We start from the raw sequence: 116,756 nt of genomic DNA, 5'->3' as shown, positions 1-116,756 counted from the left end.
CAGCAGCAGTACAAACACTAAAAGCGGTTCAATCCTTTTGCCAAAATAGAAAGATAATAAAAAGGGGCAAGGAAAAAAGCAAAAAGGGAAAAAAAAAAAAGGCAAAAACATTTAAAAAAAAAACAAAAAGGCAAGCTTTTTATAACAATAATTAAAGTAATAAAAACATACAAAACTTTTCTTTAATATATATACACAGTATGAGGCTGAAGCACCTTTTTCCTCGGCTTCTAAACTCGGGGTGGGGGGGTGATGGCTCGGACAAGGTTTAACCCCACCTCGGTGCCCCATTCCCCACCAAACAGGAACAAAAAGGTACCTTCAACCAGTTTATTGACTTTATTGTTTTATAGCCAAGTGCATTTCCAATGGGAAGCCCCAGGAAAGGGGGGGCTCTGGGGAATGGGAGGGGGCCATTCCGCACCCGGCCCCACAGGGCTCCTCCGGCTTTAGTGTTGTCGGTGGAGTCTTGGAATTGTCATTTAGAAAAAGGAAACAACAAAAAATGAGCGCTATAAAGTGTGGGGTGGGTGGAAAAATAAAGGGGGGGGGGGGGGGCTGCAGAGCCCTGGCCCCCAAGAGGAGAGCCCGGTTCTTGCAGAGGGCAAGGGATGGGATGGGATCTGCTCTGCATCGGGTGGGCTCCCCGTGCTCCTTTGCATCATGCATGGCACATTCTCCATTTTAGTTCTTTTTTTTATTATTGTTCTTTTTTTTTATTTTTATTTTTATTTTTTCTTTTTTTTTTTTAGCTTCAAACCTCCCAGTGAAAAATATTAAATATTCAAGGTAATAAAATAGATTATTATTTCTAGACTATATGTTCGGTTTATCCCCAAAGGAGCGTCACCTGGGATACCCCTTGAAATAACCCCTAGACCACTGCATTGCAGGCAAGGCAAGGCACTTCCGCAGGTGATCCAGCTCGGCTTGCAGGCGCTCGCGCTCCGAGACCATCTTCTGCTTCTGGGTCCTTAATTCCTGCAGGAATTAAGGAGAAGGAGTCAGGGCAGGAAGGCACGGGAATGGGATTATTCATGGGGTGCTGGGCTCACCTGGCTGCCCCATGGGGATGCGGGGTGCCTGTATGCAGAAGCTGGGTACCTGTATGGGGATGCTGGGTACCTGCCTGGGGATGCTGGGTGCCTGTACGGGGATGCTGGGTGCCTGTATGAGGATGCTGGGTGCCTGTATGCGGATGCTGGGTACCTGTATGGGGATGCTGGGTACCTGCATGGGGATGCTGGGTGCCTGTATGTGGATGCATGGTGCCTGTATGAGGATGTTGGGTGCCTGTATGGGGATGCTGGGTACCTGCATGGGGATGCTGGGTGCCTGTATGTGGATGCATGGTGCCTGTATGAGGATGTTGGGTGCCTGTATGGGGATGCTGGGTGCCTGCATGGGGATGCTGGGTACCTGTATGAGGATGTAGGGTGCCTGTATGGGGATGCTGGGTGCCTGTATGTGGATGTAGGGTGCCTGTATGGGGATGCTGGGTGCCTGTATGAGGATGCTGGGTGCCTGTATGGGGATGCTGGGTGCTTGTATGGGGATGCTGGGTGCCTGTATGAGGATGCTGGGTGCCTGTATGGGGATGCTGGGTGCCTGTATGAGGATGCTGGGTGCCTGTATGGGGATGCTGGGTACCTGTATGTGGATGTAGGGTGCCTGTATGGGGATGCTGGGTGCCTGTATGAGGATGCTGGGTGCCTGTATGGGGATGCTGGGTACCTGTATGAGGATGCTGGGTGCCTGTATGGGGATGCTGGGTACCTGTATGTGGATGTAGGGTGCCTGTATGGGGATGCTGGGTGCCTGCATGGGGACACAGAATGCTGGCACTGGAGGGTACTGCTGTGCTATGGGAGCTCCACTCACCGCCATGCTGTGCGAAAGCTGCTCTGCCGTCAGGCTCAGGCTGTAGTGCTGGGCCTCCAGCCGCCGGCACTGGGTCTGCAGCACTTGGCGCTCCAGGTTTTGTTCTGCAAAGCCCAAAGGACAAGGGGTGAGTGCTGATTCCTCTGGCTCCATGCACAGCACAGGACCAGGGTACCGTGGAGGATGCCTCCAGCATCCCAGAGCATCCCTGGTGCTCACACTGCCCACAGCGAGCCTCCAGGTCCTGCTGGGGAGGACACTGGGCAGTGTGAATACATGAATTTTTCACATATACATCGATTTTCAACAGTGCCTCATGTTTTCATGCTGCTCCTGCACTGCTGGGAGCCACCGGTGCTCCCCAGCCTATCCCAGCAGGAGCTGGAGCTGCCTGCTATGGGCATGGGGTGATTTCACCCAAGGGGAAACTGAGGCACAAAGTGGGGTTTACCCCCTATTCCCATCCCCTACCTTCTATGTGTTCCTGGTAAGCTTCAAAAATTGCCTCGATCCCTTGCCACTTGGGCCTGGGGTACTCTTCCTCCTCTTCTTCCTGTTCATCCTCCTCCTCCTCCTCCTCTTCCTCGGATGCTGAGTCATGGGGCAGCGGGGGCAATGCCCGGTGGGGCAGCGGCCCCTCGGCTGTGCCATTGTGTGAGGGGGCAGCCAGGCGGCTGGAGGCCTGCAGCTCAGGGATGTTGTAGTGGATGGAGGCATCGAGCTTGTGGTTCTGCTCCGCTGTCCCCCCTGTGGGTATCAAGTGTCAGCTCCAACCCATTCACGGTATTCCCAACCTGCTCCCTGTGTGTGTGCCCCATCCCACAGCTGCCCTCCACTGAGAAAGATGCTCCCCTCAAGGTATTTATTTTCTTTCTCCCAGGCCCTTTTGGGGGCGGTTGCAGCATCTCCCATGGGTTTTCATCACCCCCTGCACACTGGAATAACTTTGTTTTCCTCACTCACTGAAATGCATGAGTTTGGGGAATGGAGCTGTATTATAGAACCATTGACTTGTCTGAGTTGGAAGGGACCTTAAAGCTCACCCAGCTCCAACCCTTGCCACGGGCAGGGACCCCTTCCACTAGAGCAACTTGCTCCAAGCCCCTGTGTCCAACCTGGCCTTGAACACTGCCAGGGATGGGGCAGCCACAGCTTCTCTGGGCACCCTGTGCCAGCGCCTCAGCACCCTCACAGGGAAGAGCTTCTGCCTAAGAGCTCATCTCAGTCTCCCCTCTGGTAGGTTAAAGCCATTCCCCTTGGCCTGTCCCTAGTATAAAGTCCCCCTCCAGCTTCCCTGCAGGCCCCCTTCAGGCACTGGAAGCACACTGTCCTGCTGGGATCCCATTGCCTTATCTTTAGCTTCATCAATGAGCTGCAGGGATGCTCCAGCAATGAGGTTCCCAGTGGATTTTGTGCCCTCAGTGGTGCCGAACCCCGGGGGGGACACACACACAAAGCAGATCTCCCACCCCACACGGACGTCACCCTAGTGGTACCCAACCAGCTCTCCGCATCCCTGCCCTTACCTTTGTGCTTCTGCAACGCCTTCTGAGTGGACTGCAGCACGGATTCATGGAACTGATGGGCAAACTCCTCAGCAATGAATGGCTCCCAGGGCTTGCTCTTGCCATTCATGCTGTGGGACAGCGGCACCGGGATGTCCTTGGGGAGCGGACCCCTGACGTAGCTGAGGATGCTCAGTCCCTTCTTCCCAGGGTGTGCATCACTCAGCCGCGGCTTCTCTGCCGGCACAGCACCCATCTCCTTAGCCCTTGGTAGCTCCTGTGGTCTCAGCTGGTCTAACCTGCCCGGCTCTGCTGTCTTCTGCCCCTCCGGCACAGACACGGCAATGCCCACGGGTTTATCTGGATCCAGCAGGAGCGGTGGCACCGGTGGCTCTTTGGGTAGAGAAGGAGCAGTCAGGGCTTCGTGTCCCTCAACAAGGCAAAGCCGTGCCCACAGGGATGCTCCCATCCAGCCCAGACCCAGGGAATAACACCACGGATGCTCACCAGTGGCAGGGCCGCTGGGGCTGTCCCGCGGGGAGCTCTTCACCACCACAGCAGCCGGCGTGGTCTTCTGCTTCATGGCCTGGAGCATCTCCACCAGCTTCTCTTTGTCTGCGGCATGGGAAGCTGAGGTTTAGTGTAGCCTCTGCTCAGCAGAGCAAGCTCAAAGACCCAGGTAGGACCCCTCCGCAGCACCCCCCAAACCAGGAAATGGGGACCCCCCCCCCCCCAGGTAGTGTTGGTCCCCAGCGTGCACGGGGCATGGCTGTTACCTTTCCTCTTCTCGGCACTGATGTGCGTGAGGTTGAAGATGGTGAGGAAGCGCTTCTTCTCCTCGAAGTTGGGGCTGTTGTTCATCTCGTCGGGGCTGTACCGGGTGGAGAGTGGGAGGCGCGGGGAGGGCGTGCGGCGCTTGTTCTGCACCATGGGAGGCGAGGGGCTCCTCTCCCGCAGCATCCGCCGGCGTTTGCGCCGCTTCTGGCTCAGCAATTCCTCCTTCTGCTGCTGCGTGGTCAGCCCGAAGAGCTGCAGGAACTCCAGCTTCTGGGGCGCCGAGGGGGAGAGCGGAGCAGGGTCACCACTGGGGCGGTACCCAGCCTCATCCCCACTTCCATCCCTGTGCCCATCCTCATCTCCATGCCCATCCTCATCTCCATCCCCATCCTCATCCCCGCTCCCATCCCCATTCTCATCCCCATCCTGATCATCGTCCCCATTCCTGTCCCTTTCCACATCCTCATTCCTGTCTCCATTCCCATCCTCATCTTCATCCCTACCCTTATCCCCACCTCCATTCCTGTGCCCATCCCCATTCCTGTCCCCTTTCCCATTCTCATCTCTGTCCTGATTGCCATCCTCATCTCCATCCTCACTCCCATCCCCATTCCTGTCCCCATCCCCACCTCCATTTCTGCCCTCTTCCCCCTCCTCATCCCTGTCCCCATCCACATGTGCATTCCCAACTCCACCCTCATCCTCATCTCCATCCTCATCTTCATCCCCATCCGTGTCCCCACCTACATTCCTGTCTCCATCCTCATCCCTGTCCCCATTGCCATCCTCATCTTCATCCTCATCCCCGTCTCCATTCCTGTCCCATCCCCACCTCCATCCCCACCCTTATCCCCATCTCCATTCCTGTCTCTATCCCCATCCTCATCCTGACCTTCACCTCCATCTTCATCCCTGTCCCCATCCCCACCTCCACTTCCATCCCCACTCCCATGCCTGTCCCCATCCTCATCCATAACCCCCTGCAGCCAGCTGGGGATGGTGGCGGCACCATAGGCTTGGTCACTGATGCCCGAGGAGGGGCTGCCCCACTGGGGGACAGCGGGGACAGGGTACAGCACGTGCCATCAGTACCTCAGAGGATGTGTCCAGCTTCAATGGGGGCTGCTCGGCCACGCAGCGGAGATGGGCCCGCACCTCCTCCTCGTCACTGTCATCACAGGAGTCATCCAGATCATAGTAGTAACCTGAGGATGGGGAGGGACTGGTGTGAGACTGGGGAGACCAAGGCATCCTGCCGGGACCCCGGGGAATCTGCTGGGACCATGGGAACACATTGGGAGCCCACTGGTGCTGCGGCAGTACAGGATGCTGGGTACATACAATGGGTTCCAATGTGGGTCCCACAGGGCAGGGGGTGTAACCTAACAGAACCCTGTCCCCCCTCCATCAGCTGTGGTACCCTGGAGGGCATCACCCACCCCTGTATCCCCACTCAGCATCGCTCTGGGATGGCTGCTGGGGTGCTCAACAGGCAGGTTAATGGGGCACAGCCAGGGGGATGCTGCGGCTGAGCCTCCCCAAGCCATCCATCTCTTCCTCACCGCTGTTCTTATCCCCGCTCACACATTCCCATTAATATTTAAAGGCTGCTTATTAGCCTCAGTTCATCATTTATTAATTGGGCATGTCTAGAGCAGAGGATTTACCGCGCTGCCCGGCTTGCCGGAGCATTCGCATCGCGGGATGACGGCATTCCCGGGAGACCCACCGGCTGCCCCATCACCACCACCAGGTCCTGGTGCTGGTGTAGGGGGGATCCCCGGCATGATTCCAACCCGGCACCTCACCTTTCTCCCGGGCCTCCCGCCGCCGGCGCTCCTCCAGGTCCAGTTTGCTGACCAGCCTACGGTGCTGCTGCACGAACTCGTCATAGATGTACATGGGGTCCTGGGCGCGGGGCTGGGGGGGTCTGTAGGGCGAGCTGGGCTTGGTGGCATCGGTGAAGGGGGTGGCCGGGGGTCTTTGCTGGCTCAGGATGCTCTGTGTGGACTTCTCCAGCTCGGCTAGGAAAGGGGCATGGGTGAAGCTCCCGTGCTCCGCAGCAACAGGCTCCCGTCCTGGAGGGTATTTCTCCAGAGCATCCCTCTTCCTCGTCACCTCCTCCAGCTTATCAGGGCAGAAGACCCTCTCCACCTTCACCAGTGGGATGCCCTGACGGCTGGGCTCGAAGGGGGCCGGGTGGCCATGGAGGGTGTGGGGCTCCGGGAGGCGCCGGGGTGGATCAGGGGGGCTCTCCATCAGAGAGACGGGATTCCAGAGGGATGTGGTGACCGGGTGGTGCTGGGGCTTGGGTGAGATGAGTGGTGGGGGCCCGCCGAAGTGCTGCCCTGGCTCCCGGCTGCTTGGCTCATGGCGGCTGGATCCTGACCTGTGGGGAGAGGAGAGGATGAGAGAGGTGATGGGCTGGTAGTGCTGCTGGAGAGCCAGCCACACACCAACACTGAGCTGCTTCTGGGGGGGAAACGTAAGTTAGGGACACCCAAGAAGGGTTTGTGCACTGGGGCTGCCACACACATCCTCCTCCTGTGCCAGCTCCCAGAGGGACGTGGGACAGAGTTACGGCTGTGTGGGTTGAGCAGGGATGCAGCTGCATCCCTGGGATGCTGAGCAAGGGACTGCAGGGCTGCCCACCACGGGGAAGACAAGAGAGCCATTGGGGCCGGCACAGCCCTGCTGTGCAATGGCAGCGCCCTGGTGCAGCCCTGCTCCGACAGCCAGGATGGAGCCAGCCCGTTAGCAGGATAAATATTTCATGTGCCCAAGCTGTGCATTTAACGCTTTTCCGCTCCAGCGCCCTGGACCTCTGTGCAGGGAGCAGTGGGATCAGCTCCGTGCTGCCATCCGGCACCTTGTCACTGCGGGTGGGAAGCATCGCCTGCCCTGCTGGGACTGGTCCTCATCAGCCCCAGGATGGGGATGGGGATAGGGATGTGGGGATGAGAATGGGGGTGAGGACAAGGATGAGGGTAAGAATGAGGGTGGGAAAGGGGGTGGGGACATCCTCATGAGGATGGGCATGAGGATAAGGATGCAGTAACCCCATCTGCAGGTGTTTCGGGGTGACCTTGCTCTCTCCTCTCCCATTTGGGATGGAAGGAGTGTATGGGGAAGGGATGCTGTGACAGGCACTCGCCTTTGTGCCGCCCCATGATCCGCTCCTTATTATCCTCCATGAGCCACGCTAATCCCCTGGATACCCAAAAATAACAAAAGGAGCCAGCGGCAGAGCTGGCTGGATGAGCCTGCACTGCTTAACAGCCCAGCAAGCCAACCAGGGGGTGCAGCCACACCGCTCTGCCCCCCAGCAACACCACATGTCTTTGGGGCATGTGTGCCGTCCCCCCCCAGCAAAAACAGAGCATCCCATTGCCTGGGTCCACCACACAGTGGGGAGCTGCAATTAGCGGTGCCGGTGCCTGGGCAGCTCCTGGCCACTCGCTGCTGGCCCGTGGCCACCTCCCGGGCTCGCTGCCTGCCGCCGCGCAGATGTCGGGCACCGGTGATGCCCGGCGCTGCCAGCACAGCCGGCCTGGCTGGCACCGTGCGGCGGGGACCTGCTGGCACCGGCCGAGCGCAGCGGGGATGTGCGGGGGGCACGGCGATGGAGGCTGGGTACCTAATGGGGAGGGGGAGAGCTGCCTAATGAGGCAGGCACAGCAATGGGGTAACAGCAAAAAACCCTATAGGTGTTATATAGGTATGTTTGTAGATGTATAGATGTTACAGAGGGATGGGCTGTGAGCTGGGAAAACAGCTACGGTCTGCGGGGAGAGGCTTCATCCCCGATGCAGCATCCCTACCTGGGATGCTCGGGGCGATGCTCGGGCTCAGGCTGGCTCGGTGTGCGCCCCATGTCGAGGTGCTGCTCCAGCACTTGTTGCCGGAACTCTGAGACTTGGGATTGCCGATCTTCCTTCTCCTGGCGCAGCCGGCGCTGCCGCGCCAGCCACTTCTCCTCCTCGTTGGTGCGGTGGATGAGCAGCGCCGTGGCCGCGCTGCTTCCCGGCAGCGGGAACACGTTGTGGTTGGGGATGAGGCTGGGCACGGGGTGGTGTGAGGCCGGTGGTGGGTGCAGAGGGTGCTGGATAGGCTTTGGTGTTGGCAGCACCGTGTCCTTCAGTTTCTCTGTGTTGGAAAGGGGGTACCGGAGAGTCAGGGCATGGAAAGGGGGGACCACGCTATTGGTTATCAGGGTGTTATGGGGTACGCAGAGCATCCCCCAAGCATCAATATGGGCAGAGCTGTGGGGCAGCCACCAGCCAAAGCCCAGTACTCCCTCCCTGCCATCCCTGCTGCCGGGCATGCCCGGCACTGCGCTCACATCCACACCGGACCGAGTCAGATGGCACCGGCACCGCGCCGCCTCCCCGAGAGCCGCGGCAGCTGGGCTGTTGGCACAGCAAGCTGGCAGCCCGGCTCCATCCCCAGCCACCTCCCGGGGCCACTGACCCCCTCGGCTTTGCCATCTGGAGGGGGAAAGGGACCTGTGGCGAGCTGTGCCGATGGCTGCATCCCCCCCAGTGTCACCCACAGGGATGCTGTACCTGGTCTGATGGGTACCAGTGGCTCTGCTGGCTTGCCCCGCTCCTCGGCCGGGTGTCCCCGCAGTCCGTGCAGCTCTGCCACGGGGAGGAACGGCCCTTCCATGGCTTTCACCATGCTCAGCTCCTTCTCCCTGGCGCGCTCCCGCTGCCTCTCCAGCTCCCGTTCGCGCTCCTTCTCCCGCTCCCTCTCCAGCTCCTTCTCACGTTCCCGCTCCCGTTCGCGCTCCTTCTCCCGCTCTCGGTCGGCTTCTCGCTCTCGCTCCTTCTCCCGCTCCCGCTCGCGCTCACGCTCCCTCTGCCGCAGCTCCTCATCCATTTGCAGCCTGCGAAGAGAAGCCCAACAGGAAAATCCCAACCCCAAACACCCCCCGGATGGATGTCGGCATCCCTTGGAGCACCCTATCCATCCCCTGTCCCAGCCATCACCCCTCCGTACCTCTCTGCGGCGAGGCTGGAGATGCGCTCGGACTGCAGGGCGGAGAGGGAAGAGTGCGAGAGCTCGGGGGGGTACCGTACCCCCGAGAGGTGCAGGTGCATGGCCGAGGGGTGCAGGGGTGGCAGCGAGCCTGGCGCTGGCAGCGGGTAGAAGGGGGACCGCAGCGCTGACAGGCAGTACGACTCGTCCATCCTGGGGAGAGAGGGATGCTCAGAGGGATGCATCACACAGGGTTAGGAAGAAACCCCCAATTCCCTTCCCATCAAGCTAGATGTGGGCTGCCTCGTGCTCAGAGATGGGTCTGAAGAGCCCCAAGATGCCCTTAAGTGCAGCCCAACCATCCTTCCGGGGCTGGCTCCAACCTTCCCTGGTGATACCCACCTGAAGGCAGGGTGTGGGAAGGGGTGATGTGTCAGGTAGCTGGGGTGGTAGTAAGCAGCAGCAGCAGCCGGGTCCAGGCCGAGTGGCGGCAGGGAGGACATGCGGAGGTCCTCGGCGGTGTGGTAGGGACGGAAGCTGCGCAGGTAATCCTCGGTGACCGCGCTCGGAGGCACCACGTGGTGGACCGGCCGCTGCAGGCTGGGGGTAGCAGGGAGATGGTCACATCCCAACCTGTCCCCCATGGGGATGTCACCCCTTCAGGATGCTCAACAGGACCAGAGCTCGCAGGGGATACCTGCATCCCGCAACCCCTTCCCCATCCATTGCCACTGGACTCACTTGAGAGGCGGGAAGCGGGAGTCTTGGACCACGGAGCTGGGGGGCAGCCCGAAGGAGTAGGGTGTCCCCAGGAGATGGGAGGGAACTGTGGGGCCCCCCGCTTTCTCCTGAGAGAGGGGGGGCTCCGAGATGAGGCGCTCGCGGCCACTGCTGCTGCTGCTGCCCCGAGACCCTGCTTCTTGCTACAAGGCAAGGAGACAAACACCAAGACAGGCATTAGGGGATGGCAGGGAGCCCACAAAGCATGCAGGGGTCCCTGCTGTCTCCCCACCTCAAGACCCTTAGTGGGTATCACTGTGCTTGCAGGGTCCCAGCTGGCACCAGTACATGCAGGAGGATGCATCCACCGGAGCATCCTCCTGCACCCAGCGCATCCAAAGACAGGCTGGGAAGAGTGAGGGTCTGCAGGGGTTATGCAGGGGGTGCACCAGCAGAGAGGGTGCTGAAGCTGGAACAAGCACTGCTGATAGGTTACCTATTAATTAATTACCCATGGAGGATGCAGACACAGCCTGTGGAAATCCAACAGGCCTTTGATAGCGGCCATAAACCAGAGGTCAACCCATGAGCATCCCAGCCTCCCTGCAGGGCCTCATCCATCTTCCATCAGCCCCCCATCCCGGCACTGGGATGAGGCTTGCTCCCTTCCATCACCCACATCGGCTGGGGATGGACCCCATGGCAAAGGTGACAAGAAACCCCACAGGGTCTGGCAATTAGGGGTGTGACCTCCATCAAGTCAAACTGGGTTTAAAAGCAATCTTTTTCCATTGCATCTTCTCTGTTTAGCGGCTATAGGAGCAGGAAGGCAGCATCCTTTATCACCCCGCATCCCTTCCCCATCCAGTACCGGTCCCTGTCTCACGTCCCTGGCTGTTGGGGACAGTCCCAAGGTCACCGCAGCCTGCACAAAGGGTGTTGTCATTCCCCCCCCAACCCCGTCCCCGCCACCTCTGCCGCCTGCATTAAGGCTCATTGTGCGTGCCAGGCTCTGCTCTAATTACCTCCCTGTCTCGGGGCGTCACGCTGCGAGCGAGGCGCTGCCAGACAATAACCCACGCTCGGTTAACCCCGGTGCTGCGGGGTCACAGTGGAGGGGGTGACACAGTGAAGGGGGGGGGGGGGTGGTGGACATGGCGATGGGGAGCACCTGGATAACCCCCCTGAGCATCCAGGGATCACGATTCCATTTGCTTCCCCCCGCTCCCCGCCCTCGGCGTTTCTCATCCCCTCCCATCGCCTCTCTGCTTTGTGGTTTAATTAGTCTTTCCAAGTGGCATAATCCCCCCGGGAATCTGCTTGTAGCGTGTGGAGGAGAGGAGAACCACTAACGATGCTTCTTAATTAGCCGCTCTCCCCCCCCTCCCCTCTTCCTCACTCTCCTTCCCTCCGGATGGCAGCCTGGGGATGATGGAGAAGGGATAAAAAGGGGAGGGGGGGGGAGCCCCGTGGCAATGTGGATCCTGGCACTTTGGACTGCAGTTGGCACTATCAGTGCCGTGCATCCCACATCCTCCATCCTTTGAGGGGGGGACCACAGTTAGCACTGTCATCCCGCATCCTCCACCCTTTGTGGGGGACCACAGTTTGCATTATCATCCCGCATCCTCCATCCTTTGGAGGGGGACCACAGGCAGCGCTATCATCCCGCATCCTCCATCCTTTGGGGGGGGGGGGGGGGATCATGCACCCCTCAAACGCATCCATCCATACCTGTCTGCCCTCGCTCCTCCAGACCCCATTGACAGTCTTTGTGGGTGCAATGGTGACAACGGGTGGCGTGCTGGGCACGCTGTGCCCCCCTGGGGGCACGATGATGGGGCCCATGGGGCCACGTTTGGGTGTGCTGGCAGGGGAGCTGTGGTTGGTGGCTGGTGAGGAGACCGGGGATGACTCGCTGCTTATTGAAGACCCTGGAATTGAATCAAAAGTTAACATAAATGGGGGGAAAAGGCAGTTTTTAACCAGCTAAAACCACTCTCCTGACAAGCTGAAGCTATTCCTGGTGGGATGCCCCTCTGCAAGGACCAGGGATGAAGCACAGGGATGCATACAATGCGGTCAGCATCCCTCCAGCCCGCCAAGTTGGACTCCCACCCTCCCATCCCCAAGGATCCCTGTCCTAAGGGATCCCTAAATCCTAAGGGATTTAGCACTGTCCCTGCAGTGCTAAAAGGCTTTGCCCCACACAGTGGGACGGGCACCTTCAGCTCCCATCTAATAGGGGCTGTAAAGCCCTACATGGGTGCAGGAAGCCCTGCCTGCGCAGCTCGCCTTGGCACGAGCAGCACCGATGCGATGCCAACCCCGGGCAGCAGTATCTTTTCCAGCCGAACCCACAGATTCCTTAATCCGTCTGTGAAAGTTGCCGTGTGCTTCCGTGCCAGGGCACTCGGAGGCGCTGGGATGAAGGAAGGAGTCGCTCCCCATAACCCTTGGGCAAAGCTTTGGCTTTATTTGCATAATACATCTGTATTTTAAATTATAAACCACCCCGGGGATGCTGGCCGTGTTTCCAAGGGAAAACACAAAAATGGAATTAAAGCGGAGAGCAGGGCTGGAGCAGGAATACAAATTCAATGTGAATTAGGGCATAGGCACAGGGGCTGGTCCAAAGAGCCAGACGGGCAGTTTGGGGGCTCCTACCCTCCAAACCCTGCTCTCAGCATCCTGAAATATGGGCTAAGGGAAGGCTTCCCATATGCCATTAGGGACCAGATACTGGTCACCAAGGGCTGGCCTGTGGTCACCAGAGGATGCCAGCGGATAGGTGAGGATGCTCCCCATTCCAGCACTGAGTTGGCACTGAGAGGGGCTTTCCCTACCCTAAGCGTGCAACCTGACTCCATGCCCTGCAAGCATTCACACCAGCTCCCCATAGGGTATAAGGTGTCTCCTTGCCTTTCAAGTGTGAAAGTCTTTGCCCAAGGAAGCTGTGGATGCTCCATCCCTGGGCAGGTTGGATGGGGCTTGGAGCACCCTGCTGTAGTGGAAGGTGCCCCTGCCCATGGCAGAGGGGTGGACCTGGATGAGCCTTAAGGTCCTTTCTATCCCATAGACGATAAGCCAGCCCCCCTGCATAAGCTAACAACCCATCCAAAAGCCCCACGCTCTCCTCACCACACTCAGCATAACACCAGGAGGGAGCCGGGATGTGGCAGGGCCAGGAATGCCACAGGAAAACCCATCATCCCCATGCGTTGGGAAGGATGCTCGGAGCAGCGAGGCCAAGCGGAGCAGCCTGCTGCCATCCGTCCTGTCCTATTAATTATTCCCGAGTCGCTCCGAATCGCTTTCATTTCAAGAGCAGTGAGACTCAGGGCAAGAGAAAGGCTGCCCGTGACAAAGGAGGCCGCCGATACGGATTTGACACCCACTGAAGTCTATCTTGTCAGCGCAAGGCCAACAACAATTAGCAGCCTAATCCCCTCTGAGCTGGGAAGCCATTACTCACCACGCGATAGCGTTAACAATCAATACCATTACAATGAGCCCGGCAATTAATGAAGCTAAAGTCTTACTTCAGAACCTTAATTCTCGCTGTGTGGCTTTAAACGGGAGGGTTTGTGATCGTTATAATTAACTGGTGGTATTCAGCCAGGAGTTAGTCAATGAAACTAATCTGGATTGGAGATGACAAGAGGCACAGTGTGATGGTGTCACCTTTGTTTTCTGACCTCCCGCTTTCTGCTCCGCGATAGCAGATTAGCAGCCCAGGCTGACAGGCAAATGTAATTAACAGCTGAGACCCTGAAGGAGGAGAAGGGGGGGGAAGAAAGGAGAGAGGGAGGGAATAAAACCCACCCTGCTGACAGCCTGGGGTAGGATGAGAGGCAGGAGCCCCCAGCCAGGCGACGGCTTCAATGGATTTGCTGGGATGGAATGGTTCAGGATGAGCCCCTGCAGCTGGGGATGCTCTGTGGGAGCAGAACATCCCTACAGATGTCCCATAAACCCATAAACCCAGTAGAAAAGCTGGATGGACTCATTTGGCATCACCCCATCAGCTGCATCTGCCACAGCGGAGCATCTCCCATTGTGGGAAGCGGGGTGAGGGTTTGGGGGCAAAGCAATGCATTTCCTAGGGCTAAAAAGCCACGGCGTGGAAAGAAACACCCTTCCCGACACGCACCCACACTCATGCCTATTAAAAACCCACTCTGGGCACCCAGATGGGCAAGTCGTTATGAGGAAATCCAAAGGGAACGCAGCTGCTTCCCTTCAGCACCATGAAATCCATGCCAAAGCCTGCTGATGTCCTTTCAGATGGGCTGAGCAGAGAGGAGGGGACAGGAGCTGTGAGGCGTAGGGGGGAAGGAAAGGCAAAATAATCCCCTACCCACACCTGACCACCCCAAAGAAAGCAGATGGGGTCTGGAGGACAGAGCCAGGATGCTCCCAGCCAGGATGAAGCATCACCAAGACCAGGTCCCATTGGCATCACAGGGACCTGGCATTCCCATCAGGAGCAGCTAATGCCAGAGGCTTTGGGGCATGGCCGTGCCAGGACATTTCAATCTGATGGGGGGGGCTGTGGGGAGGGTCCTGGAGATGGTGTTTGCAAAAAGGGAACGTCCATAAAGTACCTTGCAAAGGGTCGGCATCCTCCCCATGTCCCAAAGTGCCTGGGAGGTGGGCAACGACCCAACAGGGAGCACCCACCAACAGTAACAACAGGGATGAATATGACTGCATTGCAAACTGATGATGCCAGGAGTCTCCTGGTGAAACTCTGGCACTCTGGGGACATGTTGCCTCCTCCTGTGCATGTGGGACAGCCCTGGCTATTCCCATAGGACGCACTCCCTGCAGCAGCACAGAACTCGGGATCAGCAGCATCTGACATTGCGAACTGCACCCCACATCCAAGCAAGGTGGGTATGTGACAGAGGCCATCAACCAGGCCATCACACTGTGATGGGGGCTGGGGACCTCCTGGAGGTGCCAAAATTGGCTGTTCAGCTGGGAAATTCAGCTGGAAAACGAACAGGTTTGAGGCGCCTCTGGATAAAACAGCATTGAAGTGAAGCGTAGGAGGAAAGAACAAGGCTGGAGGGGCAGTGAGGGACAGGTACCCCCATGCCATGCTCTCCCAGGCTTTCTCCCGGGGTATAACAAGTGATACAGCATTAGGATTACCCTGGCTGAACTGAGTTTCTTAACTGCTCCCTCGAGACACAACGCTAGGGAAAGACATTAGCTTGGGAAATGGGGAGGGAAACGGCACCGCGGGTGGCAGCAGCGATGCTCAGCATCCCCTTCATCCCCATCCCCATCCTCATCCCCTACCTCTGGGCTCCTCGGCTTGCTTGGCGAGCTTGCGGAGCGCGGCGGCGAAGCTGGAGGAAGGTGCTGCCTGGACGGACAAAGTGCTGCTGGCTGCAGGGCTGCCATTGGGGACGATGGAGCCGTTGAGAGGCGATGGGGTGAGCGGGCTGACGGTGGCGGTGGTGCGGGTGGCGGTGGAGAGCATTCCTAGGGACGGCGACTTCGGCTCATGGCTCATGCCTGCGGATGGGAGCAGTGTGTTAGAGCGGGATACAGGGATGGGAGAGGGGAGAGCGGGTCCCAAATCCCCCTTGAAGCTGGAACAATGAGCAGGATAAGCGAGACCTTCCATCTGGTTTACCACCTCATGCAGTGGGTGGGATGCGAGCAGGCAGGCACAAGCAATTCTTATGGGGCAGCAGCTTACCTAATGAAGTAAGTGTGCCCATGGAAAACGAGGTGACGTGGGGGACAGGAGCTGCCATCAGCATCCCACAGCCCCACCAATCCCAAAGGCTCCCAGGAAACAGCACAGGGGGACTCAGCAGAGCCCCATGGGAAGGGGGGAAGGTGTTTTGGGGGGACATTGGGATATCAGCATCCTGATGGAGGTGATGGGGAAAGGCCTAGGTAGCCTCCTGACTTGCATGGTGCTGCCAAAACCTGAAGCATCACACCTGCACCCCTAACTGCCACCATTGCACCCCAAATCCCTGCCCTCAGATCTCCAATACTGCATCCCTGGGTCCCCACCACTGCACCCCCGAGTCCCCACATTGCTCCCTCACTTTCCCAATATTGCATCCCCCTATCCCCGCCACTGCTCTCCCAAACCCCCACCATTGCACCTTCAATCCCCACTGTGTCACCTTCAAATCACCACCAGCACATCCCCAAACCCCTCATATCACACCCATAGTGTCGTCCCCCCCCTTCATTCCCAAGCCCCCACCACTGCACCTTCAAATCCTCACCACTGCAGCCCCATTGCAGCTCCAAACCCCCACCACTGCCCCCCCCCCCAGCGCTGCCAGGCTCAAACGCTCACCATGGCACCCCCAAGTCCCCACGGGCACACCCCATAGCATAGGGACGCTATGGGGCACAGCAGTCCCTAAGGGTAAGGGTTTGGGTGCTGCTGAACAGGGGGGGGCCCCCCAGCTGTCACAACCAGGCTGCTCCAGGGCTCTCCACCTCCCAAAACAGCAACTGCTGATGTCAGGGACCTTAAAATAGACTTCCAAACGAGCAGCTTCATTAACACCAGCCTAAAATTAGCCCTGCTCCCAGGTGGGGAGCAGAGAACAAGGGGGTACCAAGGGGCATCCCCCCCCCCCATCCCAGCTCCCAATGGAGGCAATGGCAGAGACCCCAGAGCATCCCATGGCAGAGGGCTGGCCGTGCAGAGCAGTGGGGATGGGGGGGGGCCAGCAGTGCCACTCAGCATTGATTAATCTTTGCCCCCCGGCCCCAGGAGAGGCGGCCGGCGCTGCGGCGTGCGCTCCCCTCTGCCCTCATTATACAAGCATTTATTAACTCCGGTGCTCTCAGCCATTGACTGCCGCCTTGTCGACACGCTCGGCTCATGTAAATTCATTACCAGAACAGCTGGGGAAGCCAACGCGCACACGGACGGCCTTGGAACGGGCACCCCCCCCTACCCCCCAAGCATTGCACTGGCATGGGGACCCCCATAGGAGTGAGTGGGTGTCCAACAGACAGCGGGATGTTGGGATATGCATGCACTGCGCACCTATGTGCTGTCCCAGGGCACTGCCCTGCATCCTTTGGGTACAGCCCTGCATCCCCTTGACACTGCCAAGCATCCCCTGGGCACTGCCCTGTATTCCCTTAACACAGCCCCCCCATCTCTACAGCACTGCACTGCATCCCTTTACCACAGCCCCACATGTCCGTGGCACTGCCCTGTATCTCCTTAACACAGCCCCAAATCGCCATGGCACAGCCCCACATCTCCATGCCACTGTCCTGCATCTCCTCGGCACTGCTCTCTATCCCCTTCACACAGCCCTGAATCCTTATGGCACAGCCCCACAACCCCATGGCACTGCTCTGCTTTTACAAACACAGCCCCACATACCCATGGCACTGCCCTGCATCCCCACAGCACTGCCCTGCATCCCCACGGCACTGCCCTGCACCCCCTTAGCACAGCCCTGCACCCCCATAGGACACTTCCCCATACCCCCTCACCTTCTCCCCACCCATTAAACCCACCATAACACCCCCCCCCCCCCCAAGCCCCCACCCAAGGCTGGACCCACTCTGCTATAAGCAGCCGGCGGGGATTATCATGCTCACACACGCTCACCGGGGCACGAGGGCTGGCGGCACAGCGTCACCCGTGTGATGCTCAGCTGATCTCGGCAGCCCCAAACGCCTCCCAGCTAACTCATGATCCCACCGGGATTTGCCAGGCGAGCACAGGGCAAGCTCCAAGCCAGCAGCTCGTTGGAAACCATATCGGGAACTCATCCCCCCCCCTCTCTCCTCTCCTCTCCTCGGGCCTGGCTCGCTAACGTGAGCTCTGCCGCTGCCCCAAACCAGTTCTGCCGCTCCTGCCCCGTGATAAAATCAGTGCCTCCGCCCTGGCTGGGGCCCGAGCAGCGCCGCTCACCCGCCTTGCCCCGACGGAGCTGGCGTCCGTCTGTCCGGGCGTCCCTGTGCTGCTCCATAGGACAGCTGCCAGATGGGGAAACTGAGGCACTCGGCGTAGGAGTGGGGATGCGGGACCACGCGGTGTCCCTCCATCCATCCATCCATCCATCCATCCATCCATCCATCCATCCATCCATCCCACCGGCATGCCGCCACCGGTGTGGCACGGGTGCCACTCACCTCTGCGGGTGCCGCTGTCCCTGTGATGGCTGGGGACGCGGTGCCACCCCACAGCGAGGTGGGGCTTCTTCCCTCTCCTGTCCCTCCCTGGCTGCTTCTCCCGACAGGCAGATCCATGCGGAAAAACAGGTCAAGTCCGCAGCCAGCGGATGCCTCACCAGGGTGGGGTGATGAACCCTGAAATGGGGCCCTATGGAGGTGCAGGGAGAGGGGCTGGCACCCCCCCATATTCCTGCCCTCGGGCATCACTTGCTGCCTTTGCCCCTGCACGCAGGCAGCTGCCTGTACATCCACCACCAAGCCAAGGCAGGATGCTGCAGGGTGCCTGGATCCCCTGCTGAGGCTATGGGGAGGGTTGGGGACCGGGGACCAGGCAATGTGTCACCGTGTCCTTGTCCCTTTCCTGAGGCATGTGCCGGGGCAGGGAGTGTCTGGCATTCCCAGTGCCTTGCTGGCTGCCTGCCCACAGGAGCAGGCATGTCCCTGCCTGGCAGCAAGACGAGAAGGGGACGGCAATGCCATCACCGTGTCCCCTTCCACCCTTCCTTATGCTACCCCGCGTCCTGGCACCCCTTCCTGGTACCATGTGGTTGGCACCCCTAACAGAGCACAACCCCAAACCCCTGTCTGCTGACGGTGGGGGGGATGTCCCTGTCCCCCTGTACCCCAGCACCCGCTGTCCCCCAGCATCCCCGGCGCAGGGCTGGGAGCTGGGAACGTGCCATCTCCTCTCCATCTGCTCCTGATGATGCTGGTGGGTTTTTTGGCAGCGGGTGCCTCCTCCGGCAGCGAGAGCAGAACCAGTCTGGCTGCCTGGTGGGGATGGAGACAAATAAGACATGCCAGCAGCCACACTGGGGCAGGGATGGGCTCCCAGCACCCCAAAACCCCGGGATCCTTCCCCTCGGCACGGCTGCCCTTCCTGCATCCCCATTCCCATTGCAGGCAGCTGCTGGGAAATGCAGGTCTAGCACCTTGGTTTCAGCATCCTCTCCCCCACAGCACCTTGAAAGGCCCCTAATGAGCATGAAGTGCCCTTCAGAGCAGATTGCCATTGAACTCAACCTGCACCAGCTGCCCGCTTTAAAAGCAGCTATTTTGAGCTCCCGGGCTCCCGAGCGCTGGAACTAATAATTTATTACCAAATACGATCAGGCAGCAGCTCCAGCCTCTGGCAAATGGAGCGGAAAAAAACCCAGCGCGGCGGGAGGCCGAGGGGAGAAAGGGGGAGATGAGCATCCTGCATCCCTCCCCGGGACAGATGCACACCCCACCACACAGGACCTCAACTCAGACAGAGCCCACTTGGCCAACCCCTTGGCAAGGATCCTCCAGGCTCGCTCTGGATGGGGCCCTAAAGGAATTAGGGGTGATGCTCTGCGCCGTGAGGTTTCCTCCTGTCTCAGCGCCTCGACTCCCACTCCACAGCCGGATCCAGCTGCACGCTCCAAGCAGGAACAGCTGCTTTGCATGGATTTTCAATGCTAATGGCCTCACATTGTGGAGCCCCCCCCCCCCTCCATTCCCTTCTCCCTTGTGCTGCCTGAATGCAGCAGGCAGGGCCCCGGTGTGCGAGCAAGGAGGGAGGGCAGGAGGCCAAGGGCAGCGTGTGCCCATGGTCCCTGTGTCACCCCATTGAGAGGCAGGGGACAGGCTCTGGGGACCACCTCCTCCACCAGTGATGTCACCCCTCATTAGCGCAGCTCTACCTACAGCACCCTCCATTAATTAATTAATCGATCGATGGGAGCCCCACTTCTGCCCTCCCACCCCACCGCCCTGCATGCAGCCAGCACAAAGGGCTTGGTGTCCTCAGGAGGGATGGAGAGATGTCCGCACAGCCTATGGCCACTCTTAGACCCTCCAGGACCCATCCCATGAGCACTGCGCACCTTGGCTGGCTCCCCAGCACCCTCGGAGGGATCCGGATGGGTCTCCCCTGGGTGAGGAACACCCTGTGGTGCAGTGATGGGATTTGGGGGTCCCCAGGGAGCCTGGCACCGAGCGCCAAGCGCATGGCGCTATTAGCCGGCTGCGTCTCCATCGATCGCTCCTCCATGGACCATTGATCTGGCAAATGACAACAAGCAAACTAATAAGAGCTCGTTTGGAGGGCGCAGCACTGGGGAGGGGCCAGGGCCAGCGTGATGGAGGTTATTTCTCTCCCTTCCTTGCCTTCCTTTGCCCAGCATAACCAGCCCTGTGTTCCTATGTTTAAGACCATAGGAAATGAGGCCGGCAGAAGATTTGCTTTAAAGCAACTTTCTTCCCCATTTCTGCCCTGACAGAACGAGCAGGGGGGTTCCAGTGTAAAGTACCAGTGCCCAAAGGATGCTGCTGGCCCCCAAGCCCCATTCCGCAGTGTCCAGGTTGGGAAGGCATCTCTTAGCTCCTGATACACAGTCTGGGTGCCAGATACCTCTTGATCCCTTACCCCTGCTTTGGGAGAAGTAGTGTACAACCCTTACCCCTTCCCTTTGCATGAGCTGAGGGCTTAATGGCTAAATGGGGTGCACGTATGGGTGCCAGGCATCACACAGATGGGCACTGCACGGTGCTGTGGGGCACGGCATGGTGCTGCCATGCCCTGCGCGGTGCCGCCAGGCATTGTTTGGTGCCGCTAGGCATGGCAGGGTGCTGCCAGGCATTACACGGTGCTGCCAGGCACCGCACAGTGCCGCCAGGCATCCAACGGTGCCACTGGGAATTGTGTGGGACAGGACTTGGCACCGCGCGGTGCCGTTGGGTAACGCACCGCGGGCCAGAGCCAGGCAGCGCCCGGTGCTGCCAACCCTCGCTCGGTGTCACTGTGCCGTGACCGGTGCGGTGGGGCTGCCCCGGTACCCATGTCCCTTGTCCCCACGCCGCGGGCAGCGCCGGCTTTGCCGTCAGCAGCGCATTGTTCTCGGTGCGAGGAGCCCTTGCCCAGCAGATGGCAGGTATAACAAAGCAGCTTGCTGCGGCCAAGCCAATTATTTATCTAATTATGATTTACCACTTAACCACATGATCTTTCTGCAGAGTTGTAGGCAATTAAAACCAGGGTGATTATGTGGATTATGCAAATCGGCTGGAGCCTGGCGAATAGAATTGGGAGATTAGAGTTTCACGCAGGCTGGAGCTTGCACGGGGCAGGTCCTAGCGGGGCAGGGGGGCTGCAGGCAGGGTCAGGAGGTGCCAGGGTGATGCCTTTGAGGTGCTGCAAGCAAACCCAGGGGGGTCACATAGCCAAAAGGTGCCCCGCATCATCCTGCAGGGGATGAAAGCATCTTGGTGACTCCCACCAGCACCAAGGGTCGCCCAGTGCTGCACCCCAAAAAGGTGGTGGTGGGGTTACACAACTCAGCCTCCCATCCCTCGCTCCATCCACGGAGAGGATATACTAACAGGTATTAATAGCGAGTATTAATAACACCACCTGGCAGATTACTCTGCCTGCCCGGCTTGATATGAGGTTTATACACGGCACAAACTCCGGAAATACATAAGTATTAATGGTAATACCTCGTGTCCTAGCAAAGGTCACGGGCAATCTCCATCAATCCCACTGTGCGACTGGCAAAGCCGGGGGTCCGGGTGGGAACAGGGGTCTCCGCTGTGCTACCGGGATGACCCCGCACGCACTGTGGTTTATGACTGCGCAGATGGCCCCGCACAGGCCACAGGAAAGGTTTTACCTTGGGATAAGAAATTAATACTGGCAAATGGGAAATGTACTCCGTGTATTTTCATTTTCCTAATACCACTGCCATCTGCTAGCAATCCATACCCTGTCTCACCTGCTTTTAGTTAAAAGATGCTGCAGAAGTGTCGGTGAGGCCTTGGTGTGCTCCTCACCTATGAGCTCTGCAGTGTCCCATGGGGACAAAACGGGATCCCGCCACTGCTTTGATGGGTCTCATCCTCTTCATGAAGCCTCACATGAAATGGGCATCAGCGATGAGGGTCTGAAGCAGGAGTGATGCTCACGGAGACCGGAGCCACAACAATGGGACAAATCTGGCACGTTATTCATCATGGGCAAGCATCAACCAAAATCCATGTCCAGGGGTTCGGTACCATAGGGATTCAGGGTGATTAGCAGTGGTGATCCCATGTGCTGGTGCTGAGCAGGCTGGCCGGTGGCCCCCGTGAGCACAGCATCTTCCCTTTTCGCCTACAGTAATCCTCAGCCTTTCGAGCAAATTATTAAAATTCACTTATATTTAATCTGCCTGCTGGAATTAATTGAATTTTTACGCTTGGTAAATGTCAGTGGGTGCACGCTGCCTCCCAACGGGGACCCGGCTGCAGGTGCAATGGGCGCAACCCCGGGCTTTTACCAGCTCCCTAGGGACAAAACCCATCATGGGACATGGGGCAGGGTGCCCACAGCACCCACAGCTCCTGTTGGGATTGGGTGCTAGGATGAATGGGTGTCAGCACCCTCCCAGCTATACAGGGGATGCTCGATGGCACCGGGGATGGGGCTCCCAAGGCTGCGTCCCTCCAACTGAGTTAATAAACACTCCCCACATCCCTTTGGATTCCTATGGCAGGTCCCAGCGGTGCCTTGACGGCTTTGGAGGGGACATGGAGAGCCCTTTGCTTTCCACCCCACAGCCTTGGTGGAGAGTGCCAGCACCCTTCCTGCTGCTGGCAGGAGCCTTCCTCCCCTCCCCATCATCCTCATCGAAAATTGCCAAAGTGCCCCTAATTTGCCCGCTGGGAAAGCCAAGGGAAAAGAGCCTCTATTTTGCCATAATAAGCCCTCCAGACAAAGGTGGAATGAGCCATTCAGTGGTGGGAAGGGGGAAGGGTCCGGCCCCGTGCCTGAGCCGTGCTGGCGGCTTGCAGGAAGGGAGAATTCCCTCCTGCTTGGGGGAGCCAGCACTGCGACATGCATCTTGCAATGACCTCAACCCATGCATCCATGGGCTCCTGAGCTCCTGGATGGGCTCTGGGATGCGCAGCACCACCAGGACACTCCTGCTCCACAACGGGACCGATACCCAACTCCTACATGGCCTCACTCCCCAACCCCTTTCAGCATGGAGATGGAGAGAAGTTCATGGCTGTCTTGAGCCACGGGGATGCTGGGCCCAGCAGACAACTTCCAAACTTGACTGGCGCTCGCCCCCCTCTGCCGCCCGCTCAGGATTATCATAAATTAAGACGTAATTACTCCATGGAAATTTACAGCACAAAGCTGTGGCGCTAACAAGTGTGTTTGGCGGCACCGGGGGAGACATACAAAGCGCTATTGTCTGGCGGGCGCCAAAAAATCTGCTCTGCCCCCAAAACGCAGCGAATCCCGCGGATACGGGATGGGGATGGGGATGGACCGGCTCCATCGCAGCTGCCCGAACGCCGCGGTGAGCCACGTGCGTGCCCCACGCGTGTGGGGATGGAGAGGAACCAAGAGGAGGGTCTCACCATGCAGGGTGATGGAGGGTGAAGGCTCAATGGCATCGATGGGTGCCCTCATGCCCCATGACAAGTGGTGCCATGGCTCTGCTCCCACCAGCGTCTTGTTGCTGATAACAAAGACAAGGTCTCCTTTATCCCCTTGGAGCCTGTCAGATACCCATGGGTGCTTCACCCATCAAACCCCCTTTCTCCAACTTCAGCACGCATGGAGTTAAACATGAATTCCCTAGGGATACGGGAAGGGGGGGAAAGCACATATAAAAGGGGGGGGGGGGGGGAAACCATTGCTAGCGTGTGCGTGTGTCCCCCCCGGCTGCCTCCGCGCTCCCCCAGCTGCCGCCTGCATTAAAAAATCATAATCAACGTGGATAAAACAACCCCCAACAGCACAGCGCGAAAGAATCCAGGCGGCTAAAACAAACCCAGCAATAAAGGAGCCGGGGATCCTCGCAAAGCTGGCTGTGCAATTAAGCAGTTTTCTGCTGTACGCCGATAATCACCTAATTATACTATTAATGACAGTTCAACCTGCTCGGAAATAAAAGGACATTCTTCCATAACAGGGTGCCAGCTGTTTGTTACAGATGTCAAACATCTTTAAAGCATTTTCATTAAAAGAAGAGGGGGAGGAAAGAGGAAGCTTGGTGATGCAGGAACGCAGCCGCTCTTCCCCCCCCCCCCAAAACCCCGTATAGGGGTGGGTTGGGGTGTCACCCCCTCCCTCTTTTTAATGCTGATGAAATAGTCTATCACGGGGGGTGTTGTGGTGGGGGAACATGCTTCCCATCGACATTAGGTGCAATAAATACCCCGCGTTGGCTCGCGGCAAGAGGCGGCTGCGATTAATTAAGCAGGGAAATAAAGTTAATAATAAAAGGGGGGGGGGGTGTATATATGCACCCCTTTGCCAGGCTCAGGGCAGGGCTGGCCCCATTTCCCCCCCCCCCCCCATAGCCACCGGCAGTGCCTGCACACGTGCCACGGTGCCGTGCCAAGGAGGAGCGTCCCCAGCAGGTGCCATGAGCGTGTGCCAAGGACAGGGAAAGGGGGGGACACAAGGAAGCACCTGCTCCCCTCTTTGCCACCAAGCAAAGCCCGAGGGTGGGTTTGGAGGTTGAGCGATGCAGCAGCATCCTGGGTACCGCTGGGTGCAGGATGAGGGATACTGGGAATGACGGTGGTACCCTGCGCGCATCACAGGACAGACTCACACTCATCTCTCCTGCTCTGCCTCGGCGCAGGGGTCCTGGGGGGCAGCCGGGTGCCCACCCGCCATGGGGTGATGCTGGTGCCTTACCCAGCTTTACACCCTGTTCTTATAGTTACAGGCAAATCTGCCTTTAAAACCATAGGGAATTTGGTTTAGCTCAGGAATAAAGAGATTATGGGATGGGGGGAAGAAAAAAGGAAGAAAGAACGGGTGTTTGGGGATAATTCACCCCTCTCCAAGCCGTGTGGCTACTGATGTCCCAGTACCTGGCATGAGCAGGATGGCTACAGGCAGGCATTTTGGGGTGCCCACCAACCCACTTGGAGATGGGGGGCTCCAACTGAGCCCCCTCCCCATGGCAGGACCCCCGGCCCTGTCCCCTTGGCACTCATTGATGGGGCTGGCACCGGCCCCCACTCACCAGACGGGACCCAGTGGGGAGAAACCATCTGGAAGTGTCACCCCAAGCCCCTGATCCCAGGGTGATGCCCCTGGTCATCCCCCCCCAGTGCTGGCATACATCCCTCGCCTGCCACCCCCCTTCCCCTGGCTCCCCACTTCCCTCCCCTCCTCAAACCATCGCAGGGAAGCTGGAAAGTGGTTGACATGGTTGCCATGGTGACCGAATTTAGGACTGGCAAGAGGAGGAGGAGGATGGTGGGGTGGGAAAGGAAGGAAAAAGCAGGAGGGCTTCCCGGCACCCCAACACTCCAGACCCCTCTGGCATCATCCGGCAGCCCCTTTACACCCGATAAGCATCACCCTCCACCACACACGGGGTGGGGATGAGGAAAGGGAAAACCCCAGCAGGCAGCAATGTGGGGGGCTGCCAAGGATGGGGCTCACCCCCCAGCACCCCAAACCCACCCCGGGGGTGCCTGTCCCCTCGCGGCGGTGCCAAAAGCAGCCGGTGACTCACGGCTGCGCCCGCGGCACCCGCCGGGCGGGTGTTTACGCGGCATCACCAGCTCCTCCATCTGCTTTGATCCAGGGGCTAAATATTACCGGCCCTGGCATAAAAATAGGAACCATTTGGGAAGCTCCTGAGTCAGCAGCATCCGCCACCCTCCCGGCACGCTGAGGCACACAAGGGCCCCAGTACCACCCCATGGGGGATGCGACAGGGACCCCCAAGGTCCCTCTGGCACCCGGGGGCTGCTGGTGAATTGGGGACACCCATATGGAAAGAAGGGACCCCAAAAGGCTGCGTGCCCGGCTCTCCCGGGATGCTGTGTGTCCCCAAGGGGTGCTGCTGTCCCCAAAGGATACTGCTGTCCCCAGAGGATGCTCTTGTCCCCAGGGGACACTGGCACTGGACACAGGGTGACAACTGCACCCATATATCTCAAAGCAAGCCAACATATGTACCAGCAGGGAATGGAGTCCCCTCCCTGGCCCCCTATTCTCAGTGATGCTTGATGCTGGGTCACCACTGTGCCCAGTGTCCCCTCGCAGCTGGCTGAGCCATGCTGTCTATCTCCAGCTCCATTACCAGTGTGGTAGAGGGGACAGGCCGGAAGCATCAGTGACCAGAGGGATGCAGGGGACAGAACACTGGTGACCAGAGGGTAGAGGGGACAGGAACATCAGTGACCAGAAGGACACAGGGGATACAACACTGGTGATCAGAAGGATGCAGGGGACAGGAGCATCAGTGACCAGAGGGTAGCAGGGACAGGAGTGTCTGTGACCAGAGGGATGCAGGGGACATGAGCATTGGTGACCAGAGGAACAGAGGCGACAGGAGCATCAGTGACCAGAGGGATGCAGGGGAGAGGAGCACCAGTGACCAGAGGAACAGAGGCGACAGGAGCATCGGTGACCAGAGGGATACAGGGGACAGGAATATTAGTGACCAGAAGGACACGGGGGACACAAAACTGGTGACCACGGGGACACAGGGGACAGGAGCATCAGTGACCAGAGGGAACACCGAGTAGCTGGCTGCATCCCGTGCCAGCAGAACCGGGCGATCAAGCCACCGAGGAGAGGAGTGTGTGACACGGTGCATGGCCAGGCAGTCCCTGAGGCGGTGACAGTCCCCAGCAGGACTCGAGCCGCTGAGTCACTGCCACCGAGCCCTCGGCAGGGGGAAGGTTCACGTCTCCATCTGCTCCCGCACGACCTGGCCCACCAGCATCTCCCAGTGCTGCCGCCGGCGATTTCTCCACTTGCCAGCACCTCCAGCGTCATTTTCCCCCTTAATTGCTTTAAATCTCGCAGCCTGACACTTCCATGCTCCTCTCCGTCTCGCTTTTCCCCCTCCAGCTTTTCGATTTCCCCTCCGAGCTAGCTGCAAAGCCAAGAGCCAGCCGGAGCAGGGTTTTCCAGGGCACAGGAATTAGTGCATTAGCAACAAAGCCAGAAGTTTCACGCAACAGGAGCCGCCGCCAGGATCCCCCGCTCGATCGGAGCGTGCTAAATATGGAATTTAAGAGGGAAAAGAAAAAAACCCCAACCCCAACCCATCTCCCTCACACCTGCAGCCTATGAATGGGGATGGCACCAAAGCCGAGGCAGGCATTGCCCGGGCAATGCTAGGGACCATGCAAGGAGGGGATGGGGTTTGTGGAAGGGGATGGGGAGCGGGACCCCCGTGGATGGCAGGGAGGAGGGCGCAGGGTCGCAGCGCGCCGGGATGCTATGGATGAACGGGTCACCCCTATCCCCGCCGTGGCACAGCCCCGCAGGGGATGAACACCCCAATCCTTCCCATAGGGAAAGGACACCCCAAGTTGAACCCCGGCGCCCCTCCGCCGCCCTTCCCGGCTCGCCCTCGCATGCTCTGGCGCAGGCGCGCTTGGGCAGAGCCGCTCGTTCCTCTTAACAACTGCCACATGCAAAAGCCATTTCCTGAAACAAACAACCATCCGCGGGGGAGCCGGCGTGGGGGGACACGGACCCCCAACAGCGGGGGGCCCCCCAGCACCGCCACCCTGCACCCCGAGACCACAGCCGGAGCCTGCATCCCCGCCAGAGCACCCCTTGAGCTCGCACCCAAAGCTCATGCCCTCAGTACACATCTGAAGCGTGCACCCCAAGTGTGCACCCCGGAACAGGCACCCCAAGCGCGCACCCCCATACAGGCACCCTGAGCGCGCCCCCTCAGCATGCACCCCAGCCACCGATGCTCTCAGAACACCCCAAAAACGCCCTTTCCGGGGGGGGTCCCCCTCTCTCAGGGCCGGCACTGCTGGCTGGGGTGGCACAGCAAACTTTGGTGCCCCAAGTCCCCGCGCCCCAGCAGCGGCGGGGCTGCGAATGGGGACCCCCCACCCCAAAACACAGCACACCCGGTGTATGTCCCCATCCCTCCTCTGCCAGACCCCCTGACACCCCACTCCCCCCCCCCGCTCCTTTGGGAGGGGAGAAACCCCCAGGGTGAGGGAGTGGCAGCAGGAGAAGAGGGGGGGATCCAAGCACTCCAACCCCCTGCAGAGCCTTGCCGGGGCCCCCTGCTCCCCGCTCTTAAAGCTCGCCGGACCCCAAAACCCCTATTAGGTGCTGGGAGAAAGTAACTTAACCCCCAAATCGCCCTCGGCTGCCGCCGGCTGTGGGGGACGACAAAGGGGTGTCCCCAACCTAGTGGGGGGAACACCGGGAGGGGAGGGAAGAGAGACCGGCAGCAGCATCGCTCGGTGCCTTACCTGGTAAGTAATAGAGAGGTGGTTTCAACCCAAACATGATTTACGTTACAGTTCCATTGCGGCCAGGGGGAAAAAAAAAAAATTAAAAATAAAACTAAAACAAACCCAAAAGGATGTGTCAGGAAGAGGCAAAAAAAATTTAAAATTAAAAAAAATAAGAAAAAATTAAAAAAATAACCCAAAAATTAGCACCAAACCACACGGAGGGGGTTGGAAAAATAAACCAGAGGCGAAAAAATACGGTGGAGCGGGGAGGGAGGAGGAGGAGGAGGAGGAGGAGGTGGGGAAGGAGGAGGAGGAGGAGCGGGGGGGAATCAAGTGCGCGGGGGGGAGGAGGAAAAATAGGAATTGAAATAGCAGCGAGCGCAGGGCGCCGGCGGAGGGGTGGCGGTGGTGGTGGCTGTCACCCGCGGGGCCAGGGCAGCAGCCTGGCTGCCATAGCGCGGCGGCTTGCGGGGCTCGTCCTGCCGCTTGAGCCGCGAACCGAACCGCACCGCGCTACGAGGAGGAAGAGGAGGCGGTGCGGGAACGCACCCCCGAAGCTGGACGGTGCGGTGGGGTCCGCTGCCCGCCCTGGAGAAGGGGCGCGGGTCTGTCCCATAAAGGCCGGTCTCTCCCGCGGGCTGCGCTAAGGGAGGGAGGGAGGCGGACTTGCCCCTCGATCAATTTTCATGCAATAATCATTGTCGGTAAATTGGAAATCTGGCTCCTTGACAGCAGATTTGTCTCCCCTAATGAAGGGGAGCGGGCAGCAGAGCGGCAGGCAGCTGCTCGCACCAGCACCCTCCTCCTCGCACCACGCCGCCCCGCTTCCCATGGGATTCAACCTTCCATCATTCCCCCCCTCCCGCCCCTCCTCCGTGTCTTCGGGGCGGCGAGCCCCGGGGTGCCGCGCCAGGCGGGGACGGGAGGGCAGGAGAAGCCGCCTTCCCCCTCAAACCCCGCTCCTCCTCCTCGCCTACAGGCAGAATCATCTCTATTTTTCCCTTCTTACTCCCCCCCCTTTTCCTCCCCGGTCTTTTCCAGGATGCTGTTTTCAAACAGCTGCCAATGGGAGGTGAGGGAAAGGAAAAGGGGGGGGGGGGGGGGGATAAAATGAGAATAAAATAAAAAAAATCAAGCCCCCCCACTCGCTTCAGGAGCAAAATTAGGAAATAAAGGAATAAATAACCCAACTTTCCTGCCTGCAGGGAGCTGCCCGCTGCTTCACAAAAGGCAGGCTGCCTGCCCCATTCCCTGCATGGGGGACCCCCTCCCCTCCCACCTTGCACCTCCAAATCCCCCCTGCCCGGCCCTACTCGCCCGGCGGGGGCTGCAATCAGCCTCCCGATAGGATCTCCCCCATTCCCTCTCCGCTGATGCATTAGCAGATCCGGGAAGACATGCTTGCAGGCAAATAGGGCTAATAAATGCTATTACGGGGGAGAGCGAGGGAGGCTGGAGATCCTGGCTGCACCATAGTAACGAGGGCCCGGCTTAATTTGCTTTAAGCAAACGATCAGCCAAGGCGGGGTGGAAAAGGAGGGTGAAGGGGGGGGGAGTGTTGCTCGCTCCAGGCACGCATGGGCGCGCTTGCATGGGCGCACGCTTGCACGGCTGCGCGCCTATGGGCACGAACGTATCGGGGTGCATGCGTGCTGCCCCCCTTCCTCTGCATGTGTGTGTGCCCCCCATCTCCGTCCCTTCTCTTCCCAAACTGCCGTCTGCTTTTAACACCAAAGTTCACGAAGGCGACGTGTGATATCTCGCCCCTGCAAGAGAAGCCACATCCTGTATGATAATGACCAGCCCTTCAAACAGTTTAAAGATACAGCCCATTCCCAGGCCCACGCTGCTTGCTTCTCATTGTGGGGCCCGAGGGGTTATGGGGCGGGGGGGGGGTCCTGGTGTCATCCCCCAACCCATCGGCTCCGTGATGGGGAGGTTGGGTATGGTGGGTGCTGCAAATGAGCTTGAGGGTCTTGGATGCAAACACACACTTACACACACCTGCATGCACATGTGCATGCACTCACATGTATGTGCGTCTGCCTGCATGCAAGTTTATGCGTTCATGTGAGTCCATGCGTACACGCATGTATGCACGCACTCACACATACGTGTGTGCACGCACACGTGTGCACACACGCACCCTTTCAGCCCATTTGGCAAAGAGGGAGCCGGTGAGAAGCTGCACCCTCCTCTTCCCCCCCATTAAATATTGCTTTTCTCATTCCAGGTCGGGGGATTATTATTATGTCTTTTCTTCCTTCCTAACCTACATCTGTCAAGATCGGCGCTGGGAGTATTTCTGGCCTGTCCCCTGAGTCATCATCACTCGCATCCTGCTCCCTCCGAGGCAGCTCCCCTGCACCACTATGCTCCCAGAGCACGGTGCCGGATGCTCCTTCCCCCTTTTCCCTGGCCAAAGTACCCCTGCACATCAGGAACCACGCATGAAGAAATGTCACTGATGGGGTGCTCCAAAAGGCACTCATAGTGTGGGGTGCAAGAGGGACCCCCCCACACCCTGCCCTGGAAAGGCGCTGGGGTCACCCAATTGCATCACCCCATCAATTACAAGCTTTTTACAGGGGTTGGATTTGCTGGATTGGGGGGGGGGGACGGGACACCCCTCTTTTGCTCCCCCCTTCCCCCTCCATAGCATGAGCCGTAAAAATTAATTTGCAAACATGTCATTACACAATAGCTGTACAGGCAATAAACCTGTAATTACAGGCGGCTGGGGGAGCGGGCAGGCAGGAAGGGGAGGGGAGGGCAGGCAGGGAGGGCAGGCAGGGCTGCCAGCTCCGGCTTTGGGGTTTTGCCTCCCCCCCCCCCCCCCCCCCCCCCCGCTTTGCTCCCTTTGTTCATTATGCAAACGAGAATTGCTTCACTCCTGGAAGTTGGGCTCCACTTCAAAGGGGCTCGCTTGCCTGCGCTCCCCACCCTTGCCAAGGACGCCTTTGCCAAGCAAACCCAGCACCCCACGCCGGGACCCACCGTTGGGATGGGGAAACGGAGGCGCAGCGGCCAGGCAGCCCCATTGGGAAACCAACCCTTTGCGACATCAACCCCCAACCGTATTACCCGCCACCCCTCCTCGGTTGTCCCCGCTTGCTGCGCACCAGCATCGCCGTGCCCTGCCTCAGTTTACCCACTTACCACGCCGCGGGGGGAGAGCCGGGACGCAGGGCAGCGGCGCAGACACCGGCCCGGCCACCCAGCAGCCGGCTCTGCCTCACCCCTCGTTAGCGGGAGAGCCTGACGAGCCTGACCCACTTCCCCGAGCGCCGGGAGGATTAATTGGTTCCTTGCTCGCGCGAAGCCGCCGGGAGCTGGGGCAGGTGCCAGGCGGGATTAGCAAAGCATGAGAGCACAGCTCGTGGGGCCGGACGGGCAAGCGCGCACACAGCCCTGCCCATGCCGGCCAAGCGAGAGGTGGGGATGTGGGTATGGGGCGCTCCGGGCCATAACTGACCCCGACCCAGCCTCCTCGGGGATGGGGATGCTCGGCTTCCCCGTGGGTATCCCCACAGAAGGGGATGCAGCCGTGTGGTACCCAATGGGATGCACACCCCTAAGTAAGCGCGCCCTAGGGAAACTAAGGCATGGTTCCATTGGGGTCCACCGCACCCTGCAAGCATCCACAGTTGGGGATGCACAATCAAGAAGAGGAGCGAGCGGCTGCCTCTCGCCGTAAATAAGCGGCTCAGCGATGATTTCCTGCTCTTGTTGACCTTTGACTATGCAGAATAAAGACATAAATCCATATTTTAAACCCATCTGAGCGCCAGCCAGGCCCACAAAGCCATTTACAGCCTGCGATTTGGACGGGGCAGTGAGCAGGAAAGCGATGGTTTCTCGAGGTGACATTCCCCAGGAGGGAAATGAAGTGTTTTATTCGCAGATATATAGGGCACGGTCGTTCCTCCGCTTCCCCTTCCCTCCGCCCTCGGCTCATAAATAAAACATACGGCCGCGTAACCGGCTAATTACGGGAGGATGGCAAAGCCCCGCCGGTCGCTGGGAAAAGAAATCAGCTTTTTAATCAGCCCACTTTCCTCCCCATCTAACTTAAGGAGAAACGGGCATTTAGGGTGCCGGGATGGAGCCGAGACTCTCCGGTGGCTCGAAGGCACCCTGCGGGGTTGTGCCACCCCGCTCCCTCGAGGCAGATTTGGATGGCAGGGGTTCAATCTCCTCGCTATGTATTTCCCCCCCCCCCCCCTTCTTGTCTCTCCTCCCTGGCTGGGAAAAGGATGTCTTTGAAAAGTCTAATTGTTCCTTACACATTAGATACATTAATGAGGTCTCTGATCAAGCGGCTGGCGCTCTGGCAAGGAGGCTTCAAGTAGCAATTTTCCATTTGTGTTTCAAATTTTAATGAATGTTCCTGTCTCTCCGGCTGCGATGCGCGGTGATAATCCGCGCGGCTCGGGTCAGCGCCGGAGCAGGGGCTGCCGCGCGGGAGGGCTTGTACAAGGGTTTGATTTCTTTGGGGAATAGTTCATACAAAAAATGGTAATGGCAGAAGACAGTCTTCCTTCCCCCTCGGCTGCCAGGGCTCCACAGCTACAAATCAGAGGGTTATTATTTCTTTCCGATGTCCCTAAAGTATCCTATATCTTTAGCGGGAGAGTAAAGTTCAGCCCCGATAAGATTGTGGCGCTGGGTGAGACAACGCTTTGCCTTTCCTCCTTTCCTTCTCCATGTCCCCTCCATCCCTGGTGTCCCCACCAGCCCACCCCAGGGCCACCCGCAGGCTCATCCCACCCCATCCAAGGGCCAGATCCGGAACCCACCCCGCCAGGACAAGATTTTTATAACCTTGTTTTGGCATGCCTGCCATTAACTTAATTTAACATCCATATTGCCGCTACTTAATTAAATAGATGAACTCATTTTACATTTGCAAGTCTTAATTCATCCTGAACAAAATTGGCCGTGTTTCGTTCTTTCTACGCTACCAGCTCCCCGGAACAAATGACTGCCTTTTGTAGTTAACTGCTAGTACAGGTTAAAAGCTAATTAGCAGCCCGGGTTGGGTGTTAACTTCCTTATTTATCACCCGGCGCCACTTGGGGCTGGCACTTCCTTGTCCATGCGTGGGCCCCGTTTCTGCAGGGGTGGTGCTTGTGCTCCTCGGGCAACGGTGCTGCATGTGTGCGTGATGCATGGGGCTCGGCGCATGGTGCTCAGTGCATCACACTCCCGCAGCACCCAAGCATCACCCAAGGACCCCTCCAACCTCGCCATGCTGCCCAGCACAACATTCCTATAGGTACTTAGAGAAAGGCCAGCAAAAGCAAGAACCATCCCGTGCTTTCCAAGCGTTGCTCCCACCCAGCCAGCTCATGGGATGCCCACACCAACCGGCAAGGCTTGGAAGCCGCTGGTGAGAAACCGCATGGAGGGACCCTGCATCCCAGAGCTGCGGGATGCAGGGGGGACCCCACCAGTGCAGCAGGAGGAGCGATGCTGATGCTGATGCGGGCAGGAAGCTGCTCCAGGAAGGCTAGTCTGGTTTGACTAACAAATCACTAACTGCTTCCCCCGAGGCAGGTGGAAGGAAACAAGCTGTGGATGTAAACACCCCCTCCTCCCCACCACCCCGCCCCCCGGCCCCCCATTTCCCACCCACAGCCCCCTGTGGGCCCCCAGGGCACCGGCCAGGGGCAGGTTGAGACAGGAAAGCTCTTGTGAAACACCCTGACGCAAGCCCTGGCGAAGGGACAGCCCCCCCCCCCCCCAGCCCATGGCCGAGCCCTGGGGACGCTGGCACTGCGGGCAGGGTGTGGGGTGACGCAGAGCTTGCACCAGCGCCATGGGACAACACCTCACCGGCACCCGCCACGCCACCAAGGGTGCCGGTGTGACTCAAGGGGACAAGCCGCTGCAGTGGTGACACTGCGGTCCCTCCGTCAGCATGAGCCAGCGCAGGGATGGGTGCACCCCATAGGGCGAGGAGACCCGGTGGCAATCGCCATCACCGGTGATGCCCAGCCCCGGTACCGCGGTGGCAGCGCGGTGGTGCATAGGGACGATGTGGCGCGAGGGGACCGATAGGCATCTGCCTGGCCCCGTAAACTGATCTGCCCCCGGCTGCTGAAATAACAGCGAGGGGAGGCAGCTTCGGTTACCGGCAGTGCCGGAGGCCGGCTGGGTGCCAGGGCCCTTGGCTGCGGACCAGGCGGCTCCGCAGGGATGGAGTGGGGACCCCCCGTCCTGCCCTGCTCCCCACAGGCACACACGGAGCTGCTCGTCCCGCTCCCCGGCGTCGCCACCCCACACCGGGCTCCACACCCGGTATTTCAGGTCTGGTACCCCAGCCGGCGCCTTCGGGAGGGACATCACCCCAACCCGGGGCCACCGCCAGCACCGGCTGCATCGCGTAGGAGCAGCAGTAATTCCCAACCCATGGTTATCCCGAGCGGTTTTGGCTGCATCCCTTCTCCCCCCCCAGCACAGCACCAGGACAAGGAGCCACCGCAGCCAAAAGCAAAGCCCGAAGGCCAGATCTAGCCCCTTTGGGAGGAGGAATAAGCACCACCAGGTCTCCTCTCTCCCCTGCAGACCTCATCAGGACCCCATCCCAAATCCCCCGCCATCAGCAGAAGGAGCTGGGCCGTAAGGAGCGAGGGTGATAGATAACAGCCCTCTGTGCTGGCGAGATAAATAGCCCCAGCAGCGCCAAGCTGTACTCGGCCAGAAGCTAATAGGGGCTGTCAGGGCGGTTTAGAGGAGCAGAGCATCGTTTCGGGGCCCGGCTGGGAGGACGCCAAGGGGAAGTGACAAGGAAGCTGAGCAGAAAGCGACAGGCAGTACACAAAGAGCATGTCCTCTGTAAGTGGCGATAAACCTTGGGAAAAAAAAAGAAAAGCTAAATCAGTTGTTTAGCCGATGTACCACATGCTGACAGGGCAAATGTGAAGGCTTTTATGGCCACATGGGTTTTCATTTGCAGTTATTCATAGCGGAGCCGGAGCGCTTTATCTCACTTTACATTATGTGCAACCACAATGCAGACACTTGCACCGCAACGCATTGCCTCCCTTGGAAAATATTAATATGTAAATGTCAGGCTTGGGAGGGCAGCGGGGGAACGGCAGCTGCGGGAGCCGAGGGGAGATAAAACCTGCCCTCAGAGGGGGGGTGAGGGACCCCCACCCCATACAGAGGGGTGCAGCAAAGGGGGAAGGCGATGGCACACATGTGCGCGCACACATGCTCACCTGGGATGAGATGCACATGGTCTCTGCAGAGTGGGATGCATGTGTGCGTGTGTGGGCATGTGTGTGCAACGTACAGCCTCTGCAGAGAGGGATGCACATGTGTGTGCTCACACATGTGGGTGCACAGCATGTGTTCTGCAGAGCAGGGTGCATATGTGTGCACGCACACAGCTGTGTACAAGATATCCTTTCTGTACAGTGGGATGCACACATCTGCACACACATGCACGTGAACACACGATATGCTCTGCGCAGCAGGATGCACCTGTATGCACACACATGCACTTGAGCACGTGATACCCTCTACACAGTGGTATGCACGTGTGTGCACACACATGCACTTGAGCACATGAGTTTGCAAACACGTGCACCCAAGCACACAACATACACCTTTCTGCATAGCAGGATGCATACACATGTGCACACACATGCACACACACATGCACTTGAGCACATGAGTTTGCAAACACGTGCACCCAAGCACACAACATACACCTTTCTGCATAGCAGGATGCATACACATGTGCACACACATGCACACACACATGCACTTGAGCACATGATACCCTCTGCACAGTGGGATGCACGTGTGTGCACACACATGCACCCAAGTGCATGATACACACCCTCTGCACAGCACGATGCACACGTGTGCACATACGTATGCAGATATGCAATACTTCCCCTCTGCACAGTGGGATGCACACGCGTGCACACACATGCACTCAAGCGCATGATACACACCCTCTGAACAGAGGGATGCACGTATGTGCACACACACATGCACTTGAGCACACCGTACCCTCTGCACATGTATGCACACACGCAGATACACCACACATCCCCTCTGCACAGCGGGATGCCCACACGCATCACCATCAGCACACTGATGGCCATGCATCACCACACAAGACGCGGGTGCACGCACACCCATGACGATGCCCACCGCCCCTCGCAGCACCCACCCCGGCTCCCTGCCTGCCCCAGGGTGGGGGGACGCGTGGCAAGGCCATGGGGCGAGGCGGGTGCTGCTGGTTTGGGAGGAAGCCGTGATGGGGCGAAGCGCGGCGTGCCAGCGCCTGCAAAGCCCCGTCGGGCAGCGCTCCAGCCATGCCTGCTGTTCCTGGGCTCTGTTCCTCAACGAGAGCCTCCAGCCCCGGGGGTAGTGCCAGACTGACAGCCTGGAGGCTATTTATTCGCAGGCAGAGGCAGCGGGAGCTGCTGGCGGATGCAGGCGCCTTTGTCCTGCAGGGAAGTTTGCTCCCTGCCTCCCAGGCTGCCCCCTCTCTTTCTGCCTTCACATCCCTATGCACCTTTCCAAACGCAGGGAAGCACTGCGGGGATCCCAGCTCCAAAGCTCGCCGTGCCATGGCCGGACTTGTCACAAGGCCCCAGCATCACCCAAGGGTCTGGAGGTGGTACCCGAGGGTGGCTGAGGGCAGGCGGAGTGTGGGCACCCAACGCTGAGCTTTGCCACTCGGCACCATTCCAGGCAGGATGGGGGGCACCTCCGAAACATGGCCCCCTTGGCCGTTACCAGGAGAAGCGCTGGCAGCCACTGCTGGCACAGGGACAAGCCCGGGAGGGAGGCTGCCCCCCAGCACCTCGGGGAAGGGAACAATCCCCGGGCATTTCTGTTTTGGCAGGCCCCGGGTGCCCCCCCCTCTGCTCCCCTCCTTCCTCCTCCCGCGCTCGGGCACAGGGATACAATTAAATCAGTGTTCTGCTAACAATCTGCCAGCTAATAAGACATTTTCCTCCCTCTCCCTCCTCCCCCCCACTCCACCCCAATCCGTGTGTGATGTGAGCGCTTTGATATGAGAGTGGACTCTAATGGGTTCGGTGTAAGGGAGCCTTAATTTATTACGTGCCTGTAATTGATGTTTGTATAAAGTAGCTCTTACAGCTCCTCAGAGCGGGAGATGAAAAGCAATCAGTCAGCCATTTGCCTCGAAAGGAAGGAGAGAGGCGAAGACAGACAGCGAGAGAGAACCAGACATACTCATCAAGCCTGGAGAAAAACCCAGAAAGCGAAGGAACAAAACAAAACCCCCTCTTGTGCAGCCTTGCCAGCAGCTCCAGCACCGCTGGGTACCAACATCAGCATCCCTGGGTACCACCACCAGCATCCCTGGGTATTACTGCCAGCATCCCTGGGTATTAACTGCCAGCATCCCTGGCTACTACCACTAGCATCCCTAGGTACCACCGCCAGCATCCCTAGGTGCCACCAGCATCCCCGGGTACCACAACTGGGTACCACTGCCACCCCATCACCTCCAAGCCTGAATCCTGCCAGGGTGCTGGGGGTGTGCAGGCTGGTGGAGCCGTGCCAGGGCAGGATGCGGACCCCTCCCACGCCAGCAGCATGTGTGGAGCTGATTAGGGCTGCAGCAGCCGGTGCTGAGCTGCTCTAATGACGGCGGGCGCTGGGGAGTCACGTGCCGCCCAGCGCCGGCTGGGGAGCCGTACGTCACCGGCCCCGGCAAAAAATCGGTGCTAAATTGAATCAATCCATCTTGGAAATGGCTCTTGTCAGCCGGTGTCAGCGAGAGCGTCTGCAGGAGAGGGATCAGGCGGGGGCAGGCCGGAGAGGGCCACAGCTCTGCCACATCTTTCCTGGCCCCACCACGGTGCTGGCTGGCCCCACACTGTGGATATGGGGGTCTTCCCACTGCCATGGGGGACAGAACAGAATGGGATCCCCGTGCAGCCAAGTGGGAAAAGCAGAGCTCAGAGCAGACTGCACCGTGCTGTGACTCAGTTTCCCCATACAGGGCACCCACCTCACACTTTCCCTAGGGAAGGAGGGCAGCTCCAAGGGATGGAGACCTCTCCAGTGCCCATCTCCACCCCAACACCGTGCCCAGGATGCAGTGTGCCAGGTTGGGAGGGACGATGCTGCTCTAAGGAGACAAAGATGCCGGCGCTTGACACAAATATAGATGGATCCTCAATGTACGGACCCCGGAGCCTGGCAAATTAAAACATAGCATGAAAGGGGGGACGGAAACGGCCCCAGTGATTGATTTTCCATCCAGACTTTCAAACCAACCGAATATGTCACCCAGACAAGCCCTCGGAAAGCCACAGCTAGCCCAGATTTATCCTCAGCTTGGACTGAAGACTATCAATCCCTATCCATCCCTGAGAAATGGCTTAACGGCCCTGTCCTCCCACACCGCACAGTGCCTGTCCCATTGCAATGCCAGAACAGCACATGGGATGGGCACCATGGTGGGAAGACAGGGCAACAGGAGCCATCACCACAGTGGGAAAGGAGATACGGGCAAGGGGACACATACCCAGGCTTGTAACGAAGGCAATTAGAGGTGAAAGCATCCCTTGCGCCGCTTCTCCTAATTAAGAACCAACCAATTCCCCAACCCGCCTGTTCTCCAGCTCCGGTACAGCCTGTTATTTACCTGCAGCTAATAGGCTGGGCGCAGCTAATGATAGTCTTGTATCAAATGGCTGGATCTTGGCTTCTGACAGCTTTAAAGACCCGTCTCGGGGACACGAGGGTTTCTAATTACGGGGTTCGTCACGGGAAGGCTGGGTTCAACGCCAGTCACTCTCCCCGGGTGACATTTCTGCCCGGATTGGAAATCTAAACACAGCCCAGCCAGTTAAGGTTAAAAATACGGTGCTCGACAAGACAAGGGATCATAATTTGGGTCACTGCCGGGTTTAATTAATTGGAATAGAGCAATCAAAGCACCGCGTGCGGTAATTACAGACCGGGCTTGGGCAGGGCTGGGAGAGGTGGCGGTGCCCGAGTGGAGGGATGCAGGGGAATGCTCCCCACTATGGGAGGCATCACCCTGCCCCGGGTGCAGGCAGGCATTGAGCACAAGGAGGGAGATGCTAAGGAAGCAAGGCAGGAGCTCACAAGAGCATTAATGCCCACCAAGCAAAGTAGGGTCTGTCCCCATTGTCCCCATCCCCACAGTGCCATAGCCCTGGCTCCCAGCCACCACCGTGTCTCTGCCGGGACTGTGATGAGTGATTTATTTTCACCAATTACCAGGGCACTTTTCCCTTGCCGGGACCATGCTTAATTGATTGGAATGTATTGAAAACAAATTAACCAGCACCGGGGCGCATGGACTTGTTTACAGCTCCTCGGCGGGGAGGACATGTGAGTGATGCCAGCAAGGACCAGCATGGGATCAGGACAAGGAAGGTGGGACAGCCCAAATGTTGCTCACCAGCCCCTCTGCAATGGTTATGGCTAGTGAAAAGGGAAGCTGAGGTACACAGCAGCATGGCCAAACTGGTTCTTCCTTGCTGGAAGATACCAAACATCCCTGGATATTACTGCCAGCATCCTTAGGTACCACCACCAGCATCCCTGGGTACCACCACCAGCATCCCTGAGTACCACCACTGGGTACCCAGAAACCCAACTCCTGGTGCTTCCTCGTTGGAGAAACACTCCATGGTATGGCCAGACCTGAAACGCTCACCCCCGTAATGCTGCCCCAAGGAGGGATGCTACCAAGAAGCCAGCGACAGTGACCCCATTAAGTGAGCCCAGCTAGCATTAATTTGACCCCATCCGCCGCGTGCTAATCAGCTGTAACCGTGGCACCCAGCTCAATCCAAATTGATTTACTGAGGCTGGAAATGGATACAAATGTGATTAAAGGCTTTTTATTTTCCATAGGTCCTCTCTAAAATGATTTAAATCAATTGCTACGTGCAGGGTCCATTCCCTTTCCCCGCTCGACCCTGCGGCGCCGCAGATGAGGCCTCCACGGCGCCGTGGGGTCAGACAGGCAGCGAATGACACCCCAATATCCACCACAGCACCCCAATGTCCACCACTGACCCACCCATGCCCTTCGCTGGACCTCGAGCATCCTTCTCCAGTGGGATGCCGGCGCGCCGGAGGGCCCTGGCGAGTGATCAAAGCCCATTAGGCTGAGCGCCGATGCGCGCCCGTTGTTCGTCAATTATTCAAACAATAATTGCACCCTTATTTAAAGTCTAGTCTTGCGTGCGCAGCACTGCAGGCTGCCAAGGCCCACGTTAGATTTACACCCCCGGCGCGCTCCCGACGCCAATTAATTAAGCAAACACATTCCTACACACGCTCTCAGGTGTGCAACCTGCCCCGGCGATGCCGCGGTGCATCCCTGTATCCCTGCCGCATCCCCACCTCGCCCAGGGGTCCCTGGGCAGGGGGGTTATGGGGTTGTTACTAGGACCCGAGCTCTCCCTGGAGATGGGGATGGCTGCTCTCACCCTGCACTCCAAAAACAATTAAAGATTAAGCAATCCCCTCATCCACGCTTTCCGAGAGGTTTTCCCTTTGGAAAAAGGAGGAAAAGAGAGGAAAAAGGAGGTGGGGAGGAAGGGGGTGACACCAGCATCTGATTTTAGGGGCTGGTTCATTCCCACTGGCACCTAACGAAGGGGGAGGCTGGGAGTGACAGTCACCAAGAGGTCAATTCGTTCATGTATCCATGTTATTGCAAGTCCAAATTTATTGTCACCGGGCCACATTAGTGCTGGCACCGAGGACATGGGGTTGCACCCCTCCTGAATAAGCAGATAAATGAAAGACATCTGGAGAGCAGAATGAAGGGGCAGATTATTAATGCTGAAATTTAGAAGCCAAGGTCTAAGCCACGAATCCATCAGCGCAAACCAGTTATGTCCAATAAATTAGGAGAGATAAGGATTGAAGGATGGTATATTAAAGGCAACATTCATTTCTGGACTGGCACGAGGGCTTGCACGCATCCTTCCCCTCCGGTGTTAACCCTTGCTGGCCAGTGTGCTGGATGCAGTGGCCCTGGTGCTGGGGATGGGTCCCTGTGCAGGGCCCACCCTGCCACCCCCTAATTCGGGGTTGTCCTCAGTGGCCACAAGTGGGTGTGATAAAGGAGAGAGCACGATGGAGTGCACATACGATGGAGCATGTATGATGGAGCATGTAAAACAGAGCACATGTGAAGACAGAGAGCACGGTGATGGAACGTGTGCAATAACGGAGTGTGTGATGATGAACTGTGCAAGATGCAGCACACATGAAGCCAGCATGCACAATGATGGAGCTTGCACAACAGTGTATGCACAGTGATGGAGTGTGCATGACAGTGAAGTGCCTCCAAAGATAGAGCTCACATGAGGATGGAGTGTGTGAGGTGATGGAGTGCGCACAGCGATGGAGCAAGCAAGATGATGGAGGATGCATGAAGGCTGCGTGAGCACAATGACAGAGCTTGCACAATGGCATGTGCATGACAATGGAGTGTGCACACATGTGGCAGAGGCTGGCAAAGGAGAGCAAGGCAGGGAAGGCAGCAGGTCCTGCAGCCCATCCATCCTCCCCAGTTAAAAGGGGCTAATGTGCCTGGGGGCCTGTTGCAGCTCCTTGCAGCCACAGCATCTATGGCCCACATCTCGGCCTCTCCTCCCTGACCCCAGGCTGGGGTTCAGTTGGCCTGGATGGTCATTTGGGGACTTGTTACCACGGAGGACAGGTAAAGTCCAAGGGGACAGAATCCATGTGGGCATCCCAGCAAGAGGGATGGCAGTGTCTGGCTCCATGTTTGGTCCCCATCCTGCTAGTGCTGGAGTGATACTATACCCCAGCACCCCCCAGCATCCCCATAGCCAAGAGCCAGCACATGGGGTGCATCCCTCAATGAAGGCGAGGGGACAGAGTGAGCTGAGGGCTCATGACCTACTCTGTGGCATGGCAGTGGCATGGCCCCAGGGAAAGCGAGCATCTCTGCAGCGTGATGCCTGGAAGGGATAAAATCAGCCTGGAAAGGGGAAGAATCAAGACTTTCTGCTCCCAAGCAAGCAGCTTGGGGAATGAGACTGCTTGGCAGTGTGTGTCTCCCCTTGGCACCCCAAAACTGGTATTTGGGATGAGAAGTGGCTTAAGAAGCCTGGCACCCTGATGCCGGTCCCTCCTGTCCAAGCAGCAAAGAGATGTAGAGCAGGAAGGCCACCCCAATGCTAACCTGGCCCCTGTAGCATCACTGCAGCCCCCTGCCCAGCCCTATCACCCTCACATCTCCAGCCTTCCCGGTGCTCCAGGGCTCCAGCATCCCTCCCCTCCCCACGGCATCTCCTGAGCAAGTTTCCAACAGCCTCATCTGGCATAAGAGGGACTTGGGATTTGTTTAAGCTCTTTTCACCAACCGGACTTTAATCACTGCGTTTGCCTGACCTCCACCCCGGCGAGACCACGTCCATGCCGGTGGTGACGCCGGAGGGTCCCGGCTCCCGGCCATTCCCAGCACCACAGCCCACGGTTGCCCCCGGGCCCTGGGCCCGGATTAGCTATCAAATAACTTTGCATTTAAACCCTTTTTAACAGGGCTGGAGGTCAGCAGGCAGAGGGCAGAGGTTAAGCCTAGCCATGGCCGGGCAGTGACCCCGAGGAGGGAGATGCTGGGGATGGATACGGGGCAGCACAAGGGGATGGAGGGGCACAGGACCCTCGCCCTGGCCATGCCACCCACCCCGCATGGTGGGACCAGGGAGGGGGTGAGTGGTGGGGACCCCATGGGGGTCTGCAGCAAAGATGACCAGCTCTTCATCCCCAGCATCAGGGGGGTGCTGTGGCTCCCCTTCCCCTACCCCGGTGCTCAGGCTGCTGACGGAGCCCGGCATCATCCGCATGCTCCAGCAGCGAGATGCATGGCACCGGTGATGCACTGCCGGCAGGAGACAGCGACCATTTTATTCCCTTTTAACTGTGCCTGCGTGTCTCCAGTGCACTCATCCTCCCCCTCCCCATAGCCCAGGGCTGGTCCTGAGTTCGGGGAGCTTTTGCTTTCCCCTCCCTTCCCTCCTCCTCCCTCCTTGCACTTGATAGCAGCCTTGTCAAGACTGCTGAGTTGCTGCTGACCCCTGCCCCTGCGCTGCTAATTAAGGCTGCACAGTGACAGTTCAAGTGCCTCGCCGCCAGTTTGCAGCACCGCTGCTTCTAATTGGAGACGCCATGTCAGGGATGGGGACACCGGGGGGGGCTTGCACCCACCCCAGGTGGTGCTGGTGCAAGGGGGCACGGATGCAGCATCCCTGCCCGCACCCATCGGCACCCAAGACATCAAGCTCCCCACGTGGGGGCAGGAATTATTGCAACGGTTGGTGTAGAGCTGGGTTATAAAGACCCTGAAGCCAGGAGGAAAGTGGGAAAGGGGAGGAAGGAGGCGATCGATTCCCTTGGGAAGCGTGCGGGGCACCTCATGTTGTGTTTTTGGATGGTGAAGAGGAACGCAGGCAGCAGGGAGCCAGGACATGGGGCCGTATCTCCCTGCAGCAGAGCAGGGTCTGGCTCCAGCGTGAGTACGGGATATCACACAGGGATATCATCCGGGACATCTGTGTTCTATCCCCATCCCTCCCTACCCCACTGCTGAGACCCTGCAAACATCACAACGCTTGTGTGCACCCCATAACCCGCAGCACGGCCACACCAGGGTGACCCCAGCACCCTCCCAGCCGCAGGGCTCTGTGTCCCGTCCCCCCCCCCCCCTTTCCACGGCGTGACATCCGTGCCAGCAGCCTGACGGATCCATTGTGTCGTGACAGACGAGCTGCTTTATCGCGGGGAGGGAGCCAGCGCCAGCCGTGGTGCTGACCCCGCCGGCGGGTGAGGAGAAACAGAAGAGGGCTTGTATCATCCCGGCGGGTCAGAGGCCAGCGGGGGACCCCCCCCGCTCCCGAATTCCTGGGATGCGCGCCCGGGCAGGCAGCTGTGCACGGCCCCTGCCCCGCAGGTGGGGGGTTGGCAGGGTACGGGGACAGACCCCCGGTACCCCGAGTGACCACACTGACAAACAGCATCCCCTTGTCAACGCCTGCCATGGGGATGACCCTTGAAGGGGTGTCACCAGCATGCCCCATCCTGCAGTAACCCCATGCTGATGTACCCGACCTGCTCCATCCCACAGCACCCCTGAAATGGTGCCCCCAACCTGCTCCATCCCACAGCACCCCTGAAATGGTGCCCCCAACCTGCTCCATCCCACAGCACCCCTGAAATGGTGCCCCCAACCTGCTCCATCCCACAGCACCCCCAAACTGATGTCCCCAACCTGCTCCGTACCACAGCACATCTGAAACATTGTCCCCAACCTGCCCCATCCTTCAGCATCCCCAAACTGGTGTCTCCAACCTGCTCCGTACCACAGTACCCCTAAACTGATGTCTACAACCTGCTCCATCCCACAGCACCCCTAAACTGATGTCCCCAACCTGCTCCATCCCATAGCACCCCTAAACTGATGTCTACAACCTGCTCCATACCACAGCACCCCTAAACTGATGTCCCCAACCTGCTCCATACCATAGCACCTCTGAAACATTGTCCTCAACCTGCTCCATCCCACAGCACCCCTAAACTGACGTCCCCAGTGTGCTTCACACCATAGCACCTCTAAACTGATGTCCCCAACCTGCTCCATCCCACAGCACCCCCAAACTGATGTCCCCAACCTGTTCCATACCACAGCACAAATAAAACATTGTCCCCAACCTGCCCCATCCTACAACACCCCTGAATCAATGTCCCCAACCTGCCCCATCCCACAGCATCCTTGAGCTGATGTCCCCAGCCCGCCTCATCCTGTACCACCCCTGAACCATGCCCCGTGCTGGACACAAGCTGCCACCATGGGGGGACACAGAGAGGGACAGTGATGTTCACAACCACCCCAGCGCTCCCCCATAAGAGCCGCTCCAACGCCCCCCAGCCCAAACCAGTGAGCAGGCGCATCACCGTCCTTCTTGTGCCACCCCCAAAACCAGCATCACCCCCATCCCTCTGGGACCGATCCCACTGGAATGGTGTCCTAAGCACCAGGCATGGCCAAGATGCAGGATCACAACGGTGCCAACCACGGGGATCAGAGCACCAGGGGTCTGTCAGGGGCAGGGGGAGAGCAAAGCCCCTGTGGAGCCTCACCAAGCCCCCCCGCCCCGGTCCTTTCCTCCCTTCCGGCAGCCTTTGTGCTGCCATAGAGCCGGCACCTCCGGGGTGGATGCATTAAGGCAACACAAAGCAGAGCCGAGAGGCATTTGGGCTGCAATTTTCCCTGCTCCATTATTGACAAACAAGCTGCTTGGCGCAGGTGACGGCGAGGCCAGCGCGGCAGCTGTGGCACCACCGTGCACCAGCCCTGTGCCGTGCCAGCTGGCCTGTCCCACTCAGCCCCCCCTTGTCCCCATCACCTCCCACCCTCTGCGCCCCAAATCGCTTGCTCTGGGTCACACAGAGATGTCACCTTTACACAACGGGGAGGGGAAGAGGCATCCGGGTGCGCTATGGGATGCATCCAAGATGCTGGCATCGCCACCGGGCAGCCCCTTTCCCCCGGCCGGGGCGGCTGGGTGCAGCGTGTGGCGAGTCTGTCGTTAGCGCGGTGCCAAACCCAAAGTGGCTGCTTCGAAACGGCAATCCAATAAAAGTGCTACTTGTCTATTTATCATCCTCAGGGCTTTTTATCACAGTGCAGATGGCTGCTACCTTCGCAAGGCACAGCAGTGTGCTGGCACGCGCCTCGCCGCACAGAAGCTCGAGCGACGCAGAGTCTGTGCTTACACCTGCGAGGAGCCACCGCGCTTGGTGAGCCGGGCACCGGTGCTTGCCAGCGCCACAAACACCCCTCCGCAAGACCGGTCCCAGCCTGGATTGGTGTTTGCTCTGTGGGCATCGTGGATGAGCACCAGGCATTGGTGTTTGCGCCATGCATTTGCATCGGGTATGTTGCATGGGGCATCTGCATCCTGTAATTACTCCAGCCCCGGGGTCCGTGGGTAGCAGCAACAGCGGGCGCAGGGCAATGGGTGGGAGCTGCAGGAGCCCGTGATTAAAGCTGTATTAAGTGTCTGTCTGCACGAGGGAGAAAACACACCTAATTATCCAGCCAGGGAGGAGCGGCACGATTGCAATCATGTAATGAAGTGGAACGCGGGGCCAGGCCTGGCGCGGGTGGTAATTAGGAGACAGCAAAGCCGGGATGGCAACAGCCGTGGGTCCCATGTGAAGACAGGGTGAGAAAGTTGGGGCTGGAGAAGAGAAGCTGCGTGGAGACCTCAGAGTGTAAAAGGGGGCTACAAGGATGCTGGAGGGGGGCTCTTCATAGCGACAGGACAAGGGGTGATGGGTTCAAACTTCAACAGGGGAAGTTCACGCTGGAGATAAGGCAGAAGCTCTTCCCTGTGAGGGTGCTGAGGCGCTGGCACAGGGTGCCCAGAGAAGCTGTGGCTGCCCCATCCCTGGCAGTGCTCAAGGCCAGGTTGGACACAGGGTCTTGGAGCAAGCTGCTCTAGTGGAAGGGGTCCCTGCCCGTGGCAGGGGTTGAAACTGGATGAGCTTTAAGGTCCCTTCCAGCCCAAACCACCCTACAATGCTGCTGGTAGTACCCAAACACACTCGCTTGAGAACCCCTCCTTGGCAAGCCCCTAAGACACGGCAGTCACATCCCAGTTCCGCAGCATCGTCCCATGTAACCTGCTTGCATCAAACACCCTTTTGCAACCCGTATGCTACCGGCATGACGCCGGCACAGCCTGTGGCTGACCCGGGTGCTTGGGGCACGCTACCGGCACACCCTGCCCTATCCGCAGGCGCCGGCGAGGCACCGTTGCATGGGCGTCAATGGAGATCCGCTGAGCGGAGAGAGGCGATGCCGGGACACGGAGGGCAGGCGCCGCTGGAAAAGGCGTCTGCGGGGCGGCGGGGGTGGCCAGACACACCTCTTGCACCGGAGCCAAAGCCAACAACCCACGCCAGCGCTCCCCGAGCGGGTCCGGCGGGTCCACAGCGCCTTGGGGTGACGCTGAGCGCCGCGGCGTCCTGCCCGCGTCCGCAGCACCGCTGCAGGGACCCCACGCCTGCGTCTCTGTATCCCGCTCCCTGGTCTGGCTGCTCCAGCCGGTTGGGAAGCGGCCGGGCTTGCCCGGGAATGCCGCTTGCATCAGCTCCATCCCAGCTGGCACCGCTCGCAGGCAGGTACGTGCAGCGCCGGCAGGCACGCCGGGGTCAGACCTCGCTGTGTGCAGGGCTGGTGTCCTTAACAGGAGAAGGACATGGAGCTGATGGGGCAAGGCCAGAGGAGGACATGAGGATGGTCAGGGGACTGGAACACCTCCTGTGTGAAGATAGGCTGAGAAAGTTGGGGCTGTTCAGCCTGGAGAAGAGAAGGCTGCGTGGAGACCTCATAGCAGCCTTCCAGTATCTGAAGGGGGCCTATAGGGATGCTGGGGAGGGACTCTTCATTAGGGACTGTAGTGACAGGACAAGGGGTGATGGGTTCAAACTTCAGGGGAAGTTCAGGTTAGATACAAGGAGGAAGTTCTTTACTGTGAGGGTGGTGAGGCACTGGAACACGCTGTCCAAAGGACGTGGTAAATGCCTTGTATCTGACAGTGTTCAAGGCCAGGCTGGACAGAGCCACAGGCAACATGGTCTAGTGTGAGGTGTCCCTGCCCATGGCAGGGGGCTTGGAACTATATGATTTTAAGGTCCTTTCCAACCCAAACCAGTCGGTGATTCTGTGATTCTATGACACCAGGAGCAATGCAGCGGGGATAAAGGCACCCCCGGCACCACATCCCCTGGGAATGGTGGCACAGGAGCTGCTCAGAGCATCCAGTGTCCCCACAGGAGCAGCTACCTGCACCCATCCCATCTCCCTGACATGCCCCACATTCCAGCATCCCCATCCCCATCCCTTGCACTGCGACAATCTCAGCTCTCCACTACAAAGCGGCAGCACGGCTGCAGGCACGGGGGGGGGGGAATGGAATTGGGGGGGGTACTGGAGGACATCCCCTCCCTTCCCCTCTCCTCTCCCTGCCTTTCTCTCCTGTTTTTTCCCCTTCTCTCGAAGCTCTCCAGAACAAAGTACACACTCTACCTCTTCAAACCCACCACCATCTGCCCGTCCGTCTGAGCGCCGCCGCCTCCGAGCAGATGGTGACAGGGGAAGGACAAGCCGCTGCCACGCAGGGCCTTGACGGCGGTGGGTCACACCGGTTCCATCGCCCCTGACCCCCCCCCTTCCCCACCAGCACCTCCTTCCCCCGAGCACGGTAATTACCCACTGCACCGAGCAAACAGCCTGCGCCGGGTCATTGTGCGGGACACCAACAAAGGGCAGCCGCCGGCGGGACCTCCCGACCCCTGCCAGCCCCTGCTGACCCCTGCCCTCCGCCAGCCCCTCTGCCAAAAGAGCAATAAATCAAAGGGATGGATGGGGACAGGCGGGGATGGGGACTCCCTTCGCCACCAGCATGTGACCCTGCACCCATGAACTGAACCCCCCCTACTTGGACGGCAAAGCATAAGGGGTGCATCCCGCTCCCCTGATGCCCTTAGGGACAGGCACGCAGCCTGTGCGTGCTCACAAGCAGGGCAGGGAGGGGGTGAAGGATGCTTCTCCCTGCGGTCACAGCCTGTTAATGAGGAATTTCATGGGTGCGGAATGGCGGATCCTGGCCGGGAGCGTGCCGGAGCCATCTGCTCGCAGGACCCGGAGCTGTCGAGCTGCCCTGACCTCAACATGGCAAACAGTTTGCAGGAGCAGATGTCGCACCCTTCCTTCCCCCAGGGCCACCCGTGTGTGTGTGTGTGTCCCTCCCTATCCCAGGCTCAGCACCACTGCAAGTCCCTGGCACCCTAACTCCGAGCTGGGGACAAAACCAGGATGAGAGCAATGGTGCACTGCAAAGACCTGGAAAACTCACTGCAGGAGTGACACCCAAAAGGATGGGGCTCCTTTGGGGATTCAGGGATTCAGAGGCTCCCTGGTCCTTCCCAGCATTCCAGGCACTGCAGCCACTTGAGCAAGCTGCCATCCCTGGGTGCTGCTACGACCTGGGATAGCCGCCTGCACCCAGTTCCCAGCCTATGGAGCACTGCACAAAGGCAGCCTGGCTCCGCTGCCACATGCACATAGCATAACACAGGAGCAAAGGTGCTGGCGCTGCCTCTCTGTCTGTAGATCCCGGTTGGATCCAGGCTGGCTTCCCGCAGGTCCCCGGGAATGGCTATCACCGGTGTCTTTCGGACTGATTAGAATTCATTCTGCATGATTTAGGACCTAATCTCAGTGAAACTCCACAGCGCTTTATTAATAGCGCATTAGTGGATAATTCATGCATTCGGATGAAAAATCAGCCTGTGTTACTCTCTGGCAGGGGGGAACACGGTGTTGGGGGGGGGCTCACAGTCACGGGAAGGGGGGTACCCCGCTCACCCAGCCTCCTGCACCTCCCCACCGCCACCGCATCCCGCCGAGGCAGCAGCCCTTCTGACAACTGCCACCACTCATTAATCTTGACGAGTTTTCTGCTGAATATTCTTCCACAGGCTTTCAAACCGTTCACTAATTGCAATTAATCACTTACCGAAACAGATGTCAGGAACAATGGAATTGGGAAGTCTGGAGGCTTGATAAAGCTGTCAGAGGAGCGCGCTCGTGTGGCGGCGGGTGCCAAAAGGCGCTGGCAACACCTTCCCCCAGCCATGTGCTGGGGGGGACACGGTGACCCTGTGCTCCCGGCACGGCATCTGTCCACCCCAGCAAGGGAAAACACACAGTGAAGGGATACGGGAGCTCTGTGCCTCCCAGGGGATGGGATGGGGCATGGGTACCAGGTTGTGGTGATGGGAGGTGATGGAGGTGGCTTTGCTGGGGATGCCACACCAGTACCCATGCCTGCAGGGCATCACCACGGACCCCATTGGTACGGCTTCACCCCATGCCTGGCACCAGGGTGGCTCGGTCTCTCTGCTCCATCGGGAATGCCACAAGGAGCCCCAGCGGGGCGTCACGTCCGCCGTGCCTCGCGCAGGCGACGGCACGTTCCCCATCCCTGCCAGACGCCGCTTTAGCACCAGCAGGGATCCAACAGCCTTTCCCGGCAGGCGCGCCGCGCTGTTTACCCATCACACATGAAAGGTGCCGCGCTGACAGCTCCGGAGACGGGAGAGAGCTCCCAGAGACACTGATGAGGCCGAGGCCATCTGAGCGCCTCCACCTCCTGCCCCTTGGAGACCCCAAGGGCCACCCCATAGGTGACCCCAGCAAGGGGGACATCCTTTGGGAACACCATTGAGGACAGGATGGGAAAGGGAAGGCTTCCCTGGTCCCCAGGGATGCTGCAGAGCCTGAGGCCACCAAGCGCAATTAGCCCTGCGTCCAGCCAGGATGGGGACACCGCTGTTGGGGACGTGACACCGTCCCAAAACGCAGAGCCCAGGGGACCAGAGCATCCTTGTGGGGCTGACACGGTGCGAGCCAAGCCCGCGGCTTGTGACCGGCGCGGCCCCGACACATGTTACAATAAATATTCCGCACAGACACCGTTCCATATGTATGATCCGGTGGGGTGATGATTTTTCTACTGATCACTGGAAGTGACAGCTGTGCGGAGAGCACAAGAAACAAAGGCACCGACTGCTCTCCCCCGTTACACTCCGATAGCGACATGATGGTGTGACACAGAGCGGCGGCAGCTGGTGGCGCAGGGACCCACAGCCGGGACGGGATGCCTGTTAGCACCGGGCACAAAGGAGTGGGCATGGGGATGGGGTGGCAATAGGGGCAGGATGGCGATGGGAATGGGGTGGCAATGGGGTGGCAATAGGGGCAGGATGGCAATGGGAATGGGGCGGCTATGCGGATGTGGTGGAAATAACGATGGGGTGGCAATGGGCACAAGATGGCCATGGGGACAGGGTGGAAATAAGGATGGGGTGGCAACAGGGACAGGATGGCAATGGGAATAGGGTGGCCATAGGAATGGGGTGAAAATAGGGACAGGGTGGCCATGGGGCCACCCCATTCTTATTGCCATACTATCAGGATGGAAATAAGGATGGGATGGTAATGGGTACAGGGTGGCCATGGAGATGGGGTGGCAATGGAGACAGCGTAGAAGTAAGGATGAGGTGTCAACGGAGACAGGGTGGCCATGGGGACAGCTCCCATCACGCCTCTCGTGAGCATACAAGCACCCAGCCCTCATCCTGCCCCCAAAGCAGCCATGGGACAGCGTGCTGGGGAGCACGGGGCCATCGCAGCGCCCAGCCCAGGCATGGTCAATATTTGCATTTGATTTGCAAGCGTTTCCTCCCCGCAGGTACCAGTGGGGCCACGGCACGTACAGGAGGGAGAAGCTCCGGGTTCGGTTAATTATTAGCGAACATGCAAATTGCCCCTACATGAGATAACAATAAACACCGTGATTTCAGCGAGATAAACAGCGCTTTAAATTTCCAGCAGCCTTTACTGGTGTAAAAATAAGCGTCCCTTATTTATTTAGCTCCTTTGAGAAACCGCATCAGTCCCCAAACACAGTCTTTTACTGTCAAGCTACACTAGAAGCCTTTATAGGCGGTGAAGATCCTGACAGCTACCCCTAGCACAACCATCTTTTATTCATGCTCATAATATAAACTGTATTGCCTCGGAAACAAAAGGATTTAACTCGCTGATGGCCGGGTGGCAGCGGCCGAGCATAGGTCTCCAATGGGGGCACGTGGCTGGGATGACTTTGCTCCAAATGGGGACATCCCATAGGGCCACCACCTCGTCCACGGGCCAGCTCCAGGACAATCCCCACTGCGTTGGCACATCCAGGGCTCAAACACAGCCAAAATAGCAATCCCCGACCCCCAACCTCGAGCCATTAGGCAAAGCCTCCTTGCTCTGCGCCTCTGAATCCCACCCTGCCTGCACAGAAACAGGCAGAGCAGCGGTTACAAGAGTGGTTTGTATTTAATAATGCAATTTATATTCCACTCTCAACATAAACTATTGTAAAGGCACACTAATGTAAAAATACATCTGGCTTGTCAATAGTTTATCTTCTGGATCTGCATCTAAATCCCTGGGCATTCTTGACTTATGGCTGCACCAGTGTCTAATGAATAAAAAGGTGCAAATTATAGGCCTTGCTTTAATGCTCATCATAAAATTAGATGATAGTTGCAAAAGCTGCATTCTCCTGCCCACAGTGCAGCAATGGTAAGCTATAAATAAAGTGTATTTAATGTATCCCAGCGCTGCGCAGAGCCAGGAAACAGTATGTTACTGCACAGCCTTCAATGGATCCGCCACAAGTTCAATGAAGTGATAACTGATCCATCATGTGAATTTATGTTAACTGTCTGCTCACAAAGTCACGGCCCCAGCACTGTAAATAGCCGACAATCCTTCCAGCCCGGCCTGCCTGCCAATAAACCTGTCACCGGCAGCTTGGGAGCAGCCACCTTAGGACACCGCAGACAAACCATTACGCTCCTGGGTTTCCTCTTGGTTTCTCCATCCCTCGGTCCGTGCGGCACATCGCCACCGTGCCTTGGTTTACACGCAGCCAACCCCGTGTGATGCTCTTCCACCTCCCCGGAGCTGTCACATCAGGGATGCGGGAAGCCCAGATGGGATCCAGGGGGCTGGCGGGCATGTAGGTGGGATGGCTCCTGCTCGGGTGACAGGCAAATGGTGGGAGGATGGAGGACAGGCTGGAAGCGGAGCTAGCTCCCTCTGATACAGTGCTGTGCTGGGATGAGGAGCCAAGTGGGTACATGGCGGCGATGCATCACTGCCGGGTGGGGAAAGACTAAATGCCCTATGGAAAGCATCCCCCTCTGGCAGAGATGTGTGTCCCCGAGCTGACACCCAGGAAGGAGATGTCCCTGGGAAGATGTGGTCCCTGGGAAGGAGATGCTCCCAGGAAGATGTCTTTGGGAAGGAGATGTTCCAGGGAAGAAGAGATCCCTGGGAGGATGTCATCCCCATGAAGGACATGTCCCTGGGAAGGTGTCGTCCACAAGGAGGTATCCCAGGGAAGAAGATGTTGCCAGGAAGGAGGCATCCCTCCTCCAAGCAGCGCAAAGCCAGTGGGATCCTCACCCCTCCATGTTCAGGAAGAGACCCCAGCCAAACGACACAGCCACCCATGGGGAGCGAGGTGGCAGCCAGGGAGGGCGCAGGGATACCGAGCCCACGGGAAGCAGCGTCTGGCATCACCCATCTCTCATTAACGTGGTGCTGAGCAGCCCCTAATAATAGCAACAGTAAATTCTCCTAACCAATTCGGGTCCATTTCTATAAATAATGTAGAATCTTTTTATTTACTGACAGGTTGTAAAAGTATCAGTGAGAATAATGTGAAATCAGGCGCTGCTGAATAATTCATGGCAGCAGCTCCCCTCTCCCCATCCCCTGCGCTCCCCTGGCCCTGGCGTTTACACGACAACACCTTGCGCCCCGGTTTATCTCATAAACCCCAGGACTAACGACCTGGCACTAATTCTTTATCAACCAGCGCTTCCACAGCGAGGGGAGGAGGGAGGGAAATAGAAAGGAATAAAAATAACCCTGGGTGCACCCTATAAAAGATGCATGGGCCCATGTGCGCGCCTCCGCACGGAGCTGGTGATCCCCGGCGCGTTTGGCAACTCCCACCAGTAATTCCCTACAGCCCTCCAAAAACTGGTATTTGTTAGCATTGCCTGCAGCTCTGTGCTGGCATCCTGGCTGCTCGAGGGGTGGCACAACCCTGCTGGGACCTGGGGACATCAATGGCATCTATAGGGATGCAGGCAGGACCCATTATGGATACAGGCAGGATGCTCGCTGTCCCCATGCCACCCTCTGCGCCGCCGTCTTGGGGCATCGAAGGGCAGATGGGTTAAATTTAGGCAGAAAACCCAGATCACTGGAGCAGCTAATCCCTGTAACAACCTGATCCGGTGTCTCTCATCCCTACTGCCATGCTGAGGGTGATGGAGATGGCGGGGACCCCCCTGCAGCATTCCCCCCCCATCACCTCCCCAGAACAATACCTATCCACCGCTGTTTTGATGTGCGGCACAAAGCCGGGAGAGCTTTCCGTGTAACATGATAAAAGCAAGTCCCCAGCCAGCACAATTATTTGATAATTCTCCCTTAACACCCATCAAATTAAAGCAATGTCCAAGGGCTGCCTGAAGTGGCACTGATAGGTATTAAACTTTAATGAGATTTAATGGCACTGCCCTACTTTTTAAGCGCTCGGGCCTACATTTATGAACATTTAATTTCCCGGGCCCTGACCTCTTTTCCCCCCCCCCCTCCTCTTTTCCCTGCGGCCCCCCTGCCCGCACAGCTGGTTTCTGTTAGCACTGGCAGCCGGCCCCGACCCGGGATGCTCAGGATGCTCGGACGGCCCCGAGCCAATGGAAACCCCCAGGGATGAGATGTTGACTCTAGAGATGGAGCCTGCAGGAGAAGGTGGGGCAGATGCAATTCCCCAGCGGCCAAATCTATGGAATGACTTAATTAACCTGCTTCCAATGTGACACCATGGGTTGGGTTGGTTTGAGGAGCCTCACTATGGTGCTCCATTGCACAACCCCTGCTGCAAACGCGCTGCGCCGGGGCAGATTTGGGGGTGAGACCCCTCAAAGTACCAAACGCAGCTCCGAGGCTCCAGTTTGCTGCTGCCCTCTAGTGTGTATGGGACAAGCCAGACCCTGCTGTCGCTTGTCACCCTCCAGAATCCCATGGGCTATTTGGCCATGGAGGATGCTGTGTCTCAAGTGGGGATGGCTGCTAAGAGCTCAGAGCTAAGATAACCAGGGTACCAGAGGGCATCACCCCTGCCTGGAGCTTGACCAGGTCCCTAAAACCCTGACAATGGGGCTGCAGGATCAGCACCAGGACACAGACCGGCACCAGTGAGCACCATGCATCACCTCCTGCCCTGCAGCACGGCCCTGATGTGATATGGGTCACCACATTTCCATCCACAGTGGGATGCAGGTCGGAATCAGCATCCTCCAAGAGGGACTGCTGGCCTGGGTGCCACCACGGGTGAGCCTGGGGTTAGTGAAACCAAAGCACGCACCACTATGGCCAGATTCCATGCTGGGAATATCCCTCTCCCACCTCCCCAGCACCCACACCGACTGCAGGGAGGCCGGCGGCAGGAATGCAAAGGCAGGGCAATAAAAGGGAGCGTTATCAAGCCCCAGCAGAGCCGGCAGCCTGAGCGGTGAGCAGGAGGGAGGGAAAGGAAGAGAAAGAAGACAAAACCCCCACCCTTAACCCCGAGATCAGTTATCATTCAGGCTGCATCACGCATCCAGAAAGTGCAGACACAAAAATGTAATGTCATAACATTCGCAGTTCAATAACCTTTGCTTCACGAGACGGCTTGAACTGTCAGAGGAGCTGGAAGGTAAATATTTCAGCGTACAGGCACTGAATGCAAAGGCGTGGGGAGGGTGGAGGGGGGGGGTCGGCCTCGTCTTCCCCAGCTTGCCTCGACACGTTCAAATATCCCCCACCATAAATCCCAGCCAGCGCTGGGGAAAGGCCGTGGAGCGGATAAAATACGAGCAGATATAAAGCCAGACACCTTTATTGTTCGGCAAAGGCTTCCAACAAGTTATGAACCCGCAGCTTGACCCTAACCCATCATCTTGTTATACGGCGGAAACAAAGCCAGTGCCGGGAGCCAGGGCTGGAAGGGGCAAGATGCGGGTGGGAAGGAGGAAAACCCATCCTGCCTCGTCCAGGAGGGATACCCGGGTGTGATTCAGCCCTCCCTGCACCCCGCATCTACCATGCTACAGCCTGATAGGAAGAGGCCCTGGCCATCCTTTGGGAGCAGACCCATGTTAGCCCCTTCCAATGAGCCTCCCTGCCAGGTTACAGTGGTGCAGGATTCCTGTAGCCAGGGTCAATGGGAGCAGGACCCTGGCAAATGCCACCACAACACTGGGTTAATGGGGACGGCTGTGCCGAGCAGCACAGGAGGAAGGATATTGCATAGCCAGGGCGGGAGCAGGCAGGGAGCAACGGTTGCAGGAGGGGTGGCATGCCAAGATGGTGAGCAGAGATAACTCTCCATGTGGAAAACCCCCCTAACAGCGCTGGAAAACCTGGGAACAGGCTGTGGATCCAAGGGGGCTGGATGGCAGAGCGGGAAACACCATGTGCATACAAGAGGGCTGCATGGCACAGTGGGAAACACCATATGCATCCGAGAGGGCTGCACAGAACAGCAGGAAATGCCATGTGCATCCAAAGGAGCTGCACGGCACAGGCAGCAGTGACAGGCAGCTTGCACAGCCCATAGAATCACAGCATGGTTTGGGTTGGAAAAGACCTTCACATCACCCAGATCCAGCCCCCTGACATGGGTAAGGACGCGTTGCCCTAAACCGTGTCACCAAAGGCTCTGTCCAGCCTGGCCTTGAACACTGGCAGGGATGGAGCACTCACCACTCCATGCATGGCACACACTGCCAACCACAGGCACCGCGCTGCGCTGCCCGTGCACCCGAAACCCTGCACGGCAGAGGACGCAGCACCCCGGCTGCATGTCCTAGGGCAGTGCCAAGCCCTGGCATCACCGCTACACCCCAGGGGGAGGCACAGAGGGGATGGATTCGACGTGCAGCAACAGGCAGCATCGCTCCCTGCCCGAAACACCTGCTAACGCCGCGCTGGCACCGCGCGAGCGCCCGCGGCGAGCAGGAGGAGCGGCGGCGGCAGCGGGGAGCACGCCAGGGCCCGCAGCAAGAAGCGGCATGTCTGCAGCTTGGCAGCACAACAGAGAGCAGGTGACAAGCGCGCCGGCGGTCGCGTTATTACAGGAAGCGAGCACGCAAGCATCTGACGCCGCTGCGCCTCCAGAAACACACGCGCTTGACATTAACCCTCAACGCAGCGCGGGAGGGGGACCCCGGGACGCAACGTGGGAAAGGGTGAGGGGTTCAAGGACACCCCATCCCCGGCGGCATCATGATGCGATGAGCGAGTCCCTCTGCAGTACAAACACACACGTGTGCGTGCACAAACAGTCCAGGGACGGCAGAATTAGCTCCCGCTCCCGCGCTGACCCACTCCCTCTGACACAGCAATTAGAGGCAGGCATTAATATTTAAGGATTGCTGGCTCTGGAGGAGGGAAATCAAACAGAAACGCTGGTGTGCCGGTGTTAAGATCCCGCTCCAGCAGCCTCAAACCTCGCTGCAGAAGGGGGTCCTGTGCTGTGCACACACCACTGGGGACACTGGGGCATCGATGCGATGAGGAGAACCCCCTTTCCTGGGCCACACCAGTGGTGAGCAACGATGCTCTCAGCTCAGTGATGATGGGGGGGCTTCAAAGAGGACCCTGACCCCATCCTTTGGGGGGGAGGGGTCTCCAATCTCTCCCAGCCATAAAAGCACCCGCAGGAGGATGCTAGGATGGGGGGCACACACACAGCCATGCAGCCTGGCCCCACCACCCCAGGAGTCACCCGTTGGCCCCGCGGGCGCTAAGAGGCAGTGCCGGCGCAGCAAAGAGGATTTACTGCTCAGCACAAGGGGCTTTGGAGGCAATAACTTTCCCTCCTCTTGACTTAAATGGATTTCAAACTTCAAAAAGCACAGAGGGGGCAGGTTGCCAAGCGGCTGCACACACACACACACCCCCCCTCCAAGGGGCCGACCCCGGGTTCTGGTGGGGGGGCTGTGAGCCCAACGGCTAAGGCAGATAAGGGCGATGGGGCCGTGCTGCCTGCCCTCCCTTGCAGAAGGCCCTGTGATAAGGCAGTTGCTGTTATCAGAGGGCTGGGGCGCGCTTCCTCCTGCACAGCGCGGTAACCGCCAGCGGCACCGGGCTGGGGGGACATGGGGACACCACGGGGGACACGGAGACACACACACATGGGGCGGCCCCGGGGCCCAGCAGGCAAAGCACGAGGCACGGCAAGGGCTATTTCAAGGGCAATCCCACTGGCAGCCTGCCCGGGTAGCTGAGCAGCGCCAAACACCGTCCTGGCGGCCCCTTCCTGGATGGGAGCTAAGGATAGGACCCCCCCCTCCAGGGCACCCCATCACAATGCACTTGAGTAACGCTGGTGTACGGGGGTCTAGGATGGGTATTCCCACCAGGATGTGAAGAGAAGAGCAGGTAAAGGCCGTTTTCCCCTGCTCACGCTGTGACCACCAACCTTGCACCCAGGACTGGCATCGGTGCCAGAGCTTGGGGACAGAGGTGTGACCTATGGCACCGTGCCCTATAGCGTGGGGTGGGAGCACAAGCACCTTGCGCCCCAACAGGGCATCCCCTTCCCAACCTTCCTGGCTGCGACCAGACGCCAGGGTGAGGGGCAGCACCCCAGAGGGGAGCCAGAGGAAGGAGCAGGAGAGCGCAGATTAAACCTAACGCTTCCCCCTTCCCTCGAGCTGCCCCCAGCCTGCAGCCCTGCGCTGTCAGGAAGCCATCAACCACCCTGCGCCCCACAGACACCCCCCCACCACCAGCAGCCTGGCCCCCTTCCAAAGCCACTGTCTCCACTGTAATGCTCCCTTGCCCTGCAGCCAACACACAGACACACACACACGTGTGCGCTCGCACCCAGCTCCCCCCCGTTACACATACCCCGGGAGTGCACGCGTGTGCACGCACACACTTGCACAGGGCCCATGGGGACGTGCACACGCACGTGCACCCTGCAAGGGGGATGAGCACGGTCAGCGCTCGCACCAGCGCGGCGCGCTTGGGTTGTGCAACACACGCGGATGGGGGCCCCCCATATACACACACACACACACACACCCCGGTGCCGCCGTCACACCCAGCACCTCCCCACTGGTGCCAAGCACACAGGCAGCCTGGCGCACGCTCGCACACCCACAAACCACACGGGCTCACCCCGGTGCGCACGCGCGCGCTCGCAGGAAGAGACATGGGCTTCCCGCTGCGCTTTTCCCTCCATTAACTCCCTCCGTGGATCCCAATGGGCACGCACATGGCACCCCGGCACCCACCCCTGCGCCCCTTCGCCATGGGTCGATGGTGGAGGAGGAGGAGGAAGAGAGCCGGGCACTCTCCCTCGCTGCTCCAAAGGGCTGGCAATGGGTTGAACCCAAGGGTTTGGGGACAGCAGCAGGGCGCTGGCAAAGGCTCCACCATGCAAAGCAGTGCGTTGGACAAGGTGAACCGGCAGGCCCCAGGGCGAAGGGCAAGGCAGGGAAGAGCCAGGATGGAGCACAGCAATAAACACGGCGGCAGACGATGGGCCGGGCGAGACGCCGAGGCATCACCCTGATGCGGTGCCAAGGGGATGCATCCACGGGCTTGGGAAGTAACACGGACCCTTCTGGGTACCCAGGAGCATGGGTTAATACAAGAGCTGCCTGCTCAGGGGCAGCGGTGTGTGGGTAAACTGAGGCACAGCCCTGCGGTGCTCGGCTTGGCGTGTGTACCATGCCAAGGGCACTGCTGAGCCCCCCCGTACCCCAGTGCCCTGCCAGCCCATGGGATGGGCTCCCCTCCGTATAACAACCCAAAGGGTGTTGGTGGCAGTGTGGAACACAGGGATCAAGCACCTCAACGCCAGACCTTGAGTCTGCAGCACCCAGTGGGTCTCATCCCCACTGCCATCAGCCTGCTGGATCCCAGCTCCAGGGGAACCACCATCCTCACGCTGTGGGGCCCCACAACCACCACACAATGGGGAACCACATCCTAAGGTGACCTCTGACCCCACACCCAGGTCCCCCAACCCCAGGGTGACCTTCACCCTTCCCACGATGGGTCCCCCAAACCAATGGCTACCCCCATACCACACACTGCAGGGTTCCCCAAGCTCGGGGTGACCTCCATCCCCTAAACAATAGCGTCGCTCAAGCTCAGGGTGACCTCAGACCATAAGCCAAGGGGAACCCCAACTTCAGGGTGACCTCAGTCCCCCAGACAATGAGGTCCCCAGTCCCAGGGTGACCTTGTCCCTTACACCATAGCCCCCCCCCCCATGCCCAGAGTGACCTCTGCCCCCCACACAACAGGATACCCCAACTCCAGGGTGACCTCCATCCCCACACCATGGGGCCCCCCAAACCCAGCACGACCTCTGTCCACTACACCATGTTGCCCCCCACCTCCAGGGTCACCTCCATCCCTACACCACGGGGTCCCCAAACCCCGGGGGTGACCTCTGCCCCCCATATATAACCCTCCCAACCAGCAACAGAGGCAACGGCGCCGAGCTGGAGCCTGCGGGCAGCCCATCAGCCCCATCGCACCCCCCCAAGCACAGCCCCACCACCGCAGCCCCCACAACCGGGGGACAACCCCGGTTCCCCCCCCGCCTCACTTCTCCTCCTCTCCCGGGATGGGGGTACCGGTGATGGGGGGGGGGGGGGTGTCAGCACTCACCCGCGGGCCGCGCCGTCCAGCGGGGGCTGCGCTCGTCCATGGGCAGAGCGGAGCGGGGCGCGGAGCCGAGCCGAGCCGAGCCGAGCCGTGCCTAACCCCGCCGCTTCCTGCTTCCCTCGGCGCCCGCCCGCCGCCCCGGGAGCCGCACGGCTGGAGCGTGACTCACCGGGGGCCGGGCCGGGCAGGGCAGGGCCCCGACGGGGCGGGAGTGGGGTGGGAGGGGGGGGGGGGGACGGACGGACGGGGACGGGCGGTTGGTACCGTCCCCACAATGGGAGGGAGCAAAGAGCGGGGGCACCTAAAAGGGATGATGGGGAAGGAAAGGGGGGACCCCACCAGAGTGGGGGTCGTGGCGCACAGAGAGTGGGGGAACCCCCCACGATGGGGTGGGGGTGAAGCGCTGGAGCAAGGGAAAGTGTTGCCAAGAACTGGGGTGATGGGGTGACAGCGCTGACCACAATACAGAGGAATCCCTTCACAGTGAAGAGGTGGGGGTGTCTGTGTCAGGCCCCCCCCAACTGGGGTTAAGAGACTGGAGCGGCATCTGGCCCTTTGACTCCCATCCCAAACCTCCTTGACACTCCAAATAGGGTTTGGGACACAGGGTCCTGGTGTCTGGGCCCCGATCCTTAGTCCAGACCCTATGGAGATTAAGGGGGGACAGTCCCCTCCATGCACCCCAATGCCCCACGCACTCCATGCACCAGGAATGGTCAGGAATGTCCCATCCCATGTGGAATGCAGTGGTCACCCCTGTGCCGCTCCAACAGCACCCCACGGACTTCAGGTTTGGAGCCACCAGTGAAAGGAGCGGGGTAGGGCTCAGCCCAGCTGCAAGCAGAGGAGGTTGCCAAGCATGTACCGGCCATAAGAATCCATCCCATGTGCCGGACAGGCTCCAACACGCTGGACCCCGACCATCCCCAGGCAGAGGGGAGGAATGTGATCCCAGCTCTGCTGGCCATGAACTTGCATCTCCGTGGGAGGAGATGCAGCCACAACAGGGACACCCAGGCATTCCCAAGCAAGCTGCCACTCACATGAACACACAAACCCACCCACCCGAGCCCCTTCACAGCTCACCCTCGCCTCTCCATCCTCCTCCTCCTCTTCCTCCAACAGCCTCCCGCAGCCCTCCCTGCCGTCAGCATGTTCTCTGCCCCCCCCCTCCATCTCCCTTTTCCCGTTCTATTTTAAATTTTTATTGCATTCTTTTTAAGGAATACGGAGGAACAAATGCCCTTATCAGCAATTCTCACAAGGTATAAAGAGGCGCTTTTATCTCCCTGCCTTTACTAATCTAGAGCGAGCCAATGCCTGTTAATTTTTTAATTTTCCTAGTGAATGCATTTGTGGCTTTGTCAGCATCCGCACGCACGCTTCCCCTCCGCATCCCAGCACGATGACCCCGGCATGGGATCGCTGCCGTGCATGGTAAGCGTGGCCCACGGTTTTCGCAACCACGAAGGAGTCTGTGAGCCGGTTCATCCTCGTGTGTCACGCAAGGCTCGCAGGGACACCCTGGGATGTGCCACGGGCTGGGAAGACCCAATATGGAGTGGTACCCGAGGGATCACAGCCCTGCTCTGCCTGGCCATAGCACAGGCAGGGAGCGCGGAAGGGGCGATGCGAGAGCGGGTCTGCATCCTCAGCATGGGGATGGGTTCCTGCGCCAAACCATCACCATCACCCGCTCTGATGAGGTCCCTATGGGGGACAAGGAGGGTTTCACCCCCGTCCCCCCTCCCAGGGAAGGAAGGGCAGGCACAGGCTGCTCGCACACCAGGGCTGGGAGCGCCGGCAGCCGGCCGCGGTGCGCAGATGAGATGTGGCAGGCGTGTAACAAGCCATTAGTCACTGTCACCTTTGCCCGGCAGCCACTGGCAGGGTAATAAATCCCGAGCCGACTCCGGCAGGCCCGTTCCAGGCCACGGCTCCCAGCTTGCTTCCGCGACGCTGTGAGCAGCTTGCAAATGCATCCCGGCCCCTTGACCCCCATCTCCCCTGCAGGGAGGCGGGGGGGGACGGGGGACGGGACAGGACACACAGCGCCTTGCAGGGTCCCAAACCCTGTGGGGCTGATCCACGGTCACCACAGGGCACCGTGTCCCCAGGTAGCACCCTTCCTTATGGACACAGGGAGTCACAAATCACCCCACTCATGCACGCCCCAGTTCCCTGCACGCCCTGGTTCCCTGCACGCCCCAGCTCCCTGCCCGCTGCACCTTGCGGTTCCGGCTCTCCCCAGCCCAACGCCAGGATCTGGCCTCGGCGGTTGGTGCCGGATCAAAGCAGCCTGGCGTGGCACGGCACGGCACGGCGCGCCCGCCGGGAAGGGCTGGCAAACCAGCCGGTCCGGGGAGGCAGCAGGCGGGAAGCACGCATGATACCTCTCCCAAAAAATGCTGCCGCTCCTGACGGACGGGGAGGCCGAGTCCCGGGAGCCGCGGCACAGCCCAGCCTTGGGGCCACCCCCCCAGCTCCCCACTGCGGCCAGCCCAGCACCGCGGCTGTCCCCGGTACCCATGGCCTGACTCACAGCCCCGGGGATGATGGGCAGGGACGGAGGTGCTGTCAGGGTCACCTCCCTCGTAGGGGTTTTGGAGCCCCAAACCACGGCGGCGCACAGTGGGAATGATGTGCACCAAGGGACAGCCCTCGGGGATGACATCCCCGCAGCCCTCAGCATCACCTACTTGTGGTTCCGACGTCGATGCCCTCCGCGTCCAAAGCCGTCCGCTGGCCGATGTCCAGGGCAGTGCCACCACCGGTCCCTGGGCTTTCCCCAGTGCTGCTCACCCGGTGCCGGGGCTCACCAGCCACAGGCTTGATGGCGACTGTCTCAAGGGACGACGATGACGCCTGGAATAGAAGCAGGACAGAGACTGAGCGCCTTTCCCTTCCCTTGGGGAGCACGGGGCCTGGGGGACCGCGGAGCACAGACACAAGATGCTTTTGTTTTGCTGCCGGCCGGTGCACGTGGCCGGCGCGGGGAGCCGCACGCCAGCCCGCGCCGTGGGGCTACAGCTGGATCCGGCCGGTGGCTCCCAGACAAGAAAGGCTGGAGCAGGGAAGGGAGAGGACATGAATCAAAACGGCGTCCCCTTGCTCGCCGGCAGCAGCTGGCCGGTTAGGCAGCTCCTGATTACTCAACTGGGCAGTGTTTATACTCCACATCAACACCACCCCTCCATTGCCTTCCCTGCTGGGAGAGGGGAGGAAAAACGTGCTGCAGGGATGGGGATGGTGTTGGCACCGCTTTGAGGTCGGGTTAGGGACGGTCCCCAGCGCCCTGACCCCCCCCCCCCCCCCCCCCCCGGGTGCTGCTGTGGTTTTGTGTTTAGCAGTAGCTGTCACCGCACAGGTACACAGCGTGGGCTGTCACCTTTAATAAAGCAACAATCAGCATCCCAGCATCACCACGCTGCTCTGGGACAGGCACAGGGACAAGCCTGCATAGCAGGAAGAGGGTGACCTCCCTTCCTACCATAGGGGACATCCATAGGATATGCCATGCTCCTGATTGCAGGGCATTAGCACCAGGGCTGCAGCACAGTAAGGATTTTATGTTGATCCCATTTTCCTTTGGGATTAGTCCTCTAAATGCGGAGAGCCGAAGCGAGATGGATGGTAGGTGCGTTTTGTGCTGGGAAGCCCTTTAGACTCAATGAGCCACGCACAAGAGCGGACGTATAAATTTGCCATTTGCTTCCTGGAAAGGTTTAATTTATGGAGTCCATATGGCAGCGCCGCACAACCGCGAGCACTCGGCACATCCCGCGAGTCCTCGAGTGCCACCAGGTCCCAGCTCCAACTGGCGAGGTGCCACCAGCTGCCCCGGACATGGCAGGATGCTCTTCTCTTCCCCGGTGATTAACACAAGGGGACAGCAAGCAAGGGACAAGCCCAGGGACCAGTCCCCATCCCCAAATGCTTAGCGTGGCATCCTTGGAGATAGCAGGGTCCCAGTGGGAATGCCGTGCCAGCGCTCCTCCTCCAAGGGTGATGCCACAGGCAGCAGCAGGCAGCAATCCCCTACCTGTGGACATGGGAAAGGGCTGGGGTGCACTTTGATACCCAGAGCAACTAATCATTAATTAGCGCTAATCATCCCCCGTCATGCACCACGGCAGCACCGGGCAAGTCAACAAGCAATGGGGTTGTGGTGGGGAAGGGTGGATTTTGGCTCCCCATGGAGACCCACAGCCCCCCAGGCCCCAAGCCACCCATCAGCCCCATGGCGGTGGCCCCCTATTTTCCTTCTGGGGGATGCTGAGATGGGTCCTACCGGCCCAAGGAGCATCCCCTCTCCCTATTTGTATCCCCCAGGAACCCCCCAGGCAGCAGCCGGAGACAGCACCGAGCACCGGCCACCTCCTTGCTTTAACTTCATCCCGCGCTATCTGTCAGCAAATCATCCCCGGCTACACAGATAAGGAATAATTGATGCAAAGGAGCCATCTGTTTGCGAACACGGAATATCTGCTCAATTAGGAGGGATCTGTCCACCCAGATAAAGCATCGCAGCAGCCTCTCAGAGCCAAGGGGGGGGGTCTTCTTCCCCATCTATGTCCTCAAAGACTCACCCCCAATTAGAGGTGAGCGGGTTGATTTGGGTGCTAATTTGCTAAGCAGCACTCCGAAGGGCTCGGGCAGAGGCCAGGAGGGAAGGGTGCTCTGCCACCAAGCACTGGAATTGAATGGAAGGGATGGCAGCACCCTTGTGTCCCACTGTGGTGATGCTCAGCCCATCCTGGGCTGATGCATCCCTGTGGATGGAGAGAGGGGACAAGCAAATGTGCCTGGGAATGGCACTGAGCTGAGGCCATCCTGCTCATTGCATGGTGGCTGCCTGCAGAGACACGCACAGGGAGCCCTGCACACAGGCAGAAGGACTCAAGGACAAGCCTACAACAGCTCACAGCACACACCGGCATGCACAGCCTTGACAGGGACCAGGGCCACAGGGCACAGCCCCGGGCAGCATCCAGGGTGCAGCAAGGTGACATCAATGTGACATCGCTCTGTGCTGTTATTAACAGGGGAAAAAATGAGCTGGCATGCAGGTCAGGATGGCAACAGAGGGGAGGTGGGCAGGGAGGGCAGGGCAGCTCCAGAGGTGACAAAAACAAGGGAGAAAAGGCTCCAATCAGAGCTGCCCCACAGCATGGCGCTCCCTCCAACCCCACTGCATGGCATCTGCCTCTGTCTACCCCATCAGGCCCTTGATGTAAAGGATGTGGAGAGCTCGAGGTGGGTCAGAACACAGACGGTGGCCTTAAGGGACAGGCACAGAAGCACTGCCAGATTGTGTGTCACCCGTGCCCCCCATCACTGGCACAGCAGCACCATGGTGCCCCATGTGCCCTCGGGTCAGTGCCCAGGGCAGCAGCTTGCAGTCAGGGGACACGACGGCAGCAAGGGCAGGGAATGGTGTCCCCAGGTCTGTCCTTCCCTGCCAAGGGCGCATTCCTTCTGCTCCCATCACTGGGATAATACCTGCTGTGGAACTCGGCTTGGCTCTCCCCCCTGGCCCTGGCTTTGGGACGGTGGTGACGGAGCAGGAAAGCAAAGGGCTGTGGCAGCTCTCTGGTGAGGGATCCGGCACGCAGGCAGCCACACCGGCGTGTTTCCTGTGCCTTCGGGACACCAGAAAACACTCTTCCCCATTCCACCTCCCCTGCGCCTTGCCTGACGCTGGGGCAGGCTGCAGCGTGCGCACCGGCAGTGCTGCCCATGGGGATGCTACCCACAGGGATGCTGCCCACGGGGATGCTGCCTATGACAAAGCCCCCCCCCCACTCCATCAGCATCATGCCCATGCAGCCCAAACCTCCATCCTTCCAGGTGGCAGCACCCTGGAAAACCCCCAAGCTCCCAGCAGCCAGGCACTGAAATGGATGCGGTCATGGTTCTTCACCTCTTGGCTGGCATCACCCCAGCAAGCACCGGCACAGCTGCACCAAGCGATGGGTTTTGGCACAGCCACACCTCCCATACGCAAGCAAGGGATGAGGTGGGGAGGGTGCTCAGCACAGAGGGGCCGCATCCTGCACCTCAGGGGGATGCAAAGAGCCTCAGCATGGGGGCAGCAGCACACCCCAGCACCCAGCTGCAAGGCTTGTGCGGGGATGAACCATCCCTGCCTTCCAGCCCCGGCATTCCCCAGGCCTCTGAGGCAGCACTTGAAATAAAAGGTGGTTTTGGAGTGCTTTGGGCTGCAGGGAGCAGGCTCCCCCCGGCTCCCTTTGTTGCTGAGGCCACTGAGCCCCCTGGCTCCCGCTGGGGCTTTATCACCACCACCGCAGGCACAGAGCCTGCTGTGTGTTCACCCAAGTGCTTTCAGCTGCTCTTCCCTCCAGGAATCCTTTGCTTTCCCCCTCCTCCTCCTCCTCCTCGTCCAGGTGGCCTGAATCCAGAGGGTTTTCCCCCCCAAAAGCAGGCTGTTCCCAGAGACCTGGCACAGCGGGGGTCTCTGTCACCGCAATGGGAGCCCACAAGAGGGGTGGTGGCTGGATCCGCGCATCCCCACCGCTGCCACCGTGTTTAAAAGTTTCTCAGCCGTGTTTGCAGGCGGAAAGTTGGAACCTGCAATTACAGCTGTGCTAACCCCTCATTAAAAACAGGAGGGGGGGGAGAGCAAAAATGGGAAAGAAACAAAAGCCTCCAGAGGACACGCACACGGTGCCGTTAACCCTTCCTAAACTGGGGATGTGCCCAACGCAGGTGGCCCCATGCAAAACCGGTAACGGCACCAAGGATGCTTCGCAGCGGGGACGGCGGTGACCCCATGCGCCCATCCATGCCAACCCACGGGGCATCACTGCCCGTCCGGCTCCATGCCCCGGGTCCTGGTGCCGTCGGCGCCCGCGTGGGCACGGCTGCGGCGGTGCCGGAGCCGTTTGTCACGGCGGGGCTGCGGTTGCTGCTGGCTCTCCAGCAGCGACACCGTGACGCCTGCTGCAGGAGCCCACACAATATGTTCGCACTCATCTCGCAGCTGCCCCCAGACAGCCCGAGGTGCCGCGCTCCTCCCCGGCGCGGGGGCCGCGCTGTGCCGGCATCGCCGCGGCGAGCCCAGGAAGGCAGGAGGGCACCGGCACTGGGTGCCACATGGGGAGGGCATAGTGGGAACACCGCCCGCACTGGGGTGGGATACGCTGGTTCCCCCCCCACCCCTCCATTCCCGAGCCTGGGGAACACAAGGCGGGGATCCCCGTATCACTGCAGCCCACCCTACACCGCGCCGCTCAACGCTGCTTTAGGGATGGAGTGTGGCAGCCCCCTGGAGCCCGGCCCCAGCAAGGGCCTGACCCATATTCCCCCTCCTTGTGCCCCTATCCCCGGGGAGCAGCGGGTTCTGCGTTGCCCTCCCGCCTCCCCCCCCCCCCCCGGCGACATCATCTCACCCACCGCGGCCGCAATGGCTCTGACAGCCAGCTAACGAGCTGCAGGCAGCAATTTGGGTTATATATAGCCCCAAAGTGACTGCATCTAATTGCTCCGACACACACCGGCCACGCCGCGGGGTCCGGGTGATGGGCACAGGGGGCCGGGGCGGGTGGCACAGGCTCACCCCTCCCGTACACCCCGTGTGACTGACTCCCTAGGGCCCGTTGCGGTGCGAGCACTGCTGCATCCCATGCCAGCCCCAAGCAGCAGCGCTGCTCTCAACAGCTTTGTGCCGCACCATAAGCGGCTTTGCCTAAAGCCGCCGTCCCAACCCGTCCCAGCCAGGGACCCTAAGGAGCTTTTGTCCCCTCTCATTAATAGGTTTTGTCCGGGGTGGGTGGTGCAGCACCCAGCGCCCCTTTCCACATCCCGCAGGCTCCAACCAGCTGCTCCGGCATCCCCGGGAGAAAGGGCTGGATGGAAGGAGGGATGGGTTGGTCCTGCCACCGGCCCCCAGCCCTTTGTGGCAGCGCCGTCCCCTCGCAGCAGCTGCCAGGCGAGGCGGCGGGCGCGCAGATGCAGCCGTGGTGTGTGTGTGTGCCTGTGTATGCGTTGTGTGATGGTGTTTTGCGGAGGGGGGGGGGGGGGGGGTCCCCCGCAGCGGCTCCCCACGCCGCGGCAGGGCGAGAGGCGTCCCCCCCGCCGTCGGGGAGGGGAGCCGGAGCCCGAATTGTTTGCTAGCTTCCTCGAGACGGCACAATGGAGGGCGCGCAGGCGGATCTGGGGTCAGGGGTGAGAGCAGCAATAAGTGGTTTATGCCTTTTGTGAAGAGGCTGAACTGACAGCTCGCTGGATTAACAAAGACGTCCTCTGTTCCTGGGCAGGTCATGTGGAAAGCGCTGCGCCGACCCCTGTCACTTCTTTTTTTTGCAAGAACAGACATTTGTTCGCCGGCGAACAGGGAGGTGATGGAGGGGGAGGCGGGGGGCACGCAGGCGCTCGATCCCGGCTTCCCTGCGGCTCCTCGGGGGTTCGGAGCGCAGGGGACCGGCGGCTGATCGCATGCACCGCTCTACCCATGCGGTGGGGTGAGCCCTGCATGAAGCTCTGGGGGATGCTAGCACCTCCACACATCACCGCCTGGGCTGTGCGGGCTCCCGCATCACCCCAGTTCCACACAGAGCGCCCCCCATGCTCGACACAGCACTGCCCCAGGCTGGATGGTCAGGATGGGACCCACACTCTGCTCGGTGCCAAAGCAGCTTCTGTCCCATTGCAGGGACACACAGCCCTTTCTTACGACTGCCGACCCCTGACGGGCCTGGAAACGGTCCCTCCACCCTGATTTCAAGGCAGGGAAACTGAGGCAGGGGAGGACGCGAGCATCCCATCCATGCACAGACAGCTCCTGGCACTGAAAGGCTCTGCAGGGAACAACCAGCCCTCTCAAACCCATCAGGATACCCCCAAGGCTGTGCAGCACAGAGCCTTCACTGTCATCCCTGGACTCCAGAGAGAACAGCTGAAATGGTGCCATCTACACTGAGACAAACTACCCTGGCCAGATCAGAGACCCTCCTGGCCTCTATTGTCCCTGCAGCTCCCACCATGCCACAGCCCCAGCTCCACACTAGCACTACCTGCGTCCTGCTGGGACCATGGCGTGCTAGGATGGGAAGGGAGGGATACAGCTCTCTGTGGGCTGCAGACACCCCATGGGACACGCTGCTTCTCAGCCATGGGACCCTGCTCCACCCCCTGCGCTCCCCATCCCCAACCCAGGTACTCCACAGCACCCAGCTCACCTACCTCCAGCTCCGGAGCTGCCAGGTAGTCAGTGGCCACTGCCCCCTCCCCATTACCCTAAATACCTGCCATGGGGGGAGGCGGCTGCCCCAAGGGGCTTTTCCTTCCGGAAAATCCCAGCCTCCCCAAAGCAGCTCATGTTTTCGGGGCATTCCCACACGTGCAAAACCCAACGGCAGTCCCGAAGGCAAACTGAGGCAGGGAGAAGCAGCCAGATAGGGATGGGGGACCCCATCCAACTCAAGGGGTGCACATCCCAGCAATCACACGCCCGCCTTGGTGAAGGCCACACACCATCCAGGCAATCAGCTTGTGCTGAGGCATTAAAGCCTCAATCCTCACCGTGTCGTCCCCCCCTCTTCCTCATCCAGCGGGCAGCTTAGCGCCGGTTCTCAGCTCCCTCCTGCCATCTAAAGACGGACTTACCGCCAAGTCCAGCGCTTCGTTAAGCCGCAGATTAAACACACACCATCTGCAAGGGGAAACTTTAATGCAGGGTGATACCTGCAGCACACGCTCTGCCGTGTCACCATGCACCCCGGGCAAAGACAAAGCCCCGTGGTGTCACCGAGCCCCATGCGTGGCACCAGGACTCTCGGCAGGGATTCCGAGGGCTTTGCAATACCCACACTGGATGTCCCCATGGTTCCTGTTGTCACTTCCTAGCACATATCCACAAAGACCCATGTCTGGCACCCCCAGGCAGGGGACACCCAAGCACTTGGGGCAGAACAGCCATCACCCCGCCTGGTTGATTAAGTGATTACGCTCTTCATCAGGATGGATTAGACCCTGCAGCCTGGTCTAATTCCCCCACATCCTTCTTCCCCGAAGGAGCCCTGCCTTGTCCCCGGTTTTAAGAGCAAATCCCATCTCTCCAACCCCACAAAGGTGGCCAGGGTCCCCCCAGCTCAACAAAGCCCCCAGGGACACCCAGGCCAGCAGCATCACCCAGGCTGTCCCTAATGAGGTAGGGACAGAGGTAGGATGAGGGTCATGCAGAGGCAGGAGGGATGCTGGGTACCACTGGGCAGGAAGGAGGGATGCTGCCAGCGGACAGTGCGCCCCAAAGCACATAGGGGAGGACAAGGCATTCTTCTGCCGACTCAGCACCCTGATGAATTACACTGGATTAGAGGTCCCTGCTCAGGTCAGCAGGGAAAGGAGCCAAGGAGGCTTTCTGCTTCCCAGCTTGCTCCCAACGGAGAATTTACAGCCAGGACTCCACGACGGGCTGAGTAATTAGTGCCGGGAGGGAAATGGCTGAATTAGAACCCAGCAATCGGTGCTGAAGGGATGGAGCTGGAAGGGTTGTGGGAGCCACAGCAGCCCCCTGGGATCCAGGGGCCAATGGGCGACCCAGTAGTGTGTGCCAGTAGGGGTCATCCCTATGGCTGTGAGCACTGGGGAAAGCCAGGCATCCCATCCCTGACATGCTGTGCCAGGATGAGAATCTTTGAATTGGTCTCTTGAGGAGTCACTTTGGGAACACCCCAGGATGCAGCACTGGCACACAAGAGCCCCCCATCCTGCTCTGGTCCTCCCTTCATGGTTGGATGCTGGCCATCCCAAGATGCATCCCAAGATGCTCAAGCCACGGGATGCCTGAACATCTGCCCAGCCATACCCAGGCAACCCTCTGGCCTTCATGGCTGCCCATCAATTTCCTGGGGTTGGGAATGGCAAGGCTGGCTGCCCTGAAGAACCGGCCCCTGCTCTGCAGCTGATTACAGCCATTTCCCTGCCTGTTCCCCCTCCCTGCTGTCTGCCTCCTGCCTCCGTCTGCTGCCTGGTTTTATGAGGGCCATTTCCAAGAGGTCGCTGGAAATAGATTTTTATCACCTCGTGATAAATATCGTTTACAGTGACATTCCTGCTTGGAGCAGCCGTGCAGAGGAGGGAGGAGAGGCAGGCAGGCAGACACCCACTTGCAGCCCCCAGCTCCATAGGGCACCGCCTGGGCCCTTTCTCATCCCTATCCTCATCCCCACAGGTTCATGCAGCGCCAAGCTCTGACACCATCCATCTATCCAGGCGGCAGGAACAGAGGGAACCGCATCATTAGCCCCGCGCGCCATTAAGCACTTAAAAAGCCATAGGAATAAGCCGCGCCATTAGCTGACAAGCGAGCTGGGAGGGGAGGGATGCTCAGTGGTGGCAGGGGGGGAACTGAGCATGGGCTGGGGGATCCCATCACTGGCAGGCCCAAAATCCCCTAGGAGAGAAGCTCTGGTCCTTTGGGAGCTTCAGTGCACTGGGGAGTGGAGGGGGGGGGGGGGGAAGAACAGCTCCCTCCTGCACTTAGCACCAGGGTGGAAAACCAGGGGCTTTCAGAGCTGACACATCACTTCCACAGGGGTGAAGGCTCTGGGCATCTCTCCAAAGGGACTTTACAGCAGGGCAAGGGAGAAGCAGCTCCCTCTGAGCCAGAGATCTGCGTTAGGGATGGAGCTGGCAAAGAAACCCAGCAGGAAAAGCCACCCGCTGGGCTGAGAACTGCCAACACACGACAGCGGTGGCACCGACCCCGGCTGCTATAACCCATGCAGGGGTGACCCGGCAGCCCAGGGGAGCGCGGGTCCTGCTCCCGGCTGAGCCCGCAGGCAGCGCTGGGTGCCAAGCCGTGCCCACAGGCAGCTGCCTGTGGAAAAGGGCACAGCGATGGGCAGGGGGCCAAGGCCAACGCGCTGCCTGCGCCAGCCCCGCCACACACAGCGCCGGGGGGGGGGGGAACAATCGCCCCTTTCACCAGCGCTGAGCTGGGGGTGTCACCTATGGGGACAGAGCCACGGTCCCCTACCCCTATGCAGAAACAGGGGGGGAAGCAGAGCCAGCCCCTAACAACAACCCTCGCCTACAGGCGATGCCAAGAATCCTGTTTTCTCTCCCCATCCCTAGCACTGATTCCCCTGTGAAAGCTGCCTCCTGCCTCAGTTTCCCCAGCACCCCAGAACTGGCAGGGACATGGGGGTACAGACATAGCAGGGAGCCCAGCCCCATGTTCTGGCTGCTTCTTGTGACACACAGAGCTTGGCAGGCAGCCCCGCAGCATGGGGCCCAGAGGGAGGAAGGAATGGGGCTTTGTATGGGGACAGGCCCCGGCGAGACAGTGGCAGAGGCCACCTGCAGTGAGCCACTGCGGCCATGGGGCCCCTCCTCTGCTCCCCATAGCCGGTGGGTGGAAAACAACCCCAAATGGGACACACTGGTCACCACGGCACAGGGGACAGCCAGCCCTGCACGCAAGGACACCGGGTGCTGGTGGTGCCCATGCTGTCTGCAATAGGGACATTGCATCACTGCCAGCGCACGTGTGTGGGTCACCCAGCGCTGCCCATGTGCCACTGCACCCCAATGCCATGTCTCAACTGCATCCCCTCACAGCCCCCGGCGATGATGGAACCCTCATCCATGCCAAGGACCCACGCAGAGCCAGCTGCCTTCAATGCAATGAAAGGGGGTTTGTTCACCTGGTGAGCGCGGTGGTGGCCCCCATGGCCAGCTCCCGGCACACCGGAGCCAGCACAGCCCTTGGCAATGTCACGTCCCCGGCGGTCGCGGTGACCTTACGTGTTGCTGCGGGCAGAGCCTGTGTGCTGCTGCCAGCACAGAGCTTGGCCGGGCGCACTGCCCCTGTGGCTTGGCACCCATCCTGCCTGCCCACTGCGCATCCCGCCCCTCTGCCCCGCGCTGGCACGGGGCTGAGGAGGTGCAGATAGACAGACATGAGAGCAAGGACACAGACCCCTGTGACCGCTGCCCCAAGCACCGGGGTGCTGGTTTGGGCAGCCCCTGCCTGCACCAGGACCTGGCAAAGCCCAGGATAAAGAGGCTGGAGAAGAACAGGGCAGTCCCACAGGGATGCTGCGTGCTCCCAGGCATCCCTTGGGACAACAGCTCCAGACTCAGCTGAGCACCCAAAGGAAGCTCTGCCCCATATCATCCACAGAGCCTCACACTACAGCATCCACATGGAGCAAAGCCCTATACCCCAATCCCAACCATCACCCTCCTTTCCCCCCCTCAGCCCGACCCAAACCCCCCCACCAAGGATGAGTGCACGTGCTGCAGCCCCTCAGGTTGGGGTGCCCCACTGTGCATACCCCATGATAGCGGCGCACAGGCCTGTTGGGGTGCACAAACCGATTTTACCACTCTTTTTGTGGGGATTTTGGCAAATCCAACAAACTCCCTCAGCGGGGTGGGGGGGGGAGCCTGCCCCCACCACCGAAGTTTGCAGCAAGTTACACAGAGCCCCCCAATGTGTACCCACCACACATCGGGGTGCGCAGGACTCCCACCGTACCCCCCCTCCTTATGCTCACACCCACCACAACAGTTACAACCTTCATCCTCCCCCTGCCATACGGACCCACACACACACACACACTTTATGGGGTGCGCGCAACAAGTCTGGGGGGGGGACACACAGATCCCCATAGCGCACCCCACTCCCCCTCACGGGCCGCCGCGGTGCCCCCCCCCCCCCTTCCCCTCCCCTTATACCCCGGGCAGCGCTATGGTTGCGGTGTTGGGGAGGGAGGGGGGGGGATGCTGCTGCCCCGCACCTACCTTTGCGGCAGCGGCGGAGCCGGGGTGCGGGAGGGAGCGGTGACCCCGCGGGCGGGAGGAGCACCGCCGCGCTCACACACCATCAAATCCCGGAGCCGACAGCGAGAGGCAGCGATATGGGGGGGGGGGGGGGGGGGGGGTCAGAGAAGAGGATGGAGGGAAAAGGGGCGGGGGGGGGGGGGGGGTCAGGGAAATTAATAACCGAGAAAAAGGCACTTACCCCCTCGCCGTGCCGCGGGGGAGGCTGGAGGGTGGCGCTGGGGAGGATGCGGGGGGGGGGGGGATCAAAGGCTGGCGGAGGATTGGGGAAGGGGCGGGAGGTTGGCTGGGGGGGTCCTCGCCAGCCCCCGCTGCCTGCCACAACAAAGAGCCAGACACAACAAAAGCAGCATATGGCCAGAGCCGCGCGGGGCTGTAAATTAAACATAAAGGGAAGATTAGATAATTAATGAGCGCTCCCGGGCCGGCCTCAATGGGAGGGGGCTGCCTGCTGCGGGGAGCCCTTCGCACTGCGCGCATCGCCACCGCGGGCAGCGCGGGGGGGGTATTGGGGGGGGGAACAAGGGCCCCCGGGCACTCGGGAAGGGAGGGGGGTACTGGGGGGGGCACCTGTTGGGAGGGGAGGATGGGCAGGGGCCGGGCTCGCCAGCTGCTGCAGCCGGACCCCAGCGCCTAAGAGGATTAGCAGGGGCATCCCCCCCGGCGCCCCCCCCCTCCCCGACATAGGCCTGGAGATGAAGGGCTGAGGGGGGGGTGTTCTTTATCCCCCCTTCTGTGGTGCCACCTCTGCCCCAGCATCACCGGGGGGTGGTGTCCTTTGTGTGTGTGTCCCCCATCCCGTGGTCCCCGGGGGGGGAGGCAAGCATTCCTGCTCCCCATCACCTCGAGGACCAGACCTCACGGCCACACAGGGATGCGGTGCATGAAGGCATGGATCAGCGTGCCGTCCCCAAACCCCCCCCAACCTTGTGTGTTCCCCCCACCGCGATGCGGGCAAAGTGGGTCCTGCGCTGCCAGATTCGCAATGCCCAAACCCACCCTGCTTGGCAAGAGGGGAAACTGAGGCAGGGAGTCCATAACGTGCACGGGGAGGGACATCACCCTCGGCGTGTCCCGGTGGGCTGGGCCCCCACCCCGGGCAGGCAGGAGGAGGGGGTACCCTGGGAAGGGGGTGCCAGAAACGCCGTGAGGCTCGTCCCCGGCCAGGGGAAGGAGTTAATCCCATTATTGGCAGGCTCACAGATGGCGACTGCACCGATTCCCCTGCTTAGCAGATTTAACAGATAAGGAGGGAGGGAGGGAAGGAGGCGGGGGATCCTCCGCCCAAAAACACACACAGCAGGGGCACAGGGGAGGCGATAAACACCCAGCACTGAGCCCGTGAGCACCCGGGGGTGCACAGCACACCCGCAATGCCAAAGGGTGCGGAGCATCCTGGATGCGGTCAATGTGCAAACACCACGTTCCATGGACATGGGGTGGCACACTAGGCTTGGGGACACCCAGGCGGTATGCTGTCCCTTTGCCAAACCCACTGCCCCCCGGGTTTCTTGGGGAGGTCAGGGGCCAGGTCCCGCTTCCCTGGCTGGAGATATTTAAGCAGCTGCTCCCAACACTTGGGAGGCGGCATCAACAGCCGGGGCTGGAGCCTGGGATTAAGGAGGTTGGGAAACGACTGGCAGGAGGCCAGGGATGGAGAGGCGGGAGCACAGGACAACCGAAAAGGGATGGAGGGATGGATGGATGGATGGATGGATGCACGGAGCAAACAGTGCCCCATCACTGCAAAACCACCGCATACCCTCACGACTTCGCCCTCCATCCCTGCCACGAGCTGGGCAGGGCTCAGCGACATTCCCATTTCCCACAGCGGCCCCCTCTCTCTCTCCCCCCCCCCCCCCCCCCCCTCGCCTCCGGAGCCCCGGGATAACCCCAGCCGCAGCCGCCGGATCCCGGCGGCGCCCAGCGGGCAGGATGAGGCCAGCAGCATCCAAGCCAAACGTGCCTGATCTCCTTTCAAGCTGCAGGAAAACACTAAGCCTTTGATTCTGCGGGCGGCTCGGGGCAAACAGCAATGCCGAACCAGCCCCCCCCCCGCCACCCGCCACCCGCACCAGCCCCACGCAGCCTCCTCCTTCCCCCTTGGGGGGGGGACCCCAAGGATGGGGTGGGCATATGCGAGACATCCCCTTGAGAAGGCGCCGAGTTGCCATGCCCGAGGTTGCCACGGCAATGGGAAAGCAGGAATCTGGGTGGAAAAGGGGGGGTGAATGCGATCCCTGCAGGGTGCGGGGGCACTGCATAGTGCTGGGGGCACCCCCTCGAGAGCCCCGGTGTGCGATGGGAGATGGGATGCGGGGTAGGAGCAACCCCCCCATCTCCTTCAGGGAATGAGGCTGCAGCCACTCCTGTGCCCAGCCTGGCCCCATTGCTCATGCTGGGTGCCTCTGTGTCACCCTCCTCCCACTGGCATCTCCCCATTTGGGGGTCACTGGCAGGTTTGGGGGTGCAGGAACACGGGCACAGAGCAAGCACAACCCCACCACCCTAACATGGCTTGTGTGGTCGCACTGACACCAAGGCAAGTATTTGACCCCAACAAGAGGGGACAGCTCCAAAGCCTTGGGGACACGCTGCGTTTAGGGGCTAGGGGCACCAGGGGAAGCCCCACTGGGCACCCTATCCATGCTACAATGCAGGAGGGGCCCCAGGGCAAGACCCCGTGCGGGATGGAGGGTAGGCTGCTCCCCCACCCCACCGTGCCTCAGTTTCCCCTGACATGAAGGCTTTACTGGCTGCAGGCAGGAATGCCGCAGGCAGTTTTCCTGGCAGACACCCAGCCCCATGGCTCACCCAGCCGGGAGCAAGACGCCAGAGCTGCTTCCAAACCTGCCCATCCGGGAGCTCCGGCACAGCTCCCGCACACCCACCCCATCCGCTGGCACAGGGGAGAGGGCGCCCAGTGACCGGAATGCAGGCATCCCTCTCCTTGCTTCAGGCACCAACCGGCCTGTTTGTGCCTCAAGAGCCCTCCCAAAGCCTTTGGAAACCCACCCTGTGGAGCTCCTGCCTCTATCCCACATTGTCACAGGGCTCCCCACGCCAGAGCATCCTCAATCCAGCTGCTCCCACAAACCATCCGGGATGCTCGGCCATCGCCAGGCTCTCAAGGAGGGGTCCCTTTCCATGCCTTGTCCAGGCAGCACAACACAGGGACACCCCCCCCCCCCCCCGCCTCCTGCTGCCCTCCCTGCTGCAGCACAGCAATTTCCATACATTATGGATCTGATGATCCATCAGCTGGGAGCAGACAGGTTGAGGCTGGGAGCTGCCTTCCCTGTGCCAGCCCAGACAGTGCTCCCAGGGGACTAATACCGGCATGTAAATATTAGATACTTTTGTCTCCTCCGAGGCCAATTACACAAATCGTGGCAGCTCCCGCAGGACTCTCCGCTTCTACTTACTGTATCATCATTAACAGCTTATTAGAGAACAGCTGCTCAAAAGAAGGGGGGAACAAAAAGAAACCAACAGGAGGAGAGACGGCAAAGAGACGTGAATGTAGGAGGGTAAGCGTGACCTACACCCTGCCCCGGCACCCAGGACACCCTCACACACCCCCATGGGGCTGACCGGTGCTCTCTGCAGTCCCAAAACCATACTGGGATCCACTTGCCAGGAGGGAAAGGGGCAAGGGGATGGTCCCTGGGGGTAACCCCAGATTTCCAGGATAAGCAGGAGATGAAGCAGAGCCAACAAAGCAGCACGGCACCCCCCCGACCGGGGTCATATTGGGGGTGGAAGGTCCCTTCATGCCTAGGAGGAAGGATATTCCTCAGTCTTCATGTGCTTGCCACCTACCCAAGGACAGCAAGTCCTCCCCGGGTGGCAGGAATGGATAGGTCTCATATGGGGGTTAAGCAGGGGGTGTTGAGGAGGGGGATCAGCCCCTGTCTGGGGCAATGCTGTCCAGTGCATGTTCAGTGCTGGAATAGGGGGCAGCAGGTTTGGGATGAGGCCCCTAGCATGGCACAGCCACCCTGAGGGTGGGATGCACTCCCTAAGCCAACAACAGCATCATTAAAAGATGCAGCTAACTGGGAGCCGGATGCTCCTCGCCCCTCTCCTGATCCCCCACGGGTGGCGCTGGTGGGAAAGAGTCACAGGGATGTTCCTTGGGATGTCGCATCCCCCCCCCCAGCCCCCCCGCCTCCTCCATAGGGCGAACCCCCAAGTACAATTAAGCATCATCAATCACAGCCCTGACATCCACTAACGATGTCCCCTGCGGCCACCGAGGGCAGATGGGGTCCCCGGCGGGGTGCCCCCGAGGGCACCCCGGGATGCCGGTGGGCATGTGGCCGGGGCAGGTGGCCCCGATGGCTGCTGTGTCCCCAGGAGGATGCCACAGCATGCCTGTGGTGCGCTCTAGCGTCAGCCAGCATTAATGCATTGCCGGCGCTGCACAGCAGCACGGATGGACACGCACACAGACACTTGGCACCGGCACCGGGACCCTCTCGGAGGTGGGGGGACACGGCCGCAAACGGGTGGCTTTGTAGGGCTGATGTCCCATAGTGGGAATGGGGGGTGCAGATATCCCATGCTGGGGGGGGGGGGAATAAAAGCAATGCATCCACCCCATGCAGGAGGGAGATGCTTGGAGAGTAGGTCCTGCGAGGTAGAGGGGGAACAGAGCCCCCCCCCGGGGCTTCGGGGGATGGCACACGAGTGGGGAGCAGCAGCTTCCCATCTGATTGCTAATTATCCTCGTTATTCCGTGTCAGACACTTTATAAAGCACCGGAGTGATTTGCTCTTTCCCTGTAATTAGGCACATTGCAATTACCATCTAATTCAAGTTCAAGCTCCGTGTCCTCATGACCTTCCCAGCCCTGACACCATGTCCCTGCTCATCTCACCAGGGAGCCCCCCAGTGTCCCTTCACATACACCCCATGCCTTGCTCTTCTGCATGCAGGAAGGGAGAGGGGTACCACATATAGGGCACAAAGCATCCCCACACTCCCCATCAAATCCCCCCAGACAAATGGGATGCCAAAAGCCCCAAGCCAGTCTGGGTTCCCACCTGCAGGGATGGGAAAGGGACAGTCCCCCAGCACAACACTCTTGAGCATCCTTGAACCCTATGGATTTTGTTCTGGCCACAGCAGAATCCGGCCCGGGCACAGCTCCAGGCCAGCTGCCACCTTGTCCCCTTTAGGGTCATTTTAGACCCCACAGGATATATTTAAGCATTCCTACCACATCCAGGTCACACCCTCAGCTCCCATTCCCAAAAGGACAACAGCACAGGAACAACCACGCAGCAAGAAACCTCCCACAAGGCTTTTTCTCACAGCTTCCCAGCGTGGTGCTGGCTTGCTTGGGGATTTCCTCTCCCCACGGCAGCGTTTGCGTCAGGAAGAACTTGCAGCTCCTTTTGGAGCATCCTCTCCCTTCAACCCTCAGCCCCGAGCCAAAGCACCGCAGGTACCACAGCACCGTGCCATGCCAAGCTCCTCCACTGCACCCAGCATCACCGCAGAAGGATGCCCTCCTCCTAGCAGCTAATTAATCCTTCTGATCAGGCACAGCTCATTAGCACTGGTGCAGCACACAGGGCTGCTCCGGCTCCTCGCCCTTCCCGGCGGAGAGCAAGGTCAACATGAGGGGCTGTCAGGCGCTGGCATCACCACGCTCGATCTGGGATCTGCCTCCTGTCCCCCTCGGTCTTTCCTGAAGGATGGTGCTGTTTTTCCAAGCTTATACCATAGGAAAAAAAAATCAGGAATAAAGAAAAAAGAGGGAGAAAAGGTAAAGAAAAGCCCCTTCCCCCAAGCATGAAGGCGATGGAGAAGCAGCCAAGGAAAGCAGAGGAGTCAGCCAAGTGCCTCGCTCCGTGGCAGGCAGGGCGCGAGTGGGCCGCCCTGTAAATGTTTTCAGTTTCCAAAACAGGAGGGAGAAGCCAAGAGCTGCCGAGTTCCCCCACACGCCAAGAAGGACAAAGGGCATCCCTGCATGGTGGAGGGGTGGGCAGGCACCCAGCATCCTGGCTCCCCCACATCCCACCACATCCCAGCGCATCCCAGTGCATCCCAGCTCCCAACGCGGTACCCCGGGATGCGCAGTGACGGGGGATGCGCTGTGGGTACCCCCATCAGCTCAGCCTTCAATATAGCCAGGAGGAAGCGCAATGGTGCTGGCTGAGGGCAGACTGTGCACTGGGACCATGGGTGGCTGAGTTTGGGATGGGAACCACTGGGAAAGCCTGGAGCAGAGAGATTCAGCACGTGGCAAAGCTCCCCCCTGCTCTCCATCCTGGCAGAGCAGGAGCCTCCAGCTCTGGAATCTGCCCCCTTCCAGGTCCAAATCTGCTGGAAAAGCCCAGGAGGCAGCACACTGGAGGCTCTCCTTGCTGCGGGATGCTCCAACACTGATCCCTGCCACATGCCGGAGGGAAATCCCAGTGCCCACCCCAGCAGCTGGCAGAGATGCGAGGATGCTGCATGGGTGGTCCAGCCCCTCAGAGCAACCCCCTGTGCCAAGGGGTGATGCTGCACCCCAAAAACCAGACTGTGCCCCATAGGAAAGAAGAAGAAAGGGAGATGGGGTAGCATCCATGGGAATGCCAGTAGCACAGCCCCCATACTTGGAGGGGGGGGGGCACACCCCCCATGACATGTTATAACTTTGCAACATCACAATCTTAAATTACGATCTTCAACACATCCAAACCCCATCTGCTTAATCCTGACACCCCCCCCCCCATCACCCCCCCCCCCGGATGGGGGGGGGGAGCAGGGAGACAGAGGAGGGGGTGAGATCATCCATGGGGGACCCCCCCCCAGCAACACACCGCCTGGTTAGGAGCAGGCAGGGAGACAATATAGTGCCTATGCGGCCTCCTCGCCGCCAGATGTGTGTTAATAAGGCAGCTGCCCCCTAAGCTAATAAGGTCACTTACTGGCTCCAGCAAGACGAGAAAACAAGCAGGGGCTTGGCTGCGGTACAGCCTGACTTGGCACTCGCCGCACGCCGGCTTCCTGAATTCTTGCCGCTTCCAGAACAGCACAACGGGGTGGAAAAAAGCAGATATAAACACCCAAAACACCCCCCTCCCCACATAACCGACCCCTCCAGTGCTCCCCTGCACCCCGGGGATGCCGCCTCCTGAAAGAGGGTTGGTTTATTCCCTAAGGAAAACCTCATGGAAAAGGGGTTGGGGTTGGGGGGGGGGTGTTCCTGCAGACTTTCCCAGCATAGCGAGTGCAGCAGAACCCCCCCTTGCCTCTGCTCCCTCCCTCCCTCGGCTGCCCCCGATCATGGCGCCTAGGACTCCCTTTGTTTTAACATTATAAAGCGACCCAGATGCCGGCTTTAATCCCCTCAGCTGGTGAGGATTTGCAAACACATCAGGAGGCAGAGCTGCTCCTCAGCCCCACGCCCCAGCTGCTGCCTCCGAAAGGGGATCCCAGCCCCTAATTGCCTCCTCATGTCCACATGAGGAGCTGACAAGGTGTACGACAACGGGGGGACACGGGCAACCCCTGTGGTTGAGGGATGCTGGGGAGGGCCTTTTGCTTCCTCTGCAAAGCCTCTAGTGTGGGGTTTGGAGGCTTTGCCATGGGTGGTGTGATGCCAGGGTGATGGGCGCAGCACGGATGAACTCAGTGTGGATGCACACAGGGTTATGGGCCGAGCATCCTTCCCGGTGCAAGGATGATGGACGGTGTTCATCCCAGTGGATAACACTGGACCAGAGCACGAGCTGGCTCTCCCACATCCCTGGCAGACACAAGATGCTTCAGGCAAAGCTCTGTGAGTCCTCCCTGCAGTGCTAACAGGGGAAAGGATTTTCATCCCAACCTCCATCGCTGCCAGCTCCTGCTCTCCAGGATCCGCTGCATCCTTTCCCCTGGGTTCCAGCACGCAAGGCTGAGATTAAACAGGCACCAGCAGCGAGAGGAGTCACTCCGAATATCACCTTCTCTCCCACCAGGGGACCGTGTTTGTCCCATGAGGCTGACAGCATCCAGGCCAGCTCCCAGGCACACATGGATCATCACCACAGTTGGGAAGGGGGGAATTGAGCTCTGGAAAGCAGGGAGAGGTGCCTCCAGAGCCACAGGAGCTGGAGGGCAAAGGGGATGCAACAGCAGAGCAACGGCCCTATTCTGCAGCATCCCAACAGGGGAAATAGTGAGGCCAAGACGCCCACAAACCCCCTCCTCACCCAAGGGCTGGCTCACGGACACCTTCCCAAAGGATAGGGTTTCCCTCCAGGCACCCCAATCCAGGCTGGACTGTGGTGGGGGTACCAAGTCATCTGTGCCAGGGCATCCCAACATCCTCCCTAGCCCTGTGGTCACTCCTAACCAGGGAAGCACCACGCTCCAACCCAGCACTGCAGGATGGGTGCACTGAGCTGGGCTCCTGATGGGAGGCTTCTGCTCTGGCTCCCCAAAGCAAACAGCTCCCAGAGCACCTCCCTGAGCTCCCCATAATTGCCCTGCAAAGGCAGAGGGGCTTTTTGGACCGTGTATTTCTCGGGGTGTTGGTTTTGTTACTGGTGGTTGTTTATTCCTCAAGGCCAGGATCCCCTCCGTACCACATAGCAGCCAGGAGTTCAGAGGGAGCAGAGCTCCGTGCTTCAAAACAATGCCTCTTTTGCCAAGAAATAATCCCAAGGAACAAGGAAAAAAGCCCCCAGAAAACCCCCACCACCAAAACCCCAGACTCAGAAGATAATTAACTCCACAAAGCAGCTTAAACCTCCGCTGTAACTACCAAGCCTCTTCTCCAAGGGCTTATTTCTTGCTGTCTACAACACCACAGCACCAGCACTTGGAGGCCTGGGAATTTTATTAGCAGGACCCCCCCCCCCAAAACCCTGCTGACAGATTTGTGTGTCGTCCCCCCCAACGGGCTCAGTTCACTGCCAGGCACGGTGGGGGGCCCATCTCTGAGTGGGGTTGCAATAGGGTCACTCTCCATCCCTGTGGGGAGCTGCAATCTGAAGGATGCTGCAGGAGGGGATACAGGAGGAGCTGGACAGGGGGCAAAGGGATGCTACTGCCCCTGGCACCCATCAGCATGCCTTGGCATGGAAGGAGCTGCCCTTCATGGTCCCTCCTGGGGACAAACAGCAACAGAAGGCAGGGCAATCCAGCCACAGGGGTGCATTTCAGCCCCCCCCCCCCCCCCCCCCCCATTCCCTATCCCACCTTTAGGGCCCACCGAAGGGATGCACCACCAGGAGCTGGCACAAGCGACCCTCGCCAGCAGCATCCTCCCCCTGCACCATCACCCCCTGCCCCTTCCTGCTGCTCAACAGGGAAAGGAATAAAAGAAAGAAGAGCCGAGAAAAAGCTCTTTGGAGCCAGCCCTTCCTGCTGCTGCTCCCCCCGGCATCCCCCTTCCCCTCCTGACCGCAGAAAGCCAACATCTCCCCGCGCCCCTCCAGCCAGGGGATGGGAATGTGGAAGCAATTGCACTTGGCAAGGCAGCAACAGTGAGTCAAAAACAGTTGTTTGGCTTGTCAGCCACCCAGGCCCTGCAGCACTCTTGTTTTCCTTTGCCTGCTTTAACCCCTTCCAGCCCCAGCCCCTTTTCCCAATGAAACCCACAGCCTCCACTATGGAGAGGGGTTGGGTGCTGGGATAAAGCCTCATCCCATCTCCTGGCTGCCCTGCTCCTGGAAATGGGATCAGGGGCAATTCCCCATAATGAAAACCTGCAGGAAGAAGGTGCAATGACCTGTGCCGACTCTCCCAGCATGGGGTAAAGGGACATCCCGAGGCCACCATAGAGCTATAGGGTACCCAGTGCTCCTGGAGCATCCTGCTTGCTCACCCCAGGAGATGCAGGGAGGTCTTTGCCCCTGCTACAGAGGTCATCCAAGATGCCCCTTGGTAGGGCAAAGGGACATTGCCATGTGTGCTGGGAGCCCCACATCACCCTGGGGTGGCCAGACCCCCACACAGAGCCAGCCCGGTGGCAGGGAGCTATTGAAAGCCCTGAGCACAGGCTCCCCACCCCGTTTACAACATCCCAGGCTGCTTCCCACTGGCTCCTCCAGCTCCTTCCCTGCTGGCCATATGTTGACAAGACCAGAAACACACCCAGAGCCAACACATGCTGCATCAGGGTCTCTTCTTCATCCCCAAGTCACCCTTCGCACCTCAGACCGAGCGCTGAACGTCATCCCCATCTGGCATCACATGCTGGTGGGACCCCATCTCCATTCAGGCCACCACCAGTTCGGGGCAGCGTAGGGGGTCACCAGACTGGTTTGGGTTGGAAGGGACCTTAAAGCTCATCCAGTTCCAATCCCCCTGCCATGAGCAGGGGCACCTTCCACTAGATCAGGTTGTTCCAATCCCTGTCCAACACTGCCAAGGATGGGGCAGCCACAGCTTCCCTGTGCCAGGACCCATCCCTACCACGGAAGGACACTCAAGGAGGTCAGGGCACCCCCAGCCAGGACCTCAACCCCTCCATACCCACACCCCGAACACTACACCAAGAAGAGGATGGAGCCCATGGAAGGGGCTGCTCCATTCAGGGTCAGCCCTCCCTTCATCCCCACAATACAGGGGGAAAGAGGATGGCTGCGGAAGAGTTAAACCCCAGCGAGTGGATGAGGAGGAAAAGCGGAGGGCAAGCCTGCACACCCGCCTGGGAGAGACAAAGCGAGATGCTGGAGCCAAGAGATGAAGGCGAGGATGCGATAAGAGGGGGAGCCGGGCTCTGTGTGTGTGTGTGTGTGTGTGTGTGCTGGAGCGAGGGAAAGAGGAGGAGGAGGAGGAGGAGGAGGAGGAGAGGTGGGTGATGACCAAAGTCATTGAGCATTTTTTGGCACGCCTCCCCTTCTCCCCCCCCCCCTTTCCCAGTATCCTGGCCGTTGGCCCAGCTCGGAGCTGAACTTAAACAAACTCCTGTTGCAGCCATCTGCTTGATTTTAAAATAAATCAAACAATCTGTTGAGCCGTGGGTGATCAAGTTTCCATCTGTGCGGACGCCTGCTCGCCTCCTCGGAGCCTCCGCTTGCCTCTACCAGCCAAACACTCCTGGCAGCATGTGGCCTCCCCTTAATTCCTCCAGGAAAGGGAGAAACCGGACCTCCCCCCCACACCCCAACATCACCACCACCACCATCACACCCCCCCCCCCCCAACTTCCCTGCACCCCAGCCCTTCGCCACCCTCCGCACTCAAACCAAGAGCTATTTTTACAGCCACCCACCAAACAGGATGGGTTTAAATGGGATGGAAACAGTGCTGCGTGATGGGGGAGATTCCAAAGGTTCTGAGAGTCCCCCTTGCTGCCCACACTGGGTGGGGGGATTCCTCATCCCCTCCTCGTCCATTGCATGGGTCCAAGAGGGCAGCAATCCCAGATCCTACACTGGTGACCGCAGCACAGAGGCCAGAAATAGCAGCTGTGAATAGCATCATGTGGCTGCCTAAAGGAGCAGGACATTGGGAGCACGTCACCTTCAGGTGCCCAGCTCCTCCAGCCAGCAGGCTGGCCCTCAGGCCCACCCAAAATCACCCCATCCTGAGGGTTACCCCCATCCAATGGGAGCAGGAAACACAATGGGAGGCAGTGCAGCACCTTACCCCAAGGTCCCCAAAGTGCCACAAGAGGGGTGGCATCTCCCTCCTCCATTATCTCCTTGGGTGCTGCAAGACCCCAGCTAATCCCTGGCTGCAACTCAGACACCAGCTCCACACATGGGGACCTATGAGGGAGACAGCACCCAGCCCATCCATGGCCCCGAACGTGCTCTGATCAGTTGGTCCTTCCTCCAGTCTCTGCTGGCATCACCCAGGCTGTGCCCTCCTTCCCTTGGAGCCCTTCCTTCTGCCCTGAGCAGAGGGCACCGGGCATGAGGCCAGTGCAGACAGAAACAGGGCAGCACAGCAAAGGCACAAAGAGCAAAAGAGGGAGGAGAACGTTGTACATGAAGCAGAAAGGGGTGTGATGAAGGATGGAGTGTGGTTAGGGCTCACCGGACCCCACCAGCTCAGGTGCAAGATGGTCAGGCTGCTGAGAGCAAGGGTTGCCAATGCATAGGTCGAGGAGGACACAAGACATAGCAGGATTTACCCCTTGAGCTCTGCAGATATGCATTGCTGAGGGTGCCCATGGCACTGTGGAAGCAGCAGTAAGGAAGAGGAGGTGCTGGGACACCCAGCACCCAAGCACAGCCCTGCCAGGAGCCGGAGCCAGCCGCAGGATGCAGAACAAACCTCACCCACACAGGATGCTGCCAAGCCATGAGCAGTCCTGGCCAGCCCAGAAACAGGCTCGCCAAGCTGTTCCCTGCTGGAAATAATGGGGATCCGAAGAGGGAGGGAGGGATTGGGATAAGGGTGGCCCCCAGCCTGCTGCAGCCCCACATGCTTCCCAATGCAAGCTCTTGGGAGGGAGCCATGGGGAACAAAGGGGTTGAACACTCCAAGCAGTGCCCAGGCTCTGGAATTCAGGATCAGACCCCAAAGCATGAGGAGGTGGGAATCAGCAAGGGAAAAGTGGGTGGAATAAGTAAGTGATGTAGCAGCTTGTGAGACCCCAGTGCATCCCTGTGCCATCGGCCACCCACTTTGGGGACAGCCCCATGGGATAATCTGCTCCCAGGGGAATCCACATTCCCAACCATATTCCAGAGGGTGGCAGAGACAGAGGAACCCCCAAAAGAAATCCCTGCTTCACAGTGGCTGCATGGAGTAAAATCCTGGCACGTCCCCAGCAGGATACACAGCAGGGAGCAGGTTACAAGGGAAAAAGGAGGAAAGAAAAAGGGACCAAAAGCCCAACCACCAAAACTCCTTTTTGGAAGAGGAAAGAACTGACAGGACCTGGCGGAGACGCAGGAGAAAGCCCAGATTTCCCAGTTACTGTGCAGATGTTCTGGACTGAAAACAGAAGACGGCAGAAGCGAATCCATCTCCCCCTCCAGAGACGCCGCAGCCAGGGCATCTGGACTCTGTCTGCAGGCAGGAGAAGCGGCTTGCCCCCCGGCTCACCATGGAGCCCTGAGCACCAGGGCATGGGGAGCCCCTTGAGGTGCCCACCCTGGGGCAGCAGTGGCAGCCAGGGCTCCATCCCCTTGCTGGGTTGACCTTGGCAGCGTTTCCTCACGGGGAAACTGAAGGGCCTTGTCTTTGCCATGTTTTCACTTCAGGATAACTCATGCTGCCTGCTCTGAGTGTGGCGGGAGAGATGGAGAGAAGGGAATGCAGCTGGTTTAGCAGTGAAGACAAGGAGGGAGGGTGGGAGACACACATACACACACACACACACATATATATATATATATATATTTCCAGCCAGGGTAATAACTGGAATCACTAGCACTTGATCCCCACTCGATGAAAAGCTTCACAGCCAACCAAAGTCAGCCCGCTTCCAGAAACATGCTGCAAGCAGATGGGAGGTGATGGTGGCAATTTGCTGCTCACCCCACACTCAGGCCCTGAGATGCCTTGGATAGCTGTCTGCCCATCCGTCCCTCCCTAGGTCTGCCCACCCTGCTGTGGACGCAAAGCACCAAGGTTGATGCCCTGGATGTGATCCTGCCGGTGATGCAGCACCTTCGTGTCCAGCTCCCTGGGGACCAAGGTGGCTTCCAGTGGTCCCATAGAGCCATTGGCCATGGAGCCCTCCACAATTCCAAAGAGGGCAAAGGAATTGGGGGATAATCAAAACCCATGGGAAACCACCCTGCACACAGCTGTGGTGGGTCCTGCAGGGACAGGAGAGAGCCCTGGATGGGCAGGATGCACCCACAATAGAGTCCCTAGTCCCACAAGCAGCAGGTGCCAGGGACACCGTGGGTTCCAGCATTCCTCATCCCTGGAAACAGCCTGGGCTCTGTGCTAAGTGTCCCTGGCTGGAAACTACCACAGCTCCTGCCCTCCAGGCTCAGCAGGCAGCTGCCCTTTCCTATGGCAAAGGGGGGATGCTCCTGGCTGCAGGATCACCACCACCTGCCTCCTCTAATGTCCTTCCCTGGTATTCCAGCTGGGTCTCAGCCTTGTTATAGCTCTAAACTAGAAGCCAAAATATCACCAGGAGGAGCAGGGAGAGAACACGGGGGGCAAACCAGTCCCTGTGAACCCTCCTGTTCCCTCTGCATCCCTGATGGGGGTACCAGGACCATCCCCATGCACCCCCAGTTGAAGCCAACCCCTGCCAGCCACAGCACCTCTGGCCTCTCCCTGGGTACCAGGATGGGCATCCCTCAATGAATCCTGTTGTGGGTCCTCATTGCAATGGGAGCAGTCCCTCCATGGCAAGTGCCTATATACAGGTACTGAAGTGCAGCATCTCAGCACTTCTCTAGTTGGAAGAAGCTCCTACATGGATACCCCTAGCCCCATTTTGCCCGTGCTGACAGCATCCAAGCCAGCCTGGTGTAGCCACAGCGTTCATGGTGACCCATTGTGGGTCGCAGCATGCTCAGCACCAGCTCCTCACTACAGACAGCAGGTTAGAGAAGGAAAGCCGGGGCAGCTGCTGCTCGAGCATGGGTAAACAGATGACTTCAGTCTCCTGAGAGCTACTAAAGCCCGGCAGCACTTGCACTAACAGAGGAAAATAGAGGGAGAAGCAGCAACATATTCACATCAAGCTGCAAAGTGTACCCAGGTAATGTCCTTCTCCTCCTCCTACCCCAAACTCCCTCCTGGATCAAACCCCTTCCTCCCTGCTCTGCTACTAAGATCCAAGGGGGGGGAAAGAGTCATGCTACAGCCAGACCAGCTGCGTGAGGCTGTTTGTCCAGCAAGGCTCACGCGTGCCGGGATGGATGGGGAGCAAACCACAACCTGACCGGGGCTCCAGCACCCTCACTGAGGCACAGGGATGGAAACCAGGCTCTGACGGCTGGGAGCGATGCCTTTGGCAAACAGGGGTGCGTGCAGGGAGCAGTTCTGCATCCCAAAGGCCGCCTGTCACCTGCAGACGCGTGGCGCTGGTTCTGCAAGGAGCCAAGGCACGCTCGGGGCACCGCTGCTGCCCACCTTGGCAGCGGGGGGACCCGGAGCTGACGGAGCCCTCGGGCTGGGGCCCAAGGGAGGATTGTGCTGCTGGATGGGCTCCCATCACCGGCTGCTCACAGCCTGGCATGGCTGGAAGCCTACCGCTGCCAAGCTCCGGTGGCTGCTCCTCAAGCTCCCACCCCTGCTCCTCATGCACCGGGATGCTCCTGACCCACCATCCCCCTGGATCTTCCCCAAGTCCCCAAGGAGGGCAGTGACGTCCCCAGCACACATTAGAGGGACATTTCCACATCATCCCTTCAAGCCCAGACTGCCTTTTGCTGCAGGCACGGACAGCAGCATCTGGCCAGAAGCTGCCCAGCAGGATGGAACCAGCAGGAGCTGTTCGGCTGACAGTCCTTCCTGGGGAGCCAGGGAGCATCCTGCTGCGAGCAGCACATGCTGGGAGCTAACTGAGTCCCTGCCACCAAACCCAGCACCGGAACAGATCCAGGGCACAGCAGGCGCCCATTGCAGTGAGTGAGGTGCAAACAGGCTCCTGGCAAACCAGTTGTGCCCAGAAACTTCACAAGTCCCCAGAACCTCGGATAGAAGGAGACACCTCCCTGGTTCCACCTCAGCCCCCAGGGATGACAACAGTGGGGATGCTGGCACAGCACCAAGCTGGCATCAGGATGGTGAAAGGCAGTTCTTCCCATTACCAGGGTAGCTGCAGCACCAGGCATCCACAGTGCTATGGTGGGGAGGTTCCTCCTCGCCGGGAAGCAGCTGAAGAGCATCCCATGCTGCCCTCTGCAACCGCGCTTCCCGGATGGCTGAGAAAGGCCAAGTGTCTGGATAGAACATCTGTCCACCCGCAACAGCCAGAGCCGGCCGTCCCTCTGCCCCATCTCCCGACTTGGCTCCGCAGACTTGGAGCCTGCTCCAAGATGCTCCTGCGGTTGCGAAAGCATCCTCACTGCAGGGGACCAGAGCGGAGCCAGCCCCTCTCCCCAAGGAGCTGCAGGGGATACTTTGGGGTGTGTGTGTAAAAGCAGGGATTCCTGGGCAGCATCTGCCTCAGGCCAGCATCCTTGGGCAGGTGCCTGCAGAAGGGAAGCAGCGCCGGAGCGGCTGCCTTTGGGAAAGGCAGGGAGAAGGCAAGGGGTGGGTGAAGAATAAATATATAGCAGCCAGCTGGTGAGCTGTGGAGTCAGCACAAGGTCTGGAGAACGCGGCGGCTGGCAGCAGCGAGGGAGCCCTGGTATTTCAGACAGCTGGTACAGCAAGGTCAGCCCGGCCAAAGCAAAAGGCCCCTTTGCTGTTCCCCCACACTGGGGTTGAAGGACGGACACCCCCGGTTGGAGACCCCAAAGGGGAAAAGCCGCCCATGAGTGACACTGAAACAACGGGTGAGGATGAGGAGGGAGGGAGCGTGGTTGGGGACAGACCAAACGCTCCCTGACCTCATCGGCAGGGAAAAGCAAGCGGCACATTTTCCTCGTGTTGTTTCTTTGTTTGCCATCTGGGAACACGATCCCGCAGGAGGCCGTGCCCCGAGACATGAAGTCATATCATGATTATATTGCCACCTCCGTGCCGGGATTGAGATCTCATCCGAAAATGCCAGACCCAGCCGGTGTTAGCCTGTGGAGGAAGCTTGCTTTGCTGAAAGGCAATGGAAGCCTCGCTAAAAACATCTTTACATAGACATATGCTGCAAACCAAAACAGGTTTAGCCCAATAAAGTTGGCTCAAAATACCTTGGCCTGATTTTGCTCTGTATCTGCTAGAATTAGTGATGGCAAAAACGGGCACGAGCACAGACAGAACCACAGAAGCCAACCCAAGCTGGAAGCCAAAAAAACTGGGATGAGCGAGACCAGTTCTGCTTTTCCCTTAGGTTTAAGGAACAAGCAGAAGCCCAGTGCTGCCCGTTCCATCCCTCTGGAGCCTATACATGAAGCCGGGGCTGGGGACATGCAGAGGAGCCGTCATCAACCACCCAAAACACTGCCAGTCACCAGGAGGGTCTTGGTTTGCTCCAAAATGAACAGAAGATGAGAACAAGCCAGAGGTCCTGCCCGCCTGGCCACAACCCGGGACCCTTCCTGCACAGGTTTATGATCTCTCATGCTGTGACACATCCCAGTATCCGTATTCCCACTGGGAATTCAGCCTGGTGCAATGCGGGAGGAGGGTCAGATGTCACCTCCCACCTCCTGGGTTTGCTTTACGCAGCACCCAGGAGTTTCAGCTGCTGCTCAGCACCAGTGGGATGAGGTCCAGTTAAGAACACAAGAACTCTTTGATGTTGGCCCAAAACCCCGTGAGTCTGTGCCCCCTGTCAGGCACAGCCCCATGCAACAAGACCTAGATATCCCCCATAAAGCAGGAAAGGGACATGGAATAAACCAGAGGATGCTCAGACACCAGCCTGAGGATGGAGCTGGAGAGATGGCAGCAAGCTCTGCGTGCTCCCACCAAGTGGGATGGCAAATGCATCCAAAGCAAACTCGAACAGCTTTGCTTGAGTTATGGTGGGATTTGAGAGCTTTCCAACCTGAATATATTTGCAGGAAGTTGCACGGATGGAAAAAATACCAACAAAAACCCCACAAACCAACGGAGCTCACTTTTACAGGTAGATAACTGCGGCAAGAGCAGCGACAGGCAAAGATGGGATGAGTCAGAAAAGCAGGGAAGCTTTTGCCAGTGCTGGCAGAGAGAGAAAGGATTGAGCAAGCACAAACACGATCCAGGTCAAGCACAATCAGGACTTGACCTTGGAACAGCAGTGACACAGACCTGTGCCCCTATGGAGAGGGCAGCAGAGCTTAATTGGTGACTGAAAGTCTTCAGCAGGTACCGCTGGCCAGGAACATGGGTCAGCATCACCTCTGGGCACCAGCCAACCCTGGTTGTTTTATGGCCTATTCAATGCAACCAGCCTCAACACCTGCCCTGCTCACAGCCACTGCCTGTCCTGCAGCACCATGGGAACAGCAATTCCCACCTGGCAAAGGGGGCTCAACCACCAGGCAGGTCGTCTGGATCAGGAGGATGAGGCATCATAGTGGTGGCAGCAGCCACCCCAAAGCCAGGAGCCTGGCACCCATAGATCAGCAAAGGCCCCCCTTGCAAGGGGCACAGCTGGAAAGATGCATTCTCACAGTGCACATCTGCATGCCAAGGGTGACAAGCCATTTGGTGAGGTTCCCTTACCAAAGTTCAGCGTTACCATTATTTCTCAGTGGGAAAACCCAATCCCACCCCACACAAGCCAACAACAGCAGGGTTTCTGTAGCAGTCCCTTTGCCAGGCTGACCCTCTGGCAGCAGGTAGGATCACAGACACCACAGAGCATCTCCTGCCCCACTGCTCCCCAACACTAAGCCAGCAGCAGAGGCACCATCCCACCCAAAATACCCAAATCTCCACTCTGATGACCCTCAGATGTGAGGTTCCCTTGTCAGCACCTCCAAGCTGTTATAGACAGGACCTGAGCCCCGACCTGCTCTTCCTACTCTGCTAAGAGAGGGGGTATGGGACTGCCTGGTGGCATTTGGCGCATTTATCAGGTGCCTCAAACTTGAGCTCCCTCAGGACAGCAGCAAACCACCAGTCCTATGTGCAAGGGGGATGTCAATCCTGGGCATGGGAAAAAGCACTTGTGTTCAGTAAATGAAGTTGCAGAGATGCAAGGAGGAACAGGGAGATGGCTTTAACCCCTGGTCCCATCTGAAAGGGGTCCTGGGTGTCACACAAGGCCTGTCCAGGGTGACTTTCAGCAGCAGGCGTGGCTGAAAGAGGGTACAGTTAAATTAGCCAGGCACCCTACCCAAGCATTAAGCCATGTTTTAAATAACCTTAACATCTGCGATGGGAAGCATGTGCAGACAGGGAGGGGAAAAAGTAAGAGGACCTTCTGGCCAGCCAAAGAGTTACCACCAGGACACAGCAGAGCCCATCAAAGGGAAACAGTCCCTGGATCAGCCGTGCCCTCCCCAGGCAGCTCTGCCTTGCCTCCTTTGCTCTGCCCATTTTAGCAGCCCCTTGATTGCTCATTCCCAAGCCCAGAACAAGAGGGAGGAACTGAATAGCATCCCTTCCCCAGGACACCCTCTGTGTCCCAACGGGAGCACGGGAGGAGGACTGGTGTGATGAGAAATGCAGGTTCCAGGGGGGGTCACTAAGGAACACCATGGGAATAACCCCCAAACACCCAACACTGACATCCAAGCTGGGACAGAACTGCTGTTCAGCATGTCCCTATGACATGGCCTAGGGACACTAACAGGGCAGAGGTGTGAAATACCAGCTGTGGACATGCTCTGCTGAAGCATTACCCCCAGGGTCAGCACCGCAGGATGCTCGCCTGACTCCCAAACTCTCTGCAGCCACCCATGAAGGGTTCCAGCACCTCTCAAGCACCCAAAGACCAAGGGACAGACAGATGGACAGCGTGACCCACATGGGCATCACAACCCATGCAGCCCCACACCAGCTCCAGCATCCATAAACTCTCTACCATCCTAGAGCAAGTCATGCATCCAGGAATGACCTACAATGATGCCGAGGCTGTCTGGACCAGGATGACAACAGAACGGGGGAACCCACCCGTAAGCAACAGCATCCAGAGGATTCCCATCGCCGACGCCAACCCTCCTCTGGTGCCATGCTGCTATTGTCCACACCGGCACTGCTCCGGTGTGTGCAGCTCCTGCCCGGTGGCTTCCCAAGCTCTGGAGCCGGCTGAACGGAAAACTCTATTTGTAAGCAGCCAAGGGAGTGTGAACGGGGAGAAAAGGAGCCTGTCTTGGAAGGGCTGGTTTACATTTCTAAAGAAAATGCCAGCGCTCCGGAGAGCCGCAGGGTTCTGGCTACAAACGGAGCCGAAAGGCTTTGAAAATGAACTCGGGGATTTAGGATGCTGGCATTTTACAGAACCTGGCCTGGGGCCTGGTTTGCAGATACAGAGCAGCGGCTCTCCAGCACGTTCCTGCAAGATGGAAATTGGAGGGTGGGGGGAAGCGGTTGGTTCCCCATCCCATGAGAAAGGCAAGCTTGTGAGTAGTAAACCTCTGCTGTGCTGATGCCCCCAAAACACCCTGTGTGTACCCAGGGGAAGAGCAACATGGGGACCTGGCAGCACCCGGGCTATGGATGAAACACAGGACACCCTTCAGAGCCACAGGGCTCCATCGTGGTGGCTCAGGGATGCTGCGTGGGAGTCCCTTGCTGGGGGACAACCAGAGCAGCACAGGTTGGGGTACCCCAGCCCTGAGCCTGCACATCAGCTCCCTGGCTGCAGGAAGGGCTGGGGTTTCTCCAAGGGGAAACACTTTGATTAAAGCTTGGAAAACTGGAGATAACTTGGGAAGTTTCCTACAGCACTGGAGGCCGTGCGCTCCTTTGAGCTTCCCAAGGGTGCTGCTGTGGAGGGCAACACCTCTGGCACCTCTGACCGCCCTCGATGGCCAGTGTTACGGGATCAGGATTTCCTCCCTCGTGCAGGGCTGCAAGCGAGCAGGCGCCAGTAACACAGATACTTCTGCAACAAGACAGGTCTTGGCTCTCCCCACCTCCTGGAAGGATTTTTATCTGCTCTTTCACAGCTTGACAGCTCCAAAAGTTCATTGCTAAAGGCACGCCATCCATTAGCGTTCGCCCCTAGGGACCAGACCCAAAAGGAGAGCATCCATCTATGTCACCGCTCCACCTCCTCCTCCATGCCAGAGATGGGAAATGCTGGCTGGGGAGGGATGAAGGGATGGAGTCTGTGCCAACCGCCTTACCTTGGGGATGAGAGCCGGGGGTACCACCACCAGTGGCTCCGCTGGGGTCATGCTCTTGCCGGCCAGGACCACGGCACCGCATTCGGTACAAGCACCGATGGTCAGCTGCTTCCCGTCATCCACCAACAGGCTGTTGGGCACACGGAGGGTGTAGAGGAAGACCGGCAGCCTGGCCACTTGAACCGCTTTTAATCCAAGGCATCGCTTCTTCTCCTGCCGGCAGAAGAAGCAGACGAAGGTCTCCACTTTGTACTGCCGGGACCAGGCGCTGCTGGGGTGGTGGGAGTTCCTGCCCTCGTGCTGCAGCCACTGCCCCAACAGGTCATGGTAGCACAGGATGCAAGTGGACACCAGCCCCGTCGAGTCGGCCGGCCTGGCCCTTGGGGCGGGTGGGTAGACTGTCAGGAAGGGGAAAAAGGGCTCTTTCTCCCCAAATCGCCCCGGTGGGTTGACGTTGAGCTGGAACTCTTTGCCGGCTCCCAGCTCGGCACCGCAGATGTAGCAGACAGAGGTGGGACCAGGCTTGATGGCAGGGTGGCCTGCCAAGCCACTGGGGTCACCGGCGGAGAAGACCTGGTGGTACCTCCCCAGGAAGCTCTGCACAGAGGTGATGAGCTCCTCGTTGTGGCAGGCCCTGTACATGGCCCAGAGGTCCTGCAAGACGATGAAGCACTTGCGGCAGCTGCTCACCTCCCAGTGCTTGTTCAGTCCCTTGGCACTGGGTGGGCAAGGCAGGAGGCTGATGAAGGGGAAATGCATGGTGTTCTTCGCATTGCCGTTGATGACCTTGGCCGCCACCAGCCTTGCCTCCTTGCTGCACTCCTCCCCGCACAGGTAGCAAGCCTCGGGTACCAGCGGGACGCCTGCCCCATCCTCCTTCAGCACTCGGCGGCCCTTGGCAGGCATGGCCCCGGCGTTGAGGGGCACCACGTAGAGCCGCTGCAGCACGGGCACGTTGGCCAGCTCGAAGCTTTGCCACTGCTGCATGAGGGAGGCGAAGCAGCAGGGACACACGAGGGTGCTGCCGGCAGGCGAGAGGGGCTGGGCGCCCGGCGGGGGGCTGTGAAGCCAAAGGAAGGGGAAGAAGGGCGCTGGGGAAGTCTTCTCCTGCTTCTGCACGTGGACGCGGTGCTGGGTGGTGGGTGACAGGGGGCTGCCGCAGATATAGCAGGCGGTGCCCGATGCCCAAGTGGGCCGCTCGCTGCCTTCCTCCTCCTCTTCCTCCTCCTCGCTGGTGATGTTGATCTCGCTGTCCTCCGAGGAGCAGCAGGGCGGCCCCCTCTTGCCCGCCGCCGCCGGGGGGGTCCGCGCCGCGCCGCCCGCTCCTTCGGGCTCCGAGAGGGGCTCGGCGTCGGAGAGCTCCGAGAGGTCGGAGCCGGCTGCCGGCCCTTCCTCCCCCTCCTCCTCCTCTTCTTCCTCCTCCTCCTCCTCCTCCTCCTGGCCGGCGGGGCGGCGCGGCGGCGCGGTGGGGTCCCAGCCCGCCGCCCCCCGCCGCAGCCCGGCTCCCCCCGCTGCCGCCGCCGCCGCCGCCTCGCACTGATGGGGCCGCTTGAGCCAGTACATGCGCTTCTCCACCGGCGTGCGGCTGCGCTCGAAGGAGTCCCACTGCTCGCCCAGGAAACAGCGGCAGACGGCGCAGACCAAGGCGCAGCCCTCGGCCGAGACGGCGCGGGCGCCGGGCGCCGGTTCCTGGTGCTGGAGAAAGGGAAAGAAGGGTCGGTGGTCGCGGGGGGGTCGCACTTGAAGCTTCAGCTCTTTGCCGCGGCTGATGCCGCCGCCGCAGATGAAGCAGCAGAGCGGAGGCGCCGGGGGCTGCGGAGCCCCGGGGCCGCCCGCCGCCGCCTCGCCGTTCGTTAACGCGGCCATCAGCCGCTGCTTGCGGGAGAGCGGCGCCGGCGCCCCCGGCCCCGCCGCGCTCATCGCCGCCCCCGGCTCATCCCGCGGCTCCGCCGGACACGCAGGCTCGGGGGGCGGGTTTGCCGGAGCGCTCCCCCCCCGACACCGCCAACCGCCCGCCTCCTCCCGCTGCAGGGAAGGCAACGGGAAAGGAGAAAATGAAATAATAAAAAGAAATTAAAGGAAAAAAAAATAAAAAACCAAAACAAATAAAAGACCCAAAAGCGACGGGAAACGCAAAAATCTCTTCCCCACAAACAACAACAAAAAGTTCGGTGCGAAAGTTTGGGTGCCGCTGGCGGCGCGGAGGAAGGGCGGCTGCTGGCCGCCTCCCGGCCCCGGCGCCCCCGGCCCGGCTCCTCCCCGGCCCCCCCGCTGCGACCTGCCTGCGAAAGAGGGGGGGGGGCCCGGGGGGAGGAACGAGCCTCTGCAACACCCCCCTCACCGGCAGCGCGGAGGGACCCCAAGGGGGGGAATGGGATAAAGGGGGTGGGGGGGATTGAGCAGCCCACCCCACCGAGGGGGTTTATCGGGGGCGGCCCGCACGCGTTGCTCCCTCCCACCCCATCAGCGCCGTCCCTTCGGCACTGCACGGCCTTTTGTGCGGCTCCCCCTCCCCTGGGCGGCGTGTTCCGGCACCGCGTCCGCACGGGCAGGACGGAGCCCGCAGGACTCTGCCCTTCACAGCGCTGCCCACCAACCCTTAACTCAACGTCCCAGCCGCCCGGTGATTTATTTCGCGTTTAAAAAGCCCTGCTGCTGTTCCAGTTCAATACCAGATTCTATTTCCCGCTCGGTCCTAAAATGCTGCATCGCTTTGCCACTCACTGGTAAATAGCTGATGTGTTCCCAGCCGGAGTTGGCTGCGTTTCAGCGACGCATGCAATAATCCCGGTATATCCTTACCTGCCTTGCAGCCTGTGATAAGATTTAATGCTTGTGAAGCACTTTGCTGTCCTTGGACAATAGGCACCACGGAAGTGCAAACTGTACTGAGGTCCAGCCACAATTAAACCTGACTTATTAACCACCCGAGCATCTAAGTCAGCATGCCCATTGGCTCGGAACAGCTCTCCCAATAAAAACAATATATTAGGAGCTGTAAGGATGTATTTAAGCAGTCATTTTAGGAGGAAGCCTGCACACGGCAGTACCGTTGAGTTTGAGTTCATGGAAAGTCACTGCAACATCCCTTGTCCTGTCCTTGCGAAGCCCTGAGCCCGTGTCCTCGCTCCTGAGTTACCAGATGGGCTTAAACCAGAACAGCCTGACCTGCTGAAGGTGCTGTGCAGGGTTAAACCCAAAGAGGCAAGGCTGATCGTTGCAGTAGGAACACAGGGACGTAAGGGACAGGGGGCTGAGAGCCTAAGCCACGCATCAGCACAGCCTGATGCGGAAAAGCCGCATCGTCCCCGTTCCTCTTCCTCATCATCCCCAGTGTGAGCATAACCCTCACCCTTGGGGCACCCCAGCTACCCCCGTCTTGTGTTGACCAGCCCTTCATGTCATCTCCCACCCCGACCACGGGTGACGGCGTCCGGAGCTCCCCGGCAACTGGCCATGAGATCAAGCAGATTGTGTGACATCAGCTGGAGCGCGGGCAGGGGCCAGGAGGGCTCTTCGGGGACCCGGATCCAGTTTCCACGCAGATGGCTCCGGCAGTAAAGAAGCAAGGGGGGGTGGGAGGCGACACACAAAGCGGGGAACACGATACCTTGGGGAGAACGGACTCGATGGGGCTGGGTTCTTTTTTCCAGGGGTTTCCAGAAGACAGCAAGGCCTCGTTTATTTTCCCTTTATTTATAGGCCTGATGTGGTGGCTGCTCTATGCGCTGAGGGCACGGGGAGCGGGGCATGTGGTGGGATGGCCATGACTCAGATGTTCTTTAGAGGTGCACGTGGTCTCTCAGTGTAACCCCCCTTTGCCTGGATGGGAAGGGGCAATCCGAGTGGGATGGGGTCCTGGACCCCGGGCAGCAGCACCACTGGATGGGGGAATGCTTGTGTTTCCTTTGGGTTTTCATGGAGCACGGGGGGCTCGGCTGCCCATCCGGAGCTCCCCAGGGGAGATGCGGCCACCGGCTCAGCCCACCCTTCGAGCGCAGCCGACAGATGCTCTCCCGCCTGCTCCACAGATGGGCGAGGAAACAACGCGCTGCATTCAAGGACCGGAGCTCAACAGGGCCAGACCCCTCCTTTCCCTCCCCTTCCCCACAACACCAACCCTCCGTGCCACTCTCCGGAGGCGCCGTGAGCCCCCCGGCTCTCCCCCCACACACCCCGAGGATGCAGCAGCTTCCCGGGCCTTGGCTGCGCAGGGACAGAGCAGCTCATTTATCATCCTCTGCCGCCCCTGCCCTGCGGTTGCTGTTTGCAACAGAAGAGCTGGGAGGGAGAGAAGATTTCTCAAGTCAGCCTCGGCAAGAACTGAAAACATATGCCCTGGCGGCAAACGCATCCCCTGGGGCTCGCGGGGATCCAGCCGAGCCTAGCACAGGATTTTCCACCGCGGCTCCCGCCGGCTCGCAGCCCTCCTGCTGGAGACGGCGTTTTAAAGCAACCCCCAAAGGGCTGGGGATGGTGACAGCTCGGGCTCCTCTTCCGAGCCCAGCACCATGGGGACAGCGGGATGCGGTGCAGACGGAGCGGGATGCGGTGCAGGATGGGTCCTCTCTCAAGCTGGATGGCTGCGGGCCAGGTTCAGGAGGCAAACATCCTCCCTGCGCCCATCCTAAGACCTCCTTGCTGGCTTGGCACGCACAATTGTCCCTTTGCGCAAAGTCAAGCCCCAGGGACAGATGTCCCTTAAAGGCAGGGGTTGGACGGCTGCTGCGTGACTGCGTTGCGTCAGGACATGGTGCTGGTTGTGCAAGGTGCTGTACAAACAGCCCTGAGCGGCCTCATGGTGCAGAGCTCCATTGGCTTACATCGGGTTGGGATGGATTGACAAGCAGCTTGCCCAGTGCTGTGATCATCTCTACTCCACTCCCATCCCCATCCGCATCCCCATTCCCGCCTCCATCCCCAGCACTGCAGGACGGTGCCCAGCAGCACCCATTCACAGCACACAAGCAAGGTGCCACTGCACCCTCCGGAGCAGGCACGTGCTGCAGATCCCCCCCCCCCCCCCCCCCCCCCCCCCCATCCCCAGGACCGGGAGGTTAATATGGAAATTACCAACTGCTTATTCCTTCCAGCTGTTGCTGTGAGTCATCAAGTGCCTTAAAGAGCATTTCAAACAACACAGTGCCTTCGAGACAGCATGACTGTTCCCCCCCGCCGCCCCCTCCGGATAATCCTCCACAAGGTCTGCTGTTTGAAAAGGGAATATTTCTCCAAGGAAGCAATTCCCAGCCGTGCGTGGACAGGGAGGAAGAACAGTCGCTGCCTCGCCATGGTGCCTGACCAGGCTCCCACCTCTGCCCATGGGCTCCCAGCATCCCGCAGAGCAAACCCTGGCACCGTGCCTCGCCATCATCCCTGTTCTAAACCCAACGCTGGCACATAAATGCCACCACATACAGGCGTGGGTGACGATGCCCTCTGTGCCACATGGGGAAACTGAGGCACAGGGCAGCCAGCCTGAGGGTCACAGTGTCACCTGGTGAGGATGACACTGTGACCACTGTGTGGTCCCTGCGGGACACTGGGTCATTGGCCTGGGGTTCAGGAACATGAACTCTGCCCTGCACAGCTGTATTTTTCTCTGCCAGTTTACTTTAGTCTTTGTTTCGTTTTAAAAGGCTGATCTCTGCACTCAGCACTGATTTTTCAGATGGAAAAGATAGGGCTGGCTCATGGAAATAGCTGGGATACATCCTTTATCCACTGCTTTAACCTTCCTTTGAACTTTTGGGCTTTCTTAATTGATTGTTTTTTCCCCATTCATTTCTGCTTGGAAAAGCCCAGCCAGGTTTTCTCCTGCTTGTAAACTCTTATTTCCCCCTGTCCTTTGTGTGGCCATGCAGGTGAGTCAGGGATGCTGTCAGCCAAGATCACGCTGGTGTGAGCAGGAACATCTGCCCCTGTGTGGGCGGGAGCCTGAGATAACAAAAAAGACACAAAATAAGCTGCACATAGGGACAAGGAGCTGTGGGGTGAATAGATGGGAAGGGGACACAGCCCCAAAACCTGTCCCAAAAGCATAGCCATGGACCGGAGCACAGGGTCTGCAGCAAGGGGTGGTCCATGGCTGGGAGGGAGGGATGCTGCTGGGATGGTCCCCATGGAGAAAGGTGACTCTGGGGAGAGGAGAGGGTCGCTGATGGCCACTGCAGCCTGAGCTGCTTCGCTCTGCCAAGTGCTTTTGGAGATGCTGCAGCAAACAAAACTGCTGCTCCTGCAACAGCCAGGGGATAAAGGCACTACAGGGATGTGCTCAGCGCCTGGACCCAGTGGCCAGGTCCAACCAGGAGCCTTAGGTCCAGCCCAGAGGTGCACATGAGCACGAATATACATGGAACAGAACACCATGCACCGAGTCCCTGCTTGGCCATCGGGTGGTGTTAACCCCATCCTGGACACCCTGTCTCCCTCTGGCCGGGCCCAGGCACTGATTCACCCTATGGCACCGTGCCCTGCGAGGCAGGAGGGAGCCACGTCCCCTGCGAGGCACAAGGGCTGAGTTGCTGGGGTGTTTTTAAGAGGTTTTTTTTTTGCTTTTCCTTTCCAGAATGAGCTGCTCTGCAAATGCCAAGTGCTGGTGCCAAAGGGCCGTGTCAACAAAGAAGAATGAGAGTGGCTGTTAGAGGCTGCTATTAAAAAAGGGTGGAGAGGGGAGCAAGAAGGAGGTGGGGAGAAAAAAAAGGAAGAAGAGGTTTGTCAGTGCAAATAGTTTCAGGAGCACCATGCAGTGCCCTCAGGGTCTCACACCGCACAGGGACTCTGCACCCTATGTCCTCCTGGGGTCCTGGGGCACAAACCCCTGCCAGGGCCTTGGCATCCCCCCCTGGAGGCAGCACAAAGTGATTTCCAAGCTCAAAGTGTTTTCCCATCCTGCTCAGCTCCTGCTTGGCTACCAAGCCCCAATGCAGGGCTATGCGTGGCATTGGCTCCATGGCACGCGGCGGGGCAGGTCGAGGTCCTGCCCTGTGAGCGCCAGGAGCTATTTCTAGGCAAGGCCTGGCCGCTGCTGAGTGGGATGGGAGAGAAGGAGCCTCTCACATGACGCTGAAGATGCAACGGGAAGACACGGTCTCTGGTTTCAGCGTTCTATTCCCAGCCCGTTATTCACCAGTGGAAGATGCCATCTGCCCCACCGGGCAGCCACGGGAGCCAGGGCTGGATCTGCAGTTGGTGGAGCTCCAATAGAGCCCAAGGGAGTTAGGTGCCATCATCCCCCCTGGGCACAATGAGCTCCTGCTCAGCCAAAACTCCCCTTCAGCATCGTGTCGCCCCTGCCGATACCTGGTACCCGGGATGTCAAACCCGGGATGCAGCAATGCCTGCGATGCTCAAGTAGCACAGCATGGGAAAAGGCAAAGTTAGCTGTATAAATACAGAGGGAGAGATAACCAAAGGCCGAATCTCTGGAATCCAGATTGAAAGTTGTCCTAAGGTTAATATGCCAGTTTATTCCATTTTGACTTTTACAAAGATATTCTAGCTTGCGATATTTGAAGCACACCTCAGGCTTTCCTTAGCCCTGATTTTACTTCTACCCCTGTGTGCTCCACAACCCACCCCCTCCTGCTCATCTCCAAACCAGTGTTAGGAGGAAGGCAAACCTCCCTGAAAGGCCTGCTTTTTAAGTATTCTCGCCCCCGAAAATTTGGTCAAAATTGAGATGTTCCCACAGAAATTGGTATTTCCCGGTGGAAAAACATTCCATCAGCAAAACGCTGACCCGCTCCGGTTACAGCCTGGTCATGGCGATGAGGCAACGCAGCTGGGAAAGGAATTAAAAGGGAGCTGGAGAGCTGCATGGCTTCACCACATCCCACAACCCCGGCTGTGAGCCGGCAGCAAGGACCATGCTCCTCCTTGGTGCTTCCCGATAGCAGGATGCGGATCAGCCGTGAGGATCCAAGCTGTTAACACAGCACCCAGCCAGCAGCACCCTGGGGTCCTGTCAACAGTGTCTGTGACCCAAACCCATCATCGCCCCAACCCTGAGATGTCTCAATGGGGTGCAAACACCCCCAGTCTCTGCTACCCTGAAGCCAACTGCTGCGTATCTGAAGCTTATGTGAACCAAGGGTACCAGATGTCCCCAAGGATGAAGCTCTGCAAACAAACTGATCCAGGCCCATGCTTGTTATGGGGATCATCTTGCAGGATTTAGTGAGCTGTGGGAGGAGATGAGGAGACCAAGGACTGGGAGCTCAGCAGGTTCGCCACAAGGACTGGAAATGAAGGGCTGCCATCAGTGTCTTTGCTCTAAGAGTTGGTGTTAAGTGCTTGTTTGGGAGGCTCTCCTGTGGTTTCAGGTGGCCAAGTGATGGACAGGGTTTGTTTCCTCTCTTTTTCAAAGGTAAAATGCAAGATGGAGTGGATCAGGAGTCAATTGTCCCATCTGCAGCCAAAGGGTGAGAAACTTCTGTATTGGAATGATTTCTGGGGGCAATAATAGGGCAGAAGCCTGCAGCTGTGCAAGGTCTGGCCCCACTGTGGCAAGCAGTGATGTATGAGGAAAGTACCGGCCATACGGTAGAAGCAGGCACTCATCCCTCCTGCTGCAGGCTCACCTTCCCTGCATGGCGCTGGATCCCATCATCCATGACAAACACATCCCTTCGGATGTCATGCCTGGGGGTACTGAGGCAAAAGGGCCAATCTGCAGTGGTGTGAGCCCAGACCTCCTGAATTCCTATAACCACCAGCTCATCCCTTCCTTGTACCAAGCCCCTCTCCTGCTGTGCCTATAAAGAGGCATCACAAGCCCCCAGAGCTTCCAGGTACCCAGCTTCACAGGTACCTCTGTGGCCGTGAACCCCTTCTGTCCTCCTCCAGCTTCCATGTGGGCCAGGCATTTCCTCCTCTGCTAGCTCCTGTCTGGTCTGCCCTGTTAAACTGTGTCCTTGTGTCCTGCTAATGTCTTTCCCAACCAAACGTGGGTTTCCAGAGGGATTTGCCCCCCCCCAGCCATGTGGATGCTGTCAGCACACAGTGATCCCTGGGACCTTCCCATGCCTCCAGCCATGGAGTGTTTAATGGGCAGCATGGTCAGAGTGAGGAGCACCAGCTACGATGGGGGGGACACTGAACCTCGTGACCTGTGTCCAGGTTCTCTCCCAGGCAAGCAATGTCCCCTTCCCATGAGGAATTGCTCCTGCATGTCTCCCTCTGACTTCTGCTAAATGCATCCATCCCAAGGGATGCGCTCACTGCGATCAGCAGAGATGAACCCTGATCGCACTGGGCAAATGTGCCTTCATCCGAGAGGTATCTTTGCACTCCCAGCCTCAAATCCAGGTGCACCAGGGATTCCCCATCCCCGGCCTCTCCCCATTCCTCCCCACTCTTGCCCCTGCTGTAAATCAACACCAGCAGCATGAACCAAAAGCAAGTTTATCTTAAAGGCTTTTTTTTTTTTTCTTTAAATAAACATATATATGTATATATAAAAAAATCACAGCTCCATCGGAAAGGCTTTTTTATTTTTTTTCTCCTTTTCTTTTCTCTTTTTTTTTCGGGGTGGGGGGGGAAGGTTTATGCCTCCTTGGAGACCTCCTCAATAAAACGCATTCTGGCTCTTGGAGCGTCTGACTGCAAATCAGGTTCCAGCCGTTCCCTTCCTGTGCCGACCTGCTGGAGTCGGCTGTTATTCTTGGCAGGGAGCCCTGAAGGAAGAAACCCCCCCCCCCCCCCCCCTCCAGCTCCCAGCGGCTGGGAAATGCTGATGACATGACACCTTCCAGCATTCCTCAAGGTCAAGAGGGGAGGGAGGGAAATGAAAGGGGAGAGGGGTGTTTTTTTGTTGTTGTTGTTGTTAGCGTGGGTTATTGCTTTGCTCAGGCATTTCCCTTTGATGCTCTCGCTCCTCGTTACACAAGAGGTTCCAGGCTCACCGTGCCGCTGGTGAAGTGCCGTGGGTACCAGCTCCTCACCCCCTTTGCTGCTCCCCAATGGTGAGGGGCTGTGCTCCCAAAGGCATTTTAGCATCAGCATCATATGGGCTTGGTTTAAAGCCGAGCTGTACTCTCCTGTGTATCTCAAGGAGCATCACGTTTGTTCCATCTCACACTGCTCCACAGAGCTCCATCCTCCACGACTGCAGGGACACAGACACCCCCATGGCCCTGGCTGTGCCAGTGAGGAGCCCTCAGAACCTATTCAAAACCATGCAAGCAAATAGCTGCCTCCATGGCGTCTCTCCATAGCACTGACCCAGGCAGAAAGCCCTGGTCCCTCTCAGCAAGCCCTGGGCACTGGAGCGAGCTGATACGGGCACGCAGCATCCTTCGGGGTCCCCTGCTGCAGGACTTCTACTCCAGCAAATGAAACTTGGCACTTATGTCCTTGAGATCTAGCAAATCTCTGTTAATCTCCCTGCTCCTGGCTGCCAAATCCTCCTCCTCCTTTCCCCGGCCAAGGTGCAGAGCTCTTCAAGGCAAGTTGCACACAACCATTAATCCTCGCAACAGGGAATTGCCCTTCTTGGTGCAGCCAGTACAGAGGGGAGCAGGCGCAAAGGAGAAGCACCAATGTCACGCATGGAAAGCATCAGTGGCAGGGGGAGGATGCTGTAGCCCTCAGACTGGTTCCAGTTGATGCCTCAGCTCTGGGCTGATGTGGTGCTGCTGGAGCAGAAGGCTCTGGCTGCTGTGTCCCAGTGGATGGATGCTTTTGCTCTCCTGCTTTCCCAGACTGCACTGGAAGGAACATGAGAAGTGATCCAAGGACAGTGATGAAGGGAAGCAAATCAGATACCAGCAGTGGTGGCCAGGGACAAGGAAACCAGCCAGGGACAGCGATAGGGCACTCCCCGTATTTGCACACAGGCTCGGACTGGGGTGATGTCCTGGTCCCATGGGAGCCCCGGTGCATAGCTCACATCCTCATTGCAGTGCCTGCGGTTCAGGATCTATCCCGGGGGACCATGCTCCTCCTGCCTCATGTCCGGCCAAGCTCTTGCTGGCACGCTGGTCCATGGGACAGCCACGGATCACCTTTAGGGGCAGATAAGAGGTGAACTGTCTGCACTGAGGACCTCATTGCCCCCTTTACACAGCAGTTTTGGGCCAGGGCTGTGAATGAGCCTGATGGCTGTGCTGGATCAGGCCAGGGTTGATGGGGCTCCCACCTCTTTGCCAGCTCTCAACCCTCCCTTTTGCCACAGGGACTGGCCCATGCTTTGCAGAGCCCCATTGGGATTACCCTGTGTCTGGCTTGAACAAGAGCAGCGCAGGGTCCTCAGACCACCGCAGCATCCCTGCAGGCTGCAGGTTCCCCTGGCAGCCGGTGCGCGGCCGCATCCTGCTCCAAGGGTTGCCGGAGGAAATCCTGGAAGGCCGTCTTACAATGCAGCCCTTCCTGTCCCCGAAGGACCGCCGAGCACGGAAAAGGCACCGCGGGCTGACGGCACCGGCTGGCCCCGGGGGGAACGTGGTCCTACCCCACGGCACCTCGCTGTCCAGCCCACCTGGGGCCCGCTTCCCCCTGGGCTCCCAGCCAGCGGCGCTGCTTTGGATTAAAACCACACAAACACAACCGGAGCTGAGGGTTCATTGCTCATTCCTATAACAACCAGCTCATCCTTCCCCTGTACCAAGCCCTTCTCCCGCTGTGCCTATCAAGGAGCATCACCAGGCCCCAGAGCCCCTTCCCCAGCTTGGCAGGTATCTCTTTGGCCATGGAGCCTTTCCATCCTCCTCTAGGCAGAGACATGGGGGGGATGCTCCTCTGCATGCCCCAGCCCCACAATGCTGGTGCCTCTGTTTCCCCTCCTGGCATAAATAGATTCATCAAAACTTTGCAATACTGGGATGTGATTTTCCCACATGGCCAGTCCTTTACTTTGGGGAGTCCTTCAGTTGGCCATTAACTCGTTTATTTTCATGTTATAATTAGCCCACATCAGATTAATCTTTGATCAGCTGTATTCAGGGGTGAATTCCTATCATCCAGACAACCCCATTAGGTTGCTGGGTGGCAATACCTGCGGCCTTAGCATCCATCCCCTCTTACCTCCCAAGCCTTCACAGCGATAACCCCTCCCTGGCACAACACCCCACCTGCACCACAAAGGGAGATACCTCCTTATCTCCCCCGAGTTACCCCTCCTTGTGCCGCAAGCATCCCTTCTGCTCCCTCCAGCCCCGTGTCTGGGCAGGAGGTGGTGCAGGGTGGCAGCGGGTCACGTCTCAGCGCAGCCTGCGCCGCGGTGACAGGCTCGGCGTGGGGCTCCCGTGTTATTGTTCCCGGTTGTTTTCCAGCGGGGAGGCCGCGGGGCCAGCTGGCTGCCGCCGGCCTGGAACAGCGTGGCCTATTTTAAACCGCTTGCACAAGGAGTCAGCAGCTCCAGCTAGGATTTTTTCCGAACTTTATTTGTCCAAATGCTCTCCGCAGGGAAGAGGAGGAGGAGGGAGGGAGAGCATGGAAGGGGGGGGGGGGAGGGGAGCAGCTCCCGGCTTGTTCTGCTGCCAGCAGCTCACCTGCATCAGTGGTGGTCCAGCAGCAGTGAGGATGCTGAGTGTGATACCCACCAGGAAGAGCCCCCCAGCCGTAGAGTGGTCCCCAAACCCTATAGGGTAAGCACACATGGAGAAGCTGCAGGCAATGAGGACAGAGCATCAAAGCAGTATCCTGCCAGTAAAAGGCAGCAAATACCTGTCTAGGAGCCAAGCTACAGCTCTTGGAAGCATCCAGAGGGCAGGCAACTCCACTCTGTGCAGGGGTTTATGCCAAGCAAACACACATACGGAAAGACCCACTGGAAAGGCAGGACAAATCCCAGGCAGACCCTGCTGCAAATAACCAGCAATGCTCAAACAAGCAGATAAAGGGGCTGGAAAACCATCCCACAATGTCCCAGCCCCATCCTGCTGAGGCTGCTATGACCTGTAGGTGAAAACAATGGGTTTGTAGTGATTAGGCATTGGCAAGTTTGATTTAAAATCCCCTATTTGCTCTTTTCCACATTGCAAACTTTTTGGAGGGGCGACCCTTCCCTGAGGGTCCTGAAGGACCCAGTGGCCTTGAAGCACAGAACAGCAGCCACCACAGGGATGGATTCTCCCCAGCAGAACACTTCAGATTCCACAAAGCAACGAGGGCATCCATCACCCAGGAACTGTTTCCATGCCATGTCCTTTAGACCAAGCTGCTTAACTAAACCTCTTTATGAAGCTACTCCTCCTGCCCTGGGCTGAGGTGAGCTCAGAAGAGCCTTTCCAGCTCTTTTGTCTGAAATCCAGCATCCCTCACAAGGATCATCAGCCAAAGTGATGTAAAACATGATTGCTGGTAGGAAAACACTGGAGAGAGGAGGGGGATGACTATGGCTTAAAAAAATCTAATTGTGCTCAAGGATTTTTATTGTTTTTTACCTTTTTTTTCCCCAAAGAAGCTGGAGGCGTTGTGGCCAGTAGAAATAAATCACCTCATCCAGAGTTACCAGACCCTTCACTCACTGGGGGAGGGACCACGCTTCTGCATGGGGGTCCTGGCCCATGTTGGGGGTCCCAGAGCAACCGGGTTACCAGTTTGTATGGTTTGTAACCGCTAAACCACCCAGCTCACTCAACCTACATCTTGGGCTTTATGCTGTTGGCTGGAGGCCCTTGAGAGCTTTGTAGCTCGAAGAACAGCTCAACTCTTGGAAGGAAAGGGGAGGGGAGGGAAAAGTTATCAGCTGTTGAGTGCTAGCTGGATGCGAGAGCGCCTTTGAGCTCCGTGCCGGCCGGGTGGATGGCCGGGGAGCTCCGCGGATGTCACATTGGCCCAAGGCAATATGTTTATGGCCTTGGCTGGAAGCCCTTCTGAGAAGCCCATCGCAGTGATTTACAGTGCTTCCGATGTATACGAAGCCATTCCTCCTCCACTGACCGGCCCGAGCAGCAAACATCTGCGATACGTCAAAGTCATCCCGAAGAGGGATGAGGGCGTAAACAGGCTGCAGGGCAGGGCGACACGAGTCCCAGCACGTCCCGTGTGAGGACGCCCAGATCCTGCCCGCTGCCATCCCAGCGCTTTCCCCTCCAGCTCAGAGATACCAAACCGTGCTTTAAAGATGCAGGCTTCCGTTTGCACCACAGCTCATTAGGGAGGATGGGGCACAGCTCTGGTTAATGCTGGATTTACCCTGGCAAGGCTGGAGCATGGATGGGAGCGTACCCAGAGCGCCTGTCTCATAGCTGCAGCTCCACTGAGCCCTCCTGCCCCAGCTGAATGCCATACCTACAGCAGCATTCCAATTGTTGAGAGCAGGTTGGAACATCTTGGCTATACCCACACCCTCTTGGTGTTGGTACTGGGCAGGTACTGCTCATGGAGGGGTCTTGTGCCCCTTGGTGTCATGGCTTTCCATCCATCATGGTTCACAGGGTGTGGGATGCAGGAGACACATGGGATCACTGCACACCAGCGATGGAGCTGTGGAATGGACAGAACCGTGGCTCCAGGGCAGCCACCACTCTGGGGAGCAAACAGCAAATCCCACCATGGAAGTGGAATTTCTGTTAAGCACAAAAGCCCCAGAAGCAGTGTACCAGAACAAAGGCACCTGTGTCCCAGGCTGGGGACAACGTCTTGGACCCAAATGCCAGCTGTGCAAACACACCAGTTTCTCCATTGTTAACAGTGCATGCAAACACCTTGTACAAATGGCTATAGCCCAAGCACGCACTCACGCATGACACATCACACTGTGGGCAGAGCTAAGGACAAACGTGGGCCCAGGACACTGGGGGATCTACTGTGCAGACCAGCCAGCTCCTATCGTACCCCTTGATCCCATGCAGTGAGCTACATCCCTCCTCCACATCCTCAACAATATGGCTTGGACCCAACTGCCTCCACAGCAGCAGCTTGCCAGGTTATGAGAGATCTCCCTGCAGCATCACCGTGACTCTGCTTGGACCACTGCTGGCCTGGAAGGTGACATGTTCAGCTTCATCCCACGACTCCTTGGCAGAGCCAGCATCCTGGCACCCAGGGGCAAAGGTGACCCTATGGTGTCCTGCAGAAGATCCAAAGCTCTCCCAGCACATGTGAAGGTGGCTACAAGAGCCAAAGGAGACCCTGGAGAGGGCAATCTGCTCCCATTCACACCTGATCCATGAGCAGGCAGCTCCTTCTCCCTGGGATGAGGGAGGGATGGGGAGCAAAGCCTGTCTCTGCCATCTTACAAGGTGCTGAAAGCTGGGTGTGCGTACATAACAAAATCCCCATCGGGGTTTCTGGGGTGTATTCCCCTGCTCCAGCATCTCTCCCTGCATCCCTATTGCTTTCCCCCATGCCAGCAGGGCAGTCATGATGGAAACAGACTCAGGTCACAGAGGGTCTTGGCAGCAGCCCCAGTGCTGGGCCACAGATGTGGCTGCAATGGCTGATTTCCTCTAGATTTCACTTCAGCTCCTTGTGGGGCAGCAGGAGGATGGGTTTAAGTCTATTTCTGGGTACCAGAAGTGAAACAGCAGCATAGAAAATGGACCGCAATCCTCCCACAAGCCACAGTGCACCCTTTGAGCCATTCTCCCAGCCTCAAAAGGAGAAGTGGGGTTGATGCTGCCAGTCATGAGACCCCCCAAACTCGCACAGCTTTTCACACACACCTCAGGTCAGCAGAGCAGTGAGGCAGCAAAGCATAACTCTGCCCTGGCTGCTCCAAAGTTTTGGGTCATTTTTGCTTTTATGAGCCTAATTTCATAGGAGGGAAAGAGCTTTTAATGCAAGTGGGTGACTGGCAGCTGGCTCCTGGGTACCCCTGTGTTGAGGATGCTCCTCCTTGGCATCCCCTAGCCCCTTTCTCTGCTTCAGCTCCCCATCCAGCCACTGCAGGCTCAGCCAGGTTGCAAAGCCTGCACGGCAGAGGCTGAGAAATGCAAATGGGGAGATTGCCCAGGCAAATAGCTCCTCCTCCAAACCCCTTGGAGAAAAGGAACCCAACAACCCACACACATGGAAAGAGCCAGATCCCACAGGGATGCAGGCAAATCGCATCCCCACGGCCTCCCAGACACAGAGGAGGAGTGGGCAGTTAATGTCTGCTTGAGCTTGTGCCAAGACCTGCCCCTCTTGCGTGGTTTGGTGCTTGGATGCTCCAAGACACTGTAAGGTGCTTGGAGGGGAACAGCAGCATCACCCTTGGCTCTGCCCTTACCGGTAAGCCCGGCACCTTCCCACGCAGCATCAGCCAGAGCCCTGCAAGGCAAACGCCCATGCAGAGCCATGCCTTGACTTTCCAAGCCTGTGCATGGGTGGAGATGACTTGAGTGCTTCATCTTCATACAAGGGCAGAGAGATTTGGACGTGGATGAGAGGCAGATGCTGCTGGCTCTGCAACCCCCTGCTAGACACAGCCTTCAACTTCCCCCATCCCAGCTGGTTCCCAGCAGAGGATGCATTAAGCCCCCTCACTGCAAATACAAACACCCCCCCAAGTCATGCACACCAGTAAACAGGTCTCATTGCCCACTCCCAAGGGCCAACCTGCAGCAATCCCAGCCCCGCAGCCCCCAGGTCGGGTACAGTCAATCCTCCCAACAGCAACCATCTGGTTACAGGCGTGCAACCAGCTCCTACACCATCCAATGAGTCACTGCGAGCAGGCAGGAAGACTCCCAGGGGCCATAAGGCAGCCCCCAGCGTGGCCTTTGAGCAGTAAATAGCTATATTCTCTTCCCAGCACTCACACCATTAAACATGCATGTGTTCCTGCCACCACTTGAAGTGATGTCAGATTGGAAGCGGGGGGTGATGGATATAAGAGCATCCCCAGGGAAGAAATGCCAGCAATTCCCTAATCCCTCCTGTTGTCTCCCCCCCCACCCTGGGTTTATGAATGAGAACACACTTCGCTTTGGCACTGCAAATTTCCTCGATGCACACGGGCAAGGAGGGGGGGGGAAATCCTAGAATTATGAGGCTCCAGCACCAATTAGGGCTGTTTACATTGACGTAAAGTCTGGGTGAAGTCCCCACCCCTGCTCCCAGCATATTTATGGAATTACTCCTGCTGACACTGACAAATGCAGGAGGGAAAGTCCCGGAGAACACGGATCCAGACTGGAGCTACATGGGGCTTTTCAAACCAGTGCTGAGGCAGCCAGTTCCCATCAATATCAGCCTAGATCCCCACCAGCCACCCTCATTCACCCCAATTGGGACACCCAGCCCTCTTCCACTGGGAGCCTTCAGCATCCCCACAAGGGCTGGGAGTCCCAAAGAAGGAGGAAAAGGCAGCAGCACACCCAGGGTGTGCATAGGCAGCCCCTCCATGGCTCAGAAGCACTTGGATAAAGGCGCCTTCCCAGTTTAGACACCTCGAGTTACCCTCATCAGCTGGGAGAGGGTGCTTGGGTGGATGCAGAAAGGGGAATGCTTTGGGTACCCCATTCTCCCTTATCCCAGGGATGTCCCAAGCTCTGTGTGGAGCATTGATGTAAAAGAAATAGCAGCTTTACAACTGAAAAATCCCCAGGAAAGCCTGTCTTCCCCCTCTGCCATAAAGGGAAACCATCTGAACCTGCTCCCCACCACCCACAGAGCAGCCCAGACGCAGCGGTGGGCGCCAACACGGGCGCGTTGGATGCAAACCTCGGAATTAGGGATGTTGGCCAAGCCAAGATGTTCCCACTAACGGCTCCTGGCACGGGAGCTCGCCAGGAGCCGAGCAGGATGCGTGCATGGAGGGAGACGCCGCAGCCGGTGCATGGCGGGGGGCACAGGGGGTGGGAGGCTGCATGGGAAGCGGGCGGAAGGATGCAGAGCACTGCCAGATGCTGCCACAGCCTTCACGGAGGTCAGCAACATCAGGAGGGATGCAAATAGCTCCAGAGGGAAGGAATTGAGGCCTGATCCAGCATGCCCGAGGGGGCCGTGAGGCCGGCGCCGAGCGTGTTTTGGGGGGGGGGGTTGGGGAAGGGCTTTGGGCGAGATGAGTTTTGGCAGCGAGGAAGGGACATGAAAGATGGAGTGAGCAATTCCTGCGTGCTTGAAACGGGCCGGGATCCCTTGGGAAGGAGATGCAAGCGTGGTGGCAGCCGGATCAATGCTAACCGCTCTGCTCGCTGCGTGCCAGCGGGGAGAGGCACAACCAGAAAGGAAGCAAAGGCGATGGAGGAGGAGGAGCTGGAGCAGCCCTTCCACCCAGTGCTGCAGGCTGCTCCTTCCTGCAGTGAAACCGAGCAGAAGAGAGGGAAAGGAGGAAAAAAACCCTGAGCAATGGGATGACGAGGGACCAGGAGAGCTGCAGAGGAAACAATTAAGCAGGGGGAGCCAGCCTATGGAAAGAAAATTACTTCCCTTTTGCCCCCTAAATAGAGCTCAGCGTTAACCTGTGGAACTCCTATGGCTCTCTGGGAAAGCTAGAAGCTCAATGGGATCAAAGTCATGGATTAAATCCTTCTCGACAAATAGATACCTATTAGGCAGTTATATGGACAGTAAGGGTGTCTGTGGGTGCATTTATTGTGACAAAAAGCACGGACGTAAGAGGAAATCTCAGGCGGTAGAGCCATAATCCAGTCAGATCTGAAGCTAAATTTCCCTGCTGCCATCCCGGTGCCCAGCCACTGGAAAAACAGCAGGTTTGTTCAATCTGATAAGAAAAGAGGAGGCTAAAGCAGGTTCGTGCAGCCTGCGGGTACACTGCAATGCACAAGTGATGCTCAGCAGAGCAGAGCCCATGCGGCTCCAGATGCGGCACCTGGAGCATCGCCTTACCCTGTACCACAGAGCTCTTATTTGTTAACAGATTATAAGTCAGGAATTATTTAACATGGGCTGCAAAACGACACGTTTCCCATCTGCCAGAACTGCTCTCTTTTGCTAAGGAAGCTCCATGCTCATGATGCTCACACCATGCCAAAGCAAAATCCCCGCACCAAGGGGAATAATGGGACCTGCCCCCCGTTGCAGTGCCCTGACAAGATGCCAGAAAACAGAACTTCCAGCAGTTAAACTGAAAATGGCAAATCCTCTTTCATCCTCCCAGCATTATCTTTACCCAGTGTCCCAGCGCAGGGACAGCGCTGTCATTTCAAAGCTTAGACTTGAGCTTAAAGAGCTGGGGAAGGCTCAGTGGTGTCTGCGAGCTGTCTTGGGTTGAAAACAGCAGAAATTAGCTTGAATTTTGTCATGAAATAACTCCCAGTGCTGGGCCATGGCCCCCTTTCAGGGATGGAGTTGCTGGGTTTGGTGTAGCTGGAGTTCTTGCTGCAGGTAAGCTCTTAGGTGTTACCTTGGGTAGAACAATGCAGCTTTTTCAGCAGCAGCAAAACAAGCCCCCAGTAGGGAAAGGAACCTTCCCCGTTACCACTTCCCTGCCTTATCCACTGGGATTTCTGCTCTGATTCAGGCGCTTGAGGACCAGCAGCACCAGGGATGGATATAAGGGGAAAAGCCACATCCTCATCCTGACAGCCAGGGGCAAACCTCCATCGTGGGGTGAGGAAGGGAAGCCTGGGAGCAAGGGAGATGGGGACTTCAGGAGCTGGAACCTAAGCAGGCTGACAACATCTGCCTGACAGGGCTTTGAGCCGGCGCACTTGGTATTCCCACAACAATAAAGCCATGGGGGGGAAAAGAATCCCTTTTGTTTCCAAGGCCAGCGGCTGGAGGAGTTCCTGTTCCAGGGATGATATTAGTGGTTTTTCTGTAACACTGATCATGCAGCAGTGGCAAGGGGGGAGGGCTCGGCCCTTGATTTGCTTCTTTTCCCCCCTTAAATATCTCAAAGCAAATAAGGAGCATGCAACAATGGAGCAGGGAAGTCGTGGCACACATGCCCCGTTAGCTCCTGGTAGTGATCTTATTTGTCAAAGCCTGGCCTGTGATGAATGCAGCCCAGGCAGACCTCAGCTTTGATGTGGAGGAGAGGCAGGGGAAGAGGCTGGGATGATGCTGTAAGCTGCATCTGTGCTAGTGCAGTGGGGAAGGGGAGGAATGCATATTCCCTCTTTCACATTCCCCTGCAAACACTGGAAAATTAGGTGTCTTTTCTCCCTAGAGGTCCATATAATCTCAGTCCCTTCACCCTGAATGCAATAGCACGGTTCCTCCACCCCAGGAGCTCTGTCATGGTGTGAAACCTCACTCAGACCCTACTGCAATGCCTACCATGGTCCCCATCCAAGCCATTGGAGCAGCTAGTGGGGAAAAGTAACTTTTGGGGGCTGCCACCGGACCCAGAAGCTCCAAGCAGCACCTCGGCTCCCTGAGCACCTACAGGAGGAAGGGGCTGCCTTATTTTGACAGTGCTGCTCCCTGTATCCAGGGGATAATGGGTAGCATGGATAATTTGCCTACTGACCTTGGATTTGTTCTCCAGCCCCACTGGGCAGCCTGGAGGTGCAACAACAAACAAACCCCATTGTTTTAACGCTATCCCCATTACATGGCTGCAGGTGCAAGATCTGCTGTTTCAAACGCCATGGAAAAAAGATCAAGGAAGCTCCGAGTCCTATCTCCCAGATGAAGGGGAGGGAAATGAACCATGGAAAGGAGAAACATGGGAGCTGAAATGAATGGCAGCAACCCAGACTTTCTCTGGGCATGTCGGCACCACCCGTGATGCTCTGGGTGATTGTATACCCTATCAGGAGTGGAACAGGCTGGGGAGAACTGGCTGTGCCTCCAGGACTGACCTGGCTCCAGCCTGTATGGAAAACAAAGCCCAAAAGCTCCCATGTCTCTGTCAATGTGCCCCAGCTCTGGATTTCATGCCTGGATGGAATTTGGAATAGCAAAGAGCTCTAATAACTGGGTCAGAGCATCCATCCGTGCAGGCAGAGCTGGGGAGGCTGGGGCAGGAGGACCTGCTCAGGCCCTGGTTCACCAGCCTGGGCATGGTTTTGGGACAGCAAACCAGAGACACTCACAGAAAAAGGGTCTCTGATTCATCCCCACAGAGGCCCTGCAGTTTACACAGCTCCATTTCCCTGCCCTGGCCCTCATCTGCTGTTGACACTGGGACCAGGAAGACTCAGATACTTCAGCATGGAGCCAGGGCATAACAGTTCCCACCAAGAATCCTTGGGGCAGCGTTACTGGAAGGCACACAGTGTGCTGGGGGCATCTGTCCCCTTTTGGCCCCTAAATCCCTGGAGAGGCTCCAGCAGGCCGTTCCTATCATGGAGCAGATGGCATGGCACAGAGAGGCAGCACAAGCAGCACCAGCTCCATCCCAAGCCTCCCTGCTTGACGCATTTCATCCCCAGAGCAGGGAATACACTTTGCCTATCGCTGCAAGCATGGCAGTGAGGGGATGGAGTGCTGCAACCCACTTTTATGGGTGCTTTCCCCATTTATACGGGGTTTGGTGGCTCTTTCCTTCCTCCCCTCATCCACAACCTGGGGTGGTTTTGTGAATGAGCTATTGTAACTGGACTGGGGAGAGGGAAGGGAGCAGATGGGGAGCCAGCTCCTCCTTGTCCTGCTCCAGTAGCATCTCTGAGCAGTACATCCAGGTGCTGAAGGCCAGCCTCGCGTGAAGCTTACCCCCGTCAGAGAAACCTGAGATGC

General features: G+C 58.7%; 1 protein-coding gene across 2 annotated transcripts; it reads right to left on the bottom strand.

Moving 5' to 3' along the window:
- Nucleotides 1-682: 682 nt before the first annotated feature.
- GSE1 (Gse1 coiled-coil protein) lies at nucleotides 683-97,160 on the bottom strand. 2 transcript variants are annotated; one of them, XM_061477389.1, is made up of 17 exons: nucleotides 95,235-97,160; nucleotides 63,375-63,540; nucleotides 15,174-15,392; nucleotides 11,598-11,797; nucleotides 9,885-10,066; nucleotides 9,546-9,743; nucleotides 9,165-9,356; nucleotides 8,729-9,051; nucleotides 7,985-8,309; nucleotides 5,972-6,552; nucleotides 5,256-5,368; nucleotides 4,163-4,433; nucleotides 3,894-4,016; nucleotides 3,408-3,779; nucleotides 2,353-2,628; nucleotides 1,882-1,985; nucleotides 683-981 (listed from the first exon to the last, which is right to left on the bottom strand). In XM_061477389.1, the coding sequence occupies exons 1-17, from the start codon at nucleotides 97,152-97,154 to the stop codon at nucleotides 847-849; spliced, it is 5,700 nt and encodes a 1,899-aa protein (XP_061333373.1). In that variant the 5' UTR covers nucleotides 97,155-97,160; the 3' UTR covers nucleotides 683-846. The 2 variants fall into 2 exon arrangements, with proteins under 2 accessions (XP_061333373.1, XP_061333374.1); XM_061477390.1 differs by having other exon boundaries at nucleotides 3,894-4,001; nucleotides 95,235-97,115.
- Nucleotides 97,161-116,756: the final 19,596 nt, after the last annotated feature.

Source organism: Pezoporus flaviventris, unplaced genomic scaffold (assembly GCF_033815535.1).
Source record: "Pezoporus flaviventris isolate CSIRO_AGI_PZ_B2104156 unplaced genomic scaffold, CSIRO_AGI_Pfla_v1 ptg000105l, whole genome shotgun sequence".
NCBI lineage: Eukaryota > Metazoa > Chordata > Aves > Psittaciformes > Psittacidae > Pezoporus > Pezoporus flaviventris.
Note: the sequence above shows the minus strand (reverse complement) of the source record. Positions and strands in the feature narration are given on the sequence as shown.

What these genes read in the sequence shown, in the direction of transcription:
- GSE1 (XM_061477389.1), bottom strand. Translation starts at nt 97,154, where the DNA reads ATGAGCGCGGCGGGGCCGGGGGCGCCGGCGCCGCTCTCCCGCAAGCAG. An exon ending in GCAAGCCGAGGAGCCCAGAG is followed by an intron (nt 11,798 to 15,173) that starts GTAGGGGATGAG and finishes ATTCAATTCCAG; the next exon opens with GGTCTTCAATAAGCAGCGAG. An exon ending in TCCCGCTTCCCGCCTCTCAA is followed by an intron (nt 9,744 to 9,884) that starts GTGAGTCCAGTG and finishes TGCTACCCCCAG; the next exon opens with CCTGCAGCGGCCGGTCCACC.